Source organism: Ursus arctos, unplaced genomic scaffold, assembly GCF_023065955.2.
Source record: "Ursus arctos isolate Adak ecotype North America unplaced genomic scaffold, UrsArc2.0 scaffold_14, whole genome shotgun sequence".
Lineage (NCBI taxonomy): Eukaryota > Metazoa > Chordata > Mammalia > Carnivora > Ursidae > Ursus > Ursus arctos.
The window spans coordinates 20,248,237-20,369,730 of NW_026622808.1; the positions used below are offsets into that span (position 1 = coordinate 20,248,237).

Sequence of the window (121,494 nt, forward strand, 5' to 3'; positions counted from 1 at the left end):
TCTATATCACCAAATAGGTGTCCAACAGTTCAGTTCTATCATAAACTACCCAAAATTTAAGGCAGATTCATAGTTTAAGAAGTCAATCCCATACACTGCCACTATTTGTGATACCAGCTACAAATGGGGAGACAAGTTTACTATTTCGACTACAAATTCACAGATTCCCTCCACACTCTGTCTTGTTTATTAATTTACTGAAATGATTTTGAGAAACTTTGCAAAATGCTTTATTTACCATTACCAGTTTACTGTAAAGCATACAACTCAGGAACAGAGAAAAGTTGCAATGCATAGGACAAGTTAAAGCAGTGGTATGGGCGAGGAGAATGGAGAAGGCTGTGTGCAGAGCTCCCACCTCCCTATGAACACACCAACGTCCCAACACCTGGATAGATTCACCAATGCACCAACTGTCAGAATCCTGTCTTTAAGAATTTTGATGGAGGTTTCATTATGTGGACGTAATTTATTAAATCACTGGCCACTGATGATCAATCTCCAGGCCCTGTCCTATACCCAGAAGCTGGGAGCTGCAGCTCAATGTTCTAAACTTTAATCAAAGCTTGCTATTTCAGGGGTGCCTGGGTGGCTCAGTCAGTTAATCGTCTGCCTTCAGCTCAGGTCATGATCCCGGGGTCCTGGGATCAAGCCCCACTTGGGTTCCCTGCTCAGTGGGGAGTCTACTTCTCCTTCTCCCTCTGCCCCTCCCCCTGCTCCTTCTCTCTCTCTCTCTCTCTCTCTCTCTCTCTCAAATAAATAAATTAATTAATCTTTAAAAAAAAAAGGCTGCTATTTCAGCTATCCAAAACCCCAGCATAAAAGCTACCTAGTAAGTGGCCAAGAGTTGCCTCATTAAACAATACATACTCTTTCACCATTAACACTCAAGTAATCTCAAGGGATTCAAGAGGATTTTGCTAGGAACTGAGGACACTTACCATATATCTTTCTCATTATATCACAGTAGGTCAAGCCCAGGGATAAGGGGTCACTAAAAGATTGAGAGCAAATCACTGAGGTAAGAGAATACTTCCCCACTGACCATATGTACCTCTACATCAACTGGGATCTTGTTTAATATAAGTGCACTATTCTGAAAAAACTACGTGCTTTTTGGTAACCTCAGAACAAAGGCAAGAATGTCCCCTCTCACTACACTTAGATGGCACTGTACTAGAATTCTTAGCTAATACATTCAGACAAGGGGAATAAAAGGTAAATAACAAAAAATGAAAGGTATACATTTGGGGAAGCAAGAAATAAAACTGTCTCTGTATCATGACAAGATTGTCAATTGAAAAAATGTCAAAAAATCCCAAATAACAAAGAAAAATCCCATGAACCAAGAGCTCACGATCTCTGGGTCCTGGGATCAAGCACCGCATGAGGATCCCTGCTCAGCAGAAGTCTGCTTCTCCCTTTCCCTCTGCCCCTCCCCCCACTTGCGCTCTCTCACATGCGCATGCTCTCAAATAAATAAAATCTTTAAAAAAAAAAGTTACTATTGGGGTGCCTGGCTGGGTCAGTAGAGTGCGCAACACTTGATTTTTAGGGTCGTGAGTTTAAGCCCCATATGGGGCATGGGGCCTACTTTAAAAAATTAAAAATAAGTATGTAAAAAGCTGGGGCACCTGGGTGGCTCAGTTGGTTAAATGTCTGCCTTTGGCTCAGGTCATGATCCCAGAGTCCTGGGATCAAGCCCCGCATCAGGGAGCCTGCTCAGGGAGCCTGCTTCTCCCTCTCCCTCTGTCTGCCGTTCCCCCTGCTTGTATATGCGTGCTCTCTCTCTGTCAAATGGATGAATAAAATCTTTAAAAATATATGTAAAGTTAATATAGAAGGGGCAATTGCTTTGACAAAGAACCAAAGGTAACTCAATGGAAACAGTCTTTTCAACAAATAATGTCAAAAAACCTGGATATCCACATGCAAAAAATTTTTTTTAAATCTACAGACTTTACACCTCTCACAAAAATTAACTCAAATTTGATCATAGATCTTAGTGTAGACTGTATAATTTCAACACTCCTAAAAGATAAAATAAGAGAAAATCCTGGTGATGTGGTGTTTGGTGATTAATTTTTTTTTAAAAAAAACAACAGAAGTTTTCATTAAAATGAAAAACTAGTCAGTGAAACAGAAGTTAACAGAATGAAAACAAGCCTTAGTCTGGCAGAAAATCTTTCAAAATCACTCATCTGATAAAGGACTGGTATCAAACACAAGCAAAATATTCTTGAAATGCAACAAAAAGAAACAATCCAAACAAAGATGGGAAAATATCTGAACACATACCTCATCAGTGATATACAGACAGTAAATAAGCACATGAAAACAATTTCAAAATCATATCTCATCAGGAAATTGCACATAATAAAAAACAATGAGATATCACCAGTTGCTTATTATAATGGCTAAACATCATGAGAACATCAAACCTTCACTGCTGATGGACACAGAAAATGGTATACCTATTTTGGAAGAAAGGCAGTTTCTTAACACTAAGGCTACATTTACCATACCATGCAGCAATTATGTGTTTCAAATGTACATAAATGAGTTTAAAACCTATGTTCATAAAAATCCTACATTTGAATGTTTATAGGAGCTTTATGCACACTTGTCATGACTTACATGGAACCAAGATAATTTCAATAGGTGAACTGATAAAAAAAAATCACTGGATGAAATATTCTACAGTTATGAAAGAAATGAGGTTATCAAGCAAAAAAGATATTAAGACATTTTCAAATCATATTTTAAGTGAAAGAAGACAGTATGACAAGGCTACACACTATGATTCTAAGCATATGGCATTTCAGAAAAGAGAAAATTAAAAAGTACCAAAAGATCTTTGGTTACCAGGGCTTTGGGGTGGGAGGGAGGGGTGAAGAACTAGGTAGAGAACAGGAGACTTTCAGGAGAGTGAAAGTATTCTATAGGATACAAAAATGATGGCAACACATCATTTCATATTAGCTGAAGACCTGAGATAATATAACACAGTCAACCTTACAGACTTTCATGCATCAAAGTTGGTTCAACAAATGTAACAAATGTATTACAACAATACAAGATATAAAATATAGGACAAACTGTGTCCAGACAGAGGGGTTATGTGGGAAGTCTCTGTACTTTCTAAGTTTCCAGTAAACCTAACTGCTCTTAAAAATAAAAATAAAAAATAAAAGTCTACTAGGAGGGGCGCCTGGGTGGCTCAGTCGTTAAGTGTCTGCCTTCGGCTCAGGGAGTGATCCCGGAGTCCTGGGATCGAGCCCCGCATCAGGATCCTCTGCTGGGAGCCTGCTTCTCCCTCTTACACTCCCCCGCTTGTGTTCCCTCTCTCGTTGGCTATCTCTCTCTGTCAAATAAATAAATAAAATCTTAAAAAAAAAAAGTCTACTAGGAAAAAAAGACAGACACATTAATATTCACACCTGATAACTGATCCATAGCATAGACCATTGTTCATTCAATGTGTTTTAACTTATTTCAGTAGCCCATTACGGTGCTTTACGTAGTCTGCACCGAGACTTGGAAGAGAAGAGAAACTTCCATTGAATGCTGTGTTAGAGTGCCCAGCAAAGTATATTTTGAGAAGTGAAATGAGTGTCTTTGTTACTATCATTGACATCTGGACTCAGTCATCGATTATATGTGTCCTGGCAAGGCCTTGTATTCTGGCCTTAGTATATATACAGAGAAATGTTACTTTGATTTATATTGGGGGTAATAGAGGCATAGGATTCCTAGAGTTCTTTCACCCCAGTGGGGCAACTCAGAGAATCACTCAAGACTAGTAAACAGGTGAAGATGGTGTCAATTGTCGCCTAATGCTAAGATGACTGATTGATGTACGGTAAGTTGTGATGACCCTGTGGTCTGATCCCAATTCAGACATAAGAAGCAGCACTTCTGCCTAAACTCCATTATGTACGAATGTGGTGATGTCATACCTAAAGCCTATGAACTCCCATTGCTTTTCACTCAGGTACTCCTATGGAGCTCCCCAGGGAGCCCAGGGGTCGGGAAAGGGGGGACTTCCTCCAGTACCATGACATCTTGCAAGAGCCTGAGGAGAGGGTGGGCCATGCCTTCCTGTATGTGGCTATCCCAAAGGTCCAAGGTTTGCCCCATGTCTCAAGCTGGCCAAAGAGCAGCCTTTTTCAAGGTCATCATGAGTAACTCCAAGAGGCATGAAAGGAGGTCAACAAAGCATCCAAGTGAAGAAGTCTGTGGGCACTACTAGTCCCAGTTCAATGGCAGTTTCAAGAATCTCCAGCCTTTTGAGGTATGGGTACCCATTTGTAACTAACAGCATAAATGGGCTCAAGTAAAATTTGTAAACAAGAAGTATGTTACCTCTGGAACATAGTAGATGTCGTGGGTGCTGATAGGGAGAACAGCTATTTCCTCGTGATATTAGAGAGGGAGTGGGTGTCAGATTACCAAACAATTTCCAGTAAAATAACAAGGTTGACCAGGCCTCACATTTTATGCATGACAATGCCCCATCCACATTTTGCTAGCTCCTTTTCTCAATGTTTGCTTCTCTAGCATGTCCTCAGAGGAGGAGATTATTAATGTAATGTGACACCTGTGTTCTTGGAGAAACCAGGATGCAGTTCAGATCTTTGCCTTCAGTGACCATGTGGGAGGGCAAAACTGTAGAAGATCCATGAGGATAACCTAGGAAAGGTGTGTCGTGTCCCTTCAAGATGAAGGCCACTGCAGCTGTGAGGCTGTTGAGATAAGCAGTGAACGGAACAGACCCCACCCAATCTGTGACAGCAGGGTATTTACCCAGTTGTTGATTGGCTGAATCAATAATTTCCATAAAGTTGGGGACTGGGTATAGAGGTCCACTGAGTGTGACCACAATTATAGTTACACAGTTGCGGCAATCCACTGGGAGGTGTCATTCATTCGTTCCAGGTAAGAATAAGTCAAATTTGGCGGCTCGAAGGAGAAGCACTGGGAATAATCAATCCTTCACTAAACAGATTTTGTATATGGTTTCAACCCTTCAAGGGCCTATGCAATTTACATTGGGCCATATGAACTACTCTACTTAGAGGGTACAGTCCAAGAGGTCTCATTTTGTGAAGACAATTTGTAAGTGGCAAGGGCCATATTTAATTTTAATTTATGAAACATTGGTTCAGAGCTTCCTAGATCACTCTGGGTTAACTTAGGACAACCAGCGCTGTGACCATGGAGAACTTCAGCAGGACCATAGTTCTGAGAGTCAAGAAGAAACAGCTGTGCTGTTTGTCCCCTATGTCCTATTCAGTGACCTCCATGAGACCAACAAGGGTATGCTGCTTAAATGTAGTGGGATCCCAGGTATAACTATAATTTGAGACCTAGTACTGATTGTTTAATGTTTTCTGAGTTAGTGAATTACATCAGATAGCAAAGTTAATCCAGAACATATGTTGTAGAGGCTAAAAAGCCGAGCAGTGCATTCTTACCTGTTTTGTTGTATAAATTCTTCTTGTACATTTTGGATTTCCAATTCAGTTAAATTGTGTTCCTTTGTTTCAGTATTTTATCCATCAGTCCCATCCTTGAGTATCCCTCTTTTCTTTGTCCCTGGACATACTTTGGTAGGGGGTGCCTCTCTACCCTGGTATTTATAAATGGTTACCTCCTGAGAGTCTCTAATCAGTGCCATTGGGGTTAGGAGCCTTCCCCATGATAACTGGTTGCTTTAATGGATTTGAGGACGAGGAGCTTAAGTCAGCTTTGAACTAATCCCTTTGCTGTGCCACAGGGAGCCATGGATGTTGTCCCCGCAAATCCACAGAGTCAGGATACTTCTTGCAGAAGAGGCAGGGGCAGGAGCAGCAGAGGTACTCAAAGATCCCATTCAACTATCTGGTGTTCTGAGTGTGGACTCAGCCCACCACTTATTGGCTGCCTTTCACTGTTTCTTTCTTCTTTCTCTTTTCAAATGTCTGCTCTCCCAGGAGTGACCTTTGAATGAGGCCACCTGTTTCCACAGGGTGAACAGGGGCCAACCCAGCCTCTGTCACAGCTTCATTCTAACACAGGGAGAGAAACCAGCAAAGACATTGAAGCAGGACCACCTTAAGGAGGGCCCCAATCCAACAGTCCTTCTCTCAAAAGCCTAGAAATTCTCACAACTGCCAACTTTGGTTTGCTCAATCTAAAATTGAGGTTTGCTGGGTCACCAGTGCAACACAGGGCAGCACAGGGCACAGCACTAACTCCCTAGCATCCAGTAGTCCATGCCACCATCAGGCAGCAGAGCAGGTGAGCAACTTAAAGCAAGAGAAAACAGATCCATGGAATGGTGATCACATGTGTACATGCTGCTCATGGCATCAACTCTTACAGCCAGCTGCTGAGAAGTGGTTGAGAAGTTAAGGGGAATGGTTATGTAGCCCCTAACAACACACACAGACACCCAGACAGTAGCAAAAGGCTTAAGAGTCACATAACAGAGGTCTCAGGGCAAGGCTGCCTCTCAGGCAGCTCTGAAATGGCTTCAAAAGAATGAAGAAGAGCCTGGCCAGGTAAGGAGTTCACTGGGGTTGGGGAGTGGGGCAGGGGCAAGAGTTCTGCACACAGGCAGGGGATTTTCTGGTTGGAATCTCCTGCCTGTTCTAGAGGAGAGACCACCCAGGCTTTCTCACTGGCTTACCTAGCTGGGAGCACAAGAGGTGGGGGCGGGGGCAGAAGGGGGAGGTGAGGCTTAAGCCGTCAGCACTCAAACACCCAAAAATACAAAGCCTGACTGCCCATTACAAGGACAAACATCAGTAAGAATATGTAATTGCAATTGCTTTTTGGATATAGGAGGCTCAAGAAATTATCAAAACTGTGTATTTGGGGGTGGCTGGGCTTAACAGTGTTGGAAAGAATTAGGTTATGTTCATGGTGATTTTCTTAAGTTACACTCCCTATCTTACAAATATATTTAAAAATATATATAAATTTGGGGTGCCTGGGTGGCTCAGTCAGTTAAGTGTCTGACTCTTGGTTTTGGCTCAGGTGGTGACCTCAGGGTCCTGGGATCCAGCCCCACATCAGGCTCTGTACTCAGCGTGGAGTTGGCTTGTCCCTCTCCCTCTGCTCCTTCCCTCTCTGGAATAAATAAAATCTTAAAATATATATATAAATTTATGTATATTATAGTATTTAACACTCTTGATTTCATTTTAACTTTGTACACAGGAAACCATTTTAAGATACAATTCCTTTAAGCACTAAAGGTTACAAAAGTGTAAACCATTTGTATGGTTTATGAAATTTTTCAAATGTCTAACTAGCAGGACATGGGGCATCACAGTTTGTCCTTCCCTCATATCACATTCAGGGTATTTTCCAGGAATAAGTAGCATATTACTTACATTAGGGGTTTGAGTTTAGCTCCTTACATACACTGGATTTTCAAATATTTATATAGGCTTTGGGCAATTTTCCTCACATCAATTAAAATAGGAATTCAATTGCTTTAGCCTGTTGAATGTCAGCATTCTCTAGGAGCATGGACATATGCTAACTGATCCAAAAATGAAAAATGACCTTAAGAAAACTTAAATTGAGTGGCTCTCACGTCTTGAGGTTCTCCTGCCTAAAGAGAACACAAATTTTACTTAGTTCCACAATTTTCTTGCTTTCCTCCCATTGTATCTCTCAGTCAACTCACAATTTCAGAGCCCAAGTGCTGAAAGAAACTAGAGCCAAAGGGCTGGACTATTCAATCCGGAAACGAACCCAAAGTAAAGAAATACTAAAATCATCACATATGAGCAGCCTGCCTCCCATAGGACAGAAGGAAAGCCACATTCAAGAAGTTCCACATTCTAGGGGCACTTGGTTGGCTCAGTGGGTAGAGCATGTAACTCCTGATCTTGGGAGTCGTGAACTCAAGCCCCACCTTGGGCGTAGAGCTTACTTGAAAAAAAAAAATTCAAATTCTAGACTCTCCTGATGGAGACAGAAGCCCCGGAGTGGGTCAATACGTGGAAAGAACGATAGGGACACCTGAGCAGCCACAGGAATGAATTCTGGGAGCTCCACACACCTGCAGGGGAAGCTATTTGGGAAGAAAAACTGGGCATCACTTACTTCCCTTTGAAGGCTCAAGGGGGCCAGAACTTAGAGACACCGTCCTGAGGCCTCTGCCTGCCACTGACATTGCTTTGCACCACCAGTGATATTTTAAATGACATAAACCCAATGTTTGAACAATCCAGCCAAAGGACTTCCCATAGGATGTCTGTGCCCAGGAAAAATCCTGGGAGAAGGGGCACAAGGATTTCATACAACGTTGTTCCAGGTGGTTATTCGCTACTTTTCTCTTCCATAAAATATCCAAGAACAAAAACTAAACCCATTTAAAAGCGCCATCCCCATTTAAAAGTGCCATCCACTGACAGCGGGGAAAAAAGTGATAAATAATTGAAATATTGGGGCTGTGTGAAATGCACCATGAAGGACGAATAGTTCCTAGTGACGCTGTGAACTGGAGATGGGAAGTGGGCCAGGAGGCATCTGGAAATTTACGCAACGACTGCCAGTCCTGGGGAGAGCTGGGCACGGGGTGGAGGGTGGCGAGGGTGCCGCTACCGGACCGTGGATTTCACTCTACTTCCCACAATTTTGGAAAACTCAGGAGAAAATGGGTCCCCTCCGAAGAGAAAGGAGGCGCTGGAGACCCCACAGACCATAGTACCTCCCGCGCACGAACTCCAGAGAGCCAGTCACGATCGTCCCCTGTCACCGGGGGTCACGGCACAATCTGGGGAGACGCGGAGCTGAGGGCGCAGAGCTGTCCACAGACTCGCGGGCCGAAGTTGCCGTGCGCAGGGACGGGACAGAACGCCGGGGTCCCGGCTGCCGGCCCAGCCCCCACGCCGCACGCCGGAGGGGACTGAGGTCCGAGCGGCGCCACCGATGGACTCGAGTCACAGACTTCAGAGTTGTCGGCGGGGAGGCCAGCTCGCGCCACCGCCGTCTCCGGCCGGTTCCAACCAGCACTCCGACCCCCTCTCTGGAAGCCCGGGCCTGCACACTCACCATTTCTAGCTTTCCTGGGTCTCCCGGCGTTCTACCTACGATTTCGGGGAAGGTACAAGTCTAAGCAAGACAGAATCCCGGCACAGCGACGTGGAAGTTTTAAGCCCAGGGAACCCGCGATCCCAACAATGGCGTGAGCCAGAAGCCTCCTGCGGAGTGCCTGCTGAGCGTCGCCCCACCCACCTGCCCTGACGTCTCCCCTGATTGGACAGGTTGCGAGGCCCGCCCCCTCCTCCTCGGGAGTGACAGCTGGCCGGAGGTGCGGTGTCTGTGGAACACCGGCTGAAGCTCTTTCTCTCGAGGGATTTTTACATTGGAGGGTAATGCTGAGGGGCCACTCGTGGAAGTGTGACCCTTCTTTATAAAATACAGACCCTTAAGAGTCACCTGGCTCCATTTTGATCTTTGACTATTAACAACGTTGGGTCTTCCACCCAACGCTTCCCCATCCTTACTTACTTCACAGGTTAAAAATCTGTTGCCTTCCAAGCACTTGGCTGTAGTGGAAAGCTGGAACCCCAGTGCCAGCTGGGTGCCCGGACTCTTTTCTAAGACCAACCCCAAGTTGTAAAATGTATTGACTAAATTCTCAAGTACACGTTTTACGCTGAAAGGAAATTTATTTTAGATTATTGTTTGAACGTATCCTTAGAGAACCCTGCTAGATAAAAGATTATAAAGTCTGTAAGGTAATTTGATTACTGTTTGGACTGACTTAACAAGAAACAAGAAAAGGTTATGTAAATATGGGATGTTCTTGGAAAGTATTAATATGCCTAAGATTGGAGTGCAAAACTCTTAATACATTTATCCACTTATTTGAACAACTTTGGGGGACAGCATTCTTTTTTTAAATCATGTTACTTTATGTTATTTTTCATCATGATAAATGTGCTCTTTTATCCCCATCCCCTATTTCCCCCATGCCCCCACCCATCTCCCCTCTGGTAACCATCAATTTGTTCTTAATACTGAAGAGTCTGTTTCTTGGTTTGTCTTTCTCTTTTTCCTTTGCTTGCTTGTTTTGTTTCTTAAATTCCACATATACATAAAATCATATGATATTTGTCTTTCTCTGACTGACTTATTGCACTTAGCATTATACTCTCTAGCTCCATCTATGTTGCTGCAAATGGTAAGATTTCATTCTTTTTATGGCTGAGTAATATTCCATTATATATACCACTTCTTTTTTATCAATTCGTTTATTGATGGACACTTGACTGCTTCCATAGTTTCACTATTATAAATAATGCTGCATAAACATAGAGGTGCATGTACTCCTTTGAATTAGTGTTTTTGTATTTTGGGGTAAAAACCCAGTAGTGTGATTTCTGGATCGTAGGGTAATTCTCTTTTTAATTTTTAAGGAACCTCCATACTGTTTTCCAGAGTGCGTGTGAGTGGGGCTGGAGGGGGCAGAGGGAGAAAGAAAGAAAGAATCCCAAGCAGTCTCTGTGCCAAGCGTGGAGCCTGACACGGGGCTCTATCTCATGACCCTGAGATTATGACCTGAGCTGTAATCAATGCTCAACTAACTGAGTCACCCATGTGCCCCTTTATATTCTTGATGCAAGTACTTTTCAGTTATATTGTTTGCAAAATTTCCTTTTGTTCTGTGGGTTGTGTGTTCATTCTCTTAAACTTTTTACTTTTAATGGTGGTAATGTACACATTATATAAAATCCTATCCATTTTTAAGTGTATAGTTCAGTAGTGTGACCAACACTGACTGTGAAACCAATCTCCAGAACTGTTTTCATCTTGCAAAACTGAAACCCTATATGTGTTGAACAACAAATCCCCATTGCCCTGTGCCCCTAACCCCTGAGAACTACTATTCTTCTCTCTGTCTCTATGAATTTGATTACACTAGGTACCTCATGTAAGTGGAATCATACAGTTTTTGTCTTTTTTTTTTTTGACTGGCTTGTTTCACTTAGCATAATGTCATCAAGGTTCACCCATGGTGTAGCATTTGTCGGAATTTCATTTCATTTTTTAATATTATTTTAAAGATTTTGGGGCACCTGGGTGGCTCAGTCATTAAGCATCTGCCTTCGGCTCAGGGCGTGATCCGGCGTTCTGGGATCGAGCCCCACATCAGGCTCCTCCGCTGGGAGCCTGCTTCTTCCTCTCCCACTCCCCCTGCCTGTGTTCCCTCTCTCGCTGGCTGTCTCTCTCTCTGTCAAATAAATAAATAAAATCTTTAAAAAAACTTTTTTAAAAGATTTTATTTATTTATTTGAGAGAGAGAGCATGACCAGGGGGGAGAGGGAGAAGGAGGCTCCCTGCTGAGGAGGGAGCCCAGCGTGGAGCTCGATCCCAGGACCCTGGGATCACAACCAGAGCCAAAGGCAGATGCTTAACTGACTGAGCCACCCAGGTGCCCCTGGAATTTCACTTCATTTTAAAACTGAATAATATTTTGCTGTATGTGTATGCCATATTTTGTTGATCCATTTATCTGTTGATGGACACTTGGTGACCTTCCACCTAATGGCTACTATAAATAACGCTCTTGCAAACACAGGTGGACAGATGCCTATTTGAGTCCATGTTTTGAATTCTTCTGGATATACACTCAGAAGTAGAATTGCTGGATCATATGATAACACTGTAATTAAAAAACAAAACAAAACCTGCCATACCATTTTCCACAATGGCAGCATGAGGTTACATTCCTACCAGAAGTGTATAAGTAGAAACAAATGAGAATGGGGAGAACACTTCACACACATGTTTTGAACCCACAAACCTGATCCAGCAATACATAAAATTCTACACCATGACTAAGTAGGATATATTCCAGGGATGAATGCTTGGGTTAATATCTCAAAATCCATTAACGTAATAGTGAAGGATATCGATACAGTAAAAAACAAAATGGCAAGATCTCAGTAGCCTCGGAGAAAATAAGTGACAAAATTCAATATGCTTTTGTGATTAAAGCATTCAGCATACCAGGAATAGAAGGAAATTAACCAACCTCATTAAGAACATCTATGGAGGGGCTCCTGGGTGGCTCAGCCATTAAGCGTCTGCCTTCGGCTCAGGTCATGATCCCAGGGTCCTGGGATGGAGGCCTGCATTGAGCCCTGCATCGGGCTCCCTGATCGTTGCTTGTGTTCCCTCTCTCGCCGTCTCTCTCTGTCAAATAAATAAATAAAATCTTTAATAAAAAAAAAAGGAAGTCTATAGAAAACCCAAACTAATATTATTTTTAGTGGTGAAAGACTGGATGCATTCCCCTGAAGTAAGGAACAAGCGAGGATATCTGCTCTTGCCATTTATACTCCAGATGTACTGGCTATTTTAGCCAAAACTATTATGCAGGAAAAGGAAACATAATACATTAAGATTGGTTAGGATGTAAAAGTATACCTACTCCCCACTGAGGGATCTTGTTTCTAGAAAACTCTAAAAAATCCACTTTAAAACCCCTCTTAAAACTGATAATGAGGGATGCTTGGCTGGCTCAGTTGGTAGAGCATGGGACTCTTGATCTTGGGGTTGTAAGTTCAAACCCCATATTGGGTGTAGAGATTACTTAAAAATAAAGTCTTTTTAAAAACCCTGATAATTAAGTTCAGCAAATTGGTTAGATCCGAGATCAATATATAAAAAATAAATTGTATTTTTTTTTTTTTGATAGAAAGAGAGGGAGAAGAGGGGAGGGGCAGAGGGAGAGGGAGAGAGAGAATCCCACGCAAGCTCCATGCCCAGTGCAGAGCCCAACTCCGGGCTTGATCCCAGGACCCTGAGATCATGACCTGAGTGGAAATCAAGAGTCAGACGCCTAACTGACTGAGCCACCCAGGCACCCCTCAATTGTATTTTTAAACACTTATAAGGAATTGTCTGGGGACACATGGGTGGCTCAGTCGGTTAAGCATCTGCTTTCAGCTCAGGTCATGATCCCGGATCCTGGGATTGAGTCCGAATCGCGCTCCCTGCTCACCAGGGAGTCTGCTTCTCCCTCTGCCTCTGCGCCTGCTCGCCGTGCTCTCTCGCTCACTCTCTTAAATAAATAAATAAATAAATAAATAAATAAATAAATAAATAAATATTTTTTAAAAGATTTGAGACATAAACCCATACATCTATAGTTAAACCGATTTTTGAGAGAAAAAAAGCCAAGAATAGGATAAGAATATTCTTTTCAGGGGTGCCTGGTGTCTCAGTCAATTTAGCATCTGACTTTTGATTTCAGATCACGTCATGATCTCAGGGTTGTGAGACTGGCCCTGTGTCGGGCTTTGTGTTGGGCATGGAGCCTGATTATGATTCTCTCTCTCCTTGCTCCTCTGTACCTCCTCCCTGCCTCTCCCTCTCTAAAACAGAAAAAATATATATATTCTTTTCATAAATTTGTGCTAGGTCAACTGGATAGCTATATGCAAAGGAAAGAGGTTTAATCCTTACAGGGCACCACATACAATAATTTAACAGAAAGGATAAAGACCTAAACATAAGAGTAAATTATAGCACACTTACATAAAACATAGGAAACAATTCTTGTCTTGTATTAGTAAAGAATTGGTAGCTAAGACACCAAGAGCAAGAATGGGAAAGAAATAGCCTTCATCATCATCAAATTAATGACTTTTGTTCTTAAAGGACACGATCAGGAAAATGAAAATACTCTTTGGAACCCTTGTTGCACTATTGCTGAGAATATAAAATCATGTTGATGGTATGAAAAACAACATGACCATTCCCCAAAAACTACAAACTGAGTTATCCTCTAAGCTAGCAATTCTCTCTTGGGAATTGAAAGCAGTGATTCAAACAATGTTATTCAGATCATTGACCACAGGAGTCTATGCCCCACTGGAGTTGCTTGGGACCACCACTATATTTTAAACAACACAAACCAAGTGTTTGAACAAAATCACTCAAACTCAGTGTTTATTTGGAAAGGAGGAAAGAAACTGCAATGCACATTTACCAGATCAACCAGAAAACCCTAAAGATCTACTCCTTTGGGGGAAAGAAAGATATCAATTAATTATTTTTTATGGCAAGACATTGTTTTGCAAATAATTAGTCCTGCTTGAGAACTTCCACTCTGCAAGTCTAAGTAGATTTGAAATCACCCAGAATTAAAGAACAGGCCTCAGAAACTTACAACACACTCTCAGGAGAAGAAAAAGTGAAATCAAAGTCCTTAACAAATGGAATGTAATATTAGAATATCTTTTTTTTTCTGAAATTCTCCACTTTCTTACCTCTTTGCAAATATCTCATACTTTCTTTTTAAGCTCTATGAATTAAATACATTTTATCCCTATTGGAAAAAGAGAAATAAATTAGTACATCTTTTCAAGGTGACGAAGCCAGGCTGGGGCAGTACTAACAGGACAGATCACCCAGAAAAGTTTCAAAGAAGAAACTCTACCAAACGACTTCCCATAGGATGTTTGTGCCCAGGAAATACATTTAGGGAAGAGTCAGATGGATTTCATTCATATAGGATATTAAATGTTGTCCTGTGCAATTAAAACATTGAGTCTGTTTGAAATACACCATGGAGGACAAATAGTTGATAATAATGTCAATCAGAGAAGAAAGTGACATTTGTAACAGAGAAGTGAACTCAAAATTTAGGCATTTATTCCAGTTCTGACATTGATTTCTCAGCCTCATGACAAACCCAGAACACCCTCTAGTTCCTGTCTGGCATGGCCCGGCCTGGTCTGGTCAGGCGCCCCTCTTGCTGTTGAAAAGGCGTCGCTCCACTGGAACGGACTCTGGAACTTCCTGCGCACACCTGTGTCCCCACGTTTAGAAAGAGCTGCAGGAAGACGCCACTGTCCCTCCAGGGCCTGGACCAAGTTTTGTCTAAAAGCAAACATCTGAGGAGGGGACGGGTTCCCCACCACCCGCAGAGACTGGTGCGCCTAAGCCATCAGACCTCCTGCCCCGTTGCCACTCAGGACCGGAGGGGCGGGTCCTTGCGAGCTGTCCAATCAGGGGCGCAGCAGGGGCAGGTGGGTGTGGCGACGCTCCGCAGCCGCGTGGACGCTGATGGTCTTCCTCGCTTTCAAGTCTCACCTGCGCTTAACCGTTGTGGGTGGCTCTGCTGCCGCGTCAATCGCGCGGTAACCTGCACGGGCTGCGGGAGCCGTAGGGACAACGCCGGCGGACCGAGAAGCACGGGACATGGTGAGTGTGCGGGACCGGGTGTGCCAGGACGGGGCGGAGGGGTTGGCAACTGGCCGCGGCGAGACGCGACCTCCCGCGGGAGCCCCCGAGTCTGCGGAGCCGAGTCCCCGGTGGCGCAGCTCAGACTTCAGCCCCCGCCTCCCGCCCCGCGCGCGGCGCGCGGCGTGCGGGCTGGGCGGGCAGCCAGGACCCGGGCGTCCTGTCCAGTTCCTGCGCGCGGCCGCGTCTCCCCCACGATCGTGCGGTGACCACGGGAAGGGTCGTCAGGGGACAGTGGTGACTCGGTCTCCGGGGCTCGTGCGCGGGAGGTGTTGTGGTCTGTGGGGTCCTTAGTCTCTCCTTTCTCACGAAGGGCGCCCGTTTTCTTCTGAGTGTTCCCGATATTTGGAAAGCAGAGGGTCAAATCCACGTCCCTGTCCCTCAGCCTATCCTTTCCTTGGACTGGCAATAAATAGTTTCCAAATCCCGCCCCGCCTCCCCAGATGCCAACTTCCCCTCTTCAGTTCACAGCATCAACTATTTGTCCTCCGTGGTGCAATTCAAACAGACGCAGTATTTTAATTGTTTATCGTTTTCACACAATGGGTGACTCATTTTAAACGTTTATAATTTTTGTCTGGATATTTTACATGAGAGGCAAGTAGAGAATAACCACCTGGAATTACGTTTTTATGAAATCCTGTGCCTCTCCTCCCAGGATCTTTTCCTGGGCACAGACATCCAGTGGGAAGTCCTTTGAGAGGAGATTACTTTTTTGAAAATTTCCTGGGTGATCTGTCCTACCAGCACTGCCCATGCCTAGGTTTGTCACCTTGATAAAATTTATTCACTTTTAGTTTCCAATTTTCAATTAAATGTAAAATGTATTTCATCGATAGATTGAGATAAGACAGTATTAAGTATTTCTAAAGAAGGAAGAGAAAGGTGAATTTCAGAAAAAAAATATTCTAATATCACATTGCATGTGTTAAAATTTGTCATTTCTCTTCCCCTGAGAAGGTGTAGTAATATTCTGAGGTTTGTTCTTTTTGTGAGTGGGGGTGGGGGGAAGGGGAGCAATTTCCAATATAATTCCAGCAATTAGAGTATTCAGGTATGATTGATTATAGGACAATTTCTTGCCATGGAAATAATTATTTACTATCATTGTTTCTGAAAGTAATAAATACTTGTGGACTTTCTTGTTGAACTAGAAAAAGGCCCTACAATTTTCTTCCATCTTTTCTAGATAAACTTTGGGTTAGTGTGATTTTCCTAGATTCTTCATATACTGGGTTTGTGTCATTAAAAATATCAATATAGTCCAAAGCTATGTGAGTAGGAGCAGAAGGCTATGACCGATGACCCAAGCTAGGCTCCCCACCCCTTTCCTCACTGAGCCTGCGACTGGGAAATACCTTCAAGACCCCAGGGATTCTTCCTGAGGAGCCTCTGCAGGTGTCCTACCTGCTCATACCACAGAAGGAGCCTTTATATGAAGACAAACTACAGAGCCTGGAAAGCTGGGAATGCATGTGAACAAAGGGGAAGGGAGGTGATGCCCTTCCGAGGTAACTGTGGTACCCTTGTGCCTGTGTCTAGACATAGCTGGAGTTTTGCATCCCCGTGCGGGTGCACTCAGTGTAATTTGTTTATATTGAGAAAGTCTGTGAAAATCAGGAGTTCTGTGTCTGGTTAGGGTTCATGAATTTGGGAGTTCATTTAGGTAACAACCTAAAACTGAATCCAGCTGAGGGTTTCCTCACCTGTGAGAATGGAAGGATTAGGGAGAGAGGGGTTCCATTACGTCCCAGGGCTCCCAGGGTTCATTCCTGTGGCTGCTCCGGTGTCCCTTTCTCCCCCCAACCTCCCACTTTCCCAGGGATCTACCAACTCCAGGGCTTTTGTCTCCACTGGGAGAGTGCAGAGTGTTTAACTTTCTGTGACTTTCCTAATGTCCTATGAGAAGCAGGCTGCTCATCTGTGCTGAATCCAATATTTATGTTTTTTTCCTCTGGATTCCTTATGGATTGAGTATTGCAGCCCTTTGGTTCTAGTTTCCCTTAGTACTTTCTAATTTCTTTTTTTTTTTCCAAGGTGGGGGGAGAAGGGGGAAGGTGCAGAGGGAGAGAGAGAGTCCCAAGCAGGCTCCATGCCCAGTCCGGAGCCTGACACAGGGCTCCATCTCACAACCCCGAGATCATGACCTGAGCTGAAATCAAGAGTCAGATGCTTAACAAACTGAGCCCTAGTTCTTTGAAATTCTATTCCCTGTGGGAGAAATAACATTTTTTGTTTCTTGGGCTCGAAAATGTAAGTTGATTGAGAGAGATGATGGCAGTAAGGCAAGAAAACTATGGAACTAAATAGAATTTTTTTTTCCTTTTAGGCAAAAGAACTTCAAGATTTGAGATGAAAGTGCTTAAGTTTTCAGGTACATGTTTTCATTTTTACACCAGTGCTGTATGCGCATGTCTCTAGAGGACTCTGGCATTTAAAAGGGTAAAGAAAGTGAATTCTTATTTTAATCGATGTGTGGAAAGCTACTCATAGCTTATTAATTAAGTCCTTGAAAATCCAGTACATTTAAGGAGCTAAACTCAAACTCCTATTGCATTAGAAGATGCTACTTATCTCTGAAAATACCCCCAGTGTTGAACTGAGGAAGGACAAACTATGATGCCACATGTCCTTCTAGTTAGAAAATGATTTGAAAATATTCGTTTTCTATGGTTTTCACTTTTGTAATTGTTAGTGTTTAAAGGAATTAAATCTGAGACACTTGGCTGGCTTGATCCGTGGAACGTGTGACTCCTAATCTCAAGGTTGTGGGTCTGAGCCCCACACTGGGTGTAGAAATTACTTAAAAATAAAATCTAAAAAAAAAAGGAATTAAATCTGAGAATGGTTTCCTATGTACAAAAGTTAAAATTAGATAAAGATTGCTATATAGTAAAACATGGGATATACAAACTTCTGTTGATTTGAAGTAAATCCGTGAGATACAAAGTCTAACTTAAGAAAACTCACTGCCCGCACATCCCGTTCCCCACCAGTGCTGTAACTCCAGCCATCTTCAAATACACAGTGTAGATTGTTGCATGAGCTTCCTGCCGGCGTTCATGGTTCTTTATGTAGAAACCAAGCCATTTCAAATGCATATTTTTCTTACCCATGTGTGTCCTTGTAATGAGCAGCCAGACTCCACATCTTTTGATGTTTGCTGACAGTTTACTCCTCACCCCTCCCTCTTTCCCTTATCTCCACACTTGGACAAACAGACAAGAAAGTCTGGAGACTCCCTTATATGGCACTGGCTTCAGATTCCAAGCACACAAGCCCCTGTGTGCGGAATTCTTGCCTTGGCCCCACCCCTGACAAAGATTCCTTACTTGACCAAACTTGAGTCAGGCTTCTGAACCTTCTCATAAGTCTGTCAGAGTAGCTCCTTGTTAAATCCAGTTTTAGTGCGAACTGGGCTAAGTCAGTTGAACCAGAATCATCCCCATCCCCTCCATATCTGATCACCCTTGATAGTTGATCAAGTTTCTCCCCTCCTTATCATCCCCCAGATGAATGTGATCACCCTAGCCTGTCTTCAGTAAGAATCCTGTTAGATCATTTTAGCTAGAACCCGCATACCCCTGATTTTTCTCTTAGTAATTTTCCATCCACTGACCTCCACCCTGTCCTCTGGCCATAAACTCCCACTTGCCCATGCTGTATCCAGAGTTGAGCCCCAACTCATTTCTCACCCATTGTGAAATCCCATTGCCATTGTCTCTATACCTGGCACAGTGGTTCTGAATAATATCTGCTCTACTACCTTTGACAAGTGTCATTGAATATTTTTTTCTTTAACCCTCAGCCACAGTAAAGACCCATCCTGTGCTCTTTTCCTTGCTTTCTGAAGCCATTTTCAGACATGCTTGAGAAGCTGGCTTCCCCTCCTCTGGATCTCACTTATGTGAGTCCTAAGCCTTCTCCTACCCTCTTGGTGTGGGGGGGGGCATCAGTCTTAATATGGGAACCACACATCTGCAGGTGACTGTAACACTTGGCCATGAACAGCATGTCCAGACAAAGCCACCACCCATGGGTCTGTCTTCTCTTACGCCGACTTGCTCACCTGCACTACCCGATGGTGGCGTGCCCTGTGTGCTGCTGAGCCCTGGGAGCTCATGTTGTGTGCTGTGCTGCCCTGTTTTGGTGACCCTACTGAGCCTAAATTCTAGAATCAACTGGCCAGAGGTGGTAGTTCTTGGATTCCTAGGCCTTTCGGAGTAGGAGTATGGGATTGGGGCCCTCCTTAGAGTGGTCCTGGGTTGATGTGTTTGAGGGGATGCATCTGTATGTTAGAATGAAGCTATGATAAAGGCTGGGTTGGTCCTGAGATATCCCAGGGTTGGGGGTGGGAGAGAGGACTATACAAGAGGAAGGCATATCCAGGGGTCACCCCTTGAAACAGCTGTCATTTAAAAAGAGGAAGAGAAGAGAGGAGAAAGGCTGTCATTAGAATGCAGGCTGAATCCCGATCCCAAATACCAAGGGACTCATCGGGATGCTTCAATACCTCTGTGGCTGCTGCCCTGCCTCTCCTGCAGCAATGACTCTGACCCTCAGGGTTATAGAAGCCAACACACATGACCTCCCTGGGGCACCACAAAGGTAGTAGTTTAAACTGACTTAAGTCTGGAATCTGCAAATCCTATAAAGCAACCAGTTGTCACGAGGGAGTCTCCTGGCCGTGATGGCACTGCTTTGAGGCTCTCTAGAGGAAAAAATACATAAATATCAAGGTAGAGAGGACACTCCCTTCCCTGAAGTTCATCCAGCGACAAAAATAAAAAAATAAATCAAATAAGGAAGGACAGGTGGGAAAGAAGAAAAGAGAAAAACACTGGAGGAAAGGTTCACAATTTCACCCAATTGGAAATCCAAAGCATAGTAAAGGAATCTACACGACAAAAAAAGATTGCAGGGCAGTGTTTAAACCCTTTAAAAAACAGGGGCATCTGGGTGGGTCAGTCAGTTGAGTCTCTGCCTTTGGCTCAGGTCATGATCCCAGGGTCCTGGGATCCAGCTCCTTGCTTAGCGGGGAGCCTGCCTCTCCCTCTCCCTCTGCCTACCGCTCCCCCTGATTGTGCACCCTCTCTCTGTCTCAAATGAATAAATAACATCTTTGAAGGACAAAGGGTTTGGGGGCCTCTACAACAGAGATTCTGAATTAATTTTGCCATCTGCTTCAATGCACTGATTCAGAAACCTTCATGCAAATAATACTAGGGTTCAAATTATAGTTATATTGGGATTCCAGAAAATTTCAGCATAATGATAATGTAGGGAGTTACCGAATATAAAATAGGGGACAAACAGGTATGTCTCACCTTAATGCTCTCCTCAGTTTCTTGCCAGGTGCCGTCGTTCTGAAAGAACGATGCACTTTTCTGCATTCAGTATGATGTTAGCTGTTCATTTGTTATATATGGCTTTTATTGTATTGAGGTACATTCTTTCTATACCCAATTTGTTTCATTTCATCATTAAAGGATGTTGGATTTTGTGAAATGCCTCTTCTGCACCTGTCGAAATGATCATATGACTTTTACCTTTCATTTTGTTAATTTGGTGTAGCACATTTATTGGTTTGCATATGTTGAACCATCCTTGCATTCCAGGGATGAAGCTAACTTGATTGTGTTGTATAAGCCTTGTAATGTGCTATTGAATTTGATGTCCTAGCATTTTGTATAGGATTTTTGCATCTATGTTTCCCAGGGATATTGGCATGTAATTTTCTTTTCTTGGAGTGTCCTTATCCGACTTTGTTATCTGTGTAATGCTGGCCTTGTAAAATGATTTTGCAAGTGTTTCTTCCTCTCTAATTTGTTGCATGAGTTTGAGAAGGATCGGTATGAATTTTTTTTTTTAAGTGTTTGGTGGAATTCACCAGTGAAGCCACCTGATCCTGGACTTTTCTTTGTTGGGAGTTTTTTGACTACTGATTCAATTTCCTTACTCATTACTGAGCTTTTGATTTCCTATTTCATGATTCAGTCTTGGTATGTTATGTGTTTATAAGATGTTACCCAATACTTGTAGGTTATCAAATTTGTTGACATACACTTATTCATAGTAATCTCTTATGAGCCTTTGTATTTCTGTGCAATTAGTTATAATTTCTCCTTTTTAATTTCTGGTTTTATTTAAAGATTTTTTTTTATTTATTTATTCAATAGAGAGAGAGACAGCCAGCGAGAGAGGGAATACAAGCAGGGGGAGTGGGAGAGGAAGAAGCAGGCTCACAGCAGAAGAGCCTGACGTGGGGCTCGATCCCAGATCGCCGGATCACGCCCCGAGCCGAAGGCAGACGCTCAACCGCTATGCCACCCAGGCGCCCCTAATTTCTGGTTTTATTTAATCTTTTCTCTTTTTTAAAAAAGATTTTATTTATTTATTTGCCAGAGAGAGAGCAAGAGGGAGAGCAAGAGTACAAGCAGGGAGAGCGGCAGGTAGAGGGAGAAGAAGGCTCCCTGCTGAGCAAGGAGCCCAATGCAGGACTCGATCCCAGGACCCAGGGATCATGACCTGAGCTGAAGACAGATACTCAACCAACCTGAGCCACCCAGGCATCCCTAATCTTTTCTCTTTTTTCTTAGTCTAGCTAAAGGTTTACCAGTTTTATCTTTTCAAACAACCAACTCTTGGTTTCTTTGACCAGATAGTTTATGCTTTCATATGTTTTCATGTTACTAATTAGTATCCTTTTATTTCAACTTAATAAAATTCCTATTGCATTTCTTTCTCCTTTTTTAAGATTTTATTTATTTGAGAGAGAGAGAGAGAGAGTGCACGAAGTGGGAAGGGCAGAGAGAGAGGGAGAAGCAGGCTCCCCACTGAGAGGATAGCAGACATGGGGCTCCACCCCAGTATCCTGGGATCATGACTTGAGCCGAAGGCAGATGCTTAACTGACTGAGCCACCCAGGTACCCCCATAGCATTTCTTGTAAGGCAGATCTAGTGGTGATAAAATTCCCTCAGTTTTGTTTACCAGGGAAAGTCTTTCTCTTTCCTTCTTTTCTGAAGGAAAGCTTTGCCAAGTAAAGCATTCTCGGTTTGCAGTTTCCTTCTTTCAGCACCTAGCATAAATCATTTCACTGTCTCATGTCCTCAAGGTTTCTGTCGAGAAATTGGCTAATAGTCTCCTTGGGATTTCCTTGTATGTGACGTTTTGCTTTCCTCTTGTCACTTTAAAAATTCTCTCTTTGATTTTTTGATAAGTTGATTTTAATGCGTCTTCATGAGGCCTTTAGGTTCAACCTATTTAGGGATCTTTGAGTTTCATGTATCTGGGTGTCTGTATCTCTCCCAAGATGTGGGAAGTTTCCAGCCATTCTTTATTATTTTTTTTAAAGATTTAATTAATTTATTCGTCAGAGAGAGAGAGAGCAAAAGAAAGAGCACTAGCAGGGGGAGTGGCAGGCAGAGGGAGAAGCAGCCTCTCCACTGAGCAAAGAGCCCAATATGGGACTAGAGCCCAATATGGGACTCGATCCCAGGACCCTGGGATCATGACCTGAGCAGAAGGCAGATGCTTAACTGACTGAGCCACCCAGATGTCTCCGTTTATTTTTTTTTAAGATTTATTAATTTATTTTAGAGAGAGGGGAAGAGGGAGAGGAAGAGAGAATCTCAAGCAGACTCCATGCTGAGTATGGAGCACGATGGGGGGCTCAGTCCCACAACTCCAAGACTGGAGAAGAAATCAAGAGTCAGATGCTTAACCAACTGCACACTCAGGCACCACTAGCCATTATTTCTTTAAATAAGCTTTCTACCCTTCTCTCTCCTTTTGGAATTTCTATAATGTGCATATTATTTATTTTACTGGTGTCCTCCAAATCTCACAAGGTTTCTTCATTCCTTTTCATTCATTTTTCTTTTTTCCTCCTTCATCTGTATAATTTCATCTGTATAATTTCAGGTGATTGGTCTTCAGGTTCACAGATTCTTTCATTGTGAGGAATTTCACAATTCCTCCCTCTCTGTCCCTTGTAACATTGCGGTCATTCATTTTGTTTATCTATAAGCTATAATTACTAAAAACATTGCTATTATGACTCTGAACAAAGTGTCGTCTGATTAAATAAAAATAGCAACAACAGATCATTGTATTTTACCTTCTTTGATTCCTCCTCTGACATTCTCCCTTTCTTTACTATTACCTTCTTCCTGATGAGTTTCTTTTAACATTTCTTGGGAAGCAGGTTTTACTGGTGACAAATTGCCTCGTTTTGTTTGTTTCAGAAAGTCTTTTTTTTTTATCTCTCTCTTACTTTTGAAGGATTGCTTTGTTTGACACACAATTGTAGTTGGCTTTTTTTCTTTCAACACTTTAACATTTAACAAAACTCTCTTCCTGTTTGCATGGTTCCTGAAAAGAAGTCTGACTTAATTCTTTTCTTTCTTTCTATATAATTAAGTTTTCTCCCCCTAGTTTCTTTCAAGATTTTCTCTTTGTCTTTTTTCCTCAACTTTGAATATGACATTTCTAGGTGTGCATTTGTAGGCTTTTATCTTCTTTGGTGATCTCTGAGCTTCCTGGATCTGTAATTTGGTGTCTAACATTAATTTGAGAATATCTCAGTCATTGTTGTTTCACTTACACCTCCTGTTCCTTTCTGTTTTTCTTCTCCTTCATGTAGTCCAATTGTGTTATGTTACACTTTGTGTAATTGTCCCAAATTTCTTAGATTTGTTTTGTGTTTTTTGTTTATTCTCTTTGCGTTTCAGTTTTGGAAGTTTCTATTGACATTTCCTCAAGCTCACTGAATCTTTTGCCACATATTTTCACTGTATTGATGAGGCCCCCAAAGGAATTCTTCATTTTTCTTCTATTGTTTTGTGTTTTTTTTTTAATTTCTTGCATATTTCTTGTGGTTCTTTCTTAATTTCCATCTCTGAGTAAATTACCTACCTATCTGTTTTTGCACATTATCCACTATTTCCATTCAAGTGTTTAGCATGTTAATCATGGTTGCTTTACATCTCTTGTCTAATAATTGCAGCATATCTGCTACATCTAAATCAAGTGCTTTTACTTGTACTATTTCTTCAAACTGTGTATTTTAACATTTTTGTTGTTGGTGTTGAATGCCAGTCATGATGTACTATTAAAAAAGAACTGCCGTAAATAGGTCCTTAGCTTGAGGGTTCTTGCTTATCTGACTAGAGTTTAGTCTATGTTTACTATCTGTAGCTGTCAAAGGCTAAAATACCCTCAGGTGTCCTTGGCTTTTGTCATCCATGTCATTTTTGGAGGTACTGTAGAGACTTCTTAAAATAAGTTCTAAAATGTATATTTCTTTCAGTTTATTCCACTGTTATTAAATGGGGGTCATCCTGATATAATGGAATGTTGTGGATGGAGAGGAAGTGTTCTATAGTCTTGATTTGGTCTCAGTATTTTAATGAGCATGTGTCTCTGGGCTATGACCTTTGGTATAATAAGAAAAATGTCTTTTTTTTTTAAAGATTTTATTTATTTATTTATTTATTTATTTATTTATTTATTTGAGAGAGAGACAGCCAGCGAGAGAGGGAACACAAGCAGGGGGTTGGGAGAGGAAGAAGCAGGCTCCCAGCATATGAGCCTGATGTGGGGCTCAATCCCAGGACCCCGGGATCACGCCCTGAGCCGAAGGCAGACGCTTAATGACTGAGCCACCCAGGCACCCCAAAAAATGTCTGGTTTTTTTTTAAAAAAATTTTAAGTAGTCTCCATATCCAACATGGGGCTTGAACTCACGATCCCGAGATCAAGAGTCATGTGCTCCATGAACTGAGCCAGCCAGGCATTCCCCAAAAATGTCTGTTTTTTGCCCATAGTTCCTAGTAAAGGCCATCTAAGCCCTTGGACTTTTTGAATGAGAAAGGTGATAGGAGCATCTTCTATTCAAAGAGGTGACTTTTTGTAAGCCCCTAGATAGCTTCAGGATTGGGGTTGGTCACCAGGAAGACCAAGATTTGATTAGAGGCTTAGAGTTTTCAGCCCAGTCCCCAAACTCTGGGGAGTGGGAAGGAGCTAGAGATTGAGTTATTCACCAACTACCAACGATTTCATCAGTCATGCCTATCTCTGTAAGGAAACTCGATCAAAACTCCTAAACCTCAGGATTCAAAGATATTCTAAGTTGGGGAAGACCTCAGGGTGGCAGGAGGGTGTTGTATCTGGTGAAGGCATGGAAGTTCCCTACCTCCCCCACCTACTTTATTTTATACACCCCTTCCATTTGGCTGTTCCTGACTTGTACCTTTTATAATACATCAGTAATAATAATCAAAGAGCTTTTATTAGTTCTAATAGTGTTTCTACTGAATTAAACATGGGAATGTGTCTAGGGAACTTCCAAGGCCTGGGCTTCCCATTTGCAGCTGGCATCTGATGGGGCCATTTTGTGAAATTGTGCCCTTAAATGGTAGAGTCTGATGTTAACTCTGGTTAATGTTGGAATTGAATTGAATTGTAGGCCACCCAGTTGGTGTTGGAGAGTTGGAAAAATGGTTTTGGAAAACACAACACATTGACTGTGAGCAGTGAAAAATGACCTGTGAATCTCACAAGCGTATCTAAGTTCCCCCACTCCCTCAACTTAGGTCAGGCAGAAAGGCTGGAGGGGGACTCAAATTGGCTGTTTCCCTCCCTGCCCCCATGCAATTCTTGAGAAACAATCTTTTGAGGACAGGTCTTGTCAAGAAGGGCAGAATATTGTAGGAATATTTCAAAATGGCTATTATTCTATGTCTCCAATTTTGGAGACAGGAGGTTGTACTGTAACCTCAATTCTTTGATAGATCTAAGAAGAATCATTGATTTTAAGTTTGCTTACTTTTTCTGGTAAGGATAGAAATGTCACCTTGTAAACTCCTTCCATGACAGAGAAGAAACCAGAAGTCTCTGACTCCATTTTTAAATATTTGACTGTTGATATGTTGAGAAAATCCAATATTATTCCCGAGTAGAGAAAACCTAGTTCTTTTCTCCTATATATCTCCTTTATATTCACCCAGAACACTTTACTTCTGACAGTCTGGTCAGCAAATGTATGAGGGTTTTTCCCCCACAGCTGTGACATGAGCAGGGTGTCCTACAATTTAACTCAGTCCTAACACTATCCACCTGTAGATAGTGCAGATCCCACAGGTTAAGGGCTCAGTCCCACAAGACCTCTCCCGCCCCACTTCAGATGCCAATCACGTGTAGTAGGTACCAACAAGATTACTCACAACTTCTGTCTGACTTGCTACAAATCAAGTTTCCCACAATCCCTTCCTTAGGTTCGATTAATTTGTTAGAAAAGTTTCCAGAACTCAGGGAAACACTTACTTATAGTTACCAGTTTATTGAAGGATATGATAAGGGACACAGATGAACAGCCAGATGAAAACATATGTAGAGTGAGTTCTTGGAGGGCCCCTATGGAGTTGGGTATGCCACCCTCCTAGTACATGGATGTGTTCCCCAGCCTGCAAAGTCTCCAAACCCCATACTATCGGGATTTTTTGGAGGCTTACTAATGTAGACATGATTATTTTTTTTTAACAGATTGACTTATTTATTTTTAGAAAGAGAGAAGTGGGGAAGGGGGAGAGGGAGAGAGAATCCTCAAGCAGACTCCCTGCTGAGCATAGAGCCCAATGCAGGGCTTGATCCCAGGACCCTGAGATTATGACCTGAGCTGAAATCAAGAGTCAGGTGTTTAACAGACTGAGCCACCCAGGCACCCCTCCCTAGACATGATCAATTATTAACTCCATTTCTAGCTCCTCCCCCGTCTCTGGAGGATGGGCAGCTGAGCTAAAAATTCCAAGCTTCTAAGCATGGCTTAGACTTTCTGATGACCAGCCCCCATCCAGGATCCCACCCAGAGTCACCTCATTAGAACAAAGATGCTTCTAATGCTTTCATCACTTAGGAATTTACATGGTTTCAGGAGCCATGTGTCAGGGACAGAGTCAAAGACCAAATATTAGAACAAAACGAGTTCCTAGTGCTCTTATCTCTATGAATTTACAAGTGGCAGGAATTTGGGATAGAGAGCAATACGTATATATTTTCTATTATCTGACAGCTGACTAATTTAAAGTCTTATCTCTCCCTCTTCCCTTTGTGCTCCACATCTGTACAAGGTGATAAGAAAGCCTAGGTGCTCAGCTTTGGCCATGGCAAGAGAGTCAGTCACAGAAGTCCCTACCCATATGCACAAACTCTCACCCTAACCACCCTCTAACCAACCTCAATAAAAATACACACCAGTCTCCTTTCCTTGCTTTGTCAAGGCATTCCCACCTGCTTGAGAGGGCTGCCTTGTCCTCCCCAGAAACTTCCATTATGAAAGTAATAAACCCTTCATATATTCCTAGTAGGTGTGTTTTAGTTTCCACTACTCAACCAAACCTTGGGGGGAGGGATGGTGGGGAACCACCTATCTCTACAGGTTACAGAAAAGGTAACACGGTATATATATTGCAATATACTTATTTGTTCTATTGATAAATCCTCTGGATCTTTTCATATCAATACCTTTGGTTTTTAAGTACATACGATGATGAGTTTATGTAACTCATTCTTTCTAAATAGACAGTTGGCTTGTTACCATTTTTTTCTGCCAAAGCTGAAAATGAAAACTCACATTACAGAAGAAACAAACATAAGAATTATGTTCTTTTTCAATCTTAATTACTTCTTAATGATAAACTTCTTTATCATTAAATATATTGAGGAAAGAATTACAAGATGTTTTGGGGTAGGATTTGCTAATATAAACATCATCATCAAGATTCCTAACTGTGGGCAGTAGTGAGAGTCTCCTCATGTTCCCTTGCGTGGCTCACCTCTGTCCTGCCCCATAGATGACCACTGTCCTGATGCTTTGTTTATCCTTGACACCTTTACCAGCTATTATTTTCCACTAAGCAGTGTTCTTTCAGTTTTCCTCCTTCAACCTTTGAACAGATAAATATGAACGGAATTACACTGAAAGGTTTTCCGGTGGTTTTTTGCCTCAGTATGTGTCTCACATGTGAGCACCTGAGGCTTCCGGCCTGGTCTAGGACTGTGGGGTTCAAGGCTCCCACCCAGCTAAGTGGCCTAACGCTTTGAGATTCTTCAAATATAAATGGGGCAGGGGGGGGGCGGGGGACGTGGTGGGCAGACGACTCCCTGCTGGACGATGGTCAAAGATCAAAATGGAACCAGACCTATGGTGAGGTCACTTCTGTCCGTGTTTGTGAAGAAGGGTCACGGCTCCGTGAGTGGCCTGGCGGCCTTACGGTTCAAAGCAGTGTCTTCGGAGAGAACAGGTTGCAGCCCACTGCCCAAGCAAGGTCGGCTCAAAGACGTGACCTCCGGCCCGCTGTCACTCAGGCGGGCGGGGGCGGGGCCTTGCGAACGGTCCAATCAGGAGAGTCGCCGGAACCGTACGTGCGGGCGGCGCTGTGGACGGCGGGGACTGTGTGCCGTCGCTGCTGTCCGTCCGAGGCTCGCATCACCTCTCGCTGTCCTGAAAGGCTTCGGGAGCTTCCGCCACATCCTCTGTGGCCGTGACCTCCGCTGGCCGCGGCAATCGTATGGTGGTCGACCCCGTACCCCAGAAAGCCAGCAATGGTGAGTGTGCGGGGTCGGGAGTCGGGCAAGGGGGGCGGGAGTCGGGCAAGGGGGGCGGTGGGACCGGCTAGAACCGGCCGTGGCGGGACCTGGCCTCCCCGCGGTGAACTACGGAGTCTGGGGACCCGAGGCCGCCGGTGGCGCGGCACGCGGCGCGGGGCCGGGCCGGGCTGGCTGCCGGGACCCCCGCGTCCTTTCCCGTCACTGCGTGGCCGCGTCTCCCTTAGACTGGGCGATGACCACGGGGAGGGTCATCAAAGGACAGTCATGCCTCGGTCTCCCGGGTTCATGTGCGGGAGGTGCTGTGGTCTGTGGGGTCCCCAACCTTCTCTCCCGGGGGGGACCCAGTTTCCCCTCACTTTTCCAAACGTTTAGGGAGTAGGATCTCAAAGTCACGACCCTGTGCCCCCAGCCTAGCTCTTTATAGGACTGGCAATAAATGCCTAAATTTCCAGATCTTCCCCTGCATTTGGAAACGCCATCTTTCCTCTCCAGTTCATAGCATCATTATTAACTATTTGTTCTCCATGATGTGTTTCAAAGTACGCAGTATTTTATCATTTATTTACAGAGCCATGAATGGTTCTTTTTAAAGATTTATTCTTTTGGCCTGTGGATATTTTACATAAGAGGAGAGCCAAGAATAACCGCCTGGAATATGTCACATGAAATCCCTTGCCTCTCCTTCCAGGATCTTTCCTGAGCACCGGCATCCTATGGGAAGTCCTTTGGGTGGCGGTTCCTCTTTGGAGACTTCCCTGAGTGTGGTCTCCTGTCAGTATTGCCCCTGCCTGAGTTTGTGACTTTATTCAACTTCTTTAAGCCTGCGTTTTTCAGTGAAGTTAAAATGTATTTAACCAGTAGATCTCCAAAGTATAAAATTTTGTAAAGAGGCAAGAAAAGGGTGAATTTCAGGAAAAAAACATTCCATCATTACATTTATTAAAAATTTTGTTTCCTTTTTTTCCTCCTATGAGCGGGTATAGTAACACCCAGAGGTTTGGCCTTTTAGGTGATTTGAAATGCAGTATCAGGACTTAGACTTGCAGTACCTAGAAGTGTGTTCAATTATGATTGTTTCCAAACAGTTTCTTGCCATGTAACTAATAATTAACTGACATTTATATTTTTTGAAAGGAGTAGATATTTGTGTGTTGTTTGTTGAACTAGAAGAATCCTTACAATTTTCTTTCCTTTCTTACACATAAACACTGGATTTGAGTGATTTTGTCCAAACACTGAGCTTATCACTTTTAAAATATTAGTGGTGGTTCAGAGCAACTTGGTAGGAAGCAGAAGCCTGAGGTCAGTGTTTCTAAGGTAAGCCCCCCCCCCCCCCCCCCGCCCTTGAGCCTGCGAAGGGAAGTACTTGAAAGCCCAGTTGGTTCTTCCTGGAGAGCCTCCCCCTGCAGGTGTCCTACGTGCTCAGACACCACAGAAGAAGCTGAGAGAAGCTGCAGAGCCAAGGAAAACTGGGAATGCCTGTGTACTTGTGTACTTGGAGGATGCGGTTAGAGAACGGGGCAGTGTTGCTCTTTCTGAGGTGGTAATTGTGGTTTCCTTGGGCCTGTTTCTAGACATAGCCTTGAGCTTCGCGTCTGCAGTGTACGTTCACTCAGAGTAATTTCATACATTGAAAAGTCTGTGAAGGTCTGGAGGTAGGGCTTCTGGACAAAGAGCTTGTGAATTGGGGAGTTCTTTTGAGTCAGATCCTTAAGTTGAATCTGGCCAGTAGTTTCCTAACTTGTGAGAATTGAATCATTATGCCCGGAGAGGTGTGTACGTAGCTCCCAGACTTCATTCCTATGGCTGCTCAAGTGTCGTCCCCCCGCCCAAACCTCTGCCCTGACTCTAGGGGTTGTTATCCCAGCAGGTGCAGCCTGGACCACAAGCTGGGAGTATGAGTTTGCCTTCTGAAGTGTGGGGAAGCACGCTGCTTATCTTACCTGGTGCACGTATTTGCATTCCTTTCCTTGTATGTGTTTGCGTATTGCAGCTCTTAACTTCAGGTAGCTTCCCTTAGCCATTTGTGATGCTGTTCTCTTGGTGAGAGCATGACGTTTTTAGTTCTTGGACTTTGAAAATATAGGTCGATTTAAAGATACAATGGAAGTAATGCAGAGAATCCTGGAACCAAACCTTTATTTGTTCCTTTAGGCAAAAGAGTCTCAAGATGTGAGATGGGGGTATTTGAGGTTCTCAGGTAGACTTTGCATTTTAGGTCGGTTTTTTTGTGTGTAGAGAGCTTTGGAAATTTGAATACTGTAATACTGTTAATGTTGAAGGCAAATTAATTCCTCTTTTAATTGATATGAAGAAAACTCAAAACTTGCATAAATCTTTGATAATTCCCTAGTGCATTGTAATAAGCTACTTAATAATCTTAAGTAACCCTCAGTAAGAGTTGAAAGGAGAAACTACAGTGCCTTTTTTTTTTTTTTAAGATTTTATTTATTTATTTGACAGAGAGAGACAGCCAGCGAGAGAGGGACCACAGGCAGGGGGAGTGGGAGGGGAAGAAGCAGGCTTCCCAGCGGAGCAGGGAGCCCGATGTGGGGCTTGCTCCCACAGCCCTGGGATCATGACCTGAGCTGAAGGCAGATGCTTAACGACTCACCCAGGTGCCCCACTCTGGTGCCCTTTATTATGCAAAAAGACTTGAAATTTTTTCTTATGGGTTAAACTTTTATAAGTGTTCATGTTTTGCTTTGTTTTTAATATTTAGAGAGAGAGCACACACACTAGCAGGAGGAAGGGGCAGAAGGAGAGAGAGAGAGGGAGAGAGAGAGAAAATCTCAGACTCCCTGCTGAGCATGGAGCCCAACGCAGGGCTCAGTCCCACAACCTGGAGATCATGACCTGAACAGAAATCAAGAGCTGGACTCTCAGCAGAGCGAGCCACCATCTAAGGATGAAATCTTAGAATGGTTTTCTATGTAGAAAAAAATTTTTCATTAAATTTTAAAAAGCAAAAGAAGGTCATTCAAAATAAAGAGTATTAAAAAGAAAAAATATGGTTTATATATATATATTACTGTTTACCTTAAATAATAATGTATGCAGGGGTTAGCAAAACTCTGTAAAATACCGTCTGAAGAGACCCACTGCCAGAACATGGTGGTCCACTCCAGAGCTCTCGCTTCAGGCACCCCCCAAAATGAGTGTTGATCATTTCTTGAGCACCCTATTAGTGTTTCTTTAAATGAAAACAAGCACTTGCAAATGCATGTTTTTCTTAACCATGATTTTCTTCTTGTATGAGCAATCAGGTTCCATATTTTGGGTGTTTGCTCACAGTTTAAGCCTCCTCCCTCCTTCTTTCTCTTATGCCTCCCACTTGGTCAAGCTGATGAGAAAATCTGAGTGATATCTCCTCTAGAGATGGCAAGAGATTCAAATCACACAGACCCCTGCTCTTGGGCAAGAATTCTTGCCCCAGCCACAATGAACCCCATACCAGGCTCTTTTCATTGCTTTCTGAAGCCATTTCAGAGCTGCTTGAGGGGCCAGCCCTGCCTTCCCCAGAGACCTTTATTATGTGATTTGAAAACCTTTTCCTACCATCTTGATATGTGCATGTGTGTCCCCATGCCACACTGACCTCAGTCTCAACATGGGAACCACATCTGCAGGTGACAATAATTGCTGGAACTGTGAGCCATGTCCAGACATGACTGCTATGCTGTGGGTCTGCTTCTCTCGCTCTGACTTGCTCACCTAATCTGATGTCTGATGGCACATGCTCTGCGGCTCTCGGGCTGGAGAGCTTGTGCTGTGACCTGTGCTACCTCGTGTTGCATGGGTGACCCTCCCGAGACTCAGTTCTGTGTTCAGCCTACCGAGTCAGCAGTTTACAGAATCCCTAGGCCTGTGGGAGCAGGAGTGTAAGATCGAGGCCCTCCTTAAAGTGGTCCTGGGTCAATGTGTTTGCTGGTCTATATCTGTGTTGGGGTGAAGCTGTGACAGGGGCTGGGTTGGCCCCACATACCTGAGGGTGGGGTGGCAGAAGGGACTCTATCCTATGCAAGACAGGGGGCCCCCTGGGTGGTCACTCCTGAAATAGCAGTCATTGAGTTAGAGAAAGAGAAGAGAGGGTGAATGGCAGCCAGTAGCTGGTGGGCTGAGTCCACACCCCTAAACCTAGGGACTCTTCAGTCCCTCTGCTGCCACCCCTGCCTCTACTGCAGCAAAGATCTGGAGCCTCGAGTTTAGGGGACGACACTCATGGTACCCCTGTGGCTCAGCAAAAAGATTAGTTCAAACTTGACTTAAGGCCAGGGTCCTCAAACCGTATAAAGCTCTCGCGGCACTGCTTTGAGGCTCTCTGGAGGAGCAAAATGTATAAATACCAGAGTAGAGGGGACACCCGCTCCCCTGAAGTATATCCAGTGATGGAAAACAAAACTGGAGAGGAAGCAAAAGAAAAAAGTGTTGAAACCGATGCAGAGAGGCTGGCTCTGAAGACCCAGAGGGGGTCCCACAGGACCAGCCAAGAGGATCCTTGGCTATGCACAGGCTAGGAAATCAAATGTAAGCCAGCAGGAAGTGAGAGCAGAGTTTATTGAAGATACAGAGAGAGCAGAGTCAGATGGAGCGTCTGGGAGACTCAGAAAGGAAAAGGGGAATGAGTCTCGTCTTTGTTTGGGGTCTGGAGGTTTTAAAGAGCATTTTTTAAAAGATTTTATTTGACAGAGTGAGCTTGTGCACGCACAGCAGGGGGAGCAGCGGGCAGAGGAAGAAGCATGCTCCCTGCTGAGCGGGGAGCCCGATGCAGGACTCCATTCCAGAACCCTGGGATCATGACCTGAGCCGAAGGCAGATGCTTAACCAACTGAGCCACTAGGCGCCCCTTGGGTCTGGATTTTTATTGAGAATGGTGGTTTGTGTATATGTCCTCTCAGGCATCTGGGAACTGGTCCAATGAGCACAAGTGCTCTGCTGTCTTCCATATGTCACTTATGCCCTGGAGCCCGGTGTCCTGGCAGCACAGTATCTGGAAGAGGTATATGACGAACCCTCCAGGTCACTCCTTAGATGTTATCTATTGTGCTGCAAAACTCCAAAGAAATCATTAACTCCTTCATCTTTACAAGGAGGACATACATTAAGGCATGTGTAAGGGGGCGCCTGGGTGCCTAAGTGGGTAGGTTAAGCCACTGACTTTTGATCTCAGCTCAGATCTTCATCTCAGGGTCATGAGTTCAGGCCCTGTGATGGAGCCTACTTTAAAAAAAAAAAAAAAAAAGGAGGCAGGGGTACAGGTTCTAGCAAGAGTAGAAGCAGGAAAAAAAGCAAAGAAAAAAAAAACAGCATTTTTTTCATGAGGTCCCTTCAGTTTTCCTGTCTTAAACCCAAGGTCTGCAATTTGACCAATTGAAAATTCAACATATACTAAAAGAATTTCCACAACCAAAAAGATAAAAGTACACTCCTTGGTGCTTTGGGCCTTTACAGCATGGTTGCTGAATTAATTTTGCCATCTGCTATAATGCACTAATTTAGGAACCTTTATGCAGATAATCAGTACTACGGTTCAACTTGCAGTTAAAGTGGGGACCCCACTATGCTTAAGCAGGGTACCCCTGATAATCTTTAGGGAGTTGCTGAATATAATACAGAGGACAAATAAGCATGTCTCACTTGAACCATGAAAACCATGGTCTTACCTAAAAATCTCTCATGGTCTTAGTGTCCATTGTCTTTTTTTTTTTTTCTTTATTTTAAAGATTTTATTTAGGGGCGCCTGGGTGGCACAGCGGTTAAGCGTCTGCCTTTGGCTCAGGGCGTGATCCCGGCGTTATGGGATCGAGCCCCACGTCAGGCTCCTCCTCTATGAGCCTGCTTCTTCCTCTCCCACTCCCCCTGCTTGTGTTCCCTCTCTTGCTGGCTGTCTCTATCTCTGTCGAACAAATAAATAAAATCTTAAAAAAAAAAAAAAGATTTCATTTATTATATGAGAGAGAGGGAGAGGGAGAAGCAGACTCCTCGCTGAGCAGAGAGCCCCATGCGGCACTCGGTCCCAGGACGCTGGGATCGTGGCCTGAGCCGAAGACAGACGCTTCACCAACTGAGCCACCCAGGCACCCCACACCTATTTTCTTCAAGTGTCCCATACTGAACAGAGAAAGGACGAACCTGATGTGTCATAAATTTCTCCCTCTCCTCCCCTCTCATGCTCTCTGTCACTATCTCTGTCCCTCTCACAAATAAATAAAATCTTAAAAAAAAAAAAACCTTTAACAAATTTTTAAATTTTGTTTTTGCCACTTCCAAATTATACTAACACAGTGGGACCCCACCGACCTTACTGCACCACCCCCAGTTAAATTACTTAATCTGACCCAATGTAAATTAAACGGGGCCTTCAAGGAATCAAAACCACTGGTTGAAAACCACCTTTTTAATGAAGAAGTGGTGATTCCCTCTGGTTCTCCTTTTAATAGCCTTGTTTGGCCTTTTCTTTAAATCTGGGAAGAATGAATGACACCTCAGAGTGGATTACTGCAACCTTGAGGCTGTGTTTGCACCAAAATAAATCTCGACTCCCAGTCCCCACCAGTATGCGAAATTACTGACTCCATCCATTCAACAGCAGATCAGTATCCTGCCGTCACAGATTTGACCAAGTCTGTTTTGTTCAGTGCCTATTTCACCAGCCTGTCGGGTGCAGTTGGCCTTTACCTCTGAAGTGACATGATCCACCTTTTCCTGGTGACCTTCAGGGAGCGTCCACACCACAGCCAGTGCACACAGTCTCTGCAGGTAGGATCTGAACGGCATCCACCTTGCTCCAGGAGCACAGGTATGACGTTGCACTGATGACATTCTCTGTTGAGGATATTTGGGACATAAAAATTTTGGTAAAAAGAGCTCATGGGGCGCCTGGGTCGCTCAGTCAGTTAAGCGACTGCCTTCGGCTTAGGTCATGATCCCAGGGTCCTGGGATCAAGTCCCACATTGGGCTCCTTGCTCAGCAGGGAGCCTGGTTCTCCCTCTCCTGCTCCCCCTGCTTGTGCTCTCTCTCTTACAAATAAATAAATAAAATCATGTAAAAAAAATTTTTTTAAATAAAAAGAGCTCATAAAGGGGCGCCTGGGTGGCTCAGATGGTTGGGTATCTGCCTTCAGCTCAGGTCGTGATCTCCAGGTCCTGGGATCAAGCCCTGCATTGTGCTCCCAGCTCAGCGGGGAGTCTGCTTCTCCCTCTCCCTCTGCCTCTTCCCCTGTTTGTGCTGTCTGTTTCTCTCTCTTAAATGAATAAAAATAATTTTTTTTAAAGAGCCCATAAAAAGGGGATAGGCCATTACCATATATATGATGTGAGGCCCTGGCACCTTGTTTAAACTCTTAAAAATTGGGGCACCTGGGTGGCTCAGTGAAGTATCTGACTTTGGCTCAGGTCATGATCTCCGGGTCCTGGGATCAACCCCTGCATTGGGCTCCCTGCTCAAGGGGAGGTCTGCTTATCCCTCTTCCTCTGCCTTTGCCCATCTTCCTGCTTGTACTCTGTCTCTCTCTCAAAGAAATAAAATCTTTTTTAAAAAATTCTTAAAAATTATTTGGTAATCTGGAGCCCATTCCCTCCTTGACATGGTGAAGAAGTCACTATTGTCCCTCTCAGCAGCCACAGCACTGTCTAGATTCTTTTGGTGTTGGAGGCAACACATTCCTTGCTTAAAATTTTACTTGAGCCCATTGATGCTGTTACTTGGAAAATGGCCCGCCCTGAATAAGAACCCCTACAACAAAATGGGAAGACTCTGGACTCTGGTCAAATTGCCACACAGCAGGCACACCTGTGAGCACCCTCTGACACTGTTTCACAATAGAAGCTTCAGTGACCTCTTCTCATGCCTCCTGGGGTTGCCTGTGATGGCCTTAAGTTGTCCATAGGCTTCTGATGCAAGAATTGGCCCTAGGCCCCAAACTGTATGCCGTCAGTCAGTCGTCTGAGCACTGACCAGCAATAGCTTCAGCTATGTTTATAGACTCTTGGATGATTGTCTACGACACGCTCCTTCATGGTTAAGGAATTCTGGGACTCTCTCACCTCACAGATATCTCCAGCATATAAATCAAGGTAAGATTGGTCTCCACGTATACTAAGGTCTCAATGTAAGTCCTTGCCTGGACACCCCTTATCCACATCAGAGTTCCAGACACTACTGAGAGCGATGAAGGCACTCATTTCACTTCTCAGAACATACAGTGCTGGGCCCTCAAGAAGGCATTCAGTGGAAATTTCTGCTCTCCCACGTCTCGGGGTTTAGGCCTCATAGGGTACCATAATAAGTTATTGAAATAAATTCAAATCAATCGAATGAACAGTGGCTCTTTCAGTCGCCAGTCATCAGGGATGAATATTAATGCGTCTGTCTTCATCTTTTTTTTTTTCCTGATAGACTTCTTCACAGCAGTTTTAGGTTTACAGAAAACTTAATCAGAAAGCACAGAGAGCAGGCACCTGGGTGGCTCAGTCATTTAAGTGTCTGCCTTCAGCTCAGGTCATGATCCCGGGGTCCTGGGATTGAGCCCCTCAGGGGCCTCCCTGCTCATCGGGGTTTCTGCTTCTCCCTCTGCCCCTCCCCCCACTCGTGTGTGCACACGCTCTCCCCCTCTCTCAGATGAATAAATAAAATTTTAAAAAGAAAAAATACAGAGTTCCCACATAACCCCCCGCCTTCGTATAGTTTGTCCTGTAGTTTGTATCGTGCAATCACTGTGCTACCGTTGTTATATTCAGTGAGCCAATATTGATGTAGTAAAGTCCTCGGTTTATAATGGCTAGACTCTGTGTTATACGGTCTCTGGGCATTAGCCACGTAAAATGATGTGTGTCTATCATTTCTGTATAATGTAGTATACTTCCACTTCCCTAAACATTCCCTGTCGTCCCATCTATTTATTCATTCCTCCTTCCCAGCCCCAAATCCCTGGCAACTGTAGCTTGTTTACCGTCTCATAGTTTTGTGCTTTCCGGAACTATGCTTGGAATCATAGAGTGTGTAGCCTTGTCGTAGTCTGCGTTCACTTAGCAATATGATTTTGAGGTTATTCCATGTCTTTTTGGCTTGATACCTTATTTCCTGTTATCACTGAATAATATTCCATCATATGGAGGTTCCACTGATTATTTTTCCACTCACCTGTTGGAAGATTACCTGTAAGTCTTGGCAATCATGGATAAAGCTCCTATAAACATTCATATGTAGATTTCTTTATGAAGTTTTTTTTATGAGTTTACAACTCATTTGAGGTAATAGGAAGGATGGTGATTGCTGGATAGTATGGTTAAAAACCAGTTTTTTAAGAACTGCCCATCTTCCAAGGTCAGCCATGAATGAAGACTCCTGTTGCCCCACAGCTTCACTATTATTTGGTATTTTTTTCTCACTGTCTTGAATTTTAGCTATTGTAATAAATGTCTGGCTATATCTCATTCTGTCATCGCAATTTCTTTTTCTTTTTTTTTTTAAGATTTTATTTATTTGACGGAGAGAGACTGCCAGCGAGAGAGGGAACACAAGCAGGGGGAGTGGGAGAGGAAGAAGCAGGCTCCTAGCGGAGGAGCCTGATGTGGGGCTCGATCCCAGAACGCTGGGATCACGCCCTGAGCCGAAGGCAGCCGCTTAACGACTGTGCCCCCCAGGCACCCCTGTTACCACAAGTTCTAATGACATGGCGTTGAGCATGTTTTGCTTAATTACCGTCTATCTTCTTTGGTGAGGTGTGTGTTAGGATCTTTTGCCCATTTTTAATTGTGTTGCTTGTCTTATTGTTGAATTTTAGGAGTTCTTTGGACATTTTAGATACTAGCCCTTTATCAGAGAAGTGTTTCATAAAGATTTCCTTCCAGTCTGTGGCTTCTGTTTTCCATCTCTTAACTTTCACAGAGCAGGTTTTCATTTTAATGACTCCAAACTCACTATTTTTTTTCTTTCATAGATCCTGATTTTGGTGTTCTATCTAAAAAATAATTACCAAACCCCAGATCACCTAGATTTTCTCCTATGTTATCTCCTGGGAGTTTTTTTATAAGATCTGTGAGTCCGTTTTGAGTTAATTTTTGTATAAGGTGTAAGCTCTGTGTCTAGATTTTTTTTCATGTGGATTCTACTTTTCCTGGCACTTTCTGTTGAAAAGACTGTTTTCCGTGTTGCACTGCCTTTGCCCCTTGTCAAAGATCAGGTGACTATATCTGTTTGGGTATATAGGAAAGCATAAATTTTGCTTTTGCATATTAACCATTTATCCTTCAGTCTTACTCTGCTCTTTTACTAGTTCAAAGGACTTTCCTTGTTATTGTGGATTATTTGACATTTGCTCCTTAGATAGTCATTTCATATGTGACAAAGAGTTTTCTTTTCTGCTTCCCATTCTGTATGCCTTTTATTTCTTTTTCTTGTCTCCTTATATTAGCTTTGATTCCTAGAGATAGCATCAGATTCCAAAGGTTGAGGTCTCAGTCCTGCAAGACTCACCTCAGGTGCCAGCTACAAGGCCAGGCTGTTACCTGTGCCTCTGACCTACAGATCAGAATTTCTGTCAACCCCCTTCAACTCAGCATGGCAGTCACAAGTCCAGGTTGTTACCTATTCTTCTGACTGGTGATAAATCAGAGGTGCCCACAACCTCCTCCTTGGCTCTAGTTTGATTAATGCTTAATTTGCTGGAGCGGCTCACGAACTCAGTGAAACATTGTCCTTGTGAGGTTGCCACTTACTATAAAAAGATATAACTCAGGAATGGCCAAATGGAAGAGGGATAAGGTGAGGCATGGGGAAAGGGCTCAGAGCTTCCATGTCCCCTGGATGCACCCCTATCCCAGCACCTCCCTGTACCCTCCAACCTGGAAGCTCTCCAACCCCACTCTTTTAGGTTTCTATGGAGATTGCATTACATAGGTGTGATTGGCCATTGATTCAACCTCCGGCCGCTGGATTCTCTCCCCTCCCTGCGGATCAGGGGTAGGACTGAAAGTTATAACTTTCTGATCACATGGTTGGCTCCTTTGGCAACCAGACCCCTTCCTTAGGTGCTTTCCAAAAGTCACCGCAATAACATAGCACCAGCCATTTTATCACTTCCAACACTTAGAAAACTCCAAGGTTTTGGGTAGTTTGTGAGGCAGGAACTATGGCAAAAGACCAAATATGTATGCAAAATATATTTGATCATCTGAATAAATGTATATTTCTTATAAATCACATGGTTGCAGTCTTCATGAATTTTCCATGTGAACTTGAGAAGAATATATATTCTCTTTGATAAAGTATCCCACAGTTTTCAATTAAATCCAGTGATGCCACTGTTCAGTTAAACTGTGACTTTTCTGATTTTCTTCCTGCTGGATCTAATTACCAATAGAGGGATGTTGAAGCGCTCAACTGTGATAGTGGATTCATCTGTTTCTTCTTGTGCTATTCTATCCATTTTCCCTCATGTATTTTGCCACATTATTCACATAAGCAGCATGGTTTGCTATGTCTCCTTGGAGACTTTTTTTTTTAAGAGAGTGCCGGAGTTGGGGGAGGGGGTTGGGGGAAGAACAGAGGGAGAGAGAGAGAAAGAATCCCAAGCAGGCTCCACGCCCAGCACAGAGCCCAGCACAGGGCTCAATCTCACAACCCTGAGACCATGACCTGAGCTGAAATCAAGAGTTGAGTGCTGAACCAACTGAGCCACCCAGGGGAAATACAAGGAAGACATTGGTCTTTGAGTGTGCTTCCTAGCAAAGATCTCCTAAAGCCCTTGGAATTTCCTGATAAGGGTGATAGAGCGTGTTTTGTTCTAATGAGGCGTTTCTTGGTGGGCTCCTACATAGCTTCAGGATGGGGATTGGACACCAGAAACACCAGGCCTTGATGGGAGGTTTAGAACTTTCAGCCCCGGGGCGCCTGGGTGGCACAGCGGTTAAGCGTCTGCCTTTGGCTCAGGGCGTGATCCCGGCGATCTGGGATCGAGCCCCACATCAGGCTCTTCTGCTATGAGCCTGCTTCTTCCTCTCCCACTCCCCCTGCTTGTGTTCCCTCTCTCGCTGGCTGTCTCTCTCTCTGTCAAATAAATAAAATCTTTAAAAAAAAAAAAAAAAAAACTTTCAGCCCCAATTTCCAGCCTCTGGAGAGGGAAGAGTGGCTGGAGATTTAAAGTTAATCACCAAAGGCCTTGAGTTAATCACTTCTGCCTACATAATGAAACTTCTTTCAAAACCCTTACAGGTGGGATTTCGAGAACTTCCAGGTTGGTGAACACATGAAGGTGCTGGAGGTGGGGAGAGGTGAGGGACAGCTTGTGCGGAGAGAACACGGAAGCTCCAAATGTTCCTGCCCCCTCACCCCTGCTCCCATTCCTTTCCCTGTGTATCTCTTCCATTGGACTGTTCCTAAGTTGTATCTCGTCATAAACCAATAATTTTAAGTCAGTTGCTTTCTTGAGTTCTCAGAATTGTTTTAACAAATTACCAAACCTCAGGGGGTTTCAAAGGCATCTCTGGATTTGTAGGCAGCTGGCTGGAAATGTCAGTAGACAAGGCGCCCTGTTAATGGCTGGCATCTGAAGTGGGGCAGCTTTGTTGTAGGGAGCGCTCCATCTGCAAATCTGACGCTAAGTCTGGGTAGTGTTAGTATTGAGTTGAACAACTGGACACATAATGGGTGAATCAGAGTTGGATCAGTGGCGTTAGAGGAAACACCATATACTTAGGAAGAAAAATCCTGTCACTGTCGCAAGTGTTTTTCTGTCCTCCACCTCCTCAGGTCAGTCAGGCTCCAAGAAAATCCCAATCGTGCTCTCATAAAATAGATCTTGAGAGAACAGGCCTTCTTAAGAACAGAATGTTCTGGACATATTTTTAAATGGCTACTTTTCTGTCTCTCTGATTTTGGAAACAGTAGTTTCCCTGTGACCTCAGTTCTCTGATGGATCTAAGAAGAGTTGTTGATTTCAGTGGGTTTTTTTTCTTATGAGGACAGGAATGCCAGCATCTAAACTCCTTATATGTCTGACCAGAAACCAGGAGTCTCTGATGTTTTTTGATGTTTGTCTGCTGAGCTTTAAGTCTTCATCCCTCCTTTCCTCCCCTTGCACTCCACCTCTGCACCAGGGGACAAGACAGCCTGGCTATTCACTGCTTTGGCACTGGCAAGGTATTCAGTTCACTGAAGGCCCTGCCCCTGTACCCGAGGTCTCACCCTAACCCACTCCCAAACCTCAATTAAAAAACCCAACCAGCCCTTTCCTTGCTCTCTCAAGGCATTTCCCACCCGCTTGAGAGGCCTGCCCTTCCCTGCCCTCCCTGGACACTTGCATTATGGAAGAAACCCTTTCATGCCCTCTTGACATGTGTGTGTTTTCCGTCAGGACATCGGACTCACATCTTGGGTGGGAGCCCACCTTCCTGTGCAGGTAACTGTGAGAGTTACAGAAAAGGTAACCTGGTGTTTATATTGCAGTGCATTTTACTTAATTATTCAGTTGATAAATCCTTCACATCTTTCCATACCAGTACGTGTCACCCTTTGTTTTTAAGAGGTATGTAACCAATTCTCTCAAAATAAACACTTGTTACCAGTTTTTGTGCCAAAATCTGTGAACTAGAATTCAGATTTCCACATTACAGGACAAAAAATAAAAATTGCATACTTCCCCAAACTTAGTTCCTTAAATTTGTATCATCAAATACATTCAGAAACTGATATACATATGCTTTATGAGAAGATTTTGTGGTGATAACAGTATAAACATCTTTGTAATCATCGAGATTTGTAAGTGGGCATTGGGCAGTTGTCTGTCTCCTGAGGTTCCTGACCTGGCTTGTCTCCATCCTGCACCATGTATGACCTCTAACTGAGTCTTTATTCATAACCCTTACCATCTTTTTTCCCCCCACTAAATGGTATTCTTTTAGTTTTACCTTTAAATAAATGAGTATAGGGGCATCTGGGTTGCTCAGATGGTTGGATGTCTGCCTTCGGCTTGGGTCATGGTCCCTGGGGTCTTGGGATCGAGCCCCTCGTCAGGCATCCTGCTTGGCAGGGAGCCGCCTTCTTCCTCTTCCTCTACTGTTTCCCCTGCTTGTGCTCTCTCGCTCTCTGTCATATAAATAAAAATCTAAATGAATGAATGAATGAATGAATGGATATGAAATTACATTCAAAATGTGTTTTGGTTGGTTCTTTGCAACAGTAGGTTTTATAAATGCTTGTATCTTGAGGCTGCAGGCCATCCAAGTTATTCATCCATTGCTATGGTTACTGTATTTGGGCTTTTCAAATTTAATTTTTACTCTCGTTAAAAATACAGCCTCTGGGGCACCTGGGTGGCTCAGTTGGTTAAGCGCCTGCCTTCAGCTCAGGTAGTGATCCCGGGCTCCTGGGATCGAGACCGAGGTCAGGCTCCCTGCTCAGCGGGGAGCCTGCTTTTCCCTCTCCTGCTCTCCCTGCTAGTGCTTTCTCTGTGTGTGTATCAAATAAATAATAAAAATTTTAAAAAATACAGCTTTCATTCTTGTATCAGACTCCCAGTGCAAATACACAATAAATTCTCTGGACATTGGAGAAAAATTGTAGATCGTGATCAAGTTCAAATTGACAAGAAATGGCAATGGAGCATATCAGTTGATGGTTTCCTCCACTCATGCATATTCATGTATTTGTTGACTGGTCATCAACACAGGGCATTATTAAATTGACTAATTTTTGTCCTAATCAGTATGAAATATAATATGCTTGGTCTTTTTTTTTTTCTTATTACTTAGCAGATGGACTTTTTTTTTTAAGATTTAGAGAGAGAGAGAGAGATATGGCACAAGCTGGAGGGAGAATCCCAAGCAGACTCTGCACTGAGCGTGGAGCCCTGTACAGGGCTCAGTCCCACGACCCCGAGATCTCTACCTGAGCCAAAACCAAGAGTCAGACGCTTAGCCCACTGTACCACTGAGGCGCCCCCAGATGGACATTTATTTCATATGTGGTCTTTCATCTTCTGTTAAATATGTTTTGATTATTTTCTAATTTTTAAACTGTATGTTCAGTCTTACTCTACACACTTTTTTTTTTAAGATTTTATCCATTTGACAGAGCATGAGCAGGGGGAGCAGCAGGCAGAGGGAAAAGCAGACTCCCCACTGAGCAAGAGCCTGACATGGGGCTTGATCCCAGGATCCTGGGATCATGACCTGAGCCGAAGGCAGACAGCCAACCAACTGAGCCGCCCAGGCACCCCCTAAGTCTTTAATATTACATGTTATTACAGATATTTTCTTCTACCTTGTTTTTTAATTTCCTCAGTTTGATTGTGAATTGCTCAGTCTCTTGTTTCAGGTCACTTTTTCCCTCATATGAGAAAATTCCCCCTATTTTTGGATCAATGAAGCATGTATCTATGACTTCCACAGGTGTCCTAGTTTTATCTTTCGCATTTAAATCTACAATGAACTGGCTATTTTCCATGGAATAGAAGTGCATACAATACATTTTTCCAGTTTGTCTTTGCCCCATGTGTTGAAAGGGTTTCTGATGTCTGCCACTCCTCTACAGTGCCTGATCTGTCCTTGGCCAACTTCGGTATTTACTGCTGGCCCATGGAAGGCACTTTTCCCTTCCCGTGGTCTTTCTCTCTGCTAATACTATGCTGTCTGGAATGCTATAGTTTGAAAATCTTTGATGTAGATTAGGCAAGCCGCCCCTTTGTTCTCTGGAAGATCTTGACTTTTTTTTTTTTTTTTTTTTTTTTTTTGGCATTTGTTCCTCATATTAGGTTTGGAGGAATAGTTTTTGTTGACCCCTAAAAAATCTGTTTTGGGGATTGATGGGATTTTATAAAAATACATTTTGGGAAAGGAAACATTTGGGAAATGGAGTTATTTCTAAGAACGTGTACCATATTTTTCACTTTTTTCATTCTCCTTTGATACTCAATAAAAATTTAAATATTTTCGGATGCCTGGGTGGCTCAGTCGGTTAAGCATCTGCCTTCGGTTCAGGTCATGATCCCAGGGTCCTGGGGTCAAGACCCACATCAGGCTCCCTGCTCAGCGGGGAGCCTGCTTCTCCCTCTGCCTTTGCCTGCTGTTCCCCTGCTTGTGCATGCACTCTCCCCACCCCCGTCAAATAAATAAATAAATAAAATCTTTTTAAAATTTAAATCTTTTTCTATTAGAATCATTAATATCAGTCATTAGTCTTGTTTAGTATTTAATTACATTTGTTTGGGGGGGGCGCTGGCTGGCTCAGTTGGAAGAGCATGTGCCTCTTAATCCCAGGTCATGAGTTTGAGTCCCACATTGGGTGTAGAGATTACTTAAAAATAAGTAAACTTTAAAAATATATATAAGTGAATTTATTCTGGAGGAAACCAGATACAAGCTCCAAGGAGATATTATCTCCTATTATAATCCATAGGATGGGTTCAGTTCCCCAAGTAACAAATTGTGACAACACATGTAAAATATTGCCTTCCCGGGAAGCCCATCTAGGGACGCAGTGCCTAGGTCACATAGGCACCCTCTGCTGCGCATAACGAAAGTTCAGACTCTCAGAACGAAACCTAGAGTTTGGGATATTACCCTAGTCTTTGCATAAACAGTTTAGGCACACTGAGTCACTCTCATCAGGTTGGTGGGGTCCCTCCTACATCTTGGCTCTCAGATACCAGCGAAGGACAAATACTGTGAGCAGGCATCCATAAGGATCAGCAGTCTCGAGCCTGCTAGTAGTGTTCACCCTCTTCTGCACACTAGGTAGTAGGACACCGTTAGGAGCAGGGGCTGCAGGCCCGCCGTAGAAAGAGGCATTAGAGCCAACGCAGGGAGCTCATTTTACTCCGTGGATCTACCAAGAAGTCTGGGTTTCCTATTCTGTTTTCTTAACCAAATGGGCAAATCCTGCCATCCAGATGACTCCGTGGGAGCCTTTTCTCTATCAGCTGCATGTGGACATCAGTGGGTTAACGATCTTTTTCAGAGACCAGCATTTAGGAGAATGAATTAGCTGAGGGATATCTATGCCCAGAGGTTAGGCAGTCGTACTCCTGAGCCCCACGTGAGGGCACAGAAGTGAGAGAAATGGAAGGGCAGCCTCTAGGGCCGCTGGTTGAAAATCACTGCCTCCTGAAACTGGAGAAGGGAAGTTTTATGTTCTTTTAGAGGAAAACACTGCTGAACCCTTTGTGTGCTTTATGACAGTGGGTGCATTCATCACCAAACCATTGTGGCTTTCAAATGAACTTCCTTGAAAATTGCAATTTTTATCCAGTTCCTCATCTCAGCAAGGCCTGAGGTACACTGTTATGGTTCTGCCACGAAGAGCTCTTCTAGCATCTTATCATCCCAGTAGATGTGCGTGTGTGTGCTAAAAATTGGTGAGCAGCAGCTCTGAGGCCCAAACTGTAGGGATTTTGTGTAGTTCTAAGTTGTGGTGCCGTTTTTATGCCTGAGCTGTAATTTCTGAATAACTCCCTAGCCTCATGAAGTGGGACAAATAGAAAGGAGTAACTGAATCTCTGACAAATTTTTTATAGAAAGGTTAAAATTAATACTGTCTACCAGATGTTTTCATTCAGCCGGCTGCATATGACTACTACTAATGGCCTGGAGCACGTCAGGACAATATGGATGGCTAGCTGGTCCTGATTATAAAATGGATTCCCCCGGGCCTTCTGGCCTTACGTGTTTGGCAATGGAAATAGAAGGAAAAGCTCCCAGTGTTTCACTGTGTTTTTATTCGTTAAAACTTCATGTGGATGTGATCCTGTGCTTCATGGAGTGCTGCCTGATATGGTGGAAGGTAATGAGGAAGGAGCTGAGTTTTTCCTCACAAGGAATTGATGGTCTTAAAATGGAAATGTTTCTTTCATTTGCGTATCATTTCTCTCATTCTCTAACGCGCTTGGGACTCTACCATTAGAGAGCAATGAGACTTGAAGTGAACATAGTAAAAAAGTAGAAATAATTTTCGTGTGTTCATGATACTCCTAAATTTATGAGGAAATGATTACGTATAGAGAGTGAGAATTCTGATGACCAAGTCATAGAACATTTTGAGTTTACAGAATCGTGTGAACTTCATATGAATTGACTATAGATTCCTAGTGCCGTCTCATCCATCCTCCTCTGCACATATGTGGGATGTTTTAGGACCCAGTGGCCTTTGAGGATGTGGCTGTAAACTTTACCCTGGAGGAATGGGCTCTGCTGGATCCTTCACAGAAGAAACTCTACAGAGATGTGATGCGGGAAACCTTGAGGAACCTGGCCTCAATAGGTAAGGATGACACCTTACCTTCACCTTGTCAATTAGAGGACAAGTATTTCTTGACCATCAGTGTTCCTTGATTTGGAATGGGGAAAAGGAATACTTTGGTAAATCAGGCATGGTCAGAGCCCATCATGGACTTGTAATGTAATAATTCTTCTATAATTTATTGCTTTTTTCTGGGTTTCATTGTAGGGAAAAAATGGAAAGACCATAACATTGAAGATCAGTACAAAAACCAGGGAAGAAAACTAAGGTGAGTTGCATTCACAGTGGAAAGCAGTGTCCGAGGAAATCTTTGTATGTTATGAAAATTGAAAAGCAAGCAGACAGAAGACAGCCCAGCTTCAGATATATTTTCTTCTAGAAAATTTTCACCAAAAGTGTTTTCTTAAATGTGGCAAATCATCAGTGTTTGCAAAATAGTTCATTTGGAAATATTGTTCAGAAACTATATGACTCTCACTGTTTTCATATAATAGTTACAAGGTTGAGCCCTCTTGCAGAATACTCATTTTCAAACAATTCAGACAGGACAGAAAAACATACTCTTTACCTATATGTAAATGATAACAATGTAATTCTAGTATTTAGAATACTATATAGATAGGAAATCACAAATTAATATGCTTCTGGTTTTTGTGGTTTTTTTTTTAGAAGTCATATGGTAGAGACGCTCTGTCAAAGTAAAGAAGGTAGTCAATGTGGAGGAAACTTCAGTCCTATCCCAAATCTTAATCTGAACAAGAAAACTCCCGCTGAAGTAAAACCATGGGAATGCAGTGTGTGTGGAAAAGTCTTCATGCGCCATTCATCCCTTAATAGGCATAAGAGATCTCACACTTCACCTAAACCATACAAGTATCAGGAATATGGAAAAAAGCCTTATAAATGTAAAGAATGTGGAAAAGCTTTCAGTTATCTCCAACCTTTTCAAAAACATGAAAGAAATCACAGTGTAGAGAAATCTTATAAATGTAAAGAATGTGGGAAATCTTTTAGATATCGCCAGTCTGTTCGAAAACATGAAAGGACTCACACTGGAGAGAAACCCTATCAGTGTAAACAATGTGGTAAAGCCTTTAGATATCATCAAACCTTTCAGACACATGAAAGGACTCACACTGGAGAGAAGCCCTATCAATGTAAGCAATGTGGTAAAGCCCTCAGTTGTCCCAGTTCCTTTCGAAGTCATGAAAGAACTCATACAGGGGAGAAACCCTATGAGTGTAAAAAGTGTGGTAAAGCCTTCAGTTGTCCCAGTTCTCTTCGAAAACATGAAAGAACTCACACTGGAGAGAAACCCTATGACTGTAAGGAATGTGGGAAAGCCTTCATCTCTCTTGGAAGCTTTCAAAGACATATGATAACACATACTGGAGTTGGACCATACAAATGTAAGGAATGTGGGAAAGCATTCAGTTGTCCCAGTTCTTATCGAATACATGAAAGATCTCACACTGGAGAAAAACCCTATGAATGTAAGCAATGTGGTAGAGCCTTTAGTTGTTCTAGTTCCTTTCGAACACATGAAAGGACTCACACTGGAGAGAAACCCTATCAATGTAAAGAATGTGGAAAAGCCTTCCATTGGCTGACCACTTTCCAAGTGCATGTGAGAACTCACACTGGAGAAAAACCCTATATATGTAAGCAATGTGGTAAAGCCCTCAGTTGTCCCACTTCCTTTCGAAGACATGAAAGAACTCACACTGCAGAGAAACCCTATGAATGTAAACAGTGTGGGAAGACCTTCAGTTCTCCTCTAGGTTTGCAGATACATGGAAGAACTCACACTGGAGAGAAACCCTATAAATGTGAGGAATGTGGGAAAGCATTTGTTTCTCTCACAAGTTTTCGAAGACACATGATGACACACACTGGAGACGGACCTTATAAATGTAAGGAGTGTGGGAAAGCCTTCAATTGTCCCAGTTCATTTCGAATACATGAAAGGACTCACACAGGAGAGAAACCCTATGAATGTAAGATATGTGGTAAAGCCTTCAGTTGTTCAAGTTATGTTCAAGTACATGAAAGAACTCACACTGGAGAGAAGCCCTATGAGTGTAAGGAATGTGGGAAAGCTTTTATTTATCGTACAACCTTCCGAGGACACATGAGAGTGCACACTGGAGAGAAACCATACAAATGTAAAGAATGTGGGAAAGCTTTCAGTCGACCTAGTTCGTTTAGAAGCCATGAAAGAATTCACACTGGAGAGAAACTTCTTGAATGTAAACATTGTGGGAAAGCCTTCAATTGGCCCACATCCTTACATAAACATGTGATGAGAATGCACAGTAGATAGGTAAATTATAACTGAAAAACACAGGAGAGTTTTCAGTCTTGACAAATACAAAGTCATGTAAAAACACCACTGGAGAGAGATGCCATGAATGTAAGTAATAGGGGGAAAGTCTGATACAAATTAAATCAAGCATAATAACTCCAGAGAATTCACTACATGAAAGAAATGCTTCAAAAGTTAAAAATAATGAATTTCATTCTGGAACTCAGTCTCTGGACTATGGCTTCCAGTCGTTGCTTTTTAGCTGAACATTGAGTTGAGACAAGTCTGTAAGCACTGTTTAAGCAATAGTACATAAGCTTAGTAGGTTAGCGTTTTTCCTTGAATCAGCTTATAAAATTTTTGTCTTTCCATTTTGAAGTCTGTTGGATCTATGGGTGAGTTAAAGTGTATTTCTAATATGTAAGGAGGGTTAATTTTTATATAATTTTTTAATTGTTCAGTAAGTGAAGGGGCCATGGAAAAATGACATTTTGGTATTTGTTGGGATTTTCTTATTGACCTCATGTCACAGGTACTGGATATTCCCTACCCATTATAAATATTCCTCCTTTCGTATGAGAAAAGGTTTCTTTCTTTTTCTTTCATCAAAGAGCCTTATTTTCCTAGCTAATATAGTTAGCATAAATTTGTAAGTATGCAGAGTTTATCATAGAGTATTATCTTATTAGAACTGCTATTTACATATTTTCCCTTTACTCTTTCTCATCTCTTCTGTGATTTGGATACTAAACTTTAAGAGACCTGTGATCAGACACAAAAATGTAGAATTGGATATGGCTCTCCGGGAATGTGTTAGGTCAACATGGGTAATGTTTTGACCTAATTTTCTAGAGTCTGTTCTCTTTACAGTTTCATGTTAGAATTCACTAAGAGCCTCACTTGCATGAGATTTGGAAGGCAGAAGGGAAGAAGTTCTTAGTTTTTAGAGTCACAGTACAGGCAGTGATAGAGACCATAGGAGTTTTGCATACATCTTCCAGCCCATTTTGCTGATTCTTTGCCCTGTCAGTCAAGAGTATCTTTGAATACCACCACCAACTACTTGACTTCCATTTTCTCAGAGCTGTAGGTTTCCACAGGTGCCTCCACAAGTTCCACAGCAAAGATTGATGCCATTTGGATTTTCCTGCAAGCCATCATGTGTCCACCAGGCAGCAAATTTAGGCTGTCATGGTTGAGAATGTTCTTTAAAGCGCTGACTTCCCTCTTCTCTGGATTGTATTTGTTTAAGGTCTAATACATGTAGTAAGCATCTTGTTCTATTAATACTCCTAAGGACTGTGGACTCCTCATTCCACCAACACAGCTACAGTGATACAGTCAAAAGAAACCATGTGGTAGTTTGTTCCTCTACTGCACTGTATGGTGACTTCTATGACCCAGTCCTTTCTTGTGAGACTAAGCACCTTCCTCTTACACAGCGAGATTGTGGGTATTTCTAATTACAACTGAACCTAATTCTTCAGTACATTTTCAATTATGTTTTTATGTGATTTACAGTTTTTTTTTATCAAACCAGTGTTTCTGTACATGTTCCTTTAAAGTGTTTTATTAACTGTTATATACTAACAAATATTATTTTCTCCCATTTCCTGATAGGATATATTAAAACATCCCATTGCAGTTGTGGATTTTTCAACTTGTAATTTCATCATCATTTTACATTCTGAGTCAATATCATCATGTGCATACAAGTTTAAGTATTTTTTCCTCAATTTTTAAAATTCTGTACTTACAATTTTTATAATTAAACAAATTTCTCATCATTCTTAATTCCAAAAACTTACATCATGGTTTTGTCAGTGCCTTCTTGCCAAAGACTTCCAGAATGACATCTGTAGTCAAGAGAGAGGTGGAATGAATTGTGGTAATAAAGATGACCACAAACCATAAATAACAATGGATATCAGACACCTGGCTGGCTCAGTCTGTGGACCATGTTATTCTTGATCTCGGGATTGTGAGCTTGAGCCCCACATCGGGTGTAGAGATTACTTTTAAAAAATAAGTAAAAGGGGGGCGCCTGGGTGGCACAGCGGTTAAGCGTCTGCCTTCGGCTCAGGGCATGATCCCGGCGTTACGGGATCAAGCCCCACGTCAGGCTCCTCCACTATGGGCCTGCTTCTTCCTCTCCCACTCCCCCTGCTTGTGTTCCCTCTCTCGCTGGCTGTCTCTATCTCTGTCAAATAAATAAATAAAATCTTTAAAAAAAAAAATAAGTAAAAGGGGCGCCTGGGTGGCTCAGTCAGTTAAGCGTCTGCCTTTGGCTCAGGGTCCTGGGATCGAGGCCCACGTCAGGCTCCTTGCTCAGCAGAGAGTCTGCTTCTCCCTCTCCATCTGCCCTCCTCCCCACTTGTGCCCGTGTGCGCTCTCTCTCTGTCTCAAATAAATAAAATCTTAAGTAAAACCTTTTTTTAAAGATTTATTTATTTTATTTTAGAGAGCATATGAGTGGGGAAGGGGCAAATGGAGAGAATCTTCAAGCAGACTCCCAGCTGAGTGCAGACCCCAACCCAGGGTTTGAGCCCATGACCTGTAAGATCATGACCTGAGCCAAAACCAAGTCAGATGCTTAACCGGCTGAGTCACCCAGGTGCCCCCAAAATATGTAAATTAAAAAAAATGAATTGTATCAGTGTGAAGTTGCTCAAAAAGTTGAGGATTTGGACTTGTGAGACTCCTACAGAAATTAATACATTTAAAAGCAGACATGTAAAAATAATTTTTTAAAAAAATAAAAATAAAAGCAGATATGTATACAGGGGAATTGCAGGGGGAGGGGAGGAAGCACATCCACAGACCCAGGAAAGACCCATGCCCAGAAAAGGGCTGAGAATACCTCAAGTCTTCGTGCTAGGCTGGTAGTGGAAGTCTTTCTGTGCATGGAGCCAGTCTGCAAAGAGTAGGCAACACGTGGCTGTTTTTTTCAAATGCCCAAATTTCAAGAAAAGATCACAAGGCATACAAAGATACTTGAAAACATGGCCCAGTCAACCAAATTAAATCATAAATCTCCAGAAACCAATCTTAACAAAACACAGGATTCAGATTTAGTAGACAAAGAATTTTAAATAATACTCTTGGGGCACCTGAGTGGCTCAGTTGGTTAAGCATCCAACTCTTGATTTTGGCTCAGGTCATGATTTCAGGGTTGTGAGATCAAGCCCCAGGTCAGACTCCGTGCTGCACATGGAGCCTGCTTCAGATTGTCTCTCTCCCTCTGCCCCTCCCCCAACTCAAGCACTGCATGGTCTCTAGATAATAAATAATACTCTTAAAGGGCTTAAGAGGAAAATAAAGTCAGGAGAAGATTCATAGATGAAGAAATTGAGAACATCAAAGAGAAAATATTTTTAAGATAATTGAAAAAAGTCACTAGAGGGATCAAAAGCAGATTTGAATATGCAGAAGAAACAATCTGTGAACTTGAAAACAGGTCATTTGAAATGATAAGTCTGAGGAGCAGAGAAAAAAAACAAAGTAAGCGAAGGAACTTCTGGAATACGATTAAACCAACCAATATGAACATTATGGGAGTCCCAGAAGGAGAAAAGGGAGAGGAAGGGGCAGAGAATTGATTTGAAGCAACAGTGGTGGAATATCCTCCTTTCTCTGTCTTCTCGGTCTGATCTTCCCATCATGCATATGTTTTTGTACTTAGTATTCCACATTTTCCAAAGGCTCTTCTCATATTTCTTCACTCTTTCTTTAGATTGCATAATCTCTCTCCATCTATAAATTCTTGTTGATAATGTGACATCATTATCATACCCTCCTTTACTTCTTTAAATATGGATTCCCTTAGATCTTTGAGCATATTTGTAATGACTGCCCTGAAGTCTTTGTTAAGTCTGTCATCTAGACCATCTCACAGGCAGGTGTCTGCCTTTTTTCTGTTTGTAAGTCAGTCCTTTCCATTTATTTGCATGTATTATGCATTTTCAGTTGAAAATTTGACATTCTAGATCATATACTTTTCAGGGCTGCTTGTTGGTTTTGTTTTGTGACTAGCTGACTGACATTTTGGTGAAATCTTTTTTTTTCCACATGTGAGCCTCCGATGTTGCTCTCCAGAGAGCACAGCCTGGGGCTTGCTTACAGTCACAGTGGGATGACTCGTTTTGACAGCCTCTCTCATTGACTGTCTCTTTCCCTGATCACACTGTTAGGGCAGACTGGTTGCTTTATTAACAGTAGCCTGGGACATCAACTGCTCCAGAACCTGATCCAATTTCATTCCTGCCCATTTGAGGAAGTAGTTTTCAAGGCCAGGGTTTGAGGTTTGTTCTAATCCCAAGACGGCTTTCCTTATCTGTCTCTTTCCCTGGTTCTCTAGTAAACTAGCTGGCCTACTGGCTTCATATATTGATCTCATGAAGCTACTCGCCTCCTCTTCGTGGCTTGCCATCAAAACCTCCACTGTCTTGAAGAGGACCTTTAGTCTTGAACCTCCACCCATTTGTTTCACATAAAGTTAACCCTTTTGGAGAGAGCTTCGGAGCTGTCTGCCCTTAGGAACTGCCTCTGCTTGTGAACAAAATCCTTGCGCCACAGCTCTGGAATGATGGGTGGGCTCATTGGCCTGCCTTTCTCTGAATAACCCACCCTCCCCCCTTTTTTGGAAAGCTTATATTTATCTGAGAGAGAGCACGAGTAGGGGGAGGGTCAGAGGGACAAGCTGACTCCACGCTGAGTGCAGGAGCCCAGCTCAGGGCTGGATCCCAGGACCCTGAGATCAAAACCTGAGCCAAAGTCAGACGCATAACCGGCTGAGCTCCTGAATAACCCCCTTTTAGGAGAAAGACACTAGGTGTGGGTGGCAGCCTCTTCTTGACTGGCCTCTTGGCATAGAACTTCTGCCCTATGAATGAGCTAGGGAGAGGGCAGTCGGGGCTCCAGTGTTCTTAACATGCTATGGCTGAAGTGGGGTCTCCACTCCTCTCAGTGGCAGCCAGATGGAAATAAGCCTCTGCAATATGTAGCTGGGAGGGAATGACACATGCTGGTGCCTGCCCCCCCCCCCCAGGAAGATACATCCCTGGACTGAGAACAGGGTTAGGGGAAGTCTTGTGGTCTTGGCTGCCCCTGCCTGGAGTGGTGTTTGCATCATTGACGTCAGAAGGGCAGAAAGCACGTTGTGGTTTCAGTGCCATGGACTCTCACTCTCACTCCCCTTGCTCTTACTTAGATGTTTATTTGTTATATGCCATCATGACACTTTCCAGAGCCTTAAAATAATTGGATTTTCAAAGTGACTCCTACCATTTATATTTGTTTTGCTGGGGAGGGGGTCCACAGAGCTAGCTCCTCGTGCTGCCATTCCAGAATACCGGTTTTTCTTTTGATGCTGTGGTGAATGGAATTTTCTTAATTTCAGCTTTGGATTTTCCATTACTGGTATATAGCGATACAGTTGATTCTGTGATCTTTGATCCTATGACCTTTCTATTCTAAGTCTTCTTCCCCTTAAATTCAATAGCTATTTTTACAAACAAAATTGTGTCATCTCCAAATAGAGTTTTGCTTCTTTCTCTCTAATCTCTGTTCCTTTAGGTTTTCTTCCTTGCCTTGTATCAGCTAGGTGTTCCAGAACAATTCTGAATAGAAGTAGTGGAAGAGGGCACTTGTTTTGTTTCCAGTCTGTGGGGAAATGTATTCAGTCTTACACCTCTAAGTAGGATGTTACCTGTAGGCTTTTCATACGTTTCATCAGATTGACGTTTCCTTCTAGATAGCATTTGATGAGAATTAAATCCACTCTCGCCTTCTTGGACAAACTCCACTTCGTCAGTGTATACACATTTATATGTCTCGCCATATTTCATTTGCCAATATTTTGTTAAGCGGTTTTATGTTTGCGAAGGTCATTCTTCTGATTGTTGGTTTTTTTCCTCTCCTTTTTCCAGTCTACCCAAACCCACTTCTGTTTCAGTTCTTTTTTCCCCTCCAGCTTTATTGAGGTATAATTGACAAGTAAAAATCTATTTAAAATACTCATCATAGTGATTTGACAGAAGTATGCAGTGTGAAAGGATTCCTGCCATTTTTTTTCTTGTAATGTCTTTGTCTAGATTTGATAAAATGATTTACAATGTAGTTCCTCCTTTTTTATTAGTGTGGTACTGGTATCATTAAAGTATGTTAGAATTCCGGTGGTGAGGCTCTCTGGCCCATGGCTCTTTGTGTGAAGATTTTTAACTACCACTTCAGCTTCTTAACTTGATAGAGACCGATTCAAATTTTCTATCTCAATTTCTTCCTGGGTTGATGTAGTAGGTGTGAATATGGCTAGGAATTGTCCATTTCAAATAAATTATCCAATCTTTTTGCATAAAATAGTTCATATGATGCCTTTATAGCTTTAAAAATCTCAGGTATGTTTGTAGGGCTTGTGGGTTTGGGGGGGTTGGAGTGGGTATACTTGTTTCCTTGTTTCTCTATTTTTGTAATTCGTGTCGTCTTTTTTTCTTGGTGCTGCTTTGATTTTACCAATTTTCTTGATCTCGTCAGAGAACCAATTTTTTTATTGATTTGCTCTGTTGGTATTCTGGTGTTGTATTTCATTGATTTCTGCTTCTGATTTTTTCTGCTTTTTAATATTTCCTTTTTTAAGTTTTACTTTTGATGTGCTTTTTCTAGTTTACTAAAGTTGAAACTTAGATTGTTGATTTTATAGCTTTCTTCCTTTCTAATGTATTTAAAACTATAATTTTGACCCTAAAATTTTTGTATGTGTTCCATAAATTTTTATATTCTATTTTCATACTCATTTACTTCAAGGTGTTTTTTTTCAACTTTTTTATTATTTGATTTTTAATTCCTTTTTTGTGGTTTGAATTAGTTGATTTCTTCGAGGATCCAAAGCAATTTTTTAAGGTTAAATTCTTTTATTTCCATATAGTTAACATCTTTTCCATGAAAATGACTTCGTATTTTAGCAGAAACTTACATCTTGCCCTCATTAATGCTGCGCAGCCAGAAATTACCAGGAACACAGTTATAGTAGAACATAGTTGAGTTATTGATTCATTGTAATGGTGGAGACCATGATTCATCTCACTAGAGGGTAATAAAAAGGATGGACTTATTCTGCAATTTGGCCTTACATTAGTTGGTTGACGGGGGGAGGGACTTCAAGAAATCAGGACATTGATTAATGATATCAGGAAGTAAATGTAATTCTGTGGTTGGGTATCTTGATCATTGGATCTAGAAATGGGTCTAAAACCAATGATGAAGAAGTAATTGTCAATCGTGTTTGCCAGGAGAGTGAGACACTTGGTAATCTCTGTGGCTTGGACAATTTTGTTGTATAATCCAGTTAGAAGATAGTGGCCTCATGTTGGTCTTGTTCCATCACAGTCAGAGAATGAACCTGTGTGATTTTGGTTGTCTGTAAGATAGTTTATGTTCAACATCAGAACAACATAGCCTTGTTATAGCAACTAGCACCACCAGTGCTTATCTAGTACTATCCGTCCAGCTCCCGCCTTGCCGAGTGTGCTCTCAGACACCATTTCCATTGTTCTATGGAAATCACTCAGTCCCAGAGAGCAATACAGTACTACTTGAGCAAGTTCTACAAAGTAGCTATATTCCCTTTAAAAAAAAAAAAAACAAGCAAGTGCAATAAATTTTAGTAACAAAAGTGAGTCACAAAAGCTAGTAAATGACAAAAGATTGAATTCAAATCCATACCATTTGGCTCAGAGATTGTGCTCTTAGTGAAGTTGTAATTTTGAAGTCTCTCCTCTGTGCCAGGAGTTCTAAATCAGAAGTAGGAAAACTTTCTGCAAAAGAGCCAGATACTAGATTTGCTCACCTGAGCAATCTCTGTGGTCTCTGTCACAACCACTCAGTTCTGCCATTGTCCGGTCTCTGTGAATGGGACAGAGGACTAAGAGTTGAAAAATATTAGAGTGATGTCAGCAAAATGGTAGCTAGGAAGTTTGAAGCCCTTGTTCCCCCCCAGAAGCATTGAGGGGAGAAAGCAGAAACGGAACCAACTTTGCAGAACTCTGGAAAATAGTCAAAGGTTTACAGCAACCAAACAAATACCCAATCAAGAAAAAGGCATCTTCAAATGGGAGGAAAGTTTTGTGGCTTTTTTACTTAACGCTGCTTGACCCTCTTCCCAGCATGTAAGTGGCCTTGGTCTTGAAGCAGTGGCAGCTTGGTTCCCAGTTCTTCCGTTGAACCCAAGGGAGCAGAGCGGACCTTATCTGCAAATTATTGTGTATCTCTGTTCTGACCTGCCTGGAGGATCCTGAAGGATTGACACAAGGTGCTTGTCTCTTTCACCTGACTGGAAACTCAGGTGGGAAAAGTGTCCTGAATGGTTCATAAAAGCTTCAAGGTGAATACAGTCCTGCAGATGCCTAGTGCGAGAGAATATATCGTCTGAGGCCTGAGGAGAAGATGGGCTGAAATTCTTTGGGAAGTTAGGGCATTTAAAAGCAGCTGTGTAAAGGGGAAGTTACAAGGCCACATTCACGCCAAGGCAAGGTACATGCCCAGAAAAAAGCTGAAACATTAAGCTTTCACCTCAGGCTTAGAGCAAGCCTAGCTAAGTGTTGAAAGAGTGACAGAGCAGAGACAGTCTGCAGGCTGGAAGTCCTCCTGATATTCAAGAAACTCTCTGTCAAAACATAAGCTAGGGGCACCTGGCTGGCTCAGTCGGTAGAGCATGTGACTCTTGATCTCCGGGGTCGTGAGTTCAAGCCTACATTGCGGAGGAGAGATTGCTTAATAATAACAACAATAATAATAATAAAAACAAAACCAGAAACTAAACACAAGCTAAAGGAACAAAGACTTCGGTGATCACACAAGTAATAGGGTTTGCAAAAATAGTTTGGAAAAGCCTCAAAACAGACTACAGCTTTCAACAATTAAAAGAAAAACCCCTGCAAACTCTAGGGAAGTGAAAGAATCTGATTTCCAGAGTTACCATATTGAGATAGTCAAATACCCAATTTTTAACAAAAACTCACAAAGAAACAGAAAAACATGACCCATTCAAAGAAACAAATTGATAGAAACTGTCCCTAAAAAAGCACAGACCTCAGACTTTACCAGGCAAAGAGATTCTTTAAAAATAAAAAACAGAGGGGCGCCTGGGTGGCTCAGTCGTTAAGCGTCTGCCTTCGGCTCAGGGCGTGATCCCGGCATTATGGGATCGAGTCCCACATCAGGCTCCTCTGCTGGGAGCCTGCTTCTTCCTCTCCCACTCCCCCTGCTTGTGTTCCCTCTCTCGCTGGCTGTCTCTCTTTCTGTCAAATAAATAAATAAAATCTTCAAAAAAAATAAAATAAAAATAATAGAAAAGCAATAGAGAAAATTCAGTGACACAAAAGTTTGTTTCTTTGAAAAAATCAAAAAACCGACAAACATTTCATTAGATTGGCTAAGAAAAAAAGATGCGAATTACAATAAATAAAAAAGCAGTATTACCACCAATATTATAGATAAAAAGGATTATAAGAAAATACCATGATTAATTATACACAAATAACTGGGATATGGACAAATTCCTAGAAGTACACAATACATCAAAACTGAATCATGAAGACATAGAAAATCCAGATAGACTTAATAACTAGTATTGAGGATGAATCATTAATCAAAAACCTTCCGACAAAGAAAAGGCCAGGACCAGATGGCTTCACTGGTGAATTCAGAGTCAACAAAGACAGGACAGACAACTACAGACCAATATCCCTGATGAATGTCAATGCAAAAATCTTTTTTAAAAAATTAATAAACCAGGGTGCCTGGGTGGCTCAGTAGGTTAAGCATCTGTCTTCGGTTCTGGTCATGATCCCAGGGTCCTGGGATTGAGCCCTGCATTGGGCTCCCTGCTCTGCCAGGTGTCTGCTTCTCCGTCTCCCTCTGTCCCTCCCCCTCCCCCTACTCGTGCGTGCTCTCTCTCAAATAAATAAAATCTTTTTAAAAAAGAAAAATAAACCAAATTAAGCACATTAAAAGCTTTATACACCATGACCAACTGGGTCAGGAATGCACGTATCCATGAATGCAAGGATGGTTCAACATCTGAAAATCAGTGTAGTATATATACCACATTAGCAGAATGAAGGAGGAAAAACCAGGATCATCTCGATGCAGAAATTATAGTTGACATGATTAAAAAAAAAGTCACAGTCTTACATGTAAAAAACTAAAGATTCCACATACAAAAAAATCATTTCAGCAAATTTGTAAGAATCAAAACAGGCAAAAATCCATTATGTTTCTGTACACTAACAATGAACAATTCGAAAGGGAAATTAAAACAATTCCATTTACAAGCATCAAGAAGAATAAAACATAGGAATAAACTTAACCAAGCAGACAAAAGACTTGTACACTAAAAACAACAAATGTTGCTGGAAAAAACTAGAAAAGATAGCAATAAATAGACGTCCTGTGTTCATGATTGGGGAGACTTTAATAATAAGATGTCAGCACTACCCAAATTGAGCTACAGATTCAGTGCAATCCCAGCAATGTTGTTTGAGAAACAGAAAAAAAAATCCGTTCTAAAATTCACATGGAGGGATGCCTGGGTGGCTCAGCCGGTGAAGCGTCTGCCTTCGGCTCAAGTCATGATCCTGGGGTCCTGGGATTGAGCCCCGTGTCAGGCTCCCTGCTCAGTAGGGAGCCTGCTTCTCCCTCTGCCTGCTGCTCCCCTTGCTTGTGCTCTCTTGCTCACTCTCGATCTATCTCAAATAAATAAAATCTTTAAAAATTAAAAAGTTCACATGGAAGTTCCAGGTACCAAAACAATCTTCAAAAAGAAAAAAGGTAGAGGTCTCATGCTCCCTGATTTCAAAACTGAAAGCTCTGTTAATTAAAACATTATGGCCCTGGCAGAAGGACAGACACGTAGAGGAGGGGGACTTAGGAAAACCTGCACACATACCCAGCGACCAGCGGGTTTGGGGGAAGGTGCTGAGAGTTCAGCCACGGCCTCGTGTAGGGCCTGGTGTTTGGATGCACCTCAAAAACCCCGGCGGGAGAGCTAGCAACACTGTATGTGGGCAACCTCCTACAGCCAAGCACCAGCCCCACCATGCATGGTCCTGGTGTACGCTCCCTGGGCCTCCTGCTCTGCCTGGACTGGTCCTCCTTTTCACTGACCAACTCAAAATATTCAGGGAAGGCTCATCCTAACACGGGGACCCCAACTTGTGGGGCAGCCTGACAGTTTTTCACAAGCCTCTCTATCTTCCCCGAGCCAGTCCCAACTTGTGGTAGGGGATTCAGGAAACTCTAGGGGGCGCTTCCAAGGCTGGGAACCTGTTACGGGTTGAATTGTGTCACCTAAGGTTCATGTATTGAAGTCCTAACCCCCAGCACCTGCGAACGTGATCTTGTTTGGGAATTGGGTCATTGCACACGTAATTAAGATGAACGAGGTCATCTAGTCTCCTAGACTGTCAGGCGAATTCTGTTTAAGGGGCCCAGCTTGGAGGAGTGCTTTGTTATGGCAGCCCTAGCGAATTACTACGGAACCCACACTGGGTTGTACCCTGGCTCTGGGTGCCCTCCAGAGGGTACTCAGAAAACATTGTGTGAGATGCTCCAAATGCATGGAAGCCACATGAGACCACAGCTATGCCCAGAGCGTCTTCCCAGGCTTCCTTGGCCAGACATGGCCCAGGCCCAGGACACGAAGGAGATTCAGAAAAATTCCCAAAAAGCCCATCGGACAGCCAGGCCTCATGCAGGATTGTGGCTGGGCCCAGTGAACTTTCCCAGGGTGTCTTAGCATGTTCAGGCTGGATACTTAGAAAATTTGGAACATACTAAAGTTGGCCCCATGTGGGACCATGGCTGGTTGGGGTTCTCCTCCTGTCCCTCCCCATCCCAAGCCAGTCCCAGCCTCCAACGAGGGACTAAGAAGACTTTTGGGAGGCACCCTCTGTGACCATGACCCATGGTGGACTGAGGCCTAGCGTTGGGTGCTCTCTGCAAGCCTGCCAGGCTGACCAGGAATTGGAAATGTCTTTGTGAGTGGAATCAGCTCACCAGGGCTAACATGGAGCCTGGCAACACAGACTGGTGCTTCCACTGATGGGGACTTCACACACTTCAGAGACCCGCATTCTTGTCCAGGGTACCCTCACGGGCCCAAGACTGTGCCTCCCCTCCAGCAAGGGAAATCGGAAACTCTTTCAGGAAGTGCATGAGACAGCCGTGACCTGGCCAGACCTGGATGCCTTCCCCCGTCATCACTGACTCTAGGCAAGCTGATTCTCCACCCCTGGTTTAGAAGGCATCTCACCTCCCCGGTGCAGGATGGAGGACCCAAGCACCCTGAAAACACTTCTACCAACTCCTGGGCCCAATCTGGGCTGTGGACAGGACCAGGGCACCCTCCCTCGGCCTCCCTGGCTGGCTGGCTTGTTACCATGGAGAGAGACTTAGAAAAATTTTCCAGAGGTGCAGCCAATGAACCCACACGTGACTGGTCTTCCCTGGTGTAGGGAGTTGGTTCGGGGCCTGCCTTCCCTCAGGAAACATTTTCAGAAGGGATAGGTAGTGACTGGAATCCCACCAAGGACAGCTCCTGCCAGGAGCAACCTCTGTAAGCCTCCCTCGCGGCCCCCAAAGGGTTCAGGAAACTTTTTGGAAGGCCCCCAGGGCACCCTAGTCACACCTTCCTGACTGGCCAGAGCCAGTGCCCCACCCCTACCTTGGAAACACTTCCAGCAAGTGATTAAAAAAAAATTTTTTTTTAAGATTTTATGTATTTATTTGACAGAGACCAAGCGAGCACAAGCTGGGGGAGTGGCAGAGGGAGGGGGAGAAGCAGACTCCCCGCTGAGCAGGGAGCCAGAGGCTCAGGATCCCAGGACCTCAGGACCCCAGGATGATGACCTGAGCCAAAGGCTGATGCTTAAGCGACTGAGCCACCCCCGTGCCCCTCCAGCAAGTGATTGAGATTACCAAGTCCCTGCTGGGAACTGCCACCAGGTCCAATGAGCCCAGCCCCGGATGACTGGCCCAGGATGGACCCTACCACCGCAGGGAGACATCCAAAGATTTGGGGGGAGTGTCCCAAGAATGGGCCCCACTGGGACTGCAGTTGGGCACAGGGTGCCCTCCCTGGGCCTCCCTGCCCCCTCTTCAGAAGGGGAAATTTCAGGATGCACATCCAGCGACCCTGCCCCATGCAGGACTGCAGCCGGGTGAAGGGAATGCTCCCAGGCCTTCCCGGCCATGATCCCGGCCTCAGGAGGGAGAACCTAGAAACCAGGCCCCAGGTGGGAACACGGCCAAGCTCAGAATTACCCCATTACCTACAACATCTCAAGGGAGTCCCCATGTGCGGAGGGGACCGCCGTGTGTCAGCCCATCTGTGCAGTTCCTAGATGTTGCTCTCCTCTATATTTCAGTGACAGTCTCAGGGGAGAGCCCATCCAGGGGCAACGTGTGTCGCAGCCAGAGCAATATTGCCACCAGTCTCCTGGAACTCAGCCTTGCTTTTGACAGTTGGATCCCATCCCAGGCCTGCACAGCCGAGCTCCGGGGACGACATAAAAACAGCCGCCAGGTGGCGCAGTTCAACCAGCATGAGCAGGATGAAGCTGGACCCCCAGGTGTCACCTTGCGTGGGTCTCACCCTTGACCCCCAGCAGCCGAGGAGTAGCCTGGTGGCCCCAGGGCACCATCCACAGAACTCCCGATGGCCCGGGCTGCTCTCGGCTTGTGAGTACAATTTAGACGTTTTCGGTAGGTGCTCCCAGTGACCAGACGCTACCTGAGACTGGCCCTCCACGGGCCTCCCTGGCCATCTCAGCTCAGTCTCCCCACTCCCGAGAGAGCATGAAAATATTTTTGAGAAGCACATGTAGCCACGCAGCCCAAGGCTGCTGGGCCCAGGACACCCTCCCCCATGGCCCACAGCCCAGCTGGCTGAGGTCTTCCTTTAGAGGAGGGCTTGGAAACATTTCCCAGTGGCACATGTGATGAATAGGGCCCATGTGTGACTGCAGCTGTGCCTGGAACACTCTCCTGGGGCCTCCCTGGATGGCTAGGGCTGCTTGCCTCATCCAGAGGGAGACTGAGAACAAGGAGGGGGAGGAGTGCATTCAGCCACTGCATGGTCCTGACCTCCACAAAAGGACAGAGAAACTTCAGGAGATGCTCCCAATGACCGGGACCCAAGAGTGACGACACCTGAGCCCACGGCATCCTTCACGAGTTTACTTGTCCAGCGCAGGCCATTCAGTGTCTTCCCTTTGGATGGGGATGTGGATACGTGTTCAGGAGGCACCACCAGGTGGGTCCAATACTAGGGCCCACGCAGGAGCACAGCCTGGCCCTGGCCACCCCCCGAGTCTGGCTAGCGTGTGGTGGTCTCCATCACCAGAGAACTACAGAGGTTTACAGGGGTATATTCAACAATCAGGCACCGTGTGGGACCGCACGAGGACCAAGGCAACTGCCGTGGGTCTCCCTGGCCAGCCAGGACCATGCCCACTTTTGGGGCAGGATGTGCGTGTTTTCAGGAGACCCCACGGACTACAGGCCAGAGACATCATCCCTAAGGTGCACTACTGGCCAGTCTTTTCCCTGCCAGCAGAAGAATGGGTATAAGCAAATTTGGTGGGCACTTCCTAAGATGGGACCCTACACAGGGCAGCAGACGCCCCTGGGGTGCAACCCCCAGACTACCCTGCCTGGCTTGGCTGCACTTCCCTTCTGGAGGGAAACTTTTTTTTAAGATTTTATTTATTTGAGAGAGAGAGCAAGAGAGAGCACAAGCAGGGGGAAGGGCAGAGGGGGAAACAGACTCCCTGCCTCTCAGGGAGCCTGACATGGGGCTCAATCCCAGGACCCTGAGATCATGACCTGAGCTTAGGCAGATCCTTAACCGACTGAGCCACCCAGGTGCCCTGGAGGGAAACTTGAAAAAGTTTCTGAGAGGTGCATCCAGTGATTGGGCCCCATGCAGGATGGCAACTAGCCTGGAGTTCCCTCCTTGGGCCGCTCTGGTCCATCTCTTTATGGGGAGACTTAGAGAAAATTCCAAGAGGCACATCCAGCACCCAGGCCCCATCTGGGACCTTATCTAGGCCCTGGTGCCCTCCCCAGGGGTTCCTAGCTGCCCAGGCTCATGCCTGCCACGCCAAGAGGGACTTACAGATTTTTTTCTGGAGGTGCATCTGACGCTCGGGGTGCAGGCATCCCAAGGTCAGCCTGGGATGCCCTCCCGGCCTCCATGCACCTTTAAGGGACCTGCATAAGGCTGTCCTGACTGGAGGAGAAGTCACTTTCAAGTCTAAATCACCAGTTTCATCCCAAAGGGTCCTTCCTCCATAACTGACCCCAGAGCACACCAGGGCATGCCAGGCTCTCTGCCTGTCTCCTGGGAGCCCAGCAGCTCTAGCCCACCTGTCCAAGGCCTCACTTTGGAACCTGGCTCCCGTTCCACCCCCTTCACCAGGACCTCCTAGACTACCTTGCCCTCAGGGCCTGGCTCCCCCAAGGCCGGGTCTAGAAGGCCCCGGGATACGTCTGGTTCGCTGGGCCTATATCCCATGCAGGCCCACCCTCGGTAGCTTCTAGAGACAGCTGTGCCACAGCCTGAGTGGCCAAAGGAATGAAGGAGTGGAAGACAGTGGTGGACGAGGAGGGGTGTGGATGGTGTAGTCTGTGTGACTCCCTGCAAGGCCTCAGGTCAAGAGTCAGCGTTTGCTGACCTTTCTCGACCACAAATGAAATCCCCCTCCAAAAACAAAAAACAAAACCCCACTCAGTCACACCTTGACCTGTCTCGGTAGTGGCATTTTAATGGCTTTTGTCGGTGGCGGCAGCAGCAGGAGGAGGAGGGGGAGAGTTTGCCTGCCCCCGGCATGGCTAGCCATGCTCTTTCCACTGGACCAAGGCCAGGAAGGTGCGGATTTCCATGGGCTGCAGCGTGATGGCAGCAGGGTCCAGTCGAGGGGGAGAGGGCTGGGCTGTGGGGCCTGGGGAGGTGCAAGGGAGAAGTGAGGGGTGCAAATTTCCTCTGCCTTACCCCCTCCTTGTGCTCCTTCCCCTCAGCTTCCACACAGCCATATACCCTCAAATCTGTCCCTGGGGCCTTATTCCCAGACCCATTTTAAACTGTCTCCCAGGCCCTGAATACCATCCCCAGGTCCCCAAATCTGTCCCCAGTGTCTGGTCATCTCCCTCATACCCTCAAACCCTACTCTAAAGACCATCATGCCAACCCCAGGGGTGATGGGCACACTCCTCTCCCCAGAACTAGATACACTTGGAATCCCATCTCAACCCTCAAGACCCAGCGCTAGTTTGCTTAGACCCACTGAAGACCCTTAAACCCCTAACCTGGATCTGAACACTGTCCCAGACACTAGAGCTCTATCCCGGTCCTGGCCAACATTCCCACACCTCCCGCACAACCCCCAGCTCCCGGGGCAGGCCCCCACCCGTGTCTGGTGTCCACTTGAGCCTGGAGGCGCTGGCCCGGAGCTGGTTGGCCGCCAGCGTGGTCTCCTGCAGGTACGTGATGGTGAAGGTGGAGAACAGGTCCTGTAGGCAGTGGTTGGGCCCGGCTGAGTGGGGACAAAGCAGGGTTTCCCCTCTCCCCTCTCTCTCTGTCTCTGCCTTGTCTCCTTCCCACTTCTGCCCTCCTCACCCTCAAATCCAGGGTCACCGGGGAGCTCAGATTGCCAGAGCCCTCCCCTACAGCAAACTGGTGCTCCAAGCGCAGCAGCAGCGTTGTCCTGTCCCAGCGGGCCAGCGTGAGCAGATGTACGGAGGGAGGGAGCTCCCGGCGGAGCCCGGAGAACTGCAGAAAGGGGGTGGGGCCGAGGCGCGGTTAGGAGGCGGGGCTCTGACACAAGGGGCGTGGCTTAGCCGCGGAGGGAAGAGGATCGGCTGGAAAGGGGAGGGCTAAGCCAATGAGAGGATGCGACAGACCCAGGGAAGGACGGTACCAGGCTAGGGGCGGGTCCGAGCCCGGAAGGGGCAGAACAGATCTGGCTTGAGACCCACTGAGATACGGTGGGGATGAAGCTCAGGGGGGCGGGACCCAGCGTGGGGAAGTGAACGGGGCAACGTGGTGGGGCCCAGTGAGCCCGCGGGAGGGAGAGGGGGGCTGAGGCTGCACCAAGACCCAGTCGTAGAGGGATGGGACTCAGCAAAAGGCGGGACTGCCGGGCGACGGAGCGAGTTGAGGTGGTGGGACTAGCTTATGGCCTCCCCAGGACGAGTTAGGGGCGGGCAAAGTGGGTCCCCCCTAAGGCCAGGAAAACCCTCCGCGGTTCACTGGGGTCCTCTCTATCTGGCGGCCCCACCCCGCTCACCTGCTTGCGCGGGGTCACTCCCGGGTGGTAGGGGGCGCCGCCACCGGGGGCCAGCACCACCTGCGGGGCCAGCAACTCCTTCTCTGCCTGCAACCGGTGTCCGGTGGCCGCGGTCTGAGGCTTGTCCAGTAGCACAAGGTGGCGCCCTCGCACCCACACCCCTGACCCCTCCTCCAGCAGCGGCTCCCCTACTCCACGTCCATCATCTTTCAGAAGCCTTCGATGCACCTGTGGGGAATGGCCAGGAGAGGGTGAGGAGTCCCTCTGGCGAGATTTCTGGGCCAGAAATTTGGGTAAGGGCTTGTGGAAATTTCAAGAGAAAGTAAAGAGTGAGAAGAATGGATGTGGAGAAAGTTCTAGCAGGGGACTGCCAGCAGAAGTGGGGATCCAACCTAGCAAGGGACTAGGACAGAGGGAGGTAAGGATCTAACGGGATAGGGCAAGTCAGGGCCTGGAGGAGACGGGGAGTTGGCAGGGACTGGACAAAAAGCTTGGAGTAAACTTTTCACATAGGAATGGAGGTCTCAGCTTACTGGGGACTACACACGGAGGGGTGCACCCAGCAGAGAACAGAGCAGAAACTGGCTTTCAAGGTCCAGTAGGGGGCCAGGCTGGGAACTGGCTGAGACAGGGCTCTGGCCACTCACCATGAGCTCTACAGAGCCATCCTTCAGGCTGCTGCCCCCCTGGGAGCGGTCAGTCAGCACGGTCAGCTGCAGTTTGCCATCCTGGGGTGGGGGCGAGGGGAGAGTGAGGGGCCCCATAGCCAGCCAGCCATGGCCCCCAGGCAGGCACCACAGGGGATGGGACCACCAAGGACAGCTGAGAGATGTTAAGAATGAGGGTGACCCCCCACTCTGTGGAGGGGTGCTAAGAAATGGGGAGCAGGATGGTGGTTACCCTGATGTAAATGCGGCTGTTGACTGGATAGTAGTTTCCTGCCACTGGCTCAGTCTGGTTCAGCTTCCAAGTGGGTCGATAATCCCGCCTGGGGAGGGGGAGGGTTTGGTCAGGCCTGGGGTCCAGCTCCCCTTCCCCAGTCTATCCATTCCTCACTCCCCCTTCATCCCCTCCCTCCCACACTCAGAGGACCAGCAGATGCCGCCACAAGCCTGGGCCCCCACACACCACGGACCACCCTTTGCTGCCCCCAGTCACCCCACCTCCTCTCCAGGATCTCCCGGCCATTGCTGTCTGTGTAGAAGAGTCCCTTTGTCTCCAGCACAGTGTCAAAGCGACTGATGATCTCCTTCCCCCAGCCGTCACTGGACCCGAGGGGATGGCAAGATGATGAGCTTCACTTATCCCACTCTGCCCTTGCCCCCACCCCCCAAGTCCCAGGGGGTGCCACTCACCCCACAGGTATTGGTCCCACTGTCCACTCCAGCTCCAGGTGCCGCTGTCCTGGGTACAGGCGAACCACCTGGGAACACCAGGCTGAGAAGTTCTGGTGCACCTCCTGCACCAGGGGCGTCTGCGGGCACATGGGGGCGGGGGGGGGCAAGTCTAAGCCTGCGCACAGGCGAGCCCTGCGGAAACCCACCCCTGCTATAGACCTCACAAAGGCCTACAGCCAGGTCAGCCCCACTCATAGCATGGGAACCTCCCCCCACCTGCCTAGGTGTGATGCCCACACTTCCTATGTCAGATGTTACCACATAATTCTTGAGTGTAGCATGTATGCTTGCTTCCCACCATTACCCCATCTTCCTTCCTTCGAACAGGATTCTAGCTTGGCAAGTGGCTACCTGGAATAAAGACTATATTGTCCAATCTTCCCTGAGGCTACCAGTAGCTGTGTGACCAGAAAATGGTCAAAGAGGTATACACAATGTTCCTTGCTTCTTTCCCTCTCCCAGTGGCTCAAATGCAAATATGACGGCTGGAGCTTGAGCAGCCATCTTGGGCCATGAGCTAGAAGCTGACTATTGAGGAAGGCAGAACAGTGAGACAGAAGAGGCCTGGATGACTCTGAAGTCACTCGGCCTGCCCTGGATGGCCCAGCAGACTTTCTGTTAGACGCAAAGAAACGTCTGTGTTGTTCTAGGCACCATTAATTTTGGCAACTCTTACTGCAGGCAAAACTATATCCTAATGCAGTGACCCACATATGCAGAAGTTCACCTCAAGGGGAATCATGTCAAATGTGAATCTTGCCATTACCTGCCTCACCCCTACCCTAAGAAGAAATGTCAATGAGAGGCCCCGAAAATGTCAATGAGAGGCCCCTGTTCTCAGCCAGATGCACCCTCAGATATCCATCCTAAGTGAGAATCGCCCAAGCCCAATCCAAGTGTGAACTCTCAGATACAACCCCCTCCTACCACAGATCCTTGGTGAACTCTCCAAGCAGCTACACCTGGTTCTCCCCATTCATGAGCCAAGTGGGAACACCCCACCCCCAGTTTCAAAAGCTAAGTAGAATCCTGACACCCACAGCAGATGTGAAGGCCTTCATACTTGCTCCCAAGGAATGACTGTTACTCAACCAGCCGTGAATATCAGCCCTGTGGGAAGATTCTCAATATTCCCCTCAGGTCTTAGCCCCCTTATCTGATAGAGATATAATCCCCACCCCACCCCCGCCCCCACCCACACATGGCTCACCAACCCTCCCAGGCTCCACGCCTCCCCCAACCCACTCATCATTCAAGGCCCCAGACCTTCACCACGCGTGTTTGAGCCCAGTGGCTCACGATCAATGGTTCCTGGCGGTCGGGTCTGAAGATGTAGGCACCCGAGGCCTGGGTGCTTAGGTTGTTGCCTACACTGGCGTTGTACCTGGGGCCAGGGCAGGAGATAGTCCTGTAAGTGACCCCAGGTCTACTTACATCCCCTCCCTGGCCTGGTGGTCCCCCCCTCACCAGTAGAAGGCTTGGCGAACAGGCAGCAGGAGGTTTTGGTCCAGGTTCTCCAACTCCACCAAGAGTCCCGTGTCAGGGTCAAACCTAGCCCGGAGGTACTGGGTAGAAAAGGGCAGACAGACGTTAATAACCATCATCTCAGCCAAGGGCAGCTTCATTCTTCCTGGGGCTCAGGAGAAAACCCAGGAGCTACCCTCCCCTCTTCTCTCTCTCTCCTCACACCTGGCCCTATTAACAAATCCTTACACCTCTACCTTCCACCTTCTCCTCAATCTGACCACTTCTCACCATTTCCACGGCCTTCTGGGACTAGTGCAGCCAACCGCTTACAGACTCGCTCCCCCAGTCGGTTCTCCCCGCGGCCACCAGGGGGCGCCAGTGACACCCTAAGTACCATCCTAGCCAGTCGTCTTGGACCCAGGGTTGACTTGCGCATTTGACAAAAGAATCATAGCGGTTGCCCAGGAGATTTTAGGGGCCAATGGAAATATGTAAATTTTTAATTTCTTTTAGAATCAGAAGAAAACTTAAATGTAATAATAATGAATTTATTATACTCATCTTTTACAACCACCTGCTCATGAAATACAATTAAAAAAAATTTTTTTTTTCTAATGGAAAAAGGGACCCACAAAGGCAAAAGTGCTAGGGCCCATTACAGGCTTAATGCAGCCCTGTTCCTGACATGGCTCCTTAGAAGTAAAAGCCAAAGTCTTTCCCTTTGGCCCTTTAAGTCATGCAGAGTCCAACCTGTCACCCAACACCAGCTCCTTTTGCCCCAGGGGGTTCCTGGAACACTCAGCACCCTCCTGCCTGAGGGCTCTTCCTTCTGCTGCTCCCTGCCTGCCTGGATCCTTCTTCCCCCACAGGGCCACGTGGCTCCCTCCCTTGAGTCTCTGACCTGCCTCATTTAATTTGCAAACTCCTACCACCTTCAGCCCTTACATATCTGTCCAGTGTCACCCATGATTACACTGTGTCCTCATGGTCCCAGGAAAGGACACTGAGGGTCAAAGGGAGGTGGTCACTTACTGGAGGACACATAATGGGGGACTGGTGACTAGACCATGAACCCAAGACCCACTGATCCAGAGTCCATGCGGCTCACCATGACACCTCAAATTTGTCACGGGGGAAGGGAAGGGCATCTGAACGGAGTCTCACCTCATTTTGGATGGCCAAAACACGAGACCAGGACTTCTGGGATCTGGGGTGGCGGTTGTGGGCATGGGAGCTCCGGCCAGGCACCTGGGTTACCGAGTAGACGCTGAAGCCCAGGGCAGGCACTGAGGCTGAGAAAAGCAGCTCCGAAATGTCTGAGCTGGGAGCTATCACCACCTCGGGTAAGGGAAGAGGGAAACTGAGTCAAGAGGCTGTGAGTACACATACTGAGCTGTACATAAAGGGACAGGTCAAATTCCAGGACAGGAATGAGCCCCGGATGGGGAGAAGAAATACAGGTGTTGGCCAGGGAGGATGGGGTGTCAAATTCCGAATTAAAGATTACAGAGAAAATTAATAAAATGGGGGGGAAAAAACCACTTAGGGGCTGCAGAGACTGTGGGAGAAGGGGAAGTGAGGGAGTAAGTGGGGAAGGAAATCCTTGAAGCAGAGAAATGAGGGAAAGGCAGGTTCTGGGGCAGGGAGGGGGAGGAAGAGATTCATAGGTAGAGGCCTTCTAGGATGAGGGAAATAAAGTAAAAAAAAATAAAAAATAAAAAAATAAAATTTGGGGTGCCTGGCTGGATCAGTCGGTAGAGCCTGCCACTCAGTCTCAGTGTTGTAAGTTGGAGCCCCACATTGGATGTGGAGATTACTTAGAAAAAATAAAATCTCAAAAAATAAAATATTTTTTAAAAATTCATGATGAGGCATTAAAAAGGAGAGATTGGCCAAGAGGCGGGGCAGGGGGGTGAGGGGAGTAGGGGGAGCGGATGTTTCCAAGGGGTTATGATGTTAAGGGGTGGAAAAAGAAAAAGAAAGTACTAGGAACAAGGTATTGATGAGGGGAGAGATATTCATGAAAGAGTTACCCGAGAGAGGGAGGTATCCAAGGAGGGAGATGTGTCCGTGGGGTGGGATGAGGTGGGGGAGATGAAATCCCCAGGAGGAGGTGTCCAAGGCAAGAGATAATCATGGGGGGTGGTACTCATAGGAGAAATATTTGTCGAAAGGGCTTACATCGCTGGGCACAATTGTGCCATTCGGGTCCCTCACGTCGAAAATGTGTTCGCTGACTGGCAGCCGCACCATCCAATCCACTTTCCGCCCCAAAGGGTTATAAATGGTCACCTGGAACTGGTGTGGGAGGGTCAGATCAGATCAGGCATGGGTCATAGCGGGCCTTCTTGAAACCCACCCACCAAGCGCGGCAACGTCCTTAGGTGATCCATGGGGTGCTTTGGTCTCTCCTACCCCAGCTTCACTGCCCCCCAAGTGATTGTGCCGCAGACCAATCCTCCCAACCAATTTCACAACCCACAGGTACATCAAGAGCCCCTCTTCCCGAACCCCGCCTCCGCCGGGCCCCGCCCCCCCACCTGCCTCCCGGCCCCGCCCCTCCATCCGGAGCCCGGCTCACGCTCTTTGCCGTCTGGCTAAGTGGACAGACACTGATGTTGAGGTCGCGGCAGTACGTGAAGTCCCCCTTGGAGCCGCTGAGCCGCGCCAGCGCATTGCTCAGGAGAACCTGTGGGAGGGAGCGTAAAGGTCCATAGGTCAGCTCTGGAGGCCCACCTAAGTCTCCTCCGTGTCCCCTCCCGGACCCCGCCGCTTGCCTGTCCCCGCCCACGAGTGCTTACAGGCCCCGCCCCATTCCTGTCTCCGCCTCTCTCATCCCAGGCTCCGCCCCACACAGGCACTTCTAGACTCCACCCCACTCTTGACCACGCCTCCTCCGGTCTGAGCCCTTTCTATACCGGCCTCTCCCAGGCCCCGCCCCTTCCCTGGCCCGACCCGCGCACCTCGCAGGGCCCCCAGCCTGCTGCAAGCTGGCGCGCGTAGTCATTGGCCACGTGCTGCCGGGAGGTGCCGCTGACCGCGTCGTGGTGCTGGAGCACCGCCATCGCCTCATCTGCAGGCACACGGTGAACCCGGTGGGGTCTCTGCAGGACTCTCAGTCCAGACCCCAAGGAAACGGGAAAGGCCATGTGTGGGAGGGCAGGGTCCCCAGGGGGGGAAGGGACTCGATGGGGTGGCCGAGAGTCTGGTGTCCAGCTTCAGACACACTCCCGTCCCCTCATCATCTCAACACCTACTGAGGGGTGCACTGTCTCCTGAGCCATAGGGTCCCACGTTGGCCGCCGGACCCGCCAGTGCCTCCAGCTGGTTGCACACCTGGAGGACAGAGGGGGCTGTGTTGGGGCCCGGGACCTGTGGGGACCCCTGGGCGCCCCCTTGAGCCTAGCGCCCACTCACCTGCAGAAAGTTGTAGCTGAGGCGCTCGTAGCGTTTGAGGGCCGGCCGACTGGAAAAGTAGCCAGTCCAGAACTTGTGGGGGCCGTCGGCGTAGGGAAAGAAGTCATCCTGTTTTACAGACCTGCAGCGGCAGAGGCATTGAGGGCAGGGTCACGACCCAAAGGGCAGGCCAGCCCCCCCAAGCTCCCATTTCCCCCCAAATACCAGGTGAGGTTGGCCTTGTTCAGCTCCCAGAGGTAACAGGCGGGAGTGGAGTAGAGAACATTGACGCGGCTCCCGTTGGCCTGCTGCTGGGGGGAGGTGTCCGTGTGTGAGCCCTCGGGAGTCCGCACCTTCCCAGGGGGCCCACAGGTGTGCACATACATCCTCACACACGTGTGCACCTTAATGCATGTGGTGGTTTCAGCTTCTCTTAGCACGCATTTGCAGCGCAAGCCAACGGCCCAGTGTGTGAGACTGAGTTTTGGCAGCAGCTTGGTATTACCAGCATGGAAAGAATTCCACCCGTGAGAGAATAAACCTGAAATCTTTACTGAACTATTTTTTTAATTCCAATTTTATGATTTAAAATTTTTTGTGGGGGCACCTGGGTGGCTCAGTTGGTTAAGCATGGGACTCTTGATTTGAGCTCAGGTCATGATCTCAGGGTCATAAGATGGGCCCTGCCTGGGGCTCTGTGTTCAGCAAGGAGTCTGCTTGAGATTCTCTCTCCCTCTGTCCCTCCCCTGCTTGTCCCCCCTTTCTAAATAAATAAATAAAATCTTTAAAAATTTTTTCTGTGGAAAAACTAAGTAGGACATAGGGCAGGAGGAATCATTTCTCAGCACTGTCAGGGTATCGCTCAATGACACCATTGTCAGAATGCATGGAGGTTCACTTTCAGCCGAGGGAAGGACAAGAAGGTGACCCCCTCTGTGAAGAAAAAGGTGTTTGTTCTGCTTGTGTTGTGAACCCAGTGCCTGGTACACAGTAGGTGCTCACTAAACACTTGAGTGAATGAAGGGAAGTGAATGGGACTACAGGCCTTTATGTGCATCCACGTGTCTACCCTGCACACACAGTCACATACATAGTTACACACACACGCACAGAGGATTCACTCAGCAAACAATCAGGACTTCAGACACAATCTAGAAGCAGAGGCCAGCCCACTCTCCTGGAATCCACAGCCAAGTGGAGGACAGATATTGAAGATAGTTTGTTACAATCAGCCTGGTTGTGGCCTCACAGGTATTTGTGGGGACTGTGTGTACACAGAGGAAAAGGCAAGAGCTTCACCTGCGTTTGGTGAAGTCTTCCCGGAGGAGGAAACACTGCAGCTTGGGTGTTAAAGGAGAAGCCAAAGGTGTTCAGCCCCAAATAACAGCAATAAGCAACCACCGTAATGTGATCATTTACCTGGCCCTGTTCTATGACCTGTGTAAACGAACTCATGAAACCCTGACAGCCTCATCAGGTGGGAGGCACCATTATGCCCATTTTCTAGATAAGAAAACTAAGGCAGAGCGCTTAAGATTTCTCAGGGTCACAGAGCTACTAAGTGGCAAGCTACGGATCTGAAGTAAGGGACTCTATTTCCAATAGAATGGAGTGGGCAGAGAGGGGCAGGGGCAGGAGAAAACCTGTGGTGGTTCAGGACCATGTTATTTACAGAAGAAATGATCACGGTGTCCAGGGCTCCTCGGGGTCACGGGGAAGACTGGGAAATGTCTTTTGGAAGGCCCTTGGTGATGTTCCTGAGGGTGTTCGGGTAAAACAGTGGTGCCGGGAGCAAGTGGAAGGGTGAGGATGTGGAGACTGCCTGTAGACAGCCCTGAGGACAGAACTGATGGGAAGGACATTTCAGATGCGAGAGGCCCAAGGATGTCTGAGTCCTGATTCCCAGAACCTGTTAGGTTACGTGGCAAGGGGAAATTAAGGCTGCAAATGGAGTTCAGGTTGCTGTTCGGCTGACCTTAAAATAGATTATCCTGGATGATCTGTAGGGCCCAGTGTCATCACATGTCTTTAAATGTGGAAGAGGGAGGGGGCGCCTGGGTGGCTCAGTCGGTGAAGCATCTGACCCTTGATTTCGGCTCAGGTCATGATCTCAGCGGCTTGAGATCGAGCCTCACATCTGGCTCCAGGCTTAGTGTGGAGTCTGCTTGAGATTCTCTCTCTCCCTCTCCCTCTGCCCCTCCCCACCCCCCGTGCTAGCATGCACACTCTCTCTCTCTCCAAATAAATAAATAAAATTTTTTTTAAAAAGCGGAAGAGGAAAGAGGGAGTGAGAGTAAGAAAGAGATGTGATGACAGATGCAGGGGCAGAGAGCTGCTGCGTGGCTGGCTTGCAAGATGGGGGGCTATGACTCAAGGAATGCAGGGGGGCCTCTAGAAGTTGGACAAGGCGAGGACACTTTCCCCAAGAGCTTCCAGGAGGAACCCAGCCCCAGTGACATCTTGACTTTTAACCCAGTGAGAACTGTGTCTGACTTCTGGCCTACAAAACTGTAAGGTAATGTATTTCCGTTGTTTTCAGCCACTACGTTTGTTGGTCATTTGTTATAGAAGCCATAGAAAACTAAGAGAGCACCCACTGCGACACATGTGACCCAAGGGCCAGGGATCCCAGCACACTCACGCCCACAAGCTGGCACTCTTACCTGGGCGTTGACCAGCTGGATGAGCCGGTCGAGGTTCTTGAACCACATGTTGGCATTCTCATACTGGAAGTCTGAGCCCATGGTCATTATGGTGTGGTTGGTGCGGTAGTACCGGCCCTACAGGTGGAATGGAGAGTTCCTCAGGCCAGGGTGTGCTGGACCAGCCCTGTGTACGGCTGTGTCGTGGTGTATACGTGGTCAAGACCGGGGGTGCGCAGCACCTGGCTGGCTCAGCTGGGTAAGCATCGAACTCTTGGTTTTGCCTCAGGTCATGATCTCAGGGTTCTGGGATCAAGCCCCATGTCGGGCTCCATGCTCAGCTGGGAGTCTGCTTAAGGATTCTCTCTCTTCCTCCCCCCTCCGTCTGCTCACTCAAGCTCTCTCTAAAATAAATAAATAAATATGGGGCACCTGGGTGACTTAGTCGGTTAAGCATCCGCCTTCAGCTCAGGTCATGATCCCAGGGTCCTGGGATCAAGCCCCGCAGTGGGCTCCCTGCTCACCGGGGAGTCTGCTTCTCCCTCTCCCTCCGCCCCTCCACCCCTGCTCGTGTCACTCACTCTCTCTCTCCCTCTCAAATAAAATCTTTACAAAAATAATAATAAAATAAATAAATAGATCTTTAAAAAAACAAGTGTGGGTGCACATAGAAGAGTGGAGGAGGGAGTGGAAGTGGGTCATGTGGGAGCATAGGGACACGTGTGAAAACAGCCTCACGCTGTGGCGTACTCCTCTTGGGCCCCGAGGAGGGCACTGGGGCACTGCTCCGTGCTGTCTCATGCCCTTGGTGAGCATGTGGGCCGGCAAAGGTTGTCTGCAGTCTTCGAATCAGAAATGCACACAAATCAGGGCAGGGAGCATGGATGGCGAATGGAACATTACCTTCGTCCGAGGGTGATGAGGAGGTGTTAGGAACGCCCGCTCCGTGGAAAGGGCCCAGTGCATTATGAACACGAGTCTCAGGGGCTCTGCGCAGTAGGGTTACCTGGGCAGTGGCCAACTGCAGGAAGTAATCGACCAGCTCCTTGGCATTGTACTCGGGGCTGCGCGGGTCCTCCACAAAGGGCTTGTCAGCACACAGCGTGTCCCAGCACAGTTTGTCCGGTGGGTTGTAATTATTGGGGAGCACACCTGCATGCCACACCAGGCTCAGCGCCCCAGACGTGCCCTGGGGTCAAAGCCTGCCATGCCCCACCCAGGAGGGACCTCAGAATTTGCAGGGCCCAGTGCAAAGTGCAAATGCTGGGTCTTGTTTGTAAATAATTAAGAGTTTCAGGACAATGACAACAGAAGATAAAAGCAAACGGAGGGCCCTCTGAGTGTGGTCCCAGGTCTCATGCCCCTGGGGCCAGCCCTGCCCTCACCGCACCCCCTTACTGGTAAAGAGGTCGGCCACTGGGGGCTCCAGGCTGGCGCTGGCCCGCCAAACCTGTTCCATCTGTTGCTTCTCCTTCCGCACACTCTTATCTTGATAATCCAGCCGCCCGAAGAAGAAGCCATCAAAGCCCATCTGGAGGTGGGGAGGGATGAGGACCGGGATCAGAGGGCAGGAGAGGGCAGGAAGAGTAGGTGTCCAGCCCTCTCCCCACCAACTGCCAGTCCCTTGGCGTGGGAGGGATGGGTCAGAGCACAGTTAGAAAAAGCACATCTGGAACCAGGAAGGGCTCCGGCTCATTCTGAAGCTTGGGGAGGGGTCCGGTGACACTGCGGGAGGGCTGGGAGGGGCGGGTGCAACGCTGGAACAGACCTCCACCTTCCCCAGCTCAGAAAGGGGCCTGACTCAAGGCTTTCCCCCTTAAGCAGCCTGAGAATGGAAGGAATCAGAGAATGGAAAGGGGACGCCGTCATGGCAAAGATTGTGAAGCCAGATGAAGAATAGGGCAGGCCTCCACCTGCCACCTGGCTTTGGAGAAGAACTGGGATCAGAGCAAACGGGGTGGGGCCAGAGCTCCAATGAGGGGCACGGGTGGGGCCTGGGAGGCACCAGCAATGGGATTCACACCTCACCCAAAGGGCAGGGCCTTCAAGAGGCCAGAGGGCCAGGGGACAGGGCCTCATCCAGGTGAGCTTGCAGGGAAGTGGGGCTTGAGTGGCCAAGGGAGGAGTCAGAGCTAGGAGTGAGGTTGGGAAATCACCTGTGCGAACAGCGAGGCCTGCTCCCGAGAGTGACCAAAGGGGTCAATGTGCCAGGCCACACGGGGGCGTCCATCTTTGCCAAACGTGTTTTCTAGAAAGCGCAACCCAAGTGTCATCTGGTCTATGATGGCTCCGTAGTGGGTGGCTGCCTCATCATTCATCACCCAGCCACCGTTGGCAAACTCCAGGCGTCCTGTGCCGGGAAGGGCAAAGTCTGAGTCAACTGTCAAGGCCAGGACTGGGGCCAGGGGTGGCAATGCAGGGGATAAGAAGGCCTGCCTGCAAACTTAGGCCTGGAGGGAGAAGAGGGGTCCCTCCCAGGCCAGTGTAGCCAGATACGGAACAGAGGGCCCCTGCCTGGCAGGCTTCCCTGAGGATCCCTTGGAGGTGGGACCCTGCAGGATGCATAGGAGTTCTACAAATAAAGGGAAATTCCAGGCAGGCGGCGCTACATGGACATATGGGCCGCACAGGACATGATAAAATCTCAGAAGCTGGAGGATCAGAAACAGAGCTGAGCTGGGCTTCCTCTTTTCACTTCCTTCGGGCAGGCTCACCCTGGCGCACCAGGTCCCGCACAACTTCCTGTGTTGCATTTGTCTGCTGGTGCCACCAACGGGAGAAGAAGGCAATCTCCACATAGATGAACCGGCGGGTGGGCTCCACCAACAGGGAAGAGATGACAGAGTCTAGGATGTACTGCACGCCCGCGTGCTGGACGTCATTCTGGACTGTGGGCACAGGGGTCAGGCAGTTAGGGACAGATGAGCCAAGGGCGGACATTCTTAGACACAGGAGCCCAAACTGGGCAATGTCCCCCCTCCCAATGTCCAGGACCCAGAAAGGATCTGAAGGGCTCAAAGGGACCACGGGAGCCCCAGGGGGAAGTCCCCACGCTCTACTCACTGCCATAAAAGTACTGGTCCACAGTCTTGAGCCAGCCCACGTCGTCATGTGTGTGGGCCACCAGGTGCACGTTGAGCATGTCTGGATGAACCACAGGGCACGTCTGCACAGGGACCCCAAATACACACATCCTGTCAGTTACCCCGAGGTTAAGAAGCAGGTTGGGGTGCGGGGTGGGGCTGGGGGCACAAGATAAATCTTGATCTAGAGGTGAGTGACTCAGAGAAATGGGGCCAGGCCCTTCCAGGGAGGACACCCGCAGAGTTGGGCATACAGATACAACTCCCTCTTGACGCAAGCCCGCAGGGCAGCTCTCATTCATACCCTGGGGAAATAGTAATAGTAATAGTAGTAGCAAATGTTTATTAGGCATTTGTAAATAGCAAGCAGCCACCCTGGCGGGTGGGGGGCAATAGTATCTCATTTTCAGATGAGAGCACTGAGGATCAGAGTGATTAAGTGACTTGCCCCAAGTCACACAGCCAGGAAGTCAGGGAGCCAGACTGGAACTCCAGGCAGGCTGACTCCAGAGTCTCAGCTCTGAAGCAATCCCCCCGGCCCCACATACACACATACGTCCAATCACACAGTTAAGTGCATGCGAAGTCCAGCCAAGCCGACCCACAGAAGGAAGGAGGCAGGTACAGAGAGCCCTATTCTCAGACTCACACCGCCAGACCTTTCAATGACGCAAGCATGCCTTCAGACCACACTGTCATATTAACAACCATTTCTAGGCACCCACAGAACAAACCCACCCACACCTCCGGACCCTACTCAGGGCTTCGCTTCAGCTTGTGTACATTTCCGCTCCCGGGCCGCGCTCACCTCGTATCCCGCGGCCCGAACGCCGGGCGCCGCCACCAACAACAAAAAGAGGAAAGAGAGAGGCGGGAGCGGTGGCTGCAGCGCGCGGGAGCTCGTCCTGGGCCCTACCGCGCCCCGGCCGCCACCGCCAGCGCGGACCCCTACAGGCCGCGCGTCGGCGCCCATGGCTCTGCAGCCGCCGCCGCCGCAGCCGCCTCCAGGGGCTTCCCGGGCCCGGCCAAGGCAGGGCAAACGCCCCGCCCCCAGAACCCGACCTAGCCAATGGTTGCTGGCGGGGGCGGGGCTAGGGTGCTGCCGGGCAAGTCACGGGACTGAGGCTTCAGCTCTGGCTGCCCCTGGGGACACGAGGAGTGTAGGGAGGCTTCGGGAGTGTCCCACCTTCGGGTGCTGGTTTCGCAGGGGGAGCCTTTAGTGTCTCACCGCTTCCGAGTGGCCTCAGAGTGTCCCTTTGTCCCCGTGGACGCAGAGGCTTCAGATTTTCCTCTGCGTGTAGTTTGCTTAGGAAGTGGGAGTGTGTGCGTGGGACCCTAGGATGTCCCATTGATCTTCAGGGCTAGGGTCTTGGAGGGACCTAGCTTGGCTAGGAGCAGGGGTTGATGGTGGTCCCGTTCTGTCCTATGAGGATTATGCATAGAGGAACTGCCCTTGGGGTACTGAGGATGGGAGGTATCCAGCCTGATTGGAAGAAATACCCATGGGACTCAGGTGAGGAGTGACAGGTGACGGAGGACTCAGTCTTTCATGCTTTTCCTAATCCCTATTAGTCCATCCAGCTCACTGGCATTACCCGATTTGTCTGATAAGAAAATGAAAACCCACATTCCTTAGGTCACCAGAGCCTATCTGCTGAGTTGCCAGAGGACAGGGATCACTGTCCTGCCTCTGGCAGCTGACTTAAGGCTTGCGAAATAAGCAAGTGAACGACCAGAAGGCTCCCGGCTAGAGCCCCACCAAAGGCCTGACTGAATGGAGGATCTGGAGCCCTTCCCCAACCAGGAAGAGCACCCACAATGCACAGGAGAGAGGTCCCAAAGAACAGCCAGAATGCAAAACTTTATTATTAACTGGTTTCAACAAAAAAACGAGTGGATACACATAGAAACATGGACAGCATCTCCCCCAGCAGCAGGCAGGGTGGGGAAGGCAGGCAGGAGGGGTAGGCCTAGGGTATTCCCCTCTGCCCAGCAGAAATGGAATCCCAGGGAAAGGGTCAGGTTCCTTCCATCCAGCTGCGAGCCCTGAGACTACCTCATTCAGGGAAGCCCAGGACAGCAGCTGAGGGCAGAGGCTGAACAGCCAGGGGCCAGGCCTGGAGGAAGGTGTACAGAGTAGTCCTAGGCTGACATCACCAGGGAGGCGTCATGGGCTGAGGGTTCTGCAGATATGACATCACCACGGCAGAGATGGACAGCCTGAGACGGGAGAGAGGTGTCAGTCCAGGATGGATAGGCTTGGGTCCCCCTCTCCCACTTACTCAGGAGTTCTCCTTCTCTAGGCCTAGACTCACATGAAGCTACTCATCATCTGTTTAGTGTCCTCAGAACTCCGGGAGTTGGCAAAGCTGATGAAGGAGCAGTAGACAGCGACCCAAGCGCACCACTTCAGCTGGGGAAAGGCAGGTGGGTGGGGGATTTGGTGACAGGCACTCCAATGAGCCCCCACAGGGGCATTCCCAGGCACGGGTTCCAACCCACTGTTTCCACCCGATGCTGCTTAGATCTTATCCCCAAGAATCCCTCAGTCCCAATCCCCCTAGCCTACTCCAGGTACCCAGTTTCTCATGCTACTCTCTTGGCCTTCGTCTCTGACGGCGCCCCTTCCCCCAGGCCTAAGAAGACTGGCCTTTGACATGACATACCTCGTGATGCTAAGAACCCCATCCTTTCTCCACGAGTTCCCTCCAAATTACTTTAAAACCTGCCCCCACCCTCAAACCGACCTCCCAGGTACCTTCCCTGACCCCTGGCTTCCCTCATGGCTCTGGCTTTCTCCGCCCAGCAACACCGCAGCCCCGCCCCCGGGCAGGCCCAGGCCCCGCCCCCTCAGCGCCAGCCCTGCTTCATTCCGAATCCGCTGCCCCCCACTGGCTTCGCTATCAGGCGGAACTACGCCGAAGGAAACTCGGTGCCGCTCACCTTGAGCATGAGGCCGCACATGCTGAAGATCATGCCGAGCAGGTTCATGTAATCCGGCGTCGGGTCGTCCAAGGCCGGGTTACACTCGCTCGGTGGGGGCTTGTACCTGCGGCAGGCTCAAGGGTCAGAGGCACTCAAAGTCCCGCCCCCGAAATGGACAAGCGCGTCCCTGGGCCTCGCCCCACAACCCGAGCCCTGTTTCCTTGACGTTGGGGTCCTCACCTCAGTACTTTGTTCGGCCTTCGTGGGTCCGACATATTGTTAGTGGACATGGCGGGTCGGAGGTCAAGCCTCTTCCGCTGCGGGAGTTGCAGCTTCCGGCGCGGAAACGGAGGGTGGCTTTTAGAGTAGCACCCAGAAGCTTCGAGTTTCCGTTCCCAGCGGCGGGGGCCAGGACTCCTTCCAGCCAGGGGACAGAGAATTAGAAGAGACTGAAAATGTTCCTTGAAAACAAGAAGTGGGAAAAGAAACCCGGAAGCTGGAATCAGGCTTCAATTTTCCCAACACTATCCCGAAAAAAGCAAAAACATTTGAACCGGAAGTGAGAAACAGGAACTAGACTACGGAAGACAATAAGGTTACATCCAAGCGTGGGTTCCGAGGGTTCGGAATCCTCGGTGCAGACCGACGTAAGGCGGCGAGGAAGGGATCCCGAAACAAATGGCTTTCCCTGAGCCGAAACCACGAGGCCCGGAGCTGCCGCAGAAACGGGTGAAGACGTTGGACTGCGGGCAGGGGGCAGTGCGAGCTGTACGATTTAATGGTGAGCTCCCTCTTCATTCCGGGTCTTCCTGCCTTCTGAGGTCCTCAGCCCTATAATCCCTTCCTGGTGTTCCCCAGTGGATGGCAATTACTGTCTGACGTGCGGCAGCGACAAGACCCTGAAGCTGTGGAATCCGTTGCGAGGGACGCTGCTGCGGACGTACAGTGGCCACGGCTACGAGGTGCTGGATGCGGCCGGGTGAGCCAGGGACCAAGCCGAGAAACGGGTGCAGAGATCGGGATCGAGGTCGACCCTGACGTTCCTTCCTCTTCCCTCCAGCTCCTTTGACAACAGCAGTCTCTGCTCCGGCGGCGGGGACAAGGCGGTGGTGCTGTGGGATGTGGCATCGGGGCAGGTCGTTCGCAAATTCCGGGGCCACGCGGGGGTGAGTACAAACAAGAGCGTGGATGGCGTAGAAGACCCGCATTATCGTGTAGGTGGTGACAGGGAACCCTTCCACCCCCACCCATTACAGAGCAAGGATCTTTTCTTAATGGCCCAGCATGCAGTTTCCCCAAAACCTTTCACCTCCCCTATCCCTAGTCTTGGCTTTTTTTTCCTAAAGATTTTATTTTATTTGAGAGGGAGAGCGCACAGCGGGGTGGGGGTTGGGAGAGGGAGAAGCAGGCTCCCTGCTTAGCAGGGAGCCCAATGTGGGACCCAATCCCAGGACCCTGAGATCATGACCTGAGCCAAAGGCAGATGCTTAACTGACTGAGGCACCCAGGGGTCCCTCCTTTGCCCTTGCTTTAACCTGCATCCGGAACCGTGCCTTTATCCCAGTCCTCCAAAGTCCAGCCTCCTCTGAGTGGCAATCCCTGTTTCTCAGAAGGTGAACACGGTCCAGTTTAATGAAGAGGCCACGGTCATCCTCTCTGGTGAGTCTGGGGCCTAGGCAGGGTACTGCCCCTGTGGCCCAAACCTGATCTTACCTTCATGCGGGCCCTCACAGGCTCTATCGATTCCAGCATACGCTGCTGGGACTGCCGATCGCGGAGGCCTGAGCCAGTGCAGACGCTGGACGAAGCCAGGGATGGCATATCCAGTGTGAAGGTGTCAGACCATGAGGTCCTGGCAGGGTGAGTGGAGCCAGGACCTCACCCCTCCCCAGTGCCACTGGGGATCACCACTGCCTCGCTACTCAGATTAAAATTTACTCTTCTCACCTCAGCTTGCAAGGCCCTGCACAGTCTGCTCTCCTGCTGATCTTTTAGCTTTTTTATTCATTCCAGGTCTCATTTTTCTTACTCTGCCCAGATGCTCTCATCTCGGATCTTTGCAATTGTTCTTTCTCTACCTGGACTTCTTTCTACTTAAAGTGTTTTTGAGCCTCTATTGCATACCAGTTTTTTTACTCGGTGAACACACAGTAGTTAATGAAATAGGGAAAACTCTCTGCCCACATGGGGTTGATATTCTAGTTGCAAGAGGTAAACAATGAAACTTCCCAAGCAGAACTGCCCAGCCTATTGGCTGGTCTGTTCCCACACATCTCCTGCTGGACCACACGTTTGTTTCCTTATCTTTCAAGTTCCAGTTTAGAGGTCACATCTTCAGGGAGGCCTTCCTAGATTATTCTCAGTCAGCAAGGCTCTATGATGGCAGAAAGTGCTTCTGGCTTTGTTGCAGCTGTGTCCCAAGGACTGGCCCAGAGAGGATGCTCAGTACATATCAGAAACAGATGGAGTAGGTCCTGATTGGCCCTGGGTGTAAGTCTCAAAGCCAGTGCCTTGGAATTCCACTCGAGAATTCATTTCAGTGTTTGTTGTGCATGCTAGCCTTGAGTGTGAGCATGACCTCAAAGGGTGCACAGGAAAGGCAAGCGCAGCTTCCCCTGCCCCCCCCCCACGCCCCCGGGTCCTGGCAGGGTCAGGGAGAGTACAGGGACTGGAGCCATGGACCTACTGGCCCCAGTTGATGCTTCAGCTGGATCCATCCTCTTGCAGCTCCGTGGACGGCCGGGTGAGGCGATATGACCTGAGGATGGGGCAACTCTTCTCAGACTATGTGGGCAGTGAGTGTGGTGGGGCTGTGGGGCAGGCAGGGCAGGTGGGGGGCAGCAAAGGGGGCCCCAGCCTCACCCACCTGCACCCCTCCCCACCCCCCAGGCCCCATCACTTGTACCTGCTTCAGCCGGGACGGGCAGTGCACCCTGGTGTCCAGCCTGGACTCCACATTGCGGCTTCTAGACAAGGACACAGGGGAGCTCCTGGGCGAGTGAGTCCTCGGGGTTGTGGGCCTCTCCCCGCCCCCAGACCCAAGCCCTCCTGACCCCACCCACCCCCAGGTACACGGGCCATAAGAACCAGGAGTACAAGCTGGACTGCTGCCTGAGCGAGCGTGACACACACGTGGTCAGCTGCTCCGAGGATGGGAAGGTGTACTTCTGGGACCTGGTGGAGGTGAGCCTTCTCACCCCAACTCCTTCCCAGGTTGCCTGCTCTGTGTCTTCTTCCATCACTCCCACACCTGCAAAAGGGAATGCTATTAGAGCTGGGGGCTTAGAGGAGTGAGTGAGAAGACAAAGCAGGAAGGGCATTCCTGGCAAAGGGAACAGTGTGTGTGAAGGCTTGGAGGTGTGGCACACTTAGGTCAGGAGACAGAAGTACTGTGGGATGGCAGCAGCAGGTCTAGGTCAGGCAAGGCCACGAAAGCCCAGCTGACCCAGGGACTGACCCTGGCAGAGCAGGGCCGACAGCCACGTCTGAGCCCAGCTGAGATGGGGCTGTGGTTCAGAAACCCTGAGCTACCTCTGAGTATCCCCACGGTTTCTAGTCCCAAATGCTGTAAGCGCTGTCCTGATGTGTCTCAGGCTGGGAACAGACTTACTGTTCTGGCCTCATGGGGTCAGGGCTGAAGCTTGGCCAGGGAAGGTCATCTCCCTAAGAGGGGGAAGAAACTGGGGGGCCCTGGAGACGAGGGACCAGCTCTCTCTGGCAACTAAGAATGTGCCTGTGTTCTGCCTACTTCTCGACAGTCTACCAGATGGTCACCCTGAAGGGGGGAGCACAGGAAGGGACATTTTTGAAGTGGGAAGAGCAATCTGGGGCCAGTTTGAGGGACCGAGTATGCTGAGTGGTGACAGCAGGCTGAGGCAGGAAGTGAGTAGAGGCTGCCCAGTGAGCCAGTGGATCCCGGATGGCAGGAGGGTGGAGAAGCCGGGAACGGACAGGACAGGATCGGAGCAAGGTGGTGGCTGTGAATCGGACCCGGACGTGGTTTAAAGGCCAGGCCAGGAGCACTTGCCGATAAACGGGGTGGGAGGCATGAAAGAGGAGGACCCCCAAGATGTTTGGCCTGAGCCACACATGCTTCAAAGGATGGAGCCACTCGGGTTCATTCTGGGGCAGCTGAGGTTTGTGGTACCTGGGAAGCAATTTGAGGCGGGTGGCTGAAGGTCAGGGAGAGGGACACACTGATAACCACACCCCACCCCTTCCCTCCACAGGGGGCCCTGGCCCTGGCCCTTCCTGTGGGTCCCGGCGTGGTGCAGTCACTGGCCTACCACCCCACGGAGCCCTGCCTGCTGACCGCCATGGGGGGCAGCGTCCAGTGCTGGCGGGAAGAGGCTTATGAGGCTGAGGGGGGCAGCAGCTGAAGGTGGGGGGCCCACGACCACCAAGGACACGGACACAGACTCAGAAGGATCACGGAGACCATTTATTCCAAACACACAGCTGACCGAGGAGGAGGGAGGGACCGGGTGTGCAAGCTAATAAATAGAGGCGAGAGGAGACTTCCCTGGGCCGCAGCCATTCAGTCCTCATTCTTCTCAGGCATGAAGGCATCTCTCTTCTGGGCAAAGGTTTCAGCCACAAGCAGGGGGAAGACCAGGGAGGCGTCGGCATAGACCTGCAAAGGGGACGTGGGTGAGCCACAGGGCCCGTGGCCACACTCTGGGGGACTCTGCACCGCAGCCAGCCGATCACCCCTCACCTTGACAGGCTGTGCGTCCACCCGGATCTTGCCCCAAGAGACAGCTTCGTCCGGCCTGGCACCAGAGTCGGAGCCGTCAAACTCCTGGGCCGTGTTGATGTAGACAGAGTAGTCGGCCCCGTTCCGCTGTGGGGAGCGGCAGGGTGAGCTGGTCAGCCAGTCACTGGATGTGGGGGAGCAGGGCACCAGCTAGAGGCTGAGGGCTGGGTCCCGCATGAAGGAAGCCCGCAGCAGCCCCTCATTCCCCAGTCACATCAGTGCGTGAGCAGAGTGCGAGGTTGGAGGTTGACAGGGTTGATGGGCAGAGCTGCCCCAAACCCACCTGCTGTGTAGCAACAACTCCCACATCTGCTCAGCAGGGCCTGCCACCAAACACAAAGACTCCCCGCCCTGGTCCTGGCCCCGTCATTCCTTACCCGGACCCGCCATTTGTTCCCCCCACAGACGCCAGAGGGTGCCCGTGAGCAGGCAAGTGGCCACCCTGGAGGCCTGGCTCCTGCTGCCGGTCGCCTCCCATTCCCCTTTGCCCTGCTGTCCCCGGCCTTAATTCAGGCACCTCAGAGCCTTTGCACTGGCTGTTCTCTCTGCTTACAAACTGTCTTCCCCAGAACATCATTTCTCTTGCCATCTTGCCATCCCTCATTTCTTCCCACAGCAGTTAACTGCCACGTGACGTGCATGTGACTTGTTCGCTGCCTGGCTCCCTGACTAGGACATCAGTCTAGGAGGACAGGGAGCCTGGCCTGTCTAGTCCACAGCTGTCCCCCTGGCACCTGGCATAGGCCTAGCACACAGCATGGCAAGCCTGCGTGCCACCCGCACGAGGGACCGGGTACTCTGTCCTCACTCACCATGAGGTTGGCGTTGGCGATGTGGTGCTTGACCAAACCCCCGCCCAGGATGATCATCCCAGTGCGCTTGGCAAAGACGGCCTGTGTGTTGATGAGCCGCAGGTCTGGAGAAGAGCGCAGTGGTCAGACTGTGGACCCAGCCAGCCCTCCTCCCCTGCTGCTCTGCGGCCCCGGCACCTCACCCTCGACGATGTCCAGGACCAGGCCTGGGTTCTTGTAGGAATGGAAGAAGATCATGTCACCCAAGGAGCCATCTGTGAGCGCTGGGCTCAACACGGGGATGTGGTTCTGGGGAACGGCAAGATAAGAGCGACGGGAGCTCAGAGCCCAGTGGGGGCAGGCTGGTCCCCATCCCAGTGGCATCCCCTCCTCTCTGCCTGATTCTGGGCAGAGTGCTTAAGTTCTCTGAGCCTCAGTTTCCTCAACTATAAAATGGAGAGAGCAATAGCACCATCATGAAGAAACGTGATGAAACCAGACAAAACATGAAGGATTGTGTCGGACAAAGAATGGTAGCTCTCGCTACTCTGACTGCGGGACCTCCTCCTTGGAGGAGCATGGGACCATGTGCCCCGCCCCATGGGACCATGTGCCCCGCCCCAACTGATCCCAGGTGGTCTACGCGTAGAGCCAGGATACCAGGGTCAATTCAGTAGCTGTGCAGCCTCAGACAAACTACCTAACTTCTGTGTCTGGTTCCGCATCTAAGAGTGGAGATGATGAAGTGGTTCTCCAGGTGGCTATGAAGGTGAAACAAGCGAATACGTGCCGAGGCCTGGTATCTGTGCCCCACCCAGCCCCTCACCTTCTGGGCCCAGTAATACACTGATTCTGGGTTGTTGATCTCCTTGCCCAGCCGGGCAATCATCTTGGAAGGTGTCCACTTCACACCCTAGGAGGAGACATTGACTTCAGCCCGCAGTGCCTCCCCCTGACTCCTACCATGCTGGCCCCCAGGTCGTTCCTGCCCCACCTCCGTGTTCTGCTCCAGCACCATCTGGTCCAGAATGGGCATCAACCAATCCTCGAACTTGCAGTAGTTGTCATTGGGCACCAGTAAGTTTCCAATCCTGCAAACATGAGGCATGTGGGCATCGGGCCCCAGGGCCCTCAGCCCAGCTCCCTTGCCCAACACCACTCAGGGCCCCCAACCTGTTGATCCCGTTCTCACGTAGCTCCTTGCCCCTGAGACTGAAATCGCCCAGGTACGTGGGTGCCAGGCACTTGATAAAATCTTCCTCCACACCGCCAGCTGTGGTCACTAAGACGTCCACCTGCAGCCACAAGTCGGTGAGGTTGGCGGTGGAAGAGGGGCCCTGCCCTCATCCCAGGTAGGGCTCCTAACTCCCAACACTAACCCAGTGAATAGCTCTACTGCAAAACAAAAGTAGATCATGTCCCTCTGCTTAAAACTGACCCTGTCTCGGGGCGCCTGGGTGGCACAGCGGTTAAGCGCCTGCCTTCGGCTCAGGGCGTGATCCCGGCATTCTGGGATCGAGCCCCACATCAGGCTCCTCCGCTATGAGCCTGCTTCTTCCTCTCCCACTCCCCCTGCTTGCGTTCCCTCTCTCGCTGGCTGTCTCTATCTCTGTCAAATAAATAAATAAAATCTTAAAAAAAAAAAAAAAACTGACCCTGTCTCTATGTCATTTAAATGACCAATAATTTTATTGCCCATAAGACCTAGAGAGGCCAAGGCCACAACCCCACCAGGTCCCCACCATGTTGTGCTGGACGAGGTAACGGATGGTCTCACGGATGCCTGAACTGATGAGGTTGGATGTGTAGCCCAGAAAAATGGTGCAGCCAGTAAGTGGGCGGCGGCTCTTGGTCAGGTCTGCATGGTGGTCTTCATCCTGCGACAGCGGCTCTAGTTTCTTCTCTATCTAGGTGTAAGGGCAGGGTCAAGTTACCCTCTGGCCCCAAACCCTAGCACCTACCACTTCTACCTGGAATACCTGGAGCCAGGGAAAGAACGCCCCCTGTGCAGGCTCCGCCCCATTCACAGCCCAAATCTCAGGGCACACGCTCAGGTTTTACCCCCCCCCCCCTTTCAAGGAATCGGAGAGAACGGCCTTTACAGGCCTTGTCCCCTTCCCCGTTGGAAAAAGCAAATCCGAGCTCAGACCCCGCCCTGACTTAGGCTCCTCTTCAACCGCACTGTTCAGAACGCTTTCACTCGTTACCTACAACCCGCCTCCTATCTAGAATCTGTCCCAACTTCATCCTGATTGTAGAATGCTATGGGGATAGGCGGGACAACGTCCTCTTCCCAGCGCAGAAACTGCCGCGCAGAGTGGGTCCCGCCTCTCTCCACCTATTGGACCGCCCACGAAAGGGCACGCCCCCTTCGAGGGGAGCCCCGCCCCCTCCAAGTACTGCATTGCCGCTACCCTAGGCCACACCCCTTTAATCCAGGAAGTTCCGCCCCAGGCTTCACCATGGCGTTGACTTGCTGCACTGCGCGCCCAAAGTTGGTGGCCTGGAAACCAGTGGTGCCGAAGGCCTCCAGTAGCGCACGGTAGTCCACGCCGCGGTTGAAGTCGTAGCCTCGGACTTGGGAGCTCTCGGAGGGCAGGGCCGAGCTGTGCTTTAGCACAGCGGCCAGCGCCGCCGCGGGTGCCTTCCCCTCCGGAGGACCCTCCATGTTCCTGCGGCCGCACTCCCAGATCACAGCCCCCAGGCCAGGCCTCCAGCGGCCTCCAAACACCCTAAACCCCGGCACGCGCTTCTGTACAACAGTGCAGGAAGCAGGGCTCGGGAAAACCTGCAGGAGGGGACGGGAAGTTGTTTAGTCACATGACCCTTTTTGCTTCCCATAATCCAGCGCGCGGCCATGTTTGCGCGTGCGTTCCGTAATACGGAAGCCGCGAGGAGCCGTTATTCCTTGTCAAACCGGAGATGAATGAAGATTCCTACTTTCACTGCCGCCTGCTGGAGACCCACCGCGTTGCGTTGCGCTTTTCCATTCGTTTCTGTCCCTTTGGGGAAAGAGGATGGCTTCTTAGGCGTCGTCCTTGGACAGGATTCGAGTCATCAGGAAATGTCAGATAGTTTCTGCCCCTGAGCGTCTCTCGTCAAATGGTTTAGCGATCGCTGTCCGTACCTCGCAGGTCTCCAGAGCCGCCTCCATATGCTGCGTAAGCCTCTGGTCTTCCCCGGGCAGTTGCAGCTGTCACTTCTTCTGGGAAGCCTTCCCTGACCTTCCTCTGGGTAAGGGACCTCCTCTGGATTCCAAAGCTGATCTCTCTTTCCCTCCAGCCAGACTGTGAGACCCTCGAAGGTGGGGTCTGTATCTCATGGGTCGTCCTAGCCCTGCACAGGGTCTGGTCCAGGGGGAATCCTTTAACCAGGCATTCTACAATTTATGGAGTCTGTACTATCCGTTGGGCTCTGTGTTTGGCGCTTCAGATTTATCAGTGAACAAGATGCAGACCCTGCCCTCCTGGAGTCCACAGTTTGGGGAGCTAGAAAGCTAACAACAGTAGTGGTAAGTGCTATTGAGGATTCAAAAATGATGATGTGTCTTTGAGATAGGGGTGGATGGAGGGGGAGGTGGCCTTATTTGCAGGGACAGGTGGTTGGAGAAGGACACCAAGGAGGTGACATTTGAGCCAAGGTCTGAAAGCCAAGAAAAGCCCCATATGTGAAGATTTGAGGAGGCCATTTCCCCACCATCCCCCATTGGGAAAGAACTGCCAGTGCAAAGCTCCTGAGGCCAGAGATTAGCCCACTTGATTGGAGGAAGAGAATATCCTCCTTGACATATTTGACAGTCCCCACCTGGATCTCAAACTCACCACCTCTGTTCCCACTCCTCCTAACCCTAATCCCCCTTCAGTCTTCCACATCTCATCAGAAAGCCCTCAGCTCAGCAAATAAGCGCTCCGTGCTAGTAGGCTCAACACTGGAGAACTGAGCTTGTTGTCTCCCCTTCTCTCACACCCACACCCGTCCCTCGGCACCTCTGCCAAGTTCCACCGACAAAATAGGTCCCAAATCCAGGTGCTTTTTTTATTGATAGAATTTGGCATCTAGAATTATATTAGTTTCAGGTGTACAACATCATGATTGCGTATTTGTATCCAGGTGCTTCTCTCCATTCTCGCAGCCTCCATGCTGGGCTACCTTCCCTCTAATCCATCTCCCCGCTGTGGCCAGAGAGCCCATTAAGTAGAAGCCAGACGCGTCATTCCTTTTTAGAATTCTATTATGGTGGTTTCTCCCGAGGAGTAAAATCCAGGGTCTTCACCGTGGCCTGTGAAGGTGCCTGCTCACTTCCCTGCCCTCATCTCCCACCACTTGCCCTCACTTCCTCCTCTCCGGTTACACCGGCCTCCAGCCTGTCCTAGAACCCACCAAGCTCGTTTCCTGACCAAGGGAAGATGCACGCCCTGCTCCCTCTGCCTGGAATACCCTCTTCTCCAGCTCCTTCTCCCTGAGTCTCTGCCTAAATATTACCTCGTCCTAGAGGCCTGCTCTGACCACCTGATTCCACCCTTACCTTGCTTGTCATTGTCTTTCAAAGCACCTAATACATTTTGTTTGCTGTTGTCTGTCCCTCCCTGATTAGAACGGCGGCACCGTGTGGGCAGGATTCTCTGGTTTCGCTGCTGTTTCTCTTTGTGCAGTGATCACATACTGTGATCTCAGCAAATATGCTGAATAAATGAATGAACCCACGTGAGGGCATCAGGGTGATGATCCACGAGGAATGAAGGAGGGAAAGAGGTTGATAAATGAATTCAGGGGCGCCTCACTGGCTCAGTCGGTAGAGCATGTGATTCTTGATCTTGGGGTTGTGAGTTTGAGCCCCACGTTGGGTGTAGAGATTACTTAAAGATAAAATCTGTGAAAGAAAGAAAGAAAGAAAGAGAGAGAGAGAGAGAGAAAGAAAGAAAGAGAAAGAAAGAAAAAGAAAGAAAGAAAGAAAGAAAGAAAGAAAGAAAGAAAGAAAGAAAGAAAGAAAGAAAGAATTCAGAGCAGGTAGAAGGTGCCAGAGCAGACAGAGCCCTCTGGGTGGTAGTAAGGAATATGTGTTTATCCTAAGAGGCTGTGAAACCATTGGAGAGTTTTAAGATTTTTTACTTATATTTGCCACAGAGAGAGAGAGAGAGAGCACAAGCAGGGGGGGCGGCAGGTAGAGGGAGAAGCAGGCTGGGAGTCCGATGCAGGACTCAGTCCCAGCACCCTGGGATCATGACCTGAGCCAAGGCAGACGCTTAACCAACTGAGCCACCCGGGCGTCCCAAACATTAGAGAGTTTTAAAAAGGAATGAGAGACTCTGCTTTTTTTCCCAATTTTTAAAAAAAGCTTTTATTTTTAAGTAATCTCTACACCCAACACGGGGCTCAAACTCACAACCTTGAGATCAAGAATTGCACGCTCCACTGACTGAGCCAGCCAGGCGCCCCGCCAATTTTTTTATTGTGGTAAAACATATATAACATAAAACTTATTATCATGATCATTTTAAAGTATACAGTTCTATGGCATTAAGCACATTCACAATGTTGTACAAACATCTCCACCGTCCATCTCTAAAATGTTTTCACAATCCCGAACTGAAACTCTGTCCCCCTTAAACACTAACTCCCCGTCCCCTTCCCCAGCCCCTGCCACACACCATCTACTTCTTGTCTCTGGATTTGACTCCCCCAGGGACCTCACGTACTGGCTTATTTCACTTAATGTACGTCCTCAAGGTTTTTCCATCTTGTAATGTGATTTATTTTTTTACCAGACCCCACAGGCTGCCTTGAGGAGAACGGGGGCAGTGGGGAAGGGCAGAGCAGGGGACACGAGGGCAGAGGCGCCCGAGCTGGTCCAGACCAGCAGAGATGGGAGCAGCACCTGGGACATGCCAACAGACATGAAGTGACCAGACCGAGAACCTAATTTGACGTTGATCTGACGGCTCTTGAGAAAGGATCAGACGTGGGGACACCAGAAAGAGAGGATCGAAGGAGTTGAAGATTCAGGCTAGGGCATTTGAGTGGATGGTGGTGAACTGGGGGGCAGGAGGTCTGGAGGGAAGATAATCCCGAGTCCAGCTTTGGCTGAGCTAGGCGCGAGACCCCGGAGACACCGATAGGACAGACTGAGGAGGCAGGAGGCTCTTCGGGTGCATCTGAAATCAGGGAAGGCTCTGGGATGGGGACAGAGGGAGCCATCAGCATCAGCAAGTGGACGGAGTTACCTGCGGATGAGATCCCAGGCAGTGAGTGTAGACAGAGGGCGAGGCCAGGCTGCACCTCAGCCAGGGTACACTCTGTATGTGCTGGGGGCCGAGGCCGGCAGAGGAGGAGTGTTGGGGCCCACTGGCAGAGGATCAAGCCGGTCAGTGAAAGACCAGGGCCCCCACGCTCCCCCCAGCCAAGGTGACACGTGACACCAGGGCAGCCACTGGGCTCCCTGGGGCAGGGACCCCCTCAGCTGAGGCAGCTGCTGCTGTGGTGACATTTCACTCCATGAGTGTCCTGGCTTCAAAGTCTCTGCAGGGGTGGGGGAGGGAACGGAGGGAGCTGGAGAGGCCAGGCTGGCAGGGGAGGGAGCCAGAGCCTGGCTGCGGAGGACTGAGCAGTCAGGAATCAGCCGGAGTCCTCAGCTGAAGTATGTGGTCCTGACGGGTCCGGGACCCGCCACCCCCTTCCCACAGTCCCCAAGGGGACACAGGAGGTGGTTAGGGGACTCTCAGGTAGCCGTACGAGCCCACTGCCTGTGACCCCGCTCACTTTCCTGCAGATGTCCAGCAAGATGGCCATCGGCAGCGACATCGGGCAGGCCCGCCAGGCCGTGGAGCAGCTCCGGATGGAGGCAGGCATCGACCGTGTGAAGGTGAGGGCCAGGGCGGCACGGGCGTGTCTGGGCGAGGGGGCAGGCGGACAGCCCGGGCCTGGCTGACGGGGCCGGCCTGCAGGTGTCCAAGGCGGCTGCCGACCTGCTGCAGTTCTGTACGGAGCAGGCCAAGAGCGACCCCTTCCTTGTGGGCATCCCAGCGGCCACCAACCCCTTCAAGGAGAAGAAGCCCTGCGCCATCCTGTGACGGCCACGGTCCCGACCCCCCAGGAGGCCTCAATAAAAATGAAGTGAAGGGTCCTCAGGACGTGGCTTGGCCGGGCTTCGGGGGGGGCAGAGGGGACCTGTTCTGGGGCCACCTGCGCACGTGGCACGGCCCCCCCCGCCCCCACTGACTCATGGCCCCAGCAGCACACACATCCCGCACCCCGGATGAACGAGCACACGCCTCCGCCGCCCCTCTCTGCCCCCCGCACTGTGGGGTAGCATTAGCGGATCCCCTTGCCCACTGCACAGACACACCCAGGGTCAGGGTCCCAGTCTGCGTGCCAGCACGCATCACACGTGCCTTCACATCACACAAACACACACGCACACACACACACACGCCATTACAGAAACCCATGCACATCCTCATGAGCCTCCTCCTTCCCCACACACACCCACGTCCAGCAGCACACAGATGTGCACAGACAGGGTTACTGTGACAACACTCACAGCCAGACCCACGTCCCCAGCGACACGCAGACACATGATCGTGAGCACAGAAAGGCACTCGAGCAGGTGCACTCACACCTCAATATGTAATAGCGGCAGCTGCCGCGGCTTCCAGAACCACCTCAGACTCGCACAGCCCGCGCGTCCCAGTCCCCAGCAAGCACAGGCAGGGCCCTCGGGGGACACCAGTACATCAGCTTTATTTCTCCTTCGCTCTCACGGGAAAGCAGGTTTCCAAATCATAACAAAAACAGGGCCCCCGGCAGGGGGAGCAGTCCCCTGGGTGGGCCTGAACGAGCTCACCTTCCCTGGCGTGGGGCACCGCCCATGGGGCACAGCGCACCATGGCCCAACTCCTTGTGCCTCAGGACTTCGGGACAGGGCAGAGGCAGCACCAGCATGGGGGGCGTCCCCCGAGAACAGAGGCCGCGGCCCAGCCAGTGGGCCGGCGGATCCACCTCCACGTCCGAGTCGGCCTGCTCAGGCCTGCAGCCTCCAGACCTCCAGCGACAGGCCCCCGGAGGCGGCGACCACCAGGTTGCCCTCGGCGCAGATCTGGGAGCAGGGACGGAGGGAGTCAGGGGCGCTCTGGGCTGCTGGGCGGGGCACACAGGGCAGGGCCTTACCCCATTCAGCACGTTGTTGTGGCTTCGGGTGCAGATGGTCCTCGGCGGATCCGTGGGCACGTGCACCTGGTGAGGGGCATCGGGCGAAGGTCAAGACGGGCGCCGCTGGCCGGTGGGGGGATGGGAGGGAGGGGGCCGTCTCGGGGCCTCACCCGGATGGTCTTGTCGGTGGACGTGGTGTACAAGGCCCCCAGTGAGTGTTTGATCCCTGTGATCTGAGACCGGTGGCCCACGTCAAAAGACTGCAGGAAGGAGGGACAGGGGACATTCAGGTAAGGGCTCGCCCAGGGTCAGCCCACCAGCCACCCAGGGGGGGTCGGGAGGTAGGGAGGAGGCCCAGGGACGGTTGGGCAGGGGCAAGCTCCCCGGCGGACCCGGACAAGCTGGAAGCGGCCACTGCGGTTGGCGAAGACGTGCAGCAGGCCTTGGTTGTCACCAGCCCAGAGCTGGGGCTCCTGGTAGGACATGCAGAGCAGGTAGGAGTCCAGCTGTGGGAGGGACGCAGGACAGAGCAGCTCAGACCGGGCCGGGCCACCGCCCTGGTCCCTCCGGGCCCCACGGCGGGCCCACCTGCAGCCGCTGCACAACGCTGTCGGCCCGGCGGTCGAACACCACGAGTGTGCGGTCCTCGCTGCCAGAGACAATGTGCCGGTCGTCCGCCAGCAGCGCCAGCACGGCACTCGAGTGCAGCCGCCGGCTCTTCACCAGGGCTGGGCCGACTTCGTGAGTGATGCAGGAAGGAGGGAGACATCAGAGTCCCGGCCCCTCCCTGGGCCTACACAAGGACACCCTGGACCCTATCCCACATGGCAAAACCCTTGGTCTGCTCTGCCCGCCCCCATGCCCCCATCCCGTCTCCTCCTCTCCTGTCCCAGCTGGGTCTGGGCCATCCACGTCCCCCAGATCTCAGATCTCGGCCCTCTCATCTCCTGTCCCCCCATCCCATCTGCTCTCAGTACAGAGGAGACCTCAGCAAGTCCCAGCAGAAAATGCTTCCACCTGCAGGCGGGTCTGAGACAAGCCTCCCCGGCCATGAACACCACCCACACCCCACCGCCACCCCCGCCTCTGACCCCACCTGCATAAAGACCTCTAGCCCTTCAATTAGAATGAAGGAAAAAATAAACAACAGAAGAGGCTTCAGTGCTGGGCAGTGTTTTCCTAGGCTTTTTATGTAAACTAACATTTAATCCACTGAGGTTCTTACGGTTCTCTCCTCCTATTAACCCTATGGGGCTAGAGTTACTATCCGGATTCTGTTGATGGGGAAACTGAGGTTCAAGCTTGACAACTAGAAAGTGGAGGAGCCAGGGTTCTAGGGGCTGCTCCACCTCCCACAGTATTGAGGCTCAGAGGACCGCCCATCCTCCACGACACCCCAGGTGGAGGGGGCTGCCTCTACCCCAACACTCATCCCCCGCCAGTTGCCTTTGTTAGCACAGCACAGGCCACTCGGAGTGGTCAGCATCTGGTTGTGACTGTCATCCCAGCCAGGCTGTGAGGTCCAAGTGTCTCCTTCCCCAGCATAACCCTGGAGACCCCAGGTGGCCCTCCTCTCCCCACCTGGGTCCCAGGGCCCCCGGCCCACCTCTGGGGTCGTAGACGGTCACCTTCTTGTCATAGGTGCCAGTCACCAGGATGTCAGGCCGGTAGGACAAGCACAGCACAGCCGCCTTGCCCCTGAGAACACATGGACCACGAGGCTCAGGCGTGACTAGGGTGGGACCCGGCCCAGCCCCACCTCCCCGCCCGGGACCCCACACACTTTATCTCGCCGAACTGCTGCCCGTCCGCTGCCATGTCCCAGAGCTTCACCGTGCTGTCCCAGGAACCAGAGCACACGCGGTGGTCTAGCGCTGCCAGCGACCACACCCAGCCCTGCAGACCCGACCGAGGTGGTCAGCCCCGTCTCAGAGGTAACAAAATGGAGGGTCAGAGAAGGGAGATGACCGACCCAAGAACCCAGAGCAAGTCTGCTCCAAGTAGCGGTCAGGACTTAGGTCGGTGGGTCGGTCTGACTTCAGAGCCCAGGACGTCTGTACCCACACAGAATGATATTCCTAAGTCAGGTGTCTGCCAGACTCCGTACCCGGGGGGTTGGAGGCCACCTAACAATGTGATTAAGAATGGTGCCTCCCCTCCACGACCTGAGCAAATGGAGCTCCCTCCCTCGTTTTCTTCACTGGGAAAACGGGCACAAAGAAACAGCCTCTGCCTCAGGAGCTAATAGGCACAAAGCACTGACTGGTGACTAACTCACTCCTCACCAACCCTCTGAGGAGAGTACCGCAACTGTGACCCGTGCCACAAATGAGGACACTAGAGCACAGAAAGGCCGAGTCCCTTGCCTAAGGTCACACAGCCAGGGAGTAGCAGAATGGGGATTTGAAGCCAGTGGCCTAGCTCTGAGACCAAGCTGTCGGCCACCTACCCAGACCACCTCCATGACTGGTGGTGGCACTCCTCCACGGCCGCTTCTAATGAGAGGACAGCCATGCTCGAGCTTTGTGACCCCCACGGGCAGCCTCGTAACTGCCCTGCCCTATGCCTCTCAAGGTATACCTGATATCTCCTGAGTGCCTACTGTGTATCCCAGCTCAAGCGAAGCTCTCTGGCATATTCATCTCATTCATCCTCATCCTAACTGAGCCCTTCCTTGACAGGAGAAATACAGGCCCAGAGAAGTCCTACATCTCACCCAATGTCACACTAGTGATGGCAGAGCAAGATTTGAATCTATGACGTCTGGTGCCAAAACGTATGCCCTTAACCGTGGCACCCTACCCAGGCCCCACTCCTCCTACCCTGTCTGGCCTCCTAATCCCTCACCTTGTGGGTGCTGTTCTTCTCAGTGCCCAGGGCCTTGACTAGAACCTGGCTGGGCTCCACCCCCAGCTGCCGCAGGTCCCACAGGTTGACATTGCGATCTCGGGAGCCTGACAGACAAAGCTCACCATCCTGAGAAGAGAGTGAGGTGGTGGTGTCGGAGTCACCCTGGCCTACCCCTGCCTGCCCCCCACCGAGCCCCACCTCACCTGGAGCAGCAGCACCGAGTCAATGGAAGCAAAGTGCCCATCAGCCAAGCAGAAGTACTCAGCCCAGCGCCCATCCTCCGCCCAGCGCGACAGGTGTTGCTCCAGCTCGATGCAGGCTGTCGGCCAGTCAAAGTCCTCCTCTGTGGGGCATCGTGAGCAGGGTCCCCAGTGGGCGGGAATCCCGACATCCACACCAGCTGTCCAAGCCCACTCCTGGCTTCCAGGAAGCCCACCCTTCACCAGACTTGGAGAAAAACCCACCTGGATCCCTCACCCCACCCAAGAAGGCCCAGGATCTAGCTTTGGGACCACCAGCCACCCACCTTCCAAGTGGGTCTAGGACTACTCACGCCAGTTTTGGGTAACTGGAGCCTCGAGACCACCTTCAAAGTCCTCAACCCCCAACCCAAGTGTGGAGGATAGTAGCCTCAGGATGTTAAGGTCCTGCCTGAACCCACAGGCTAGGCATCAGAACTAGGACGTTTTGCCTCCCCAGTCTTATCCAAAACCGGGGAAGTGTTCTCAAATTAGTGTCTATAAACTTGGGAACCTTTCGAGATGCAGAACTCAAGCATTAGGTGCAGAGATTCAGTGGCGTAATGGGGCTCAAGCAACTATGCTTATCAGGCTATTGAGGAAAGCCCCATCAATTCAAGGTCACCAAGCTGTCTTACTCCCCAGGGATCAATGACCTCAGGGGCAGGAGGAATTACCACCAGCCCCTAGACTAGGTTAGACCCTGGGCTTGAGGATCGATCTGTGATTGCTGGTGTCAGGGATCCTAACCTCTAAGATGTAGCTTGGGATCAAAGGTTGCAGGCTCTGAGCCTTTAGTCCCTGCCCTACCCCTACCTAGGTCACGACTGTAAGGGTGAGGGGCTTTGGCATCACCACTTGCCAGCTCAGCATCTATACCCAGAGGATTCTTGGCCTTACCCTGAGCCCCAAGAGATTCCAACAGCTGAGACCTCAAGTCCCTGTGTCAACCCCCAGCCAGGGGTCAGGGCCGTGGTACCACCAGACCTCAAGCCTGAGGCTTGCTGGATCCTGAGTTCAGGGACCCCAGCCCCCCACGGTAGATTTCCACAGCCCCAAGACCCCAAGCGTCTGGCTAATGGTTCACCCAGAGGTCAGGGGCTTTGGCACCATGGGTAACTACCTCAGCCTCCAACCAAGCCAGGAAAACCAGGAAGCCTGCTCCAGGGCTGTGCTCACAGCACCCCAGCCTAACCTGCAGCTGACCCCCGGCCCCCGGGCGCGCGCACCTTCCACCACTGGGTAGGGCGCGCGTACGCGGCGCTGCGCGCGTAGCCTCCAGGTGACATGGTCACGCACGAGGTCGCGCAGCGTGTGGCACACGCGCGGCAGGACGTGGAGCACCAGGCGCGCATCTAGGTAAGCGCAGATCTCGAGCAGCAGCTCCGGAGGAAGGCTCAGCAGTCCCAGGACTCCCACAGGCGCACCCTTAGACGCCGCCCGCGGCTCCAGGGCGCCAGGGGATGCGATTGACACGGACAGCAAAGGGGCGCGTGGGGGCGCCTGCCCGACTTTCGGCGGACTGAGCACGCGGGCGACGTAAGCCTCGGCCTGCAGGTCGGGGTCAGGCTCCGACTCCGGGTCCGAGTCATCTTCCCAGGCGCGGGGATCGTCGCGCGGCCCTGGGGGCAGCTCCATGGCGACCGGGTGGGCGCGGCCAGCCGGGCCCTGTCAGCCTAGGGCCCCGCGTCCCGTCTCCTAGGCAGCGCGAGGGGACTTCCGGCTCTGCTTGATGACGTTACAGCGCTGGCCGGAAGCGAGCGGCACGTTGTGGAAACAGGCTGGATCCTGGAATCCCGCCGTTGTGAGGGCTTCCGTGGCGCAGCTGCGTCGTCGGCCTTGGGCTAGGAGATGCAGATTTCTGCTTCCAGCGTTTGTTAAACAGGCATCTGTGGCGGTGCTGATGCCGACGGGAAGCTGACTCCGGTTCGACGCGGTTCTGTCAAAGGCACTTCTCACAGGTGGCACTGAGCTTAGAAATGCAGGCCCTCTGAGTTCGCAGTCTGGGCCATATAGGGATTTCAACTCCTGCCTCTCCTTCCGGAGCCAGAAACGTGCAATTGCACCGTAGAGGCCTCAGATTCTCTGAATTACCTAACATCGTCCTTATCTCTTATTTACTGAAAGCCTCTTTCGAGCCAAGCAGTATTAACCGATCCATATGTCTCCGAGCACTTGCCGTTCTGCCTCTCTTCGGATATCCACGTGGCTCTTTGTCAGTTATCACCTTCGCAGTAAGGCCTTCTCCCAGTACCCCACTGTAAAGAGGATCACTGCCCCAACGTTCTCTCTCCCCTCCCCGCTGCCTTTTTATCTATGGGACATCACTGTTCCGCAGTTTATTCCCTCACTAAAAGTACACATTTGTTGAATGAATGCTGGATAAATGTCAATGTCAGCTTTTTGTTTGTTTTCCCAAGTCAATGCAGGGGACCTTCGGCCTGGTTGAGGTTGCAACAAGATTTTATTCTTAGGCTGTGTGTCCCAAGAATTTAGCAATTTCTCATTTGCCTCAGTAACCATCGCTCACACTTAACTACACCTCTCTTAGGCCAAGTGCTGAGCTAAGCTTTCTACAAAAATGTCTAACCTGCTCAATGACCCAGAGTTGCCAGGTTAGCCAAAGATGAGAGCGCTGCAAGACTCTGCCCCTTAGTTTAGTCTAAGGCAGTCTAAGGGGGGGAGGGAGGAGCCTGAACCTGGGCCTAACACTAATGGCTTCCTTTTAAATTGAGCTCAAGACGTTCAGTGAGCTGTAATTACATTCCAGGGGACACACGACACGTGTATATTATCACGTTCTCACATTTAATCTTTGTCGTTCACATTTATCTTCCCATTTTACTGGGAAGAAAAGTGAGAGGCTTGGGGTCCCAAGAAATGTGCCTGGTTAATGCTGATTCCCCGACTCCCGAATTATCTCCGGAGTCCTGTGCATCCCCAGTTCTGAGGCGTCCCAAGCCACCCTCCAGATCTTTTCTCTACTGCCAAAGCCAAGGACACAGGAGGCCAGATGGAGACCAAGGGTTTCACAAGAAACTGATCTTTACTCAACAAAGTTCTACACAAGTGGAATCTCACGCCACCTCGGCGCCAATCCCCAGCACAGCACAGTAACAAATGGACAGACCCTGGAGCCCGTAGGAGGAAGAGGGTGAGGGGGAAGGAGGGATGTGGGACAAAGAGGGACTGCAGATCGAGGCCAGTCAGGGTCCGCAGCCCTGGGCAGGGGAGAGGGTGGAGAAGCTGAAACTTCGTTGTGCAAAAATCAACCAAAAATAAATTAAAAAATTAAATAGTTTTCTTTAAAAAAAGAAAGAAAGAAGAAGAAAAGAAAGAAAACTAGAACCAGGCTCCCCTTCCCTGAAGGTGGCTGGAGCCCCCCATCCTGGGTGGAAAGGGTTACCAATCCCATCAGACACCCAATCCATCCACACACCCCAAGACCCAGCAGAGGATGCTCCGAAGAACTGGATTACCAGAAAATTAAATGGTACCTAATTTTTTTTCTTTTTTCTTTTTTTTTTTTTTTTTTTTCTTTTTTTTAACAAATGGCTTCCAGAGACCTGCTGGAGTTTCACAGGGTAGGAAAGCCAGCGGAGTTTACGGAATGTGCACCAAGTGCCCCTCGGAAAAGAGGCAGGGCCTGACCCTGTCTGGGGAAGACACAGGGCTATGATGGGGCTGGGTCCAGGGCCCTGCAGAGATGAACAGAACAAGCCCCTGGATGTAGGAATCCAGTCAAAGCCCACAAGACCCCCGAAGGAGCCCCCAGAAAAGTAAAGTAGGGGAGGAGAAAAAGGAAAACACTAAGGGGGCTGCGAGGCCCAGTTCAGTTTTGAGGCCAACTGGGAAATAGCCACGTCCCCCCCTCTAGGGGTGCCTCCCACACCGTGACTGCATCCCCAACCCATCCCAGAAGGTCCCCTAGAATCAATGCCCCTGTCTGGTGGGGTCCTGTAGCCCACTGGGAGCCGCAATGAACAGGAAGCCCCAGGGACAAAGAGTGGGATCAGGGGGTGTACCATGTTCTCCTCCTCCAAAACACTTGATTTCCTTCTTGCTGGCAGAACATAAGCTTTCATCCTCTGGCCCCATCGATTAAACGCCCCAGCCCTGGCCCTCAAGTTAAAACTCAGGCTGGAACCTGAGACAAGGGCTCTCAGAAGCACAGAGAAACGGGCTGCCCTTGAAACAGACTTGCTTATGGAGAGACGCAGGGGTCGGGGTCAGCAGCTCTGGCTGCCCCCAGCTCTCTTCAGGAAAAAGGCTCTGGCCCAGTGTCTTCAAAAGTCACTGGAGCACAGTGGTGGGGGGAGAAAGGGCAACCTCTGGCCAGACCCAGCCACTCTGGCAGTCCCCACTCTTCTGGCTGGGACAGAGCAAGGAGGGGGGACACACAGGCCGTGGCTGCCACAGAGCTGGCAGGGAGTGTGCGGAGCAGGTCTGAAGCGTGCGCGTGCTGACTCGGGCGGCCCGGAGGCGGCCGTCCTCTTCCCCCGCCCCAGGGTCCCGGCGGAGGCCCCCAACCCACCCAGCCCTCCCCAATCACCAATTCCGGCAAAACAGCAGAAGCTTCTTAAACTCTAGATGCAGGTTACACGGAAGGCCTTACGGGTTAACTCAGGGGTTCACTAATTCTACTGTCTCCATGCAGTCGGGGAAATGGTGGGGCGGCTGGCCCAGCCTGGCTGGCTGCAGTGCCGCACATGCGTGTGTCCACGTGTGTACATGTGAGTGTACGTGTCTCTACAAGGACCCCCCTCCCCGCCTGCTTTCCCCTTGCCTCATCCTAAGCCGGATTCGGTCGGCCGTGTTGAATCTTCCCTCCCGCGAGGCTGGCCCAAGTGGGCTGCCTGAGGTGACCCCGACTGAGAGCAAGGGGCCCTTGCTGCCAAGAAGTCCCACCCCCCTCCCCTGTTTGTAGGATGAGTGTGGAGACCCCACCCACCTGCCCGCTGGCCGGCAGGCCACACACACCCATGGCAGGTAGGTGGACGGGGAAGGCGTCTGGATTTGGGTCCCGCTCACTCCTCCCTAACCCCCCTCGACCAGGGCACAGCGACTTCTGGACGCAGCGCGCTCCCCAGCAACCCCTCCAACGACGCAGACAGAAACCTGTGGGGGAGAGCTGGGGGTGAGGGCCTGCACCCCTCACCCCCCACAATAGCAACAGCCCCCCGCCCACGGCCTCCTCACCTGGCAGTCGTGACGCTCGTCTAGACCCCATAGAAGGCAGCCAGCCTCTCCTTGAGCAGAGGCGGGAACTGCTCTGAGAACTGCTGCCAGTTCTCCTCCCCAACTTGGTCTTTGAAGCCGTGGAGAATCTGCGGTGAGGCAGGGGGTGAGGCGCGCCCCAGGGCAGAGCGGTCCGAATGCAGCCTCTCCCCCCAGGGGCTCACCACCCTCCGCTGCCTCCCAGGACGACATGAGGGCCAAGCAGGAGCTCACCTTATAAAACATGTCCCGAAGGTCATCCTTCGGGCTCACCCAGGAGGCTACAGCGTCGCAGAAGAAAATAAAGTCCTGAAACGCGACAGGTCCTGTGTGAGGGGCTGCCTGAGCCCGGCCCCAGCGCCTTCCCTCCAAGCCCGGCTGCCCCAACCTGCACGACGCCCCCGGGGTTGACGCCTATCATCATGCAGATGCCTCGGAAGGCTGAATCCTTCTCCTCGTTGTCCCTGATATTCCTGAGGGACGTGCACCTGTGGGGGAGGTGAGCGGCAGGCAGTCAGCTGGCGGGGCTGGGGCAGGATGGGCATCTGTGGGGGGCAGTGGGGAGCAGCAGGTCAGCGGGCAGCGGGGCCGGGGTGGGACATGTATCTACGTGGGGTGGAGGGAGCAGGGGGCTCAGCAGGCGATGGGCTGGGACAGGCATCTAGGGGTGGACACAGGCAAGGGAACGGGTCAGGCCCGCCGCACCCGCCCTGCCGCCCAGCCCACCAGACGCAGGCCCCACCCGGGGGGCACACACCAGGGCCGGATGAACTGCTGCAGCATGGGCGCCACCTCCTGCGGGCACACGTAGCCCAGGCGGCCGATGGTGATGGCTGGAATGGCAGAGGGACTCGTCAGGCGACCTGCAACCCCGAGCGGCCCCGGGACGGTACGTGGCGGGGCCTCTGGCACGAGGCACCAGCCCCGCCCCGTGGGCCCCAAGGGAATAGGCCCAACCAGGGTCTCCCCTGAGGCCAGCATCTTCCTTGGGGCTCTTCCCAGGAGCCCCCTTCCGGGTCTTTCCAGACACCTTCTCTGGTTCTTTCCCAAGGTGCCCTCACCACCACCCTCCCGGCTGGGAGCCCCAATTCCAGGTAAGGGGCAGCAGCTGCTCAGGCCTGGTGCCCACCTGTGTTTTCCAGCAGCGTCTTGGGCGTGTTGGGTCGGTTGATGATCTCCACCAGGTTGTTGAGGACCATCTGCACGTAGGGCTGCATCTCCGCCCCTGGGGGACCAGATAGTCAGAGCCCTGCGTAGCCCATACCACCCACGCTAACCCCCAGCTGCAGCCAGACACTGGCCAACTGCAGCCAGGGAGGGAACAAAGAACATTCTCCAGCCGGTGCCCAGCTCAGGACCTGTGGCCAACCAGGGACAGACCCGCACCTGCCAAAAACAAGAAGCTCCCCTGGGAGTCACTGCTCAACGCCAGGATTAGACCACATTACCCAGATTCCCTGCAGGGGGATAGGTGGGGAGGGAGGAAGCGGCCAAAATCTCCCCACCAATCCCAGTGGGCCTTTCAGCCAACTGCACGGGGGTGGGAGGTCACACACAATCCAATCAGAACAGGCCTGCTGTTCAGCCTCTTTAGAAAAACCAACCACAGATGCCTTTTCAGCCATATGGCAGGATCCCCGAGGAGACGACTGAGATGTATTCCTGCATGCCCAACCGCAGCGATCCCAAGAAGCCCCAGGGCTCTCTTAAGGGGACCTGTCAGAGCCCGGGCCCTGCCCCCAGCGGGGAACTGGCCAGCGTGGGAGGTGGTGCAGGGCCTGTCAGCGTGCAGGGCACTCACCCATCTGCATGCAGATCTCGCCGATGGCCCAAGTGGCATTGTTGCAGACGGAGATGAACTCGGGGTTCAGGTTGGTGCCCAGGATGGGCATGAACTCGGCTGGCGGGGAGAAGGAGGAGTGCTGAGCAGGAAGGCCAGCCAGGGTGAGCTCCTGGACCTGGCCGGGAGACCCCATCAGACAGTACGAATACGACCCAGTTTGGTCACTGTCCTCCCAAAGTCATCTCTCCATCATTTGAGGCCAGAGCTGGGGTCATGGGGTCATGACAGGATGGGGGTCCTACCGATACAGGGCTTGACGTGGATGAAACAGGCTTTGGTGAGATCTCCCAGGAGGGCGAAGGAGCTCTGCCGGACCTCAGGCATGGAGTCCTGGGGGGTCAGAGCAGGGCAGTGTGGCAAGGCTGGGGTCCCAATCCCTCAAGGGCAGGGCAGCTGGGGGAGCAGTCCCTGGGGCATGGCCTGACCCTGTCACTTCCCATCACGGGCCCTGTCTGTAAATCTGGGACTCGGGGCCCACTGAACCGTATGTATCCCTGCCTGGCTAACTGCTGCCCATCCTGACACGCGCGCATATCTGTAAAGCTGGAGCGGCTTCTTTCCTATTTCCTTCTTCTACCTTTTTTTTTTTTTTAAGTAACCTCCATGCCCAACGTGGGGCTAGAACTCATGACCCTGAGATCAAGAGTCACATGTTCCACTGACTGAGCGGGCCAGGCGCCCGTTTTTCTTTTTAATTTTCTGCGTTGTTAGCTTATTCAATGAGATTTGACTCACGTCTTATTTGAATCACTTTTTTTAAATAAATACAAGTTTTCCCCCCAGCGGATCTCTTTCTCCAGACGTCCTGTGAGTCAGCCCAGGGCGGCCGGCGCGCACAGTCGGGGGGCTGGCGAGGGGCCCGCGCACCTGCATGCACTGGAAGAGCAGCGTCATGATGTTGCTGCGGGCCACCAGCTGCTCCACGTGGCCGCCCAGGCCCTCGGCCAGGCCGCTGAGCAGGTCCAGCGCCACGATCATGAAGTCCTTGTCGGGGGCCTCATACTGCTCAGGGTGCTGGGTGTACATCTGGGCACGGACGGGGTGGACGGGCAGGTAAGGGGAGTGGGCCCGGGCTAGGGCAGCGGCAGAGGAGCGGGTGCTGGGGCAGGGGTGGGGGGGTGCTCACCATGGCCTGGGCCAGAGTCTTCTGCACCAGGGTGACGCAGCGCTGGTAGACGGGCTCGCAGTAGGGCAGGAAGCCGCTCTGCAGGGCAGTGGCCACCGATGACAGGCACTGGGGGGGAGGAGGGCAGGAGAGGTGAATTCGGGCAGGATGGGGTGGGGCACTAGGGGAGGCCTGGAGCCCACCCACCTCCAGCAGAGGGAAGAGATCCTTGTCTTCATCCTTGAGCTCGTTCCACTTCTGGATCAGCGGGGGCATCAGCTTCTGGATGTATTCCTGGAGAGGGACATGGAGTTGGGCTCCCTGGTGGGGGCTGGCAGCCTGGCACCAGCAGGGCTCCCTGGGACTCGGAAGCACCTACTGCCTGAGCGCTGAGCACTGAGCGCCTTGCCGTGGCTCATGGAGCCCCACGAGGCCTTGCCATCCAACCAGACCTCCAGGCCGGTCTCAACCGTTCCCTTCGCCGCGTCCCTAGCGCCGCCCACGCCACCCCACCCCCTCGGGGCCCGGGTCAGCACCTCCTGGTTCCCACAGGCCCCTGAGCTGCCCCAGCACAGCACTTACCACGCTGTCTCATAACTGTCTGTCTCCCCCACTAGACTGGGAGCAGGGCGAGGGCGGGGACCGGGTCTGTCTGCCTGTCGAGGTCACGGCCACGTCCCTGGTGCGCGACACGGGGTCGCCGCCACGTCACTGGATGCAAAGGGGCACGGGGCTCAAGAGAGGGAGCTGCTGCGGGGTCTCACCGGTTGGTTGAGGTGGTGGCCCACAGAGTCAGCCAGGGTGCCGATGGCATCGTAGAGGATGAGCAGGTTCTTGTGCTGGTACTTGCCGAAGGCGAAGACAAGGGTGTCCAGGATGTAGCTGAGGTACGGCACCAGCTCTGTGCAGGCCTCCTCCTCCAGGGTGGCAAAGGCGCTGGAGTGGGGAAGGGGTTCAGTGGGTGGCCACAGGTGGGGCTGGGCCTGGGCGGGGGAGGGGGGAGGGGAGGGGAGGGGAAGGGGGAGAGGAGAGGAGATGGGAGGGGGGAGGGGAGGGGAGGGGAGGGGAGGGGAGGGGAGAGAGGAAGGCATAGCCTTGGGATCAGCCAGTACGAATACGTGAAAAATCAGCATGATGTCAAGGTCATCAAGTGTCATCACTTCCCAGAAGGCAGCCGGTGGGGCAGGGGTGAGGGCTGTGAGGCCAGGGGTCGGGGGTCACCTGCAGGCCGCCTCCTGCACCCTCTTGTTGCCATCCAGGATGCGCTTGAGCAGCTCTGTCATCAGAGGCTTGAGGTGCATGTCGGGGGGCTGGCTGACCACCCAGTGGGCATAGCGGCTCAGCGTCCAGCAGGCAATGGAGCGGACCAGGGCCTTCTTGTCCGCCAGGCACTGGATGAGGTGCGGGATCAGCTCAGGCAGGTAGGGCACCATGCCCTGCATACAGCCTGTGAGGAAGCACAAGGGCAAGCCTGAGCCCTGCTGGACCCAGCCACAACCGCCCTTCTGGGGAGAGCTCAGCGGCCCCTACGTGGGGCCACCGAGGCTGAGAGGTAAAATCAGAGAGACAATGAATGGCTCCGTCACGGGAACTGAAAGGCACGGCCAGGACGGGAGGCGGCATCAGAACGAGCCTCCCCCCACCCCCGGCGGTGCCACCCCGTCATGGTCACTCGTGAATTCACAGATGGCCGCGCGGCACAGTGACCAAAATAGACGGGAAGTACTTTTCTTTTGATTTTTTAAATTGAATTTATTTTGGGTGCCTGGGTGGCTCAGTTGGTTAAGCAACATCTTTAGCTCAAGTCATGATCCTGGAGTCCCAGGATCGAGTCCCCGTGTCGGGCTCCCTGCTGAGCGGGGAGTCTGCTTCTTCCTCTGCCCCTCCCCCGTTCTTGTGCTCTGTCTCATTCTCTCTCTCAAATAAATAAAATCTAAAAATATTTTATTTATTTTTATTCATTTTATTAATTAATTACTTATTTAAAAGTAGGCTGCATGCCCAGGGTGGAGCCCAAAGCGGGGCTTGACCTCACGACCCTGAGATTAAGGCCTGAGCCGAGATCAAGAGTCGGACACTCGACCAACTGAGCCACACAGGCGCCCCTCTTTCCCTTTTTTTAACTTAAACTCTACACCCAATGTGGGGCTCAAACTCATGACCCCAAGACCAAGAGTCGCGCACTCCACTGACTGAGCCAGCCAGGTGCCCCGAGTACTTTTCTTTTGAAACATTTTTTGGATGTTTGTGAGTTTTCTACTTTTCATCTTTTTTTTTTTTTTTTTTAAACCGTGAACAGGGCGCCTGGGTGGCTCAGTCAGTTGAGTGTCTGCCTTTGGCTCAGGTCCTGGTCTCAGGGTCCTGGGATGGAGCCTGCACTGGGCTCTCTGCTCTGCCTCTCCCTCTACCCCTCCCTCTGCGACCCCTCTCGCTCTTGCTCTCTCTCAAATAAATAAAGTCTTAAAAAACAAACAAAAAGCTGTGAACATATCTCTTGTTCAGAGAACGGAGAGAACAGCACACCATCTAATAATCCAAGACCCAAGATCTATTTTTACCATCCGTGGTAAAATGGTACCTCTAAGTGTTTTCCCGGACACCTCAAGAAGTCTGTTAACACGCGCACACATAATGTTACCGTAACACACGCTGCGCTTGTTATATAAGTAAACTTTCCTTAAATAAACTGTAAAAGCCCTCCAGGGCAAAGGCTCCTGCTGCCGGGTCTGAACCCTCCATGACAGGCCTGGACACGGAGGTGGTCACGAGGGACGCGGGTGACACATTCATATTCACATACACCCAGCGGCACCACGGGTGACCGGGGAGGTGGTGTAAATCCCTCCGCCCCCCAGGTTCCCCATCTACGCACCCCACCTCATCGGGCGGTGCTGGACCCGCAGGGCCAGGCTGCCCGCCGCCACGGGTTAAGCCCCGCGGGCTGCCTGTTGCTGCCGCTGTAGCCGTACCTGGGCCGAGCGCCTCACAGAACTGCCGTCTGTGAGAATTAAAGGGAGGGCTCGCATTGTGGGGCCTGGGGGATCCATTCAGGCCCAGAGCCTGAGGGGAAGATTCAAACCCCAGGGCTGTTTGGTGGGGGCCGAGCAGGCCTCGGGGAGAGAGAGACCCTGCGGCTGGGGTCGGCCGGGCTGTACGGCTACACGACAGCCCGGCCTGGGCCAGCTCCGTACAGTGTCACGCCAGCACGGGGCCCCGAGGTCAGGCCCTACCACGCCCGTGGGCCACTCACCCTCAGCGATGGCGCCCAGCACCAGGATGCCTGACTCTTTGACCACCCACTCAGGGTGGAAGAGGAGGCCCTTGAGCAGGGGGAGTAGGTGGGGCAGCAGTTCCTCCCGGAAGACATTGGCCAGGACGTCCAGCGCAGCTGCCGAGCACTTCCCTGGGACAGGAGGGGAAATGTGGGGGCAGGCTCAGGGACGCCCTTTGGACAGGCGGCCAGCCTCCTAGACTGTACCCCCCCAGCATCAGAGATCAGGATTAGAATCTCCACGATCTGCTCTGAGTAGGCCTCTCATCACCTCCCGAGAGGCAGCCCCTGGGCTTGCTGCCCACCCCCCACCCAGCCCCCACCAGCCAGGCCACACACTCAGATTCCAGTCAGACAAAGCATCGTCATCATCATCGTCCTCTGCGTCCTCCGAGCCATCCGGCCGCTCAGCCTCATGGGGCAGCGTCACTGTGCGTGACTTATGGAAACGTGGCTTGATGTCCTGCTCACTGTCGGGAACTGCCTCGTCCTCTTCCACGTCCCCCTGTGGGGCCAGGCAGATCACTAAGCACCACTGGGGCCCCCAGCCTCAATGCCCCAGCCCTCACCTGCCCGTTCATGCCTGGCGGCGGGCCCTGACTGACCTTGAGCAGAATGATGTCGATTTCTGAGTACTTCATCCCGTTTACCAGGATGGGGATCAACCTGTTGGGAGAGAGGCTGCGCATAGGCATGCAGGGGCCCCCAAGAGGGAAGCATCAAGGAGCCAAGGGGCAATGCATGGAACTTAGGGGTGTTATCCTGACCTAGTCTTAGCCACTGGGACTGGGACAAAGCAGACACCACTCCTGGCTCCACAAGAGGGTTCTTGACCCAGACCTGGCCCCTCAGGGAATTCCAGACCTCTGAATACACCAAATAACTTAGAACAGTGGCCGATCCCTAGCATACTGTAAGGAAAGGAGGACATATGGCCAGTCCCCGGGATGGGGCAGGTCAGAGGAGGAAACAGGCAGGGCAGCCAGTCTCCCCACCTAAAGCCCATGCACCTGGGGACTGGAAACCTAGATTCATGACTCCAGGATAGGCAAGTGATCCAAGTTGGCCAAGGAGGGTCAGCCCTAGGACTTGGGCTGGAGATCCTGGCTGAGAGAGAATTTCTTTACTCGAGGTTCCTAAGCTTAAAGGTCGCAGAAAGCCACAGCACTACCAAGAGGGAAGGTCGTGCCCGACGACAAAGGCAACACACAGTGTGCAGATCGGAGACCACACAGATGTCTTTTACATCCTTTGAGTACCTGGATCCAGCTATGCCTGAAGCCTTTGTTGACTTTTCATTTTTTTCACCTATAACTTAATCGAATTTTTAAGTCATTAAAAACTATCTTAGCACTTGCTAAATAAACACACATGGAGGTAGAAATGAACGGAGATAGAGAACACAGACTGAGGGTAACACAGGAAACAACCAGAGGGAAGGCAGAGCACAGCGAGGCGTGAAGGCCGAGGCAGGGCGGAGGGCACGAGTGGCACTCACTGGACCAGGTGGGAGGCCAGCACTTCCTTGCAGATGGGCTGCTCGGCCAGCGTCAGCCAGAACTCACAGGCCTCCAGGGCCACGTTCTCATCGTGGTCCTGGGTCCTCTGCAGCATGTACTAGGGCAGAGTGGGAGAACAGCTAAGGCCCGGCCCAGCTGGGGGCGCCTCCCCGTCTGTCACCCGGCCCACGGCGCGCCTGGGCCTGCCCTGGCGGCACATACCTGGATAATGCTGTGCATGTGGGGGATAAGCCTGTCAATCCGCACTTCCAACAGCATCACCAGGGCACGGCACACGTTCTTCCGCACCTCAGGGTCATCGTCCACGGCCAGGGCGAACAGGTGCTGCAGGGAAGGTGGGATCAGCTGCAGCAGGGCCCCTGGCCCTTGCCCTGCTTACCCCCGGCCTGGCAGCCCACCTCGATGAAGGTGTCGATGTTGTCCATCAGCGCCTGGGCCCGGTCCATGATGAACTGGTTCACGCAGGCGATGGCATGGGACCTGGCAGGGAGCGGACGCCTGGGTCAACCCCGCCCCCGCCCCCTCCAGGCCCCCCCACCCCCACAGACCCCCGGGGAGCCATGCCCACCGGATCTTTGGGCTGCAGTGCTTGAAGAACTGTAAGAACTTGGGGATCATGATGTTGAGCGGCCGATTGAGGGCATCACTGTCCAGGAGCTCAGAAGAGTCTTCGCAGATTTTCTGCAAGGCTCCGAAGGCTCCCTGAGTGGAGAGGAGCGGGCAGACAGCCGTGAACCCCGGTCCCGTCCCAGGTCCCACCCAGGTGGGCCACAGCGGGTCACCTACCTCACAGGTGTTGTAATCCTCCGAGTTGAGCAGGTTGCACAGCTGGGGCAGCAGCTCGGGCCACATCTGCAGCTCACCCTTGGAAGCGATGGTGGTGATGAGAATGCCTGGGGCAGCCGGGAAAGGACGCTGCCTCAGGCTGGGTGCTAGGAGCGGGCGTGCCGCGCACTCGCTCTGCTGGCTCAAGGGCTGTCCGTGCACTGTCCCCCAGAAGCCCTACACACTCCTTTCGAGATCCTCTGCGCCTTACTGGGAGCCAGCTCCGTTGCAGGCCCTGGGATGCAGCACAGCACTAAACACAAAATCCCCGCCCTTGGGAGCTGCCTGTCCAGTGAGAGAGGCTTCGAGGTAAAAATAAATCAGCAAAAGACCTGGGAGGCTAGATGCCAAAAGCTAAGAGGGGAAGTAAAGCTGAGAAGATGGCCGGCAAGGGTCGAGGTTGAGGGCAGCAATTTTATTTTTTTTTTAAGTTTATTTATTTATTAATTTTTTTAAGTAATCTCTACACCCAACTTGGGGCTTGAACTTACGACCCCAAGATCAAGAGTCTCATGCTCTTCTGAGCCAGCCAGTCAGCCCATTTTAAATGGGGTGGCCAGAGGAGGCCTCACTCAGGCGATACCTTGCTATCTAAGCAAAGACCGGAAGGAGATGAGGGAGAAGCAATCCAACTCCCTGGGGCAAGAGCATCCCAGGCCGAGGGGGAATGGCAGGTGAGAAGGCCTGGGGCAAGGGCAGGCCTGGTGTGCTCCAAGATGGGTGAGGAGCCAGAAGTGCAACGGAGTGGGGCAGGGGTTGGGGGTTAGGAGGTGAGGCCTGAGAGGTGGCAGGTGCAGGGTGTGACAGGCCATGCAGCCCTGGGGAGACTTGTACTGCTGAGCAGAAGACCAAGAGTGGCCCGCAATAGGCATGCGCAGTTAGAGGGCCGAGAGGCAGTCTGGCAGCTGAGCTGAATTCAGGTGAGGGCGGCGCAGAGAGTGTACTGGAAGCCAGGAGGTGGCAGTGTTTCCCCAGCAGGGGTAATGCTGCGCTCCGCCCCCCCCCCATCAACTCTAGATGACCCTAACTCCTGCTTCTGCGGGAAAGATCCTGCCTGAGGAGACTATGAGGACTCCAAGTGCAGTCCCCGTCCCAGCCCCATCCCTGTCTGTGTGACCTTGGCCACATGGCCCAACCTCTCTGTGGTTCAATGCAGGGGGGGGAAAGCATGGGTCCCTAGTACTACTGGAAGTTTCAATACCTCAATTCAAACACTCAGAGCAGAACGTGGCTATCTAGTGAACTCGCTAAGTCCAGATCCTTCTGCTGGCCTCACAGGGGGTGTCGCTGGGGCTAAGGGTAGAAGGCCCCAAGATCAACACTTCTAGTAAGACAGTATCTAGCTCAAATTTAATACTATCTTTCTGTCTTTACTGCAAGTATTTAAGGTTACCTTCCCTTTACTGCAAGCAAATGTCTCTTCATTTAAAAGTCATATACAACTTTCTCCTAAAAGCAACTTTTCAAAGTCGACATTAATTTAAGGAATAAAAACGTAAGTCGGGTTGTATGTCAACCTCATCTCAGTAAAGGTGGGGGAAAAAAGCAAGTCAGTAACAAAGAGCCAGGTTGGTGTTTCTCAGTAGCAAAGAGGCCTGAGGTAAAATCGCTAGAGAATTTTCAGTTGTCTTTCTGGTAACTTGCTCAGGCAGCCCTCCGGGAGTCAGGAAGGTTCCAAACACAAACCAAACTCCCATTTCACCTCATCACTATTGGTGAGAATTAGCTGAAGACACCGAACTCCACAGGATTGGCGGGGGGGGGGGGGGGGGGGGGTTCTTGTCTTCTAATGTGCTACACCCTCAGGACCTAACCAGAATTCTGGATATTCCATGACTGCCTCCAAAGTGGGAACGGCTGTTTCAGGAGGGACTGGTTCACAGCACAGACCTGCACTGGTCGCTTCTGAGTTCTGCTACTTACCAGGTAAGTCCCTTAACATCTCTGTGCCTCAGTGTCCTCATCTGTAAAATGGCAACACTAACAGCACTACCACCCCCGGTACTGCAGCAGTCAGTGAATCGATACCCTAATACGCTGAAAAGCTCCTTCGCTGAGAGTAAGAACTGAGGACGCCACCCGCTCTCACCTATGGTTGCGCGGATGAGGGAGGAGGCGTCGCCGATGTTGTTGAGGCACTCCTGCTTGATGAAGTCGGCCACGGGGGGCGGAAAGCTCTGGTAATGTGCCTTCACGTTGTTCTTGAGGATGAGACCACTGAGGGAACGAGTTGGCTCATCTGGGGGCGGAGGGCGGAGGGTCAGGGGAGCACGGGGAGAAAGCGGGGTCCCGCCTGAGTGGAGGGGCACTGGGAGCATACCTTCCGACTTGAGTCTGGTCAGGACAAAGATCAGGTAGTTGTTGAAGTCGGGAAACTGGTTCAGTTGTTTGAGTTTCTGCCAGGTTGTTAAGGGACTTGGGAGACAAGGGCCTTCCCCAGAGGGTCCCCTTACTGTCACATAGCTAGAAATCCCTCTGACCACTGGGAACAGGCGGACAGCTCCTGAGACCCCACCTGTCAACCCCATGCCAGAACACAGCACTGCAGGCGCATCAAAGTCATCCAGCGGGTGGGAGAGCTCGCCTGAGCCTCCCAGCCACTCTCAGGAGACCTGGCCGGAGCCGGAGAAGGCTGACAGAGCCACTCTGTCTGACCAGGGCAGCTGTTACTCAGTCCTGCTCGTGAACAGTCCATGTTGCCAGCTTTTTTAAAAAAGAAGGGAACCCATATTTTCAAGTAAAACTTGCTGATAGTTTAAATACCTTAAACTTTAACTTATTTTAAGCATCAATTGGGAAAAAGAAATTTTAACCATAAACCTAAACAAAAACTTAGTGCCAGCCAAATGTGTTCCACCTCCCCCCCGCCCCCAGGGCCACATTTCCTCTGGAAATGGGATCCAAGAATTCTAATCCCTAATTCTCTGCCAAAGCTAGCTCCTGCCATCAGAGAGTCTGGGACTTAGGGAGTCAGCCCCTTCCTCTGGCCTTCAGGGGCTGCAGAGGTCCGCCCTGTTCCCCCTAGGCCCAGAAGGAAGGAAGGAAGGAAGGATACGTCCTGTACGATGCGCTGCGTGGCTGTGTTGGGCGACTGCGAGTCTTTGAGCAGCTGCAGGACCTGCTGCAGGCCCTGCTCATCTGGCTGCCAGTCCATGGCGCAAGGTGAGCTGCGGGGGTAGGGGCCAGGGTCAGCGCTGGGTCCTAGGGGCCCCGTGTGAGACCCGGGCTGAGCCCCCGTGCAGGTGGCTGCAGTGGCAGCACGAGGGGAGCGCCCTCGGCAGACAGGCGGAGGCCGCCGATCCACACCAGCCCAAGTGCGGGGTCCTCGCCAGCTGCGCCATCCACGTCCGCGCAGTCTCGGGCTCGGGAGCGCAGGTGAGGGGGATATGGAAGCCGGCCGCGAGAGGCGGTGGCGGGGCCCGGCGGGACCTCATCGGGCCCAGCACCGAGCCTTCGTCCCAGGGCGGCCCATGCCGCCTCCCCCCGCTGCGGGAGTTACGGCTTCCGCCAGTCTCACAGCAGCCAAGCAAGGCCCCAGCCACCTCTCCATCCAGGGGCCCTGCTCCAGACCGCGATACCGCCCCGGCCCCCGTGGTCTCCCTGGTCCAGACACGGTCCCCAAAGAACCCTCTTCTTCCGAAATCCAGCCCTCAAGCTCCGCCAGATCCCAGCCTCCTCCTCTGCCTCGGTCTAGTCCCTGAGCCTCCCAGATGCACGGTCCCAAGGTGCTCCAATCGTCCCGATCCCTGCCAGCTCCCTTAATCCGTCCCTCCAAACTGAGCCGGATGCCAGACGCTCCTCTTTTTGGCCTAGCCAGACCCCATCCAGAGACTGCCTTTAATCAGGTCCGAAGCAATCTCCGGACAGGTCCGAGTTGCCTCTCCGAATGAGAGCCAGCCAAGCCCGCCCACCCCGTTAAAGATGACCACTGGACAGGTCCCTGTCGCTTTCCCCAAACAGGTCTGGCCAAGTCTCCCCCCTCCTTCTACCTCCTGCCCCAGTCAGCATTAACTCCTGTTGTCGGATCTCTGTTGTTTCCCCCAATCAAGTTCGGCCAAGCCCCCCATCACCTCGAGGAAACCCACTTCGTCCGATCTCTGCAGCTTCCCCCAGTTAGGCCAGGCCGAACACCTCCCGGGGCATTCCCCCCAACGGATCCTAGCGACGCCTCGAAGTCAGACCCAGGAAAGCCCTCTAGAACGAAGTCTGCCGCCCCTCCCCGTCAGGGTCCAAGAAGACCCCCAACTTTTCAATGAGACCTCCCCCAACCAGATCTAACCAAAGCCCCGCCGAAATATCCCACACACACACACCCGATCCTCGCGATGCTCCCCAATCAGGCCCTAAGCAGTCCCCAGGCGCTTCCCCCAGATCCCCTCCAGCCCGACCCCAGCCGCCCCACTGGCCCGATTCTCGAGGCACAGGGGTCTCGCCCGGCTCGGAGGCCCCACCCCCTAACCCCGGCTCGGTTTCCCCCTCCCCCGCCCCGGCCCGTTCTCGCAGCCTCGCGAATGGGGCCCAAACCAGGTTCTCGGCCTTTCCCGGTCAGGCGCGGCCCCGACGGACGGGCCGCGCGCGGCGCAGACCCAGAGCCCCGCGGGGGTCAACGCAAGCCCGGGCCCAGCTGGTCGGGCTTCGGGTAAGGCCCACTTACCGGGCCCCGGGTGGCAGCAGCGGCGCCTTGCGCTGCGGCTTCTCCTGAGACTCGCGCGGAAGGAGGGAGCCAAAGAGAGGGAATGAAAAAAAAAAAAAACGCGGCCGTGGATGAACCGCGGCAGCTTCCGTACGCCGTTCAAATTGGCCCAGCCGAGCCAATCGGAAGGCACAGCTGTAACACGTGGCCCGGCACCGGGGAGACCCAGGCCCCGCCGAGACCGGGTCACGTGACCGAAGTGGTGGCGGCTCGCCTGGCCTCTCTGGCCGTTCGGTCTTCCCAGCGTCTCGTTTTCTCAGCGGCTCTCACGCCGGCCTGACAGCGGGTCTTTGCTGGGAGCTGAGTTTGGTGGCGCGTGGTGACTTTCGGTATGTGGTGGACCCAGGAACCTCTCGGCCACAGCCAGCTGTGCCTTTCACCCCCTTGTCTACGAATAGAACCGGGCCTCTCCCCCTCCCCCCCGCATCTAGAAGGTGCCTGAGGAGAGCACAGTAGGTGTCCTCAAGGAAAGATCGGAAGGGACCGAGCCTAGCGTGAATTTTAAACCCCAGAGACAAAGGAAGGACTAAGCCAGACAAAGGGAGTTCCTAAGATAGGCTGCGTTCTTGCAGAAGCCTCTGCCACATTTTGTGTTATTTTACAGTATTGTTTGATACTTTTTACAAGGATATGAGAAAAACCCACAAGGATATAAAATTCTAAACGAAATGAATAAACGCTGAAGCGAAAGGCCTAATCTCTTTCTCTACCTGAAGCTGAATGAGGTGAAACAGCCCAGGAAATTTAGGCAAGGGCAGGGTCATGATGAAAGACATCTCCGTAATCCTTGCGCCATCTGAGGACAAAGTAGGGCACCTCTTTTAAGAGTGGAGCAGCAGAGGAGACCCTGGAGCCTCAGTTTCCCCCCCTCCTGGCCAGGCTGATAAATAGATGGGAACCTCCTGCCACTTGGGAGTCCTAGTTTCCCCACTAGTCAAAATGGGTATAAGAATAGTTTGCTGGGTTAGAGGTAGTCAAGCTAAGCATTACCAGGCCTGCTGCAAATTGTTCTTTAAAAACTTGGCTTTTACCCAGACAGGCTCAAGGCCGTCCTTTCACTGTATTCAGCCACGCCCTAAGCCAATATTTACTGAAGTTAATCAACTAGGCCTCTAATCCCCAAGGACAACCCAGCCCTGCCTTGAGGAACTTTTTGGCTCCAGGAGTGGCAGGTCAATTTTCGCTCCAGTGTGAAGAAAGGGGACAGATTTCTCAGCCGACTTCCTGTTAGCAAAGTGAGTCCCCCTCCGTTCATTCGTGAAAAACAGGTACCTAAGAGCTTTCCTTCCAGCCAGCACTGGGGCCTTCCAGACTTAGGAAGGGTCAGCTGGCGCTTAACGCCACTCGGAGACTCCCTAAGGGAGCAATCGGGTCTTCCTCCTTTGCCTGACCGAAACCTGCTGGAGAGACACGTGCAGAAAGCTGCTGCGTACGCATGCGCAATAGCCTTCCCTCGCATAACCTGAGGCGCTAGAACTACAAATCCCGTCTCACCGCGCGCTCACGTCGCCGCGTTTACGGATTCTGGCTGTGACTCAAAACCCGGTGGTCTGGAGCCCACCCGAGGTGGACGTTGAGCAGAAGGAAAAGTGACATTAAGGGACTAGGACTGGAAGTTTCGGGAGGGGGTGCTAACAGTAGGAGTTTTCTGCTCAGGGTTGGGAGTTGCCCCAGATAAGGGTCACATAGGAAGAGAGTTGGAGATGCGGGAGAGAATTTAATACTCACCCTCTCCTATTAATATGTCAAGTTTCCAGTGGTCCTGCGCAAACCTCGGGCGAGAGGAGAGTCAGGCAAATAGTGATCCCTGCTGTCTTTGTGGTCCACGGTATTGGCCCTCGTGTGATCACGGAAGTCTTCTTAACCCCAGAGAGTGGATTTGAGTACTGAATCCAGGCTTTCCCCCCATTTCTTTTACTTTTCTTTTCTTTTTTTTAAGTAGGTTCCATGCCCAATGTGAGGCTTGAACTCACCGCCCTAAGATCAAGAGGCACACACCGGCTGAGACAGCCAGACAGGTCATATCCCTATTTCTTAAGCATCTACTTTACTGCCTCTCAGGCAGTTTCCAATGTAGTTCTCACAACAGCCCTGTACACAGCAAACTTACTCCCAACTAGAAGGGCTCAGTGCAAAAAAGAAATTCAAGGAGCTGGTGCCCAACCGTGAATCTGAGATGGGAGACAAAGGCCTCTCCATTTACAACAGACTCCCTGTCTGAGCGTCTCTTCACAGGGCACCCGCGTTTAAAGTTCACCATTTCTCAAACACGTCCCCCAACTCAAGCCAATTGCTTCACCCAGAGTAACAGTGACAGCTGTTTTAAATAATGTCAGGGTTAACGTTGACGTCAGTACTGCCCTTACTTTAGAACTTGACTGTGGAGATGCTTCCATAGTCTATCCCCTTTTTTAAAAAATTAATTTATTTATTTATGAATGAAGGACCGAGAAAGCACAGAGGAAAAGGGAGAGGGAGAAGCAGATTCCCCGCTGAGCAGAGAGGCCAATGCGGGACTCCATCCCAGGACCCTGGGATCATGACCTGAGCTGAAGAAAGACACTTAACCGAACGAGCCACCCAGGCATTCCTACCCATTTTATACATGAAGAACTTGAAACACAGAAAGGCTAAGTGACTTACCCAAGATCACACAGCTAACAGGCACCAGAATAGTTCAAAACCACGGCTGTGTGACTCACCAAACCCTGAATTTGATTCTCCTCCCCCTTCAGACTTTCCCCAGGTCAGGACTGGTGAATGCGGTGAAGGGGGATGCTGGGACTCCATCAGCTCCTCCTGCCTCCTGACACTCCAGAAAAGAGGCTGAGCTGCTGCAGGGCGACCTACTTCTCCCACTTGTGTTTCTTTTTAAAGATCCAGCGGCTGCTGGTGCCTTTGAGGAAGGAGGTAAGGGTGGCACCATGGGCTGCCTATGTCCCCTCCCCCAACACTACATCCCCAAGGCTAAAGTTAACACCTGGACCAGCTCACCATCCCCAGAGTAGGAGGGAGAGACCTTTGAGCTAGTGTGGAAAATAAATCAGACAAGTCTCAGTGTGTTAGCCAAAAATGAGAGGGACAGGTCTCCTGTTCCAAAGCCTGCTTGTGCTTTTTGAGATGCCAGGCCAGCTTTCAGCTCAGGGTCTTTGTACCTCCTCTTTGGCCTTGAACACCTCCAAGGATCATCTTTACTGCTATCAGAACTTAGGACAAATGTTATCTTCTCAGGGAGGCCATCCCTGACCAACTTAAAATTGCCATCTCTCCCACTGATCTTGGTTCCCCTTTCATACCCCCCCCCTGCAGAATGTATAACCATCTGATGTGTTCTGTGTTCTATTTCATTTCCTGTTTGTTTCCTCAACTAGAATGTTCGTTCCACTAGAACAAGGAGTTTTGCCTGTTTGGTGCTCAGTATTTGAAACGCCCACCCAATACCCCACAGGCTGGATCTGGTAGTCTGAGGCAAGGTGGGTACTATACTACCTCAGCCCCCCTCCCTCTGCCGACACAGTTCCGGGCACCAGGTGGCCGCCATGATCCTCCCGATAGAGGGGAATGGGAGCCTGAATCTGGGATAGGCAGGGGTGCCGGACTGCTCGGCATTCCTGCATGGGAAGGGCTAGGCGGTGGGCCCATGGCTGGGGGACCCAGAGGCTGCTCCAGGTCTAGCAGGTTTGAGAGGCAAGGGCCTCTTAGAACATTTGTGAGCTTAGTAGGGAACAGGCACCCAGGCAGTTTCCAGGAAGGCCCAGAAGTACAAGGAGCACTAAAGAGGCACTAGGGAAGTGAGGCTTCCTTTAGGACGCCCTGTCCCCTGACATGTCAACAATCGTGTTCTGCGAGGTGGTGTTTGTGCTCCTTCTGATCATATAGACATAAGGGTGGGGTCAACCCAGCCTCACTGGAGGGGCTGCAAGTAGCTGGAAGGACAGAGCAGCCCCACCAGAATCCAGATCCCAGCCCTCCTCACCTCAACTGCCAACACTCCACCACCTCCCCTCCCCCAGTCATGGCCCAGCCTCATCTCCAGGTTCTGCCCCAGGAGCCAGAGGGGGCCTTAACGTTAAGATAGATAACACATAATCTATTGCTCCTTAGCTCATACTGCCCCCCCCCAAGGTTTCCTCTCACCAAGAATGAAGTCCCAAATCCTGACCCCAGCACACAAGGCTGTGTGTATAATCCACACACCATCCTTACTCTTCAGGTCCAGTCATGTGGGCCACCTTGAAGCTCCCCACAAAGGCCACATGTTCTCCCACCTGTTTTTACACTGGCTGTTCCCTCCACCTGCTTCCTCACCTCCCTCAGGACTCAGATCAGATGTCAAGGGAAATAGACACCCTCCCCCTAACCTCTAGCCTGTACTTCTTCCCCATCACCTCCCAAACTGGCTTCCCCTTTTTGTCTGTTTCCTTCCAGCAGGGCAGGGAGTGTACATGGTCTGTTCTGTTCACTGTTATGGCCCCAAGGCACAGAACAGCACAGGCATGATGAGCAGGCACTCATCAAGTATCAGCTAAATGAACAAACTGACAGCCCGGGCCCAGCCAAATGGGGCTGTGATGGG

At 50.0% G+C, this 121,494-nt stretch overlaps 9 protein-coding genes and 2 non-coding genes across 23 annotated transcripts in view; 3 read left to right on the forward strand and 8 right to left on the reverse strand.

Moving 5' to 3' along the window:
• Nucleotides 1-9,223, reverse strand: part of LOC113247193 (zinc finger protein 709-like) — a 13,259-nt gene extending 4,036 nt beyond the window's left edge. Inside the window, exon 1 of the mRNA XM_026488115.4 lies at nucleotides 9,055-9,223. Coding sequence (XP_026343900.1) covers nucleotides 9,055-9,057 — 3 coding nt within the window. The 5' untranslated portion in view covers nucleotides 9,058-9,223. The remainder of the gene's footprint in view (nucleotides 1-9,054) is intronic.
• A 19,445-nt stretch (nucleotides 9,224-28,668) lies between these two features.
• On the forward strand, nucleotides 28,669-58,335 carry LOC113247187 (zinc finger protein 791-like). Of its 3 annotated transcripts, none has more exons than XM_026488106.4 (4): nucleotides 28,669-28,868; nucleotides 47,001-47,127; nucleotides 47,314-47,374; nucleotides 47,776-58,335. In XM_026488106.4, exons 1-4 carry the CDS (start codon nucleotides 28,866-28,868, stop codon nucleotides 49,427-49,429), a joined length of 1,845 nt encoding a protein of 614 aa, XP_026343891.2. In that variant the 5' UTR covers nucleotides 28,669-28,865; the 3' UTR covers nucleotides 49,430-58,335. The 3 variants fall into 3 exon arrangements, with proteins under 3 accessions (XP_026343891.2, XP_057167524.1, XP_057167525.1); XM_057311541.1 differs by lacking the exon at nucleotides 28,669-28,868 and adding an exon at nucleotides 35,515-35,630; XM_057311542.1 differs by lacking the exon at nucleotides 28,669-28,868 and adding an exon at nucleotides 35,583-35,670.
• A 6,874-nt stretch (nucleotides 58,336-65,209) lies between these two features.
• On the reverse strand, nucleotides 65,210-79,766 carry MAN2B1 (mannosidase alpha class 2B member 1). Of its 3 annotated transcripts, none has more exons than XM_026488109.4 (24): nucleotides 79,547-79,765; nucleotides 78,719-78,821; nucleotides 78,370-78,543; nucleotides 77,812-78,005; nucleotides 77,054-77,186; nucleotides 76,662-76,807; nucleotides 75,677-75,793; nucleotides 73,239-73,324; nucleotides 73,035-73,155; nucleotides 72,875-72,953; nucleotides 72,581-72,690; nucleotides 72,199-72,306; nucleotides 71,799-71,915; nucleotides 70,782-70,955; nucleotides 69,618-69,715; nucleotides 69,417-69,534; nucleotides 68,109-68,227; nucleotides 67,917-68,018; nucleotides 67,654-67,741; nucleotides 67,401-67,481; nucleotides 66,754-66,981; nucleotides 66,084-66,236; nucleotides 65,875-65,977; nucleotides 65,210-65,409 (listed from the first exon to the last, which is right to left on the reverse strand). In XM_026488109.4, the coding sequence occupies exons 1-24, from the start codon at nucleotides 79,709-79,711 to the stop codon at nucleotides 65,300-65,302; spliced, it is 3,027 nt and encodes a 1,008-aa protein (XP_026343894.2). In that variant the 5' UTR covers nucleotides 79,712-79,765; the 3' UTR covers nucleotides 65,210-65,299. The 3 variants fall into 3 exon arrangements, with proteins under 3 accessions (XP_026343894.2, XP_026343895.2, XP_057167521.1); XM_026488110.4 differs by having other exon boundaries at nucleotides 73,239-73,321; nucleotides 79,547-79,764; XM_057311538.1 differs by having other exon boundaries at nucleotides 65,210-66,236; nucleotides 73,239-73,321; nucleotides 79,547-79,766.
• An 814-nt stretch (nucleotides 79,767-80,580) lies between these two features.
• Nucleotides 80,581-82,009, reverse strand: WDR83OS (WD repeat domain 83 opposite strand). Its single transcript, XM_026488026.4, has 4 exons — nucleotides 81,904-82,009; nucleotides 81,682-81,787; nucleotides 81,054-81,151; nucleotides 80,581-80,958 (listed from the first exon to the last, which is right to left on the reverse strand). The coding sequence occupies exons 1-4, from the start codon at nucleotides 81,951-81,953 to the stop codon at nucleotides 80,892-80,894; spliced, it is 321 nt and encodes a 106-aa protein (XP_026343811.1). The 5' UTR covers nucleotides 81,954-82,009; the 3' UTR covers nucleotides 80,581-80,891.
• On the forward strand, nucleotides 81,787-88,860 carry WDR83 (WD repeat domain 83). Its single transcript, XM_026488025.4, has 9 exons — nucleotides 81,787-82,444; nucleotides 82,522-82,642; nucleotides 82,724-82,829; nucleotides 83,274-83,322; nucleotides 83,397-83,523; nucleotides 84,391-84,458; nucleotides 84,553-84,661; nucleotides 84,732-84,846; nucleotides 85,893-88,860. Exons 1-9 carry the CDS (start codon nucleotides 82,342-82,344, stop codon nucleotides 86,040-86,042), a joined length of 948 nt encoding a protein of 315 aa, XP_026343810.1. The 5' UTR covers nucleotides 81,787-82,341; the 3' UTR covers nucleotides 86,043-88,860.
• On the reverse strand, nucleotides 86,083-90,032 carry DHPS (deoxyhypusine synthase). 4 transcript variants are annotated; one of them, XM_026488023.4, is made up of 9 exons: nucleotides 89,672-90,032; nucleotides 88,953-89,117; nucleotides 88,384-88,505; nucleotides 88,205-88,301; nucleotides 88,037-88,123; nucleotides 87,414-87,519; nucleotides 87,232-87,335; nucleotides 86,381-86,506; nucleotides 86,083-86,296 (listed from the first exon to the last, which is right to left on the reverse strand). In XM_026488023.4, the coding sequence occupies exons 1-9, from the start codon at nucleotides 89,876-89,878 to the stop codon at nucleotides 86,201-86,203; spliced, it is 1,110 nt and encodes a 369-aa protein (XP_026343808.1). In that variant the 5' UTR covers nucleotides 89,879-90,032; the 3' UTR covers nucleotides 86,083-86,200. The 4 variants fall into 4 exon arrangements, with proteins under 4 accessions (XP_026343808.1, XP_044235947.1, XP_044235946.1 ...); XM_044380012.3 differs by having other exon boundaries at nucleotides 86,381-86,435; nucleotides 87,210-87,335; nucleotides 89,672-90,025; XM_044380011.3 differs by lacking the exon at nucleotides 89,672-90,032 and adding an exon at nucleotides 89,418-89,516.
• A 21-nt stretch (nucleotides 90,033-90,053) lies between these two features.
• Nucleotides 90,054-94,330, forward strand: GNG14 (G protein subunit gamma 14). 2 transcript variants are annotated; one of them, XM_048226651.2, is made up of 3 exons: nucleotides 90,054-90,721; nucleotides 93,977-94,069; nucleotides 94,152-94,330. In XM_048226651.2, the coding sequence occupies exons 1-3, from the start codon at nucleotides 90,599-90,601 to the stop codon at nucleotides 94,275-94,277; spliced, it is 342 nt and encodes a 113-aa protein (XP_048082608.1). In that variant the 5' UTR covers nucleotides 90,054-90,598; the 3' UTR covers nucleotides 94,278-94,330. The 2 variants fall into 2 exon arrangements, with proteins under 2 accessions (XP_048082608.1, XP_026343812.1); XM_026488027.4 differs by having other exon boundaries at nucleotides 90,098-90,444.
• A 600-nt stretch (nucleotides 94,331-94,930) lies between these two features.
• On the reverse strand, nucleotides 94,931-100,203 carry FBXW9 (F-box and WD repeat domain containing 9). 2 transcript variants are annotated; one of them, XM_026488021.4, is made up of 10 exons: nucleotides 99,674-100,203; nucleotides 98,409-98,548; nucleotides 98,203-98,331; nucleotides 97,139-97,251; nucleotides 96,962-97,053; nucleotides 95,944-96,092; nucleotides 95,748-95,861; nucleotides 95,526-95,615; nucleotides 95,374-95,439; nucleotides 94,931-95,302 (listed from the first exon to the last, which is right to left on the reverse strand). In XM_026488021.4, the coding sequence occupies exons 1-10, from the start codon at nucleotides 100,080-100,082 to the stop codon at nucleotides 95,228-95,230; spliced, it is 1,377 nt and encodes a 458-aa protein (XP_026343806.2). In that variant the 5' UTR covers nucleotides 100,083-100,203; the 3' UTR covers nucleotides 94,931-95,227. The 2 variants fall into 2 exon arrangements, with proteins under 2 accessions (XP_026343806.2, XP_057167526.1); XM_057311543.1 differs by lacking the exon at nucleotides 98,203-98,331.
• A 1,268-nt stretch (nucleotides 100,204-101,471) lies between these two features.
• On the reverse strand, nucleotides 101,472-116,997 carry TNPO2 (transportin 2). 4 transcript variants are annotated; one of them, XM_026488019.4, is made up of 25 exons: nucleotides 116,880-116,997; nucleotides 115,281-115,392; nucleotides 114,546-114,621; nucleotides 114,315-114,464; nucleotides 112,187-112,293; nucleotides 111,969-112,102; nucleotides 111,799-111,880; nucleotides 111,602-111,724; nucleotides 111,379-111,497; nucleotides 110,486-110,546; nucleotides 110,220-110,385; nucleotides 109,860-110,012; nucleotides 107,831-108,056; nucleotides 107,374-107,545; nucleotides 106,817-106,903; nucleotides 106,631-106,738; nucleotides 106,372-106,530; nucleotides 105,747-105,834; nucleotides 105,463-105,561; nucleotides 104,791-104,886; nucleotides 104,419-104,494; nucleotides 104,050-104,149; nucleotides 103,896-103,970; nucleotides 103,670-103,771; nucleotides 101,472-103,562 (listed from the first exon to the last, which is right to left on the reverse strand). In XM_026488019.4, exons 2-25 carry the CDS (start codon nucleotides 115,377-115,379, stop codon nucleotides 103,482-103,484), a joined length of 2,739 nt encoding a protein of 912 aa, XP_026343804.1. In that variant the 5' UTR covers nucleotides 115,380-115,392; nucleotides 116,880-116,997; the 3' UTR covers nucleotides 101,472-103,481. The 4 variants fall into 4 exon arrangements, with proteins under 4 accessions (XP_026343804.1, XP_026343802.1, XP_026343803.1 ...); XM_026488017.4 differs by having other exon boundaries at nucleotides 103,644-103,771; XM_026488018.4 differs by having other exon boundaries at nucleotides 103,644-103,771; nucleotides 104,419-104,524.
• On the reverse strand, nucleotides 105,630-105,705 carry LOC130543675 (small nucleolar RNA ZL2). Its single transcript, XR_008959174.1, has one exon. It is a non-coding gene; the product is annotated as a small nucleolar RNA ZL2 (small nucleolar RNA).
• On the reverse strand, nucleotides 107,706-107,775 carry LOC113247224 (small nucleolar RNA SNORD41). Its single transcript, XR_003313203.1, has one exon. It is a non-coding gene; the product is annotated as a small nucleolar RNA SNORD41 (small nucleolar RNA).
• Nucleotides 116,998-121,494: the final 4,497 nt, after the last annotated feature.

Excerpts from the sequence above, each read along its gene's own strand:
- MAN2B1 (XM_057311538.1), bottom strand. The coding sequence starts at position 79,711 with ATGGGCGCCGACGCGCGGCCTGTAGGGGTCCGCGCTGGCGGTGGCGGC. Across the intron at positions 78,822-79,546 it reads TTCGGGCCGCGGGATACGAG|ACGTGCCCTGTGGTTCATCC; the intron begins GTGAGCGCGGCC and ends GTCCCTGTGCAG. Across the intron at positions 78,006-78,369 it reads GCGGGACCTGGTGCGCCAGG|GACGCCTGGAGTTTGCCAAC; the intron begins GTGAGCCTGCCC and ends TTCCCGGCACAG.
- GNG14 (XM_048226651.2), top strand. The coding sequence starts at position 90,599 with ATGGAGTCTGTACTATCCGTTGGGCTCTGTGTTTGGCGCTTCAGATTT. Across the intron at positions 90,722-93,976 it reads GAAAGCTAACAACAGTAGTG|ATGTCCAGCAAGATGGCCAT; the intron begins GTAAGTGCTATT and ends ACTTTCCTGCAG. Across the intron at positions 94,070-94,151 it reads CAGGCATCGACCGTGTGAAG|GTGTCCAAGGCGGCTGCCGA; the intron begins GTGAGGGCCAGG and ends GCCGGCCTGCAG.
- TNPO2 (XM_026488019.4), bottom strand. The coding sequence starts at position 115,379 with ATGGACTGGCAGCCAGATGAGCAGGGCCTGCAGCAGGTCCTGCAGCTG. Across the intron at positions 107,546-107,830 it reads GTGCAGGAGGCGGCCTGCAG|CGCCTTTGCCACCCTGGAGG; the intron begins GTGACCCCCGAC and ends TCCCCACTCCAG. Across the intron at positions 105,562-105,746 it reads CCACGTCAAGCCCTGTATCG|CCGAGTTCATGCCCATCCTG; the intron begins GTAGGACCCCCA and ends TCTCCCCGCCAG.
- WDR83 (XM_026488025.4), top strand. The coding sequence starts at position 82,342 with ATGGCTTTCCCTGAGCCGAAACCACGAGGCCCGGAGCTGCCGCAGAAA. Across the intron at positions 82,445-82,521 it reads GCGAGCTGTACGATTTAATG|TGGATGGCAATTACTGTCTG; the intron begins GTGAGCTCCCTC and ends GGTGTTCCCCAG. Across the intron at positions 82,643-82,723 it reads GAGGTGCTGGATGCGGCCGG|CTCCTTTGACAACAGCAGTC; the intron begins GTGAGCCAGGGA and ends TCTTCCCTCCAG.
- DHPS (XM_044380012.3), bottom strand. The coding sequence starts at position 89,878 with ATGGAGGGTCCTCCGGAGGGGAAGGCACCCGCGGCGGCGCTGGCCGCT. Across the intron at positions 88,506-88,952 it reads ACCTCGTCCAGCACAACATG|GTGGACGTCTTAGTGACCAC; the intron begins GTGGGGACCTGG and ends TTGTGGCTGCAG. Across the intron at positions 88,124-88,204 it reads TGCTGGAGCAGAACACGGAG|GGTGTGAAGTGGACACCTTC; the intron begins GTGGGGCAGGAA and ends GTCTCCTCCTAG.
- FBXW9 (XM_026488021.4), bottom strand. The coding sequence starts at position 100,082 with ATGGAGCTGCCCCCAGGGCCGCGCGACGATCCCCGCGCCTGGGAAGAT. Across the intron at positions 98,549-99,673 it reads GCCCTACCCAGTGGTGGAAG|AGGAGGACTTTGACTGGCCG; the intron begins GTGCGCGCGCCC and ends GATGCCCCACAG. Across the intron at positions 95,440-95,525 it reads CCACCGACAAGACCATCCGG|GTGCACGTGCCCACGGATCC; the intron begins GTGAGGCCCCGA and ends GCCCCTCACCAG.
- WDR83OS (XM_026488026.4), bottom strand. The coding sequence starts at position 81,953 with ATGTCCACTAACAATATGTCGGACCCACGAAGGCCGAACAAAGTACTG. Across the intron at positions 81,788-81,903 it reads AGGCCGAACAAAGTACTGAG|GTACAAGCCCCCACCGAGCG; the intron begins GTGAGGACCCCA and ends AGCCTGCCGCAG. Across the intron at positions 80,959-81,053 it reads CAGATGATGAGTAGCTTCAT|GCTGTCCATCTCTGCCGTGG; the intron begins GTGAGTCTAGGC and ends CTCCCGTCTCAG.
- LOC113247187 (XM_057311541.1), top strand. The coding sequence starts at position 35,562 with ATGATCCACCTTTTCCTGGTGACCTTCAGGGAGCGTCCACACCACAGC. Across the intron at positions 35,631-47,000 it reads AGTGCACACAGTCTCTGCAG|GACCCAGTGGCCTTTGAGGA; the intron begins GTAGGATCTGAA and ends GGGATGTTTTAG. Across the intron at positions 47,375-47,775 it reads AACCAGGGAAGAAAACTAAG|AAGTCATATGGTAGAGACGC; the intron begins GTGAGTTGCATT and ends TTTTTTTTTTAG.